Source organism: Megalobrama amblycephala, linkage group LG7 (genome assembly GCF_018812025.1).
Source record: "Megalobrama amblycephala isolate DHTTF-2021 linkage group LG7, ASM1881202v1, whole genome shotgun sequence".
Taxonomy (NCBI): Eukaryota; Metazoa; Chordata; class Actinopteri; order Cypriniformes; family Xenocyprididae; genus Megalobrama; species Megalobrama amblycephala.
This window is the reverse complement of record NC_063050.1, coordinates 29,961,871-30,106,049: the sequence shown is the minus strand read 5'-3', so window position 1 is coordinate 30,106,049 and position 144,179 is coordinate 29,961,871. Positions and strand designations below refer to the sequence as shown.

General features: G+C 37.1%; 5 protein-coding genes across 10 annotated transcripts; 1 reads left to right on the top strand and 4 right to left on the bottom strand.

The window, feature by feature from the left end:
* Nucleotides 1-65,208: 65,208 nt before the first annotated feature.
* Nucleotides 65,209-79,181, bottom strand: nsun3 (NOP2/Sun RNA methyltransferase 3). 2 transcript variants are annotated; one of them, XM_048196968.1, is made up of 6 exons: nt 78,567-79,181; nt 78,295-78,404; nt 76,500-76,858; nt 72,878-73,032; nt 68,579-68,700; nt 65,209-65,633 (listed from the first exon to the last, which is right to left on the bottom strand). In XM_048196968.1, the coding sequence occupies exons 1-6, from the start codon at nt 78,705-78,707 to the stop codon at nt 65,366-65,368; spliced, it is 1,155 nt and encodes a 384-aa protein (XP_048052925.1). In that variant the 5' UTR covers nt 78,708-79,181; the 3' UTR covers nt 65,209-65,365. The 2 variants fall into 2 exon arrangements, with proteins under 2 accessions (XP_048052925.1, XP_048052926.1); XM_048196969.1 differs by having other exon boundaries at nt 78,588-79,181.
* Nucleotides 79,182-83,066: 3,885 nt separating this feature from the next.
* Nucleotides 83,067-100,719, bottom strand: arl13b (ADP-ribosylation factor-like 13b). Of its 5 annotated transcripts, none has more exons than XM_048196961.1 (11): nt 99,790-100,719; nt 95,177-95,247; nt 94,831-95,080; nt 92,012-92,117; nt 91,632-91,834; nt 89,205-89,319; nt 88,977-89,118; nt 88,667-88,786; nt 84,940-85,008; nt 84,711-84,788; nt 83,067-84,434 (listed from the first exon to the last, which is right to left on the bottom strand). In XM_048196961.1, exons 1-10 carry the CDS (start codon nt 99,846-99,848, stop codon nt 84,715-84,717), a joined length of 1,209 nt encoding a protein of 402 aa, XP_048052918.1. In that variant the 5' UTR covers nt 99,849-100,719; the 3' UTR covers nt 83,067-84,434; nt 84,711-84,714. The 5 variants fall into 5 exon arrangements, with proteins under 5 accessions (XP_048052918.1, XP_048052917.1, XP_048052920.1 ...); XM_048196960.1 differs by lacking the exon at nt 84,711-84,788 and having other exon boundaries at nt 83,067-84,271; nt 84,370-84,434; XM_048196963.1 differs by lacking the exon at nt 84,711-84,788 and having other exon boundaries at nt 83,067-84,271.
* A 142-nt stretch (nt 100,720-100,861) lies between these two features.
* Nucleotides 100,862-116,081, bottom strand: znf654 (zinc finger protein 654). Its single transcript, XM_048196959.1, has 9 exons — nt 115,940-116,081; nt 114,951-115,096; nt 111,825-111,906; nt 111,553-111,688; nt 111,228-111,430; nt 107,526-107,662; nt 107,194-107,335; nt 103,201-107,035; nt 100,862-102,096 (listed from the first exon to the last, which is right to left on the bottom strand). Exons 1-9 carry the CDS (start codon nt 116,063-116,065, stop codon nt 102,086-102,088), a joined length of 4,818 nt encoding a protein of 1,605 aa, XP_048052916.1. The 5' UTR covers nt 116,066-116,081; the 3' UTR covers nt 100,862-102,085.
* Nucleotides 116,082-116,644: 563 nt separating this feature from the next.
* Nucleotides 116,645-119,039, top strand: cldng (claudin g). The gene is made up of 2 exons (XM_048196967.1): nt 116,645-116,803; nt 118,250-119,039. Exon 2 carries the CDS (start codon nt 118,252-118,254, stop codon nt 118,879-118,881), a length of 630 nt encoding a protein of 209 aa, XP_048052924.1. The 5' UTR covers nt 116,645-116,803; nt 118,250-118,251; the 3' UTR covers nt 118,882-119,039.
* A 2,056-nt stretch (nt 119,040-121,095) lies between these two features.
* Nucleotides 121,096-139,368, bottom strand: htr1fb (5-hydroxytryptamine (serotonin) receptor 1Fb). The gene is made up of 2 exons (XM_048196965.1): nt 139,227-139,368; nt 121,096-123,003 (listed from the first exon to the last, which is right to left on the bottom strand). The coding sequence occupies exon 2, from the start codon at nt 122,990-122,992 to the stop codon at nt 121,856-121,858; it is 1,137 nt and encodes a 378-aa protein (XP_048052922.1). The 5' UTR covers nt 122,993-123,003; nt 139,227-139,368; the 3' UTR covers nt 121,096-121,855.
* Between the last annotated feature and the right edge of the window lie 4,811 nt (nt 139,369-144,179).

The window sequence follows — 144,179 nt, the reverse complement described above, 5'->3', positions numbered from 1 at the left end:
GATAGATCAAAATAAAATAAAATAAAATAAAAATAATTTGTTTTGTGATTTACACAAATATCAATAAAAAATGTCAGCAGCAGAGCTGTGGTGCAGCAGTAGTGCTTCTCTCCATGCACTCTCATCTACAAATGGCATAAGAAGCCTTTTAATAAATCTTAATTAATAAAACAACTGCTGGAGCCTACAATCTTTTTTTTGTTTTTGCACAAACCAGGGTACTCATAGCATGTAATGGCTATAGGTTACATTATACCTGAATCTATATTATATTTCCCAGTTAAGTGGATATTCTATGTTAATCATTGGCACCCATTGTGCATACCAGCCCACGTTACAACCACAATTAGCTCTCCGGCAACATTCCCCTATTTTTTCACCAGCTCTGCCATTTCAAACTGCCGGCTCAACACCCACACAGCCACACAACTAACCCCAGACAGGCCGACACGAGTCTGTGTGCGTGTGTGTGTGTGCAATGTGGTGTCGTGCTTTATGAGGATATCAAGTATAGCTACTGTGAATGCTTTAAAGAGAAGAGGAACAGCCGGGAGGGACCACTGTCTCTGCTCTCTGAGAATGAGAGGAGAGATCAAAGAGAGAGGAAGAGAAAGGGAGTGAGGGATCGGAGCGAGAGAGGGAGGGAGAGAGAATAAAAGTGAAAGAGCTTGAGCTAGAAGCCTTTGATCCTCCAAAATAGTGACCTTTGCGTGAACCAACAGTTTCCTCCCATGGAGACCCTGCCAATATGGCATAGTTCTGATTAAAACGCAACTTCATTTGAAGTTGGATGAGCTTTTGATTGGGCCTCATGAAGAAAATAAGCTGTGAAAAAAACAGCTTCTTTTAATGCCGAGATAGAGGTTAATCCTAATTTAAGATAATAAACCTTTAAAAATTAATTTGCTCTAGATGGATGAGTCATTTGCACTGAAAAGGTCTGTTTTCATGCTCTTTAATAACAGCAATTGTTTGCTAAGAAAAAAGCATATAATATGGTAATTTTAGACAATGGAAAATCAGGTGTGGTCTCACTCGAAATGTAAACTTCCATACACACACATCCACATTAAGCCCCACTTATCAGCTCATTGTGAGATGGACATATTGGTATGAAAGTTGGAAAATTGAGTTGGAAGATTTCTTTATATGGACAAAAAAAAAAAGTATCTTCTTTTGCACTGTACAGTTTTTCATTATCTTTAACAGGTTATCTTTAACATGTCAAAACAAGTCAGCTAGTAACTACTTGGACCAATTCAGTTAGTCATGAACTAACCAGTTTTATGAACAAGTTCAAGAAATTAACCGACTCAAAATAATTTGCTACTTCTCTCCAAACTTTCTTGGTTAGTTAGAAAGTTAGATAGTTTGGGTACAGGTAAAAATATGCAAAGTTTCAAAATGGACAAAGACTGACCTGTTTGACGCAGTCATGGAACTTTCTTCTTTTATAACACAAGCGAAAAGCGCAACCATACCCTCCCTCCCTCCTCGCCCTACCAACTTCTTTTCTCTTTTTCTGTCTCTCTCTCATTCTCTCTGCCTTCCCTATGGGTATTTCATCGAATATTTATGTCCTCTTCTCTCTCCAGAAGTGTCATTTTAACTTTAACAGGCTTTGAAGCCAGAGAGTTTGACACCACAGAATGTTGTAAAACTAAAATAAAAAGCATCGACCTGTCTCCCTATCTACAATAGCTTCATAGCAAGTCAACTGAAGATGCTGTGCTGTTCTTGCCCTTTAGACATACAGTATCATTAAAGCTAGAAAAACTGGAAAGGTACTGACTTATGAGGAACAATGAACAGTTTTAAAGGTTAAGAAGTCATTTCCTCATTGTTTTAAGGTGTCTATCATAAACACAAAGAATATTCTATAAAAAAATCTGTTGTTTTTAAACACATTTGCCAAGGTTTTTATTTATTTATTTATTTATTTTTCATTTTCAATATGTAATGACTTCACACAAAAATTATAATGTGGTGTAACAAAAGTATGGCAGCAGCTATTTGCACTAAGTGCAAATAGCAATAGATGCTATTTACACTGAGTGACAATAGCAGCATTTTCTTAGCAATATGCTATTTAAACTAGGTGAAAATAGCAATAGATTCTATTTACACCATGTAAAAGTATCAGCTCTTTGCAATAAGAGTAAATAGTAATTAGATGCTATCTTTACTTTATATTGACAGATACTATTTGCACCTCAGTACTTTGGTATATTAACAGGATGCAATAATATCATATTGTAAATAATTATATTTATTAAAATTATTAAATGGATGCTGCCTTATTGGGAGAATAAAACCCTCCCTATACCTTCCCCTAACCTACCAAATAAACACATTTAATATTATTAAACACTCGTTCGCAGTTTATTTCCACTTTTATAACATTATTTTCATATTTATTGAAAATAAATGCAAGCTTGGCAAAAAGCGGATTCGACCTCGCATTGATCGTGTTGAAAGCCAGGTCTGCTGTACCACTGAAGATATTGAATTCTGTGCATCTTTTTTAAAACTTGAGTGGCCCAACAAGACATTGGTGGGCGGAGTTAGTATAAATAGCTTTTGCAAACAAGGGATGCTATTTGCACTTAGTGTAAATAGACACTCCATAAAAAGCATTCCATGTGAGTTATTAATTCATAGACTGGATTTTGAGGAGTCGCTCCACATGATTATTATAACCTAAAGTAACCTTGATACACAGTCTTGAGGGTGGTCTATAGTGGTCCTCTCTTAAATATCACTTCCTGTTTGTTTGCTTGTTTGTTTGTTTGTTTGCTTTTTGTACAATCTAAATTCCGGAAATGTTGGGATGTTTTTTTAAATTTGAATAAAATGAAAACTAAAAGACTTTCAAATCACATGAGCCAATATTTTATTCACAATAGAACATAAATAACATAACAAATGTTTAAACTGAGAAATTTTACACTTTTCTCCACTAAATGAGCTCATTTCAAATTTGATGCCTGCTACAGGTCTCAAAAAAGTTGGCATGGGGGCAACAAATGGCTGAAAAAGCAAGAAATTTTGAAAAGATTCAGCTGGGAGAACATCTAGCAACTAATTAAGTGAATTGATATCAGGTCTGTAACATGATTAGCTATAAAAGGGATGTCTTAGAGAGTCTCTCAGAAGTAAAGATTGGCAGAGCTGTGAAAGAGTGCGTAAAAAGATTGTGGAATACTTTAAAAACAATGTTCCTCAACGTCAAATTGCAAAGGCTTTGCAAATCTCATCATCTACAGTGCATAACATCATCAAAAGATTCAGAGAAACTGGAGAAATCTCTGTGCGTAAGTGTCATGATCACTAGTGGGAGTGCCCTAATCAGCCACTAGAGGGCACGCCAACACGGACTATTGTCTCACCTCACTTGGACTTCAATTCCCATAACACACTTCCCGGACTCATTATCCCGTCATTGCACTCAGCTGTTTTGTGTTTGATCATTAGTGTCTGTCTATTTATACCCTGTTTGTTTCTGCTTTTGTTATTGAGGTTTCATTTATGGTCACTGGTTTCTCTGTTTTGGTTTTCTTTGTTTTGTATGGACTGTTCTCTGGATTTTGACCCTGCCTGTTTGGATTACAATTTTGGATTACCCAATTAAAGCTGCATTTGGATCTTACCTTCTTGTCTCTGTGCCATACGTGACAGTAAGGGACAAGGCTGAAGACCTTTATTGGGTGCCTGTGGTCTTTGGGCCCTCAGAGGACACTGCATCACTTATCGGAATGATTGTGTCAATGACATTACTAAATGGGCCCAGGAACACAATCCGCCGTGCCATCTGTAGATGCCAACTAAAGCTCTATAATGCAAAAAGGAAGCCATATGTTAACATGGTCCAGAAGCGCCGTCATGTCCTGTGGGCCAAAGCTCATTTAAAATGGGCTGTTTCAAAATGGAAAAGTGTTCTATGGTCAGACAAGTCCAAATGTGACATTCTTGTTGGAAATCATGGACGCTGTGTCCTCCGGCCTAAAGAGGAGGGAGACCTTCCAGCGTGTTATCAGCGTTCAGTTCAAAAGCCAGCATGTCTGATGGTATAGGGGTGCATATGTGCATACGGTATGGGCAGCTTGCATGTTTTGGAAGGCACTATGAATGCTGAAAGGTATATAAAGGTTTTAGAACAACATATGCTCCCTTCCAGATGACGTCTATTTCAGGAAAGGCCTTGTGCATTTCAGCAGGACAATGCAAAACCACATACTGCAGCTATTACAACAGCATGGCTTTGTCGTAGAAGAGTCCGGAATTTGCTGAATTGGCCTGCCTGCAGTCCAGATCTTTCACCTGTAGAGAAAAATACATCAAAGACGACCATAAACTTTTCAGCAGCTGGAACCCTATATCAGGCAAGAATGGGACCAAATTTCAACACCAAAACTCATAACCTTGATGCCCAGACGTCTTCACACTGTTTTGAAAAGAAAAGGAGATGCTACACCATGGTAAACATGCCCCCGTCCTAACTATTTTGAGACCTGTAACAGGCATACAATTTGAAATGAGCTCATTTTGTGAATAAAATTGTAAAATTTCTCAGTTTAAACATTTGTTATATCTATGTTCTATTGTGAATAAAATATTGGCTCATGTGATTTGAAAGTCTTTTAGTTTTCATTTTATTTAAATTTAAAAAAACATCCCAACATTTCCAGAATTCATATTGTATATTGATTTTCTTATTGCATATTCCTGAATGTTAGTCACACCACATGACACAGAACAGTTCATTCTGATATTAGACTTTTCAAAAAAAAAAAAAATTGAGAAATTAATTATATATTATGTGTATTCTAGTCATTGTATGTATGATTTTCATTTGTAATGTCATTTGGTATTTCTGAAAAAAATAATAGATCTAGCAAAAACAAAAACAAAACAAAACAAAACAAAAAAAACACTGTAAACTTGGCATATGGTGCATCTTTTAAAGTAATTCAATAACAAGTGGATACTTTTTCAGAATAGCAAATCTTCTAGGGAAAAAGAGAGAGACAGAGAACTGATCTTTCTCAGAACTATAATTATGAGTCAATTCCAGCTTAACAAGTAACGTACGTATGTGTGGCTAGTAAGGAAGTCTTCAACTCTCAGACAAGCCAGTCACCTCGAAATTGATTCCACAATTGATTCACTCTGACTGGTCAAAGCCAGATACTGTGTCCATGGGAGAGCTGATATTATCTTTCAGCCGATCAGCGATGGCTCTCCATATTCTTGGAGATGAAGAAATGATTAGACTGTCCAGTGTGTGTCATCTTTGACAGTGACGGATCAGAGGGAGAGCGTATTCTTTGATGAAACAGAAAAATGGCCTGGGATCATAAAGCCAAAGGTAGGGCAAGCTCAGATTGCACTTCAGTTGACCATCACTGTAACTCATTTTTCATCAGATCATCTACTTCAAGCCTCATATCATTCACAGAACTCTTATTCCCCAAATAGACTTGCCACATATAGAATAAAGTCCAAAAAATAATAAAGTTCTTTTATTTATTTATTTTTCAATATTTGCAGTGCTTTCTCTGCTCCATTCCGGACCTGACACTCCACAGAGATTGTGTCACCTCCACAAAGGCTGATATGACCTAAGATAACCACCCAAGTGATGATAAAATATATGGCTATTTCTCTCCAGTTTAACAGTAAAACTCCATAATTTTATAAAACAGAAACATTTTTCCCTCTCTTATTCCCTTTTTTACTAAGTAGTCAGTCGAAACACCTGCATCCCACAGCTCTTGCATATTTTAAAGTTGTTTCATTGATTAAAACTGAATGTGGGGAATTCAAATGCACCAACTATACAAAGGGTCTTGACTGTTTTATCAAATAATCTCAAATTTCCCAGAGCTGTTTTAAAATTCAAAAGACCTTGCTGTACAGACACATATGGACATGGTATGAAATGGAAATTCACACAATTTTTAAATGCAGCTTATTGATCTTATTGTGAACAATTCATATATGTTTTTTAAATGTTTTTGATTTCATAATTTTTTATTAAAATTTTTAAAATATTTCTTACAATTGACTGCAAGCTTGCATTTAGATACGCCTCCATCCAATGAACAACCAATAATTTCAAGGTCCCTATCCTACTTTTTTTTTTTTCTTTTTTTTTTGGATAATCTTTCATTCAGATGTACCTCACAACATGGGAAAAGAAATTTTCATTGAATCACAGCACTTGTTTTATGAATGTCTTTTTATTAGGTGGTCTAATCTAGGTTTTAGATTTGGCAAAAATCGATTTATTGTTCAAAATGAAGACAAAAAGTATTTGGGCATGTTCTGGTTGTGGAATTTTGTGCAAAATGTCTAAAGTTAAAGTGATAAACTATATCTGTGGTTGGGACACTTGAAATTGAAAGCGAAAAAATGGCTTAGAAAAAAAAAAGAAGCAAAATAAATCAAAAAAGCTCTAGTATAATTTATTTGCAGATACATGGTTTGATATATTTTTATATAATACAAGGAAAACTATACATCTTTACAGTAAGTGTGACTTAAGACTCCAAAGGTGTCCACATATTATCCATCAAACTTTGAGCCTTGATAATATTTTCTCTTCAGTTCACCAGAATGAGTATTTTATCGTCTTGTAGCACCATAATGAATTTCTTGCCTGAAGCTGGTGTTTTTTTTGTTTTTTTTTCGTGGTCTTTCAATGGACAAAGGGGTAGGATGAAGAATGTGCCCTTCTTCACAAAGCACTCAGTTCACAGAAACAAAAGACTGAAGAAAGAATCCAAAAGACTGCTTTAACACCAGGACCTAAGACCTCAATTTTCCCAAGCAGTCACAGAGCATCAAAAATGAAGGGTGAAATTTAAATTTAGACTTGTACTAATGGTTACAGTCTGTTTTACTTCCTTTGCACATCCTAACCTGATATGAATATTTATAAGAATCGTCCATTATAGGTAGCCTGCTATTCACTAAAATGTTAGACAACGAATCATGGCTAGCACGAGTCAAGCACCAATCAAAAAAGTCCACCAAGACAAGACAAGTGTGCCCAGACAAAACACTGATATGAAATGAGCAAAATATATCAAGTGAAATTACTCCCATTATAGTTGAGACAGACAGTTAGATGGTCATTAGAAGAGAAATCAATTCTTTTAGGGTCTTTGGTCAAGTCTTTGTCCATCACATAGAATATCATAGGGTATTTTTATATCTGCTGAGCTTATTTAAACTCACCCTGGACAACCCTCTGCATTCAAGGGAAGTATAAACTGACACATGATTTATAATTGGCTGAACATCACTTCCCATAGAGCTGCTATTTGCATATTTCCCAGTACTCTTGTCAAAGTGGCAGAGTTTTCTGTGCCTTAACATATTTAGCAGCCTGTGGTGTTGACAACTTGAGGTGTTGCTGCAGCTTTAAATATCACACATGCCTTTGGAGTAAGATCAATCCTTTGAGAGCCGTTGGACAAATCTCTTTTCATCACAATTGAGAGTAGTTTTAGTGTGACACTCATTTCAAGCTTATCAAGCTTACCTACAGAATATAACCCATGATGGCCATTTGTCTTTATCACAATCCAAAATCTAACTGAATAAAGAACGATTTCACAAAGCCACATGCTTTATTGTAATTTCTCTGCTGCATGGCAGGAGGGGGAAATGTAAGTAAAAGGCCTTCAAAAAACATACCCGTTCAGGTTGTGGTACACGTGTCTTTTTCCTGTGAAATGTTTACTGATTTTTATAAAGTAAATGTAAGAATAATTTTTAAATTGTTAGTAATATTACAAGATGAATATTTACAGGACTGAAGTAACTACTTGATTATTCATTCATCTTTCATACAAAAAAACATTGCATTTGCCCCACACAACAAAAACTACAATGCCTTGAAGACTTTAAATATCATATATTACTAAGATATTATTGGGAGATATATGTTTTTTTATGTAAAGAGTCTGCTATACTGTTACAAGCTTGAAACAAGTTTGTAATGTAATTGCATACATTACAAACTATCAGAATTTCATCTTAAATGTTTTGGCATATAAATGCCAGCAACTGCACCAAGTTGCATATCAGTTTGTGCCTCTGAATAGGAGTTTCAACTTGTTTCTATAGTTACCCCCATTTATTACTATAGCAACTAATCACTCACACCTGTTCCTTGTTCCTGCCCCATTCCCTTGTGTGTTTCTTCTGTTCTTGAGGTACGTTTACATGACAACAATGTACTAAGGCCCCATTTACTCTAGTGTTTTTTCGTTTTAAATTGCGTACGTTTTGCTACGGTTACGCCTGTTGTTTACACTACACTCTAATCTCGAAAACTGAGATTTTCGAAAACACTGCAGACCCTGTTTTAGTTTGAAAATGCCGGGGTTGCATTTCAGTGTAAACAGACCAAAATGGAGACTTTTGAAAACAATAGCGTGGCTGGCCACGTTCGCTCTTTGTATCCTTGACGACCATGTAAACAATAACATGGAGACTGAACTGCAATCTTTGCTGGTTTTGTTGTCATTTTTAGCAGCCATTGTGCAGTTAAACTCTGCATTTTTTTTAATACTGCAGCTACCTACATGCGCAAGAGGCAACTGTTTACACTTGTACGCACATGCTCAGTGTGCATGAATGGTCATGTGACATGCGTTTTCGGTCGTAGTGTAGACGGAGATCGTTTCTGAAATGCTCTGGAAACGCCAGTGTAGATGAGGATCATTTTCATTCTAAAATGGAATTTTAAAACGAAAACACACAAGTGTAAACAGGGCCTAAAAATGGAAAAGTTTTTCCTTTGCATTTTTTTTTCAAAAGGATCCCCATTCACACGGATCCATGAAAACATTAAAAAATGCTATATTACGCATGCCAGGCCAGTAGTTGCCGATGTCATTTTGTAAAGAAAAACTTTACACCTATAATACATAATACATACATAATACGCATGCTCGTGACGTCACCATTTTCACAAATTCACATTTTTATAGTTTACCTGGAGACAATAACGGTATAGTTTTCAAAAACTGCTGGTGTGTAAATGAACGTCCAGAACACATGTCCAGAACAACATTTTCCATTTTTATTTGAAAACAGTGTCGTGTAAACGGCCCCTTAGATTTGTGCGCATTTGTTTTAGTTTCTGTTTTCTCCCGTGTCTAGAATATCTTGTTCTTTGCCTGAATTAATTTTGTTCTCAGCCTGGATTTACTTTTGTTTTGTTTAAATAAATGTTATACTGCATTTGAATCCATCACTCCTTCTTTACTAAAACAGCCACAGTACACTCACTAGGAGCTATTTTTAGCTATTTTGCTTTATTTGGAATTATTTCGAGACAGTGACTTTATGAGGTGACTGGTATTGCATTAAATGACTGTTACAATGATGACTGCAGACACAATCATAGAAATGAATACTCTAGGCCAACCAAAGTGAGTCATCAGTGTTATCACAAGAGAACTGGTTAAAAAATTATAGTCTCAGCCCGAGGCGTCATGCCAACAGATCACCCACTCACCAGCTGATGCATATTGCACATAAAAAAAAAAAGGAAACTACTTTCCCAGGATGAGAAGCTTTAATCTAATTGGTTGTTTCTTTTGCATAAAGATATTCAGATATTAGTCAGATGCACTTAGTAGCTAGTTAACCAGATATCCAAAGGTTGTACATTCGGCTATACTACACTTATACTTATTTTTAAATCAGTAGAAATTCAAACTACAGACTATATACACATTTTTCTGTTTTCTGTACAACCATTTGCAAAGACTGTTGTGCCATTATTTTAATGTCGTTGTGGTGTAGTCTGAGGATTATTTCAGATAAACCCCTTGTGAAAAAGAAGTGTACTTCAATTGTATTGAATGTGCACTTGTAGTGTAAAAAAAACTGTACTTGCAGATAATATAGTATTAATCACTCTCAGAAAAAAAGCTGTCAGTGGGGCAGTATTTGTACACCTTTATACCTAAAATGCTCATATTAGTACCTCAAAGGTACATATATGTACCAAAAGTGTACATATTATTACCTAAATAGTACATATTAGAACCTTTTGGTAACACTTTAGGCTCCAATTCTCATTATTAACTACCTGCTTATTTAATTTTCTCAATTACTTAAACACTATAACCAGGCTTTTGAACTAAAATTTCAAAACCATAATGCCATTTATCAAAAAGCACAACCATTTCCCTAAACTATAAACACTATTCCCCTGTTTTGACACGAGTCAGATTTGTTGAACTGTCACCGCAAAACTCTAGACACAAATCCCTTCATTTCTCATTGCCTACACCATGTGGTCATTTAGAAAGCAATAACATTCAATATTGTTCACTCAAGTCAGCACAGCTTCAGCTCAATTAGCACACAAATACCCAGGTGGAAACAATGGATCCAGAGAGATGTGATAGAAGAGGCTGAGGACACCAGAGACGAGGAGGAGGAAGACAAGAAGGATGAGGAAGGGGAAGGGCAAGGAGACAAGCAGCCTCGGATGAAATTTGTGTCACTCTAGTTGACCATGTCCTTGTCCACGTTATGACTATGAGGGAGGCTGGGCAACGAGTTTCAGTTGATGCATGTCGGGGGGATCAGGCATGCAAGAGGATTTTACCCCCGCCAATATAGCCTGTGATGTTGACAAGATTCTCTGGCCTGTCCCAGACCAAAGACAGGATGCTGGGGTAGGGCAGAATATTTTTTTTTTTTTGCTGTTGTTGTTTGGTGTATTGTACTGTACAGTATATTAAGGAATAAATAAAATGTGCAAATATACATTTGTTATGTCTTTTGTTGTGTTGATCATGTGAAAACGTTTTTTAAGGGGGAGAACCAAGAAACATAACTTATTACCGTTTTTGTAGTATTGTTTTGAATTTATCTCACCGGTGTGTAAGACTATGTTGTAGTGTATGTGTTTTTGAAGGCTTGTGTGTCATATCTGAAGGCAAAGTTTGTTTTTTCACCTAGATTGAATGGTTTTGAGTGGAGAGTTTCTTTTTGACCTGAAAATAGGTAGTTTGGATGAGAAGTTATGGATTTGTGTTTAGAGTTTCGAGAAAAGGAGGCATAATTTCAACAAATGTGTTTAAGCAATCGAGAAAAAACTGTAAAATTAAACAGGTTGTAATGTGTTATGATGACAAAACAGAAGATCTCACTCACTAAAGCTTTTATTCAGGATTGTAGCGAATGGCTTCGATGAAAACTAACTAAAGCAGCGAACTCTACGTGCTTTCTCCCGTATCCGATAATCCAACACATTAGCCCCATAAATGCCGAAAAAAGAATGAACAGCAAATCACAACTATCACAACTATTCACTTTGACTGTGGCGGTAGGCTACAGTATAAATAGTACTAATACAATCTGTAACAGACAAAGCAATAGTGACACATGGTAAAAACACTGTTACTCACACTTGTGTGTTGCGAAATTACTGTCAGATCCAATGTAGTCGGCACTGCATCAACTTTTATTTTCAGTCTTTCTGTCGAACTGTGTTTTGTTTAAAAACGAATTCATACACAGCAAAATCCCCAGAGTTAAATCAACTCTGCTCAAAGTACATATGGTCCCTCTCTAAATAGTGTTAAAATAAAAATTTAATTTAATGAGATAATGAATCAATTAATTAAGTAATGATTGCAGTGATGAACACCTGCTGTTAACAAGCAGAATCACTGAAGAAATAAGAAAAAAACACAAGAACAACAAGTGACACAGCCTTATTAATTGCTTAATTATCTCATTAAATTTAACTCTGCTTCAGTGTTATTTTAACACTATTTAGAGAGGGACCATATGTACTCTGAGCAGAGTTGATTTAACTCTGGGGATTTTGCTGTGTAGTAAAATGAAGCAAACAAACAAACAGTGTCTTACTGACATGATCTGACTGGACCCTCATTAAAAATGAAGTTCATCCACGCTTTCTTAATGTTACAATCAAAATGTTTTTCCAAAAAAAATCTTCTTCTGCAGAGGTGGTCTTTCATCACACTATGATGTCATGATGCGACAAAATCTGAAACGATTTGTTTTCTGAGCTTAGTTTCAATAAAAGCTGTTTTGTGGACTAACAAGTAAGTTTTGAGTTCTGAAACTTACAGGTTATTTGTATAGTGCAATGACATCTTCAAGAAGATCAAGGAGAAATTGATTTCTCAATTCATGACCTCTTTAATTGCAAACAACATGAAACTAGGTGTCCCCCCATTGACTACCATAGTATTTTTTCCTACTATGGTAGTCAATGGGGGGATGAGATCTGCTAGGTTACAGACATTCTTCCAAATATCTTTGTGTACAGCAGAACAAAGAAATGTATACAGGTTTGGAACAACTTGGGGATTAAATGATGACAGAATTTTCATTTTTAGGTGAACTATCCCTTTAAAAAGTATTCTAAAGAGTACTTTCTCACAAGGGGCCACATCTAATCTCTAATTTCTCACATCTAATTTATCAATGATTTGTTTACATATTAGTCAGACAGTTTCATCCTATCCAAGTATATGCTCTGCATTGTGGACCAGACTGTGCGGTTTAGTTAAAGGTTTGGCTATGCAAATAAAATAAAATAAATTCCAAAACAACTTCTTTAAGACTAATACAGATATGCAGCTAACACGTTCTGGTGTGACAGGGAGGAGAAGAGGAAAGAGATGAGCGTGTCCTTTGGTGACAGCTTGCTGAAGGTGACTCTTGTTCTGATGGTCTCCAAACTCCCACCTGCAACAGATGCATAGAAAAGAGCAAATATAGCATCGGAGAAAGGTGCGATATAATGGTCGCCTGAAAGTGACAGGAGCCTGGCTGTATGCAAATGGCGTGTGTATGTGGATGCACGAGAGATTGTGTGTGTGCGCCCTGTTTGTCTGCCATACTTTTTACACATCATTATTTCCAAGCTGTCATTCAGTATATGGCCGAAGGGAAAGAGGAACAGTTTTTCGCCTCCAGGGAATATGCCGAAGCTAGAGTCTCTCTGCATGAGTGTGTTAGAATAAACACCAGAGAACTCAATCATACTATTCCCTTGTGCCCTTCACTCTTTCCTAAACACCACAAAGTTCATATGCAGGTCACCAGAAGCTATTGGTTAAAGGTGAAACACAGACAGTTCAAACTAGGATGGCTGGAATATAGTCAGATAGTTTTATTCCTTCTGAGCTTGTCTTAATCTCATCCCTGGATAATTCTCAGAAAAACACTGTAATCACAAGCAACCGGGACACGTAATTTATAATTGGCTGAACATCACTGCTCATAGAACTCCTATTTGCATATTTCTTAGCGCTCTTGTCAAACTGGCAAAGTCTTTTTTTGCCTCAATGTATTTAGCTGCATGCGTTCTAGACAACTCGAGGTGTTGCTTGTAGTTTATGCGAGCCTGCAGTAAATAACACCAGAGACGCTTTGTACAAACACTGATTAAGGAAAAAGTTACGCTGTATATTTGACTATGCAAATCAGTTAGAGGCATGAAACTTTTCATATTCATTTATCACTCAAATGTTTAGGTTTATGTTCAGAATTCTGAGGCCCCTGATTTGCATGTTTTACACTGCTCATACTATACCCGAGGTTGACAGTTAATCCTGGGTATTCATAAGCTACCGTTTCACACTGCACATTCCTAAACCCTGGGATAAAATCCTTATCTGCATATTTGTGGTGTCAGTAATTGGACAAACGCAGCAAGTGACCTGTTTATATAAAGGCTCTAGCATTGCACGTCCTCATATTACACATTGCTGACTGTAATACCAAGTTTTGTTTTTGTTTTTTTCTGAGTGAAATTTTCGAACTATAAAGGTAAGACAATCTTCTTCACTCCAACTCGCCGTTTGACATTTTTACTATCACACGCAGAAACTACTGTTTATACATTCGTGCAATGTTTCACATGAATATAAGGCACGTGATTGGTTATCAGTTGCTAAGCATCTAGTTGTAACATTCTAAAGGCAGGAACGCACAAAGCCGACGCTGACAAACTAGTGGCGACGAAAGCAGACTGTGGGGTTGGTTCACGTTGGCAGCATCTATGTCCAAAGTTGGCCTGACACACCAAATCAACGCTAAACAGCCAATGGCCAAGTAGCACGTCAGTTCTGCGCCTGAGTGAGATGAAATGCCTTTCCGAACCAGCAGGTGGCAGTATCTGAACAGCCAATCAGAATGATCGACGGACCGACGAGCTCCGACACCGTTTCAACATTTCGAATCGGCCAAAAAAAGCAGATGAGGACCAACTTCAGCCGACAGTGCGGAACACACTGAGAAAACGTAGTTGGTCGACGAACAAAAACTGCCTAAAGGCAGGAACACACCAAGCCGACGGTCAGCCGTCTGGCAGTTTTTCTTCGTCAGCCGACTAAGTTTTCTCAGTGTGTTCTGCACCGTCGGCTGAAGTTGGTCCTTGTCTGCTTTTTTTCGAAATGTTGAATCGGCGTCGGAGCTCGTCGGTCCGTCGGGCCATCTGATCATTCTGATTGGCTGTTCAGATACTGCCGCCTGCTGGTTCGGAAAGGCATTTCATCTCACGCAGGTGCAAAACTGACGTGCTACTTGGCCGTCGGCTGTCTAGCGTTGGTTTGGTGTGTCATGGCAACTTTGGACACAGACGCTGCTGACGTGAGCCAACCCTGCAGTCTGTATTCGTCGCCGCTAGTTCGTCGGCGTCGGCTTGGTGTGTTCTGGCCTTAATGGCCGACCGTCGGCTTGATGTGTTCCTGCTGCGTCATTTCACACTTGTACTAGGGTGACCACCTGGCTATTGATCTTGCAGGACAGTAGATGTGATTTTACAGGACAATGCGGGACACGTGAGACAGTTAAATTTACAACTATTATGCTATATAAATATTGATTTACATTTGTTGGCAAACTTGTCATATGCACTGATTAATGTTTCTGCTGGTGGGTGCCCACACTATAATGTTGCGCTTATGGCAACATTAAATCCTGGAGAGAAGACAATTCTAGATTCATGGCTGCACATGCAGGAGGACAAAGTTTGAGCACGCACATGTGATATCTGAATGAGAGCGAGAGTGTGCGCGAGTCCAGTTTTGTGCGAGAAGGGAATCCGCCAGTGAGCGAAGAGATTGCTCGCGCATTTGATGTGCTCTTGTGTTACAATAATGCCATCTCAACATTTTTCATTTTAATAATGCCACAGAATCTGCATTAAATTAACTATTAACGTAAGAAGAAAGTTGTGTCTGAACGTTGCAATTTTCTATCGGTTAAAACGAATGGAGAATATCTCGTTTTTATGTAGGTGCTCATCTATTTCTGTGGGAGGCGCTTCGTTGGAAATATTTAACATCAGGATGGATGATTACATGCTTTAAATCATCAATTTGGGCAGCTTTGAGCAGCTCTTGAGGTTCTTATCCAGTATGTGAGATGAAATCCTTGCTGGTGTAGTTGTGTTTACCGACTTTGATGAGGCCGGCTCTTATAGAGTACCTCAGGGATGACGTGTTTTTGTAGACCAACCCGGAAGTTAGCGGCGCACGGGTTCCCTCGATCAAAAGCCTATGCATTTTTCCCATAGACTTTTGGAAAATCGCAAAAAAATAAGCTCTGTGTTTAACAAAGGGTTATGACACGTACATGCTTTGTCTATGAAGATAATCTTTACAAGTTAACACAACATTTATAAATTTTGAAGCCTAAATAAAGTCGTCAGATATAAAAGGCTAACAGTAGGCTATAAACGGACTACAGCACACCATGGTCGCGGATCAATGTCACCACCACCAAGCTTCCTCAAACTTTATTTAGAAAACAACTTTATTTAAAAACATGCTTGCTGATTATGATCTGCGCTGTGTATGAATACTTATCCACTTTTTCATGAGAAATGCTGTCCAAATGTCCTGTTTGTCATGATGACGTCTAAAGTCCCAGTTAAAGGAAGTAGTCCCCTATAGCAACTTGTTAGCAACCACCGTTTTTAAGACACAATAAAGGTTTAAAAAAAAATCACAAGTGGGTTATAATTGGTGTGTTTTATGTCATAGATCAAAACGTGAAAATATTTAGAGGCTTTGTTAACCACAGACCTTATTTCAGGTGATTTAGCCCATTCAAAAAACCCATAACCTATTCAAAAAACCAATAGACTTTCGGGCGATGGAACCGGAAGTCCTAAAATGCTAACTCGCTTTCGGGTTTTGCCTACAAAAACACGTCATCCCTGAGGCACTCTATTCCTTTGCACTGTCCACTCAGCTGTCATCAGCGGGAAAACCTCTCTCTATGGTTGCGTTGGTTGGTTATTTTCACAGCTATAATATGACGGCTGCACAGATAGATTTTTAAATGCCAGTCACAGTTTTTATAATACTCTACTGTAGTATTGTAATTTCAGGGATGAAAAAAAATTACAGACATAAATGAAATGCGGGACACTACTCAAGTCTTGCGGGAAACGGGACAAAACTCCAAATTTTGGGACTGGTCACCCTACACTGTACATGTTTCGCACTGCAATGCAGAGTTCCAGAGCAGTGTTTCATAACCCTGGGTAAAAAGTGGTGCTAACACCCACATCTAAATTACAAGTGTGAAACACTCCTTTACCCGGGGTTAAAAGCAATGTTTTTAGATCAACAATAACCCGAGGTTAAGTGCAGTGTGAAAAGCCCTAAAGAGTACATTTTTGGCAAAATTTGGCAATTTTTTACATGCTAAACGGTTTTCATAGACATTTGTCACTGACCCACATGCTGAAGTTGCAGTTCAATTCAGTTACAGCATATATTCTCCCAGGGGTCAAAAGGGAGGTATTCACTTCACCAAATTAAAATTGTTTCATGACAATCTAATGATGGACAGCATTATCAGCACACAGTAAAACAACCATGCATTAGAGCACAGACAGAGAGTGAGAGCGGGATCAGGTCAGAGCAAAGTCATCCAAGCTCTATAATAACCAGTAAATGCAGTGCATGCATCCATCAGTGAGGCTGGTTTCGGGGTAATGACGGTGGGCTCTGTAGGGAGAGGGTGACTGGCTAAGGGCAAAATGACTTGTATTACCCTCCACCTACATCAACCACACTAAATGCAATCATAACACTCCACTGTACTGTTAATGACACCACCTGCTACCTCCCTGGCACTGGTGTGTGTGAGGGGGCTACTGCCTGCTCATTTCCCCTGCCAGGTTACATTCAAAATATTAACAGAGAGAAAACAGCCTTGGTATATATGTATAGCTCTGAGAACATATGGGAGGTGGTGCCTCTTAAAAACAATTCAGATGGAAAAATAATCAACAGTACAAACATATAGCAAAACATGTATAGCTAACATATATACATGAATATATATTATTTAACGTTATCCAATTGTGACACCAGCATAAAGTTTCAGATGAAAAGATCTTTTGCATCCCTTGAGCTCACTGCAAGTGAAAAGTTACATGAGCGGAGGTATGATTGCTCTACATTATGCATCAATCAATTTACTGGAAATACACAGAACACTTTTTTTTTTTTTTTTTTGCATTTACACACGCACTTTATGAAAGTTAAACTACTTTTAATTGGGTACTGCATTTTTAGAATGTGATGAAAATAATGCGAGATGCAAACGCAATGGTCAAACAGCATTCAGATTGGTTAAATTAAAACTGTACCTCTGTCCGTGGTGGACTAAAACAACAAATTGACAACAAAAAACAATAAATTGCCAACAAAGGCAGATCAGGATGCTAGAACAACTGTCAGACACCTCTTAGAGGACAAGCAGAAGACCCTTAGTACCAATCCTAGGCAGGACAGGACTTCTCATTGGTCCATATCCAGTTTCTGCCCTTCACCCATCTTGAAATTAATTCCTTACGTTTAAGCCGGGACCAAATTCCTTAGGATCTCTGGATGCAGCAGCAGTGGCTGAAACAAAAAGTGGCCACACTCAATACAAACCTATTCATAATTATGTTTGGAAATTTTAAAATTATTTAAATTACTACACTTCCAATCGATACTTATTCAGAGAAATAAATTTACAAATGTGCAGGTGTTAACATACAAATGAATGAATGCATGATAATTCAGTCTTTTTCTTTCTTTTTTTTTTTTAATGTTGAGACTCTATGTGTTTATAACATTGTCAAAGGTATTCTGGTGGTGGTTTGAAAAGTGAATAATGCATAGGTGAAACTTTAAAGACATTGTGTGCTTTGGATTATGCAAATGAGTTCCACAGGAGGAAAGATTGGCTCCGATGCCATTAGCCAGTCACAGAACTGGAATGGAACTCATCGGAAAAGGATAGACATGTCAAGAGAAACTCCTTGTTCTGAGTCTCAGGCCTGTAAGGGGAAAGACGTCCATCCAGTCAGGCAGTAAAAGACACACTATGTTTCCTGAGTCTCCAGCCTGTGAAGGGGGAGGCAGCATAGATACAACCACGTTCTGAGTCTCCAGGCTATGAGGAAAGAGACATTAATAGACACACTACAGTCAAAGTCTTCCTCCAGTAAGACAACAACAGATACAGAGTAGCATATTCTTTTTCTCTCCATCCCAGAAAGACAAAAGGAGATTGACCAAGTTCTCAGTCTCTTAGAAGCAGACTGACACATCTGCAACCAGGTTAAGCTCCAGCGAGCAAACCTTCACTTCAAGATACCTTCATCTGTGTGTTCCAGATTGCTAGAACACTTTTGTTTCTTCAGGAGATCAGCATCCCACATCGCTCCGTGTTCAAGGCTGTTGAAACAGATTCTAACTCCGTTCCCACTGCATTGTTACCCATCACAACCAGTGGAAGAATATCACTTAAAGCTGCTGTCCGTGTCTTGCGGAGGAACATTCTAGCCGGAGCTACTTTCTTCGTGTATGTCTATGGCAAGTCATGCAGTCACTGTGATACTCTGCGGCGTGTCCTACCAGTCTGGTCTGAAATAGCCCGAATATAAACACTTATTATAAGTGTACCATAGTGATTCAGGATAAGACAAAAACACGGTTTGAAAAATGGATTTATGTTGTATATTCTCATTATATAATTTTTGTAAATTTTTAACACAAAAACAGTTGCGGACTGCAGCTTTAACAACTTAACCAAACCTCTTTCCAGAGACCTTGGCATCAGTGAATTGTCACTTATTTAATGTGGAATAAGGTTCTTCACCTGATTAGTTTTAGAGAAACAACAACTTTCTATAAGAGTATTCATTTAGTTTAGTGTATACTAAATCAGTGTTAGTTACTCATCTAGCTTTATGTTAATAATATTTATTTTATTACAGTTGTGTCAATAATACAGTAAGAGGAGCTACAAGTTGATATCTCACAAATCCTTCAGATTGGTCAGCTGACGCATTCTCTCCAAAATACACTTGATTTTTTTTTTTTTTTTTTTTTTTTTTTGAAAGGTGAAATTTCTTAGTGCCCTGAAATAAAAAGGAAAGAGTCACCTGACACTCTCACACTTACCTAAGAGGGATAAAGAGATGATGAAAAAAAAGAAAGAAAATTCTGTCATTATTTTCTCCCCCTCAAGCTGTGAAGGGGGAGGCAGTGTATCCTCCCCAGTATGAGTTTTTTTTCTTCTGCTGAACACAAAAGAAGACATTTTGAAGAATGTTGGTAACCAAACAATTGATGGACCCAGTCAGTTACAAGTGTGAGAACCACTACACATTAGTTGGTGGTGTAAGGTAAATTATAAGATTTTAACCCGAAAACATGTAGATATCAATCGAAGTGAAATAAATTTGAATTAATTTATATTAACTAAAAACTACGGAAGAGGATTAGGGCCAAGCAATAATAAAAAATAAAACCATCTCGAGATTAAAGTTGTTAAATTTCGTGAAAAAAGTCAAAATAAAATGTTGAGAATAAACTCGTTAAATTTCGAGAAAAAAGTCGAGATAAAATGTTGAGAATAAAGTAATTAAATTACGAGAAAAAAGTTGTTAAATTACGAGAACAAATTCATTAAATTATGAGAAAAAAGTCGTTAAATTACGAGAACAAATTCATTAAATGATGAGAAAAATGATGTTAATGTGCGTTCTCAACATTTTATCTCGACATTTTTTCTCGAAATTTAGCGACTTTTTTTCTCATAATTTAACGAATTTGTTCTCATAATCTAATGACTTTTTTCTCGTAATTTAATGACTTTTTTATCGTAATTTAACAAGTTTATTCTCAACATTTTATCTCGACTTTTTTCTCGAAATTTAATGACTTTTTTTCTCGTAATTTAACAAGTTTATTCTCAACATTTTATCTCAACTTTTTTCTCGAAATTTAAAGAGTTTTTTCTCGTAATTTAATGAGTCTATTCTCAACATTTTATCTCGACTTTTTTCTCAAAATTTAAAGAGTTTTTTCTTGTAATTTAATTAGTCTATTCTCAACATTTTATCTCGACTTTTTTCTCGAAATTTAACGCCTTTTTTTCTCGTAATTTAACGAGTTTATTCTCAACATTTTATCTCGACTTTTTTCTCGAAATTTAAAGACTTTTTTCCTCGTAATTTAATGAGTCTATTCTCAACATTTTATTTCGACTTTTTTCTCGAAATTTAACGACTTTTTTTCTCGTAATTGAATGACTTTATTCTCAACATTTTATCTCGACTTTTTTCTCGAAATTTAACGATTTTTTTCTCATAATTTAACGAGTTTATTCTCAACATTGTATTTAAACTTTTTTCTCGAAATTTAACGACTTTTTTTCTCGTAATTTAACGAGTTTATTCTCAACATTTTATTTCGACTTTTTCTCTAAATTTAACAACTTTAATCTCGAGATGGTTTTATTTTTTTTATTATTGCTTGGCCCTAATCCTCTTCCGTAAAAAAACAAACAAACCCTGAGAGGATATTTTGCCTTATTTCAGAAGTCCACTACTTACAGCTGAAGCTAGTGATAAAAAAAAAAAAAAAACCCTATTAACTTAACATCAGTCCCTCAGTTTCAAAACAATTCAAATCATAGGAAAAGCAGCAAACACAGTGCTTGCTAACTCAATGAATTCAGTTCCAGCCCACATACAAAGTAAATTTGTAGAATAAAGGAAGCAATTTTCTGACCCGTTTAAAGCCCAAGGCTGAAGAGCTTTTCACTGATTATGATGCTGCTGTATTATGTCCAAGTAAAACAGAGTTAAATGGTTAAAAAACACAAAAGAGTTAGAGTCTGCATTCATTGTCTCTATTAATTGAGTAGCGGCGAGTGTCTGGGTCGGTGTCTCAGTGAGCATGGGCTCATTTCACCCGTAATGGCATGTAAAATAAGTAGCATAAAAAGGGCAACACACAAAAAGAAAGTCTCATACTTTTGTCAATCCATCAGTATCGTCTGACAGGAGAGGAGAAAGGATCTTCATTCATCATATCTCATAATTTACTCATAATTCTCTGTCACCGGGACAAGAAGAGTGATGAAAGAAAACACACAGGATGGACCATACTCATAATAGCAGCCGCTTGAGTCCAGGTGTTGAGGGAGAGACGGAGACACAGCGGTGAAGGGTGAAGAGTAATGAAAACATATATGTGACCTAGTGTAAACTTTCCCAATAGTCCACAGCTGTTTGTCTTATGTGAGAAATTGTAAAATGGGCAGCACAATGAAAAACATGCTTCTCTGAATGCAGTTCATTAAATAAAGCATCTCCCACAATCCCTTCTGAGCATAAATAAAGCCTGTACCAAACATCCAGAGCCTCATTAACATTTATTGTGTCTCGATAAAAGTTGCAAATTTAATTTGACAAACAGGAGGGAAATTAGACATGGACCCCTGTGCATAACAAATATCAGCTTGTTTTTATTCATTTATTTATTTACATATTTATTTATTTTCTACCCAGGTACTAAGAAAACAACTCATTTTACAGTCAAATTTTTGGTTGTCGGGCCACCGTTCAGGTTCAAAGGTGTACTACAATGACACAAAGTTTGTTTATTCATTCAAGAAGAATATTAATTTGTGGCTTGTTCCACTTCGACTTCCTCTGGTCTGTGTAAGGATTTTTAAAGGGATGCTAAATAATTTTAATTAGTAAAAACACCTATGCTATAATCAAAAGGGAAACACAATTTTGATTTAGTTTGTGATTTAATAGACCCATCACACCATCGTTTCCCTTTGTTACAGGGAAAAAGCACACAGACTAACTGAAGTGAATAAAAGAAGTGAGCTTACTGATATACATACCATTCAAAAGTTTTGGGGCAGTAAGTTTATTTTATTATTTTGTTTTTGAAAGAAATTACTTTTATTTCAGGGTGCATTAAATTAATCAAAAGTGACAGTAAATATGTTTACATTGTTACAAAAAAAATCTATTTTAAATATGAATGAGAATTATTTTCAAATAACTCTTAAAATATGTATCAGTTTCCACTAAAATTTAGCAGCACAACTGTTTTCAACAGAAATAATAAGGCATATCAGAATGATTTCTGAAGGATCATGTGACGCTAACGACTGGAGTAACAACACAGGAATAAATGACACTTAAAATATATATATTAAAACAGAAAATTGTTATTTTACATTGTAATAATATTTCTCAATAGACTGTATTTTTGACCATAACATATCATCACATAACATAACATCATAACATAACATAACATAACATAACATAACATAACATAACATAACATAACATAACATAACATAACTGCTTTATCAAACTTATAGTGTAGCTGACTACTTTCTCAAAAGAGTAACTGTAGTTTAACTATTTTAATACAGAAAGTTGCTTCACAGTGAGTGATTGAGTGACAGGAGTAACTTCCGAGGCCTAAAACCATTCGATGTAAATCAACTGCTCTGTGGGGACTGTGTAACTTCAGCAGGAGGCAAAAGTGTCCTGTGGCGTTACAAAGACAGATTCATTTTAGGTTATGTGAGTGAGCGTGTGTGTGTGTGTGTGTCCGTGTGTATTTGTGATGAAATGTGAGAAGGAGAGAAGAAAGACATTGGATTGGACTGAAACTGTAATAGGAAGGGTAACAAGGAGAAGAAAGTGAGAAATATATAGCATTGGTCTCAGATTGAAATATATCAAGAAAATCTATAGAAAGAGAGAGAGAAAGGAAGAACAAAGAAAAGGAGATAGAAGACAGCTTACATGATAGGTTGAGTGTCAGGAGGGAATCATAAGAGATAATGACAGCGGTGCTGTGCTTTAACACACTTCAGCACTCCCGTCAGTGCCTGATGGATGAGGTCTGGGCTCTTAACTACTCGCTGGACTAACTCAAACACACTCCACAGAAAACACTCCACAGTTCTTGCTCCTCTCCTGGCCTCTGATCCACGGCCAGCAAGGTCATATAGAATTGAATAGATGAAATCACTGTTATCAAACAAATGTTCAATGACACTTCCGAGTTCGTGGAAAAAGAGTGGTTTCAGATTTACAATTCAAATGAAGCTAAAAATGAACTAAAAGTGCTTTGAGTGTGAGACATTCTGTTTGCAAAATATTAGGCCTACTAGAGATTTGGGCTTTTTTTATGTTGTTCCAAACAAACCCATATAACTGTCTCTCTTCAATTAAATATAAAAAAAGGAGGGGTTTTGAAAAAATTGTTCATGCTTGCTCTTTTCAACACACACACACACACACACACAGAAAAAAAGCATACCCAGACAGCAACGTAGTGTGGCCCAGATCCGGCCCACATCTGGTACATGTGGTTTACATGCAGACCAGGGGTCTCATTTATAAAACTTTGTGTAGATTTCATCCTAAAAGTGTACGTACGCGCAAAAGCTAGATTTTGTGTACGCACACAAAAAATCAGATTTATAAAACCATGCGTACGCCAGATCCTGCGCACAAATCCCTTTATAAATCCCAGTCAGTGGAAGTACGTGCATCTCCACCCTGTCTCCCCGAAATCACCATATATGGAGCTTATGACGCCTAGTTTTACTATGCATAACCTCATCGGCATATCATTTCCATGCATGTTCCCATCCACGTGACACCATGGTTAACATTTGTGCCATAAACATTACATTGCTAAATATCATCCAATATTCTTATGTTTTAGAATAAATATCAAAATATGCATAAAAAACAAAACTGTATTAAATACTTAAGATAAAGGTTTTAGAATAGAGTTGATTCATTTATTTCCACTGGCCAAATAGTATTTTAATTGTTTTAAACAATTCAAATCAAATTTATGCAGTTTTCCTGAAAAGGTGAACATATATTTTAAGAAGTTTGTAGGCTATATTTTTTTAGTGGAAACGGATATGCCTACTTATTTATTGCAGTGTAAATACAATTGTCTTTCTCGGTGCTTCACTGAAGTATTTTAAAAAAGAAACGTGCACATCTTACCATTTTCCTCAAATTATATCCTTCATATACAGTGGTAATTGTTTGAAGATCCTTCACACGACATCAACACCTCCGTGCAGCTGCGGTTTAGTAAGCTATTATCATTGGAATCAACGGACCGTTCGACCACCGAATCCAGCAGTGTCTTCCATAATATTGAAGTTAAGTGTGCATCGATCGTCGTTCTCGCTAAAATATTTTGTATAACATCTGCAGTGTAGTTTAAAGAGGAATTATTACGCTTCTAGCGCTCCTCGGCGTGTCACAGGAAAAGTGATAGAAAGTAGGCCTAGCACATCTACTATGTAAATTCATATCACGTTTGATTAACTTCTCCGTAATGACTGCGTAATGTCATTTCAGTGCTTATCGCCATTAGTGAAAGTGTAACATTAATGTAAATGTGTATATAAAAATGAAAACGTGAGTTTCCATGCGAGTTTAAATCATTATTTTATTTATTTAAACTGTTATTGTGAACACATGCACTGTATTTATGATTATGACTCATAATTAGGATTTAAAGTGGTTTTCCTTCATCTGCCGTCAGTCCCTCAGCTCACCATCGGTGTCGCCAAACTGCTGTCTCCAAAATGTTCATACGCACGATTCAAAGCTTGCTTAAAGGTGCGCACATTCTCCCATCAAGTTTGTTTTTTATAGATCACAACCTTTGCGTGGGAACTGGCGTACACACGTTTCCAGCCCTGTTTTGTGTGTACACATGCTTTATAAATGAGACCCCAGGTGTGGGCCGGATCTGGCCTGACACTATGTTGCTGTCAGGGCATAGTGACTGAGCTCTAGGCCTCAGAAATCGCATACAAAACAGAAATTGTGATATGGTTTAGTGCCATTATCAAAAGACAAATGCTCAGATTCAATTAGATATATGCGCTGGTTGTTTGAGAGTGAATTCTTTTCGCTACCTGATTGCCTAATCCTAACCCCACCCCTAATCCTAACCCCTCCCCCACACCTAATGCTAAACCTTCCAATACTAGAGGGGTAATAATTTGGCAGGGGTCAGAATTCGGCACAACACTGTAACCGGCAGAGCTCCTTGAGTAGCCTATAACCAATCAAATGGCTTATAGTTGTCAGTAAACATTGCAAAATAATGATTAAAAGTTATTAAAAATACATGTTCATTTATATTTTCTTTGCAGAGTACAAATCCAAATGGCTGCGAATTTCTTTTTGCTATCACAGGACATGTGAGTAATGTATGCTGTGTGAGTGAGCGTGTATAGCCATTTAATATTTGTTAATTTTGTTGGCTAAACATTAAGATTTTTTTAAATTCCACTGTGCTACTTTTCTATTCTTTTTCTATATGAACAGAGACTCGGGTCTCGCTCTGCTGTGTTTTTGCTTATATTTGTAAAGCTGCTTCAAGCGCACATGTACAACATTGCCATGTTCACTTATTACAGGCATCTTTGGGATTGTTATTTTTTCCATATTAATAGGTGAAGTGACAACTTCATTCAACTGGAGTGTGTACATGGGCTTTGTGCCAGTGTCATAGAGGGGTGTCCAAGTTTCAATCAGGGGTGGCACGGGCCACCCATGGCCACCACGTAGCTATGTCCCTGGCCGTATTTTAATTTGATTTTGATTCACAGTTGTTCATAATTGATTTGTTTCAGATAACGCTGGGGACGAGGGTGCTGTAACTGTCTAAACTCAAAGTTCACATATTTACACACATACCATGGCTCACCTCCCAAAATCCAGACTAGACTGTGCAGAAATAGAGGATTTGTGTCATTGTGGAATAGAATGTTCCACCTTCAGCCTTGAAAGGAAAAGCCTAGAGTCGACTGAGGTAGTCTTCTTTCTGCTCTGAATGTTTGTCCTGTTTGAGTACACTGTTCTTTTCAAGGTTATTTTAACTTTGCTATTGCAGGATCGTGCCAGGACAGATAGATTTGAACTGAGAGAGATAACTGAGCCTTTAATGTCTAGGGAAACATTGGTATATCGCTTACAGAGTGAACACAATGGCCTTTCTCCCTGCATCGCTGATAACAAAGGGCCTCGAGCGTCTCAACAAAAGTTGTTTTAAGAGCATAGAAGCCTCCACATAAAGATCTGAGATTCTGGCTAAAACATCATGATTATTGTAATTTATTTTCAAACACGTCTGACCTTTGCTCTGCGTCTGGCTTCGGTACAGGAGACTCGCATTAACGTGATGCTTGGCTTTACCGCTGGGGCTCCGTCTCTTCCGCCAGGACTCTCTTGATTCATTTTCCCTTTAAAGTAAATGTGTCACTTGTGGTTTAGCTACTTTGTGGTGTATTCAGAAGCTGAATGAGGGTTTTGTGCCCTTGAGACTGAATGCAAACAGGTCTTGAGCAGAGAAAGAGAGAGAGAGAGAAAGAGGGAAAGAAAGGGTAGACTGATGGAGGAACACAGACAATGAGACTGTCAGGTGGCCTCGGAGGCGTGGCACAGGCCATCAATCATTCTGGCCGATGAACATCAAAAACAACGTGAATATCAAGAGTGAAGGTCCGAGAGAAAGCCAGACTCTAAATATAGAGCCGCCTATTGGCGATGCAATTTTTCACGCCAGTTAAATACGCCCTGACAAGAGCGCATAAGACGGTTTTCTCTACGTCGGACGTGTGACCTTCGTGCGAACGTTTTTATATCATTACTATCCTACCTTTGACTTTTTCCCAGACATATCTTGTTCCTTTTCAGACTCGCTTCATTTATCAAAGTTTGCATGGCGAGTCTTATTTAGGTAGGCCAAGGTTGACAAAGTTAGTGCAAAGAGATTCAATTACTGTGTTTGAATGGGTCCAGTAACTTGCACACACATACAGAAACAAAAGTCTATATTTCCTTTTGGGTTACTGACCTGACGAGTTGGCTGAGAGTGTGAAAGGTCTTGAACATCACTAATTACTTTCCAACCATAAGTATAAATATCAGCATGATCGTTTTTGCTCTTTTGACCCAATGTGCAGACAGAGAAGAGGGGCGCAGAGAGGTGGACCAAAAGTGAGAAGCAACAGACAAGTGAAACAGAAGGAGGCATCATTAGCCACAACATGACTTAACAATGTCCAATTACTTCGGATTATATACAGTGTTTTTTACAAGCATGTTCACAGACACTATGGTAATTAGTGTCATTTGCTAATGCTAACATCATTATAACTACTGCTCATACTTAAGATTAAGGATTTGAACAAATCTCCAACCCTAAGTATTATGGTCAATAAAGACTGTCAGGGTGATACATCTATGCTGAAATCAATGAACAGGACTCATTAATGGCATAACATTGTTTCAAAGAAGCAACTTTTTAAAGGGATACTCCACCAAAAAACCCTGAAAATCTCTCAACGCCCTCAAGCTGTCCCACATGTGACTTTTTTCTTCAGATGAACACAAAGATTTTTAGAAAAATAATCCATCTTTGTCAGCCCATATAATGCAAGTGTATATGAGACCTCCAGAGTTGATCCCTCAAAAACCATGCAAAGCAACACGTTGGTAATCCATACTACCCCAGTTATGGACTCACAGAGATGGATTATTTTTCTAAAAATTTCAGTTTGTGTTCCCAGAAGAGAGTCAAACACATATGAAGACATGAGGTTGAGTAAATGATGAGAGAATTTTCATTTTGGGGAGGAGTATCCCTTTAAGTTGTCTGGCATAATTTTTTACAATTATTACTTAGAGAAAACAACAGCAGTTTTGCTTATATTATAATTAATAATTGAAATACCTTTAGCTCTCTAAATCAATGTCATGTGGTGCGACTAGAATTCAGAAAAATGTGGAAAAAACTAAATTATATGCAAGGATTATGGAAATTATATGCTAGGTCAATAAGTTTTTTTTTTTTTTTTTTTTTTTTTTAATGTTAGATAATTTGACCTTTTATGACATGGCATTGTTAGTTCTGGTGGTAAAATGCGTAAACAAATAAAAAAATCTAATGTACAAAAAAAAATAAATACCTTATAAAAATAAATACCTTTAAATACCTTAAAAAATGGTATGCAATTATATTTTTAGATACTTTAGGATTATTTGAAAAAAAAAAAAAAAAAACATTTGACAAATAATGATAAAGATGCAAACTTATCCAAGGTGTAAAGAAGAGTGAGTAAATGCTTCTGTTGAAAATTGTATAAAAGTTTTTTTTTGTTTGTTTGTTTTTAAACATATGAAACAAAACATACTACAAAAAGTACATTTCTAACATGTTTTAAATTAGATTTTAAAAAGTTTTTTTTTCCCTGTTCTTGGTCTTGGACACTCTGTCATTCACCCAAAATCAATCAGGACACCTTAGCAACAGTGGCATGAGGAAGCAAAACCTTCACTTTAAGTTTTTTTTTTTTTTTTTTTTTTTTTACATTATCAATTCATGTACCAGATACAATTAATGTTGTTACATTTTCCTGTTTAAATAAACATTACATTGCATAAAAAAAGAATCCAAATACAATTTTATTTTTTTACGTTAACAATGTAATTAATGTTCTATTTATTAAAACCAAGTACAAATCTTATCAGGTTAGTGTTTTTAAGAATTTTTACATTTATTCCAAAATAATAACAACTAAAGTCAGTAAGAATTAAAACAATATATTTTATTTGTGAACTGATGTTCAGCTGTTCTTTTTAATAGTCAACTAATTTTCGGAACATCATCAATCATCAAGTTCAGTAAACACAGGTCACAGACACGAAGATGTACCTTTAATTTCACCAACCTGATTGCTCACTAAATACCCTCCACAGTCATCATGTTTTAAGGCCATTTCAAGATTTTAACGTGACAAAGTTGTTTACATAGTCTTCCCATTAACGCCATCATTTTGTTCATTCAGACTGATTCACGAACGTGCATAAAAACAAGAAGCGGGATTTATCGCATAAACCAATCATAACCAAATCATAGCATGATGGAGGGATTGCCTCCTCTCATGTAACTTTCCCCCAGTCATTCTCAATTCCCCCCACAAAACCCATCGTACATTTTAGGGGTCTGTTAAAACTCAATGGGCTCAGGGGAGGCAAGAGAAACGCAGCCACCCACTGTAACTTTACCCGCTGGTGTCGCTGTTGGACAGTGTTACTTTAGAAAAATACGTTTTCACATTTTGTAATATTCGCACTAAACTTTGTTTTATTTTGTAATATATATTACTTATCTCATCCAATGCCCCTGCTTGCTTAGCAACTTGCAACCACCCAAAAGATTTTGTGTTCAACTTTTCCATGATCAATCACATCAAACCAGAATCTAGCATTGGGTTTATTTGTCATCCAATACATTACAGCATCTTCCTGATTGGATGTTTTGATTTACATTTTCGAATTACCATTCTGTCTCACGTCTGTTTATTTATTAGAAAAGACTGCACTCGCTTTGGCTGATTTTTGGTTTACTGCTGTGAATTACTGGAAAGAATTAAAGGTCTCCTCTGGCATGTCAACAAATACTGTCAACAAACATATTCAGGGTCATTTAAAGAGATTGTGTTATGCTGCACACATACACACACACTGCATCAGCCAGAAGCAAGTGAGGCAGGTGGAAATTTGCATCATGTCAAGCCTTGTCCTGTCTGCTGGCTGCAAGAGATTGCCTCTCTCTCTCTTTCTCAGAAACACGCATATACAGTCAGACACACACAGAGACCTTGAAATACCTTGTTTACCTGGATTTGTGTGGCAGACATAGTCAAACCTAATCCCATTTAAAGCTTATGTTTCTAATTCAACCTGACACAAAGCATGCAAATGAGTCTACCCACAACAAACACTCTCACACAGACACCAATTTGCCTCACAACACTTTGTGACTTGTGGAAGATCTCTTTTAGAGCAGGTGTTACAAATTAACACCTCTGTAACATATATATAAAGCACAGCATAAAGAATTATCACAGGCCTATCGGTGGCATATTTGACAGGATAAGCAAATAACCAAGCGAGTGAAACAAAATGAAAACTTTGAGCCAGACGCACACTACAAGACTAATGTTCATTGCATTTTGATGTATTACACATACTATAAAATTAGATAATATTTAGCATATAGATTCATTGCAATGCCTGAGCAGAATAGGCTCTCGCAGCTGAGTCTGATTCATCTCTACCCAAAAATTGCTTTTACTGTCTAAAGCTACCTGAGGCTTTAAGACTATAAAGTGATCATAAAATCAAAATGGACAATTCTTATTTTTCTATGGAATATTGCTGTTTATTATAAATGATCCATGCACATTATTCTTTTCTTTGTTTTTTAATCGATGTGCCCTCATCTTTTTTTTATAACTTTGTTTATTAGATTTTTACTTAAACATATCAAAACTATTCAACACATATAACCCAACACATATTCACTTACATATAACCATCCAACAAATAATTACACAACAGTTAACAATCAGCGTGCCCTCAAAATCTTTAATAAAAAATGTTACCTCCTTCTTGCAACAACATCTCTTCTCTTCTTTGATGATGTTTACTGACGGTGTTCTCGATGGACATGATCAAGTCCTGTCCTACATTTTTTCTTGTTCAAGAAGATGTTTCACTTGGATATACGTCACAATAGGGAAGAAAAGACTGTCACAACTTTTGTTTCATGCCAACTTTAAGACGTGATTGTCTGCAAAGCTGCTTTGAAGCAACATACAGTGCACAGCATAAATGAGTACACCCCCTCTGAACAAATTCAAAAGATGTATTTTCTTTATGATCACTAATACAGTTCATGGAAAGATGGCAAAACTAAAATGTATTAAACATATACATAATAAAAACTGAGAAATAGATGTCATTAACAGCCATAAAATAAGTAAATTAGCCAATTTTGTTTAAATTAAGGATTGCAGAAATGAGTACACCCTAGATTTAATCCAACAAATGTATAATATTCTAGTACTTAGTATGCCCTCCATAATTTTGAATATACTGCTCTGACCCTTCTTGGCACAGAGTGTACAAGTTCATGAAAAATTGTCACATCTGCCCTGTTTAACTCCTGGATGATGAGCTCCTTAAATGCCCTGATCTTTAATGGGGAGTGTTGCTCAACTCGTCTCTACAGAATCCCCCACAGGCACTCAAGAGTGTTAAGATTGAGTGCAATACATGTCCACAGAAGGTTTTTCAGCTTGGGAGAATGCATATCCTCATTGTCGTGTTGAAAAAATGCCCAACAATGCAGGGAGTGAGGAGAGACTTTACTGTGGGAACCAGGCACTTCTCACTGTACTCCTCCTCTAGCAACACCATAACATTTTGGATGATGTTAGATCCAAAATGATTGATTTGGTCTCATGAGACCAGAGTATTGATTCCCAGAATCTATATTTTGTAATATAGGCTATTGGAAATGGCTGTATTGTGCTTTGGCTACAGTAGTGAGAACAACAACCATGCATGTCATTTCTGTAGGCTGCATCTTACTCTGTGAGACAAACAGTCACTCTTTTCATAGCTTTTGCTGGCTCTGAGACACTCACTTGGTATTTCTCCTGCTCTTTGTCTAACAAAAAAAAAAAAACCTCATCACCAAATGAAAGCTTAAAATGAAGGCCTGATTATTTATTTTGTCACAAGTCCATTGTTTTTGAATTTCTGTGTTACTTTTACTATATTTTCATACTTAAAACAATGATTTGGTAATCCTCTTGTACCACTGTCCTCTTTTGTGCTAAGAAATAAGAAATAACTTATATCTTTAAATGTTTTGGTTCAACATACTTACCTGTTGATCAAATATTGCCTTAAACTTACACCAGAAAATTTTTATTTAGTTTTAATTAGTAACTTTTAGGAGGGTGCACTCATTTTTGCTACACAACATTTTATCACTTTGATAATAAAAACTTATTTTTCTGAATAATTTTGACATGCTTCTTGGTAACTGATTAAGCAGACTTGCTGGAACATTATATCTCTAAAGAAACCCTAACATGTCTTCTATGTAATTGAGTAATTGCTGACTTTCAGAAGTTTCAGAGGGGGTGTACTCATTTATGCTATGCACTGTAGATTTTTAAAGACACTATACAAATAAAAATGTATTGATTTGACTTTTAAATGGACAGTTCACTCAAAAAATGAAAATCCTGTCATCCCTCACCCTTGTGTCATACCAAAAGCATAAAAATTTAATTCATCTTCGAAACACAAATCAAGACGTTTTTAATGAAATCTGAGAGATTTCTGTCCCTCCATTGAAAGTCCATGAAACAAAATTTGATGCTTCATATTCAAAAATTTCAAGGACATCATAAATGTAATCTATACAAATCAAGTGTTTTATCACAAATCTTCTGAAAAGACATGATCACTTTATGCAATGAACAGATTCGATTCAAGCAAGCACATTTGAAGTTCTATTTACCATTTTTGATGTGCTTTATGTATGTGTTTTCTTCAATATTGTTTTTAGGTGAATAGAAGCCTAAATTGAATCTGTACATCATAAAAAGCATGTCTTTTCAGAAGATCTTAAAAAATGTTTTTATTAACTTTTTGAAGTTTCAAAGTTTTGGTTGCATGGACTTTCAATAGAGGGATGAACTAGCATTATTGCATGAACTAACCCTTTAAGTCCCTGATTGTAATCAAACTGACTAGTCGTATAGATGTCATGGTAATTTCAAACAGGTTTAAAATATCTGGAACAACCAATCCTCAAATGTGCACTCTGTCCTGACTAGTAAAAGAGCAGAAATGAGCCAATGAAACATCAAGAGAGTGAAAAAATGAATGAGGAAAGCAATGCACCAAAAAAAGGGGGAAAAAATCCAGCATTTTTTCAGCTTTTTATTCTTTTTCCCAATCTGTGCAAATCAGTCCAAAAAGCACCATAAGTCAGGGGTTTTCGATTCCAGGTTTTTTGGAGTCAATTCCCTGACTCCATAGGAGACCATAGAACACCATAGCAGTCGATGGATGACTCCTAAACTCCATTTACTTTACATCAAAACAGGGTCAGGAATAATACAAGATTGCAGTCATTATTACACAGTTTTCCCCAATACAAAGCCTTAAAATTCCCTTATTAAAACACGGTTTTAGCGTGACCAATTAAATACAATACATACAAAAAAAAAAAAAAACATACAATAATATACACTTCCCTTCCTCGCTTCATTTCATTCACTCCTTGCTAAAATAATGTACTCAACTAGAGAATCAGTGAACAAGTGAGAGTTTTTTGGACACAGCAACACTCTAGGGCTATTCAAATAATTTACTCTTTTGGAGTCAACTCCCCATCACTACCATAAGTCTCTATGTTTGTTCACGTTGTCAAGAATAAACTGTCAAATTGCTATGCACATGAGTTGCAAGAATGAATTTCAAAATCTGTATATACTCACTCAATGAGGCAAATTATCTTGTATTTGACATGCACACCAAATCATATATGATACTTTAAATATTCAATGAGATTTATTGTGGCCTTACAGCTAAAGCTATGAACTCAAACCTAGCATGGAGACCCTGTGAACATTTAGTAGACTGTAGTTTTGTGCAAATGTAGTACTACTGAACGTCTTTCATGTCATTCTGACAGGCCGTAATTTGCAGGCTCAGAGTTGCAGGCTCAAGTTATTTTTATGCTTTAAACAACATACATAACTGATTAAAGAAAAACACTCTTCTGCGATTTCTGCAGTGTTCCTACATAGTTTGACAGTTCTGTTTGCTCTTTGAAAAATTGCATGAGTTTCTAAAGACACTGCAGACCCTTTAATATCCCTATCCAAACATAAACTTTTAGGCAATCATAACAAACTCTGTAGATGTACTAACACACAGAGACATGCTCAAATGTGCACACGCAAACACTGGCACATATCAACCTCTAAACTTGTAATAAGTGTCTACTGAGATACGCCACATATCATAAATCCTTCATTAGTCATTCTCTCTCTGCGTGATGAATGTCTTTGCCCCAAGTGAAATCTATATCAGATTACAGCAATATTAATGTTTCAGACATTTTCACATTCTCCCTCCCTCTACATACACAAATCCCCCTGGAGACCGAGCCGTTCTGAAGCTTAGTCTATGTTAGCACAACTTGCACAATGCACACTCGGAGTTGCGTGATCAAGACGCTCATTGAATACACAAGGCATGCGTTTCCCATGCTGACGAAGGAGACTAAGACCTTGATCAAAGAATCATCAAGGTATACAAGTAGCAAAAAAAAAGAGAAAAAAGAAACACCCAAACAAACCTCTATTGCTGTTTTGTTGTCACCTTGGAAAGCCATAATGAAAGTGTATCTCTCTGGTGTCCTTATATGTGAGGGAGTAATACACAGGAAATGTAAATGCAATTTATCTTAGCAAAACATTGATAAAGCTATAGCTGACTGACAAATCTGCAATCGTGCGTTCGCCTAGAAGATATAGGCCTAATATTAACCGTCAATTTCCTCACTCAGAAGGACCAACAAAAGGTATGGCACTGCACGGATGTTAGCTTAAAATGGTGGCAATTTTGTGCTGTTGTAAGCTCATTTTAGCTCAATTTCATTAGCCAATATTGGACTCCTCCTTGGCAGTGCCGGATGTCTTTGCCTTTTTCAACAGCCAATTTTGCTGTCCAATATTAGCTAATGAAGTCAGCACACTGCAGCTCGGAGTGCAGACTCTAATGAGACTAAGCTGTGTAGAGTTTAAAATGGGATTATGTCTGTTTTACACAGTCTTTCTGTCAAATTAGCCCTGTGGCAGCAGACCCATGAAAAAACAATATCCACTCTCAGGGTCCACTTCACATCCACATAGATTCATATTAAATATAAAATTAAAACTGTATTTTTTAATTTTAAATAAGCCTGGCCAGGGACAGAGGCTGCAAATTAGCTATTAGCTAGAAGCCTGTGTACACAGCATTGGCTGTATTCTGTAATATTCTGTCATCCCGTATTATTTCTGTAAAATAAACACATAGATGAATTCAATAAATTACATTATGTTTTTCTATACCTAAAACACATTAGAGAAGTGGTACCATATGTGTTCCCACACTCTTAAAAATAAAGGTTCCAAAACCTTTCAGTTAACATTTTTTAAAAGAACCATTCTTTTCTTCGTGTGAAGAATATTTTAATAATCTTAAGAACCGTTTTCCACTATAAAGAACCTTTTGTGCATTGGGAAGGCTACATGAATTTTAAAGGTTCTTCGTGGAACCATCCATGCCAAAAAATAAACTTGACCTCTGCAGCCTTCAACTGAGTTATACAACTCCATTCTGAGTCATATACACATCAGTTGTCAGAAATCGCATTTGCCAGTGGGATAAGGACTCATTCTTGAGCTGTGACGTTAAAATGGTAATAAATTTAAATAAATAAATAAAAAAATAGGGTGTAAAAAACAGTGCAAATTGCTACTGTATATTTGGTGCGCGTTTGGTTGCATTTTATTTTGTTATTTTACTGAAATGGTAAGAAGGCCATGAAATGAGACTGGGGGCACTGGATGTGACTCCAGTCCAGGGTACAGACTCGAGAGAAAGGCTGAATCCCAAAAGGCACACTTTTATGCACTTTTGTTCTTGTGGACTTACAATGGCTGCCGCGTGCGTGTGTCTGTTAAGTCCACGAGACCATAGGGTGTCCATTCATCATTTTAGGTTTCAGAAGGGTGTTTGCGAGCGCCCCCTTTGCAGCCACTATGCACACTTCAGCTGAGCCCGCAAGTTTGTGATCTACGCAGAGGACTTTACCCGGCAGTCAAAGCGGCATTACGTCACGAAAGTGCAGACTTAAAGAAAGACCGTGAGTGTTAAGGGTGCCATTTGGGATTCAGCCAAAGAGTAATGAACTTTAAACAGAAGCTGTTCCTGGTCCATGAAGCAATTTTCAGAGACGCTGACATATCAGTATTGATCAAACCAAGTGAAGATTGCAGCATGTTTGATTTTTTTAAATCGGCTTATGATTATGTTTGATAATGAAACCAACACAACAGTTGTCTATATAAAATCAACAGGACAAATCTCACAGCATCATATACAGATCATTACCATTATAATCATTTATATGAATGGAGAGCCCCATTCCAATTATCTACTCACATAAGCATGGAGAAACTCCTCTCTCCATCAATACGTCATATTTACTGTCGTTTAGTCTCTCATTTTGAGATCCCTTAAGAATCGATATTTTGGCTAAATTTGAAAGTTTCTTACATTGTCTTAACCACAAGCAGCAGCTAAAATGCTGCATGATGACAGACTAAATTCATACTGAAAACCGATTGGCTTTGTTATAGACTATATGTGGAAAGAGGCATATATATATACTGATAGCAATAAAATGAATATAATGTACAACATATACCTTTTAAAATTTCTCATTCATACACTGTAGCCCAGGTGAGTTTCAATCCCTGCACAGAAAAGACTAAGAGCATAAATGCTCCCTACCAGAATGCATATTAAATAATACAACGTCTTTTGCTTTTGTGCAGATGCAACTGAGAATGTTCTAAGAAGTTAAATTAAACATATACATACAATATATACAGTGCCTTCCACAATTATTGGCACCCTTAGTAAATATGAGCAAAGGTGGATGTGAAAATAAATCTGCATTGTTTATCCTTTTGATCTTTCATTCAAAAAATTCACAAAATTCTAACCTTTCATTGAAGGAAAACAGGGAAACTCACATTATGAAATAAATGTTTTTCTCCAATGCATGTTGGCCACAATTATTGGCACCCCTAGAAATTCTTACGAGTAAAATATCTCTGAAGTATATTCCCATTCATATTTACATTTTTTTTTTTTTTTAACACACCAGGGTGACTAGGAGCATGAAATTGTCCAGCCATGACTTCCTGTTCCACAGGAGTATAAACATGAGGAAACACAAAGGCCAAATTCCCTTAATCATTCATCACAATGAGTAAAACCAAAGAATACAGTTCTGATGTGCAGCAAAAGATTGTGGAGCTTCACAAAATAGAAAGTGGCTGTAAGAAAATACCTACAACATTGAAAATCCCCATTTCCACTATCAGGGCAATAATTAAGAAGTTCCAATTAACTAAAGATGTTACAAATCTGCCTGGAAGAGGACGTGTGTCTAAATCGTCCTAATGTGAAGTAAGGAGGAAAGTTTGAGTGGCCAAAGACTCTCCAAGGATCACAGCTGGAGAATTGCAGAGATTAGTTGAGTCTTGAGTCTCAGAAAGCCTAAAAAGAATTATCAAACAGCACCTACATCCCCACAAGATGTTCGGGAAGGTTTCAAGAAAAATCCTCTGCTCTCATCCAGAAACAATCAGATGTCAGACAAGACTGGAACTTCAAACGGGACCGGCTTCTATGGTCAGATGAAACTAAAAAAAGAGCTTTTTGGCAGCAAACCCACCAGATGGGTTTGGTGCACACATGGATAAAAAGTACCCCATGCCCACGGTTAAATATACTGCTGGATCTTCAATGTTGTGGGCATATTTTTCTGCTGGAGGTCCTGGACATCTTGTTCAGATACATGGTATCATGGATTCTATCAAATACCAACAGATAAAAAATCAAAACCTGACCGCTTCTGCTAGAAATCCAATAATGGGCTGTGGTTGGATCTTCCATCAGGACAATGATCCAAAACAAACATCAAATCCAACACAAAAATGGGTCACTGAACACAAAATGAAGCTTCTGCCATGGCCATCTTAGTCCCCTGATCTGAACCCTAAAGAAAATGAGTGAACTGAAGAGAAGAAGCATTAATATGGAGCTGGGAATCTGAAGGATCTGGAGAGATTCTGCATGAAGGAATGGTCTCTGATTTCTTGTCAGGTGTTCTCCAAACTCATCAGGCATTATAGGTGAAGACTCAGAGCTGTTATCTTGGCAAAAGGAGGTTGCAAAAAGTTTTGAATAAAAGGGTGCCAATAATTTTGGCCAACGTGTTTTGGAGAAAAACATTTATTTCATAATGTAAGTTTCCCCCCACTTTCAATTATTTTCCTTAAATGAAAGGTTCTAATTTTGTGAATTTTTTGAATGAAAGGTCAAAAGGATAAACAAAGTGATAGAATGAATAGTTTTCTTTTTCAGTCAGAAGCAGTTATTGGGTTTTATTACAAAATCTTTATACAAATTCAGACTGGGTTAACAAGAAAAGAAAAAGATTCCCATGGGGTTTTGTAGGAAGAGGTCTGACTACAGTTGGTCCAGACCTGACCTGGCTATAGTGATAGGAGATCCAGCATTGTACATTGTATACTGATGAGAAAATGATTAACTGAACACACAATATTCATCATCTCACATGGGAATAGATGTAAATTTATTTTGATTTACACCCGCCCCACTGCCTATTTGACCAGCCTGGTTCCCTTATAGCTGCCAATCATCTGTTCCTTAGTGCCACTAATCTGCCTTCTCATCAGGTCTTCAACAGAGATCACACTCTTTTTTTAATTGACCTGATGCGTCAGCAAATCATGAGCAATGAGGCAGAGCTCCCAAACACTTGCCAGAGCTTGGCACAGTGCCAAAAGATGTTATTTTTCTCAGCAAGAGCCCAGAAATTGACTGAACAGTTTCAGTCACAGTTTGACCCATGAAGTCCCACTTCCTAAAGCCCTCGACCAACTCAACCATCTCCACATCTGTCAGCATTCAGCCGATGTGGTTCATCCTCTGACCCCGAAATGGATTCAACATTCTTCTGTTGTCCAATGCAAATAAATAAAAGATTCAAGGGGTAGAGAAACTCCTTGAGTTCCTAAACATAATAATCAGAGGCTTCATGAAGAACAATTACAGAACTCTTTTGAAAATCTGATAACTTTATTGAATGAACTTGTACTTAGGCCTATGTAGAGTTCATTCCTAGTGTAACGGAGCTCAGTCAGGGATCCATTTGCAAAGCTTTATTAAAAGGGAGCGTGGTCATGCAGGCAGGGTCAAACAGGAACAGAGAGGGACAGGCAGAATCGTGGTCAGAATACAGGCAGTAGATCAGGACAGGCAGATATCACTCACAGAACAGAATACCAGGCAAGGGTCAAAGGCAGGCAGCAACGGGTCAATAACGGGTAACAAACAGGCAGACAGGATAATAATGCTCAGAATTGCAACACGGGTTAAACAAGACCTCACAAAGTATGACAGGATGTGAGTGGCTTAAATAGAGTGTGGTGATTACTGATTGGTGAAGTGAGTACAGGTGATTGCCAGGGAGGATTGTGGGAAATGTAGTCCGGGAATGACTGGGAACGTGACACCTAGATTAATTAGAATTCTAAAATTTACATTATAACATATTTTAAAAGGTGTTTAATTATAATCATCATTTACCAGAAGACATAGGTTCTAGACATCCAGAAAAAACCTGAAAACACACCTGAAAAAAAAATCTGATTGTCTGTGATATAGTCTATGAATTAATCATTTAAATACACACAAGGCCAAAATCTAAATAAAGTTTTAAACATAAATTACATCCCCTTTTCTTACAAAATAATATCACAAAATCATTATCACTGTACTGCGTATTCTAAAATCGTGTCTATGTAGTTGGCTTTGGGTGCATGGCACTCACGGCACTGAAGCTCTGCTTCAGCTGCAGGTAATCATAATGACTGCCAGGTCTCTGAACCTTTATGTGACAGCCATAACTTACACCAGTGATGCCCTCAAGACCTCATACATGATGAAAGACAGCTGAACTAGACCTTATGTGGCACTCTGATGAGGGGCTGAACCAGGGCACAGAGCAGCTCTTGCTGGGGTTGCATGCATGGTGCACCAGAAAGGAATTTTGATTCGTAATGTATCAGAATAATATGAGAATCTTTTTAAATGAATCTCCATGCTGAATTTCACTTATGCTTACACCGTTACAGCAATTTTAAAAAGTGTGTAACAAAGAAGCCAGTTGCCATTGTATTTTTTCTTCTTTATTAGAAGTCATAAAACACTTAAATGTGTGCAAGTTTATGTTGTTCATTATTACTACACCAATAGTGGTATAAGTGAAAAGCACAAATGAAGGCACACCACGATAACAAGCTTTTTAAATTAAGCTTATTAGTAACCATCTCGCTGAATATGTGGGTATTTCTCCTCTTTGTTTTTTGCATAAGCTTTGAGTTTGTTGTAATGAAATAAAGTACACAAGAAAAATGTTTCTATTCGATTTTTAGGCTAATTTCTTTTCTTCTTTTTTCTCTTGAATGTGTGACCAGGGCCACATTAACACACAGACTTGCCAAGGCTTCAGTTCTGGCACCCCAGCTAAGGTAGGGCTCCAGGGGTGCTGGAGAAAATTATGACATGTCATTAGCCAACCTTTGTTATACAGAGTAGCATTGGCTTGTCATATTCCGTTGGTTATTTAGAATCATAAAAGTGCTGTCTGATATGCAAATAAATCACCCTTTGTAGTCGGTTCCTTGAATCAGTCAAACAAATTAGCACCATTCAGAATCGGTTCACATTTCAGTTCAAATCATTCGTACAGTTCACTCGCACACTGAATCATTTGGAAAGGTTTCTCCAACACATTTTCATGGCAGTTCAATTTGGCATTGGTGGCTTATTTGTATCTAGGTTGGGTTTGTCACTACAAGTAACACAATATAAGTAACAATAGAAAACACGTGGTTTTATTCTGCACATTTTCGCATTGATAGCTAATTGAAGTTATATTCCATGTGTCGCCGCAGTGTTGAACGAAGAAAACTTATCTCTGTTTTAATCAAACGTTTTAGATTAAAATACCACATATAACATATTTAGAGATGGCATGTATTAGTTTTGAGGAAAGCATTTAATTTGTGAGAGAAAAGAGTTTAGCCAGTTTTGATCCAAGGTTAGGTATAATACAGTGATTTAAGTGAAGAAAAGTGTAGCTGTTTAAAAAATTTGGTTTTAATCTGGTAAATCTTTTGTAATCTGGTAAATCTGGTAATCTTTTGTAAATCTGGTTTTACAAAAACTTTTGCACATTATCCGTCTACACATGCATTATAATTATTCTCTATTTTCTTCTTCCTTTTTTTGCTTTTCTTTATCAACATCAACCTGAATGTGAAATATAACCCTGAATAATGTGAAATATATTTCTGAAAATCTTATTGCACTGTTCTTACTCCACATTTGGAAGAACATTAAAAGTGAATAAGATTACTGCTTTGTTAATTGTTTACAACTAATTGCACTTTAAATGTTATTTTCATTAAATTCATTAAAAAAATACAGCTGACATCTCAGTTTACATGTTCTTAAAAAGGCAATTTCTATTTTTTGTTTTAAAACTCAAAACTTTCCATTTTCCATTTCCCACTGCTGTTATGAAGAATAAAAAGTATGGTATTTGTATGAAAATCTTCATAAAGATGTATGAAAAGTTCAGTATAAAAAGCAGTAATTGCTGTAACAGTTTAACACTGCAAAAAATACACTATATTGCCAAAAGTATTGGGACACCCCTCCAATTCATTGAATTCAGCGTGGTACGGTGATAGGTTGCCACTTGTGCAATAAGTCCATTTGTGAAATTTCCTCACTACTAAATATTCCACGGTCAACTGTTAGTGGTATTATAACAAATAAGTGGAAGCAATTGGGAACAACATCAACTCAGCCATGAAGTGTTAGGCCACGTAAAATCACAGAGCAGGGTCAGCACATGCTGAGGCGCACAGTGCGCAGAAGTCGCCAACTCTCTGCAGAATCAGTAGCTACAGCCCTCCAAACTTCATGTGGCCTTCAGATTAGCTCAAGAACAGTATGTAGAGAGCTTCATGGAATGGGTTTCAGCAGTTGCATCTAAGCCTTACCTCACCAAGTGCAATGCAAAGTGTCAGATGCAGTGGTGTAAAGCACACCGCCACTGGACTCTAGAGCAGTGGAGACGTGTTCTCTGGAGTGACGAATCACACTTCTCTGTCTGGCAATCCGATGGACGAGTCTGGGTTTGGCGGTTGCCAGGAGAACGGTACTTGCCTGACTGCATTGTGCCAAGTGTAAAGTTTGGTGGAGGGGGATTATGGTGTGGGGTTGTTTTTCAGGGGTTGGGCTTGGCCCCTTAGTTCCAGTGAAAGGAACTCTTAATGCTTCAGCACACCAAGACATTTTGGACAATTTCTTGCTCCCAACAGTTTGGGGATGGCCCCTTCCTGTTCTAACACGCACCAGTGCACAAAGCAAGGTCCATAAAGACATGGATGAGCGAGTCTTGTGTGACTGGCCTGCACAGAGTCCTGACCTCAACCCGATAGAACAGTGATTCCCAACCACGTTCTCCTTATAGTAGACTTCAATGGACTCCACTGTTGAAGGTCCAAATGTCAGTTTTAGTGCAGCTTCAAAGGGCTTTAAACAATACCAGACGAGGAATAAGGGTCTTATCTAGCGAAACGATCGGTCATTTTCTAAAAAAATACAACTGTATATGCTTTATAAACACAAATGATCGCCTTGCAAGTGCTTCCGCTTTCCGTATTCTTCAAAAAACTTACGCTGTATGTCCTACGCCTTCCCTATTCAACTCACAGAACGAACGCAGTGCCAGTTCCATTTTTTAGTAGAATAGGGAAGGTGTAGAACGTACAGCGAAAGCTTTTTAAAGAATACAGAAAGTGGAATGGTGGAAGCACTTACAAGGTGATCATTTATGTTTATAAAGTATATACAGTTGTATTTTTTTAAAGAAAATGACAGATCGTTTTGCTAGATGAGACCCTTATTCCTCGTCTGGTATCGTTTAAAGCCCTTTGAAGCTGCACTAAAACTAATTTTGACCTTCAACCGGTTGGAGTCCATTGAAGTCCACTATAAGGAGAATAATCCTGGAATGTTTTCCTCAAAAACCTTAATTTCTTTTGCGACTGAAGAGAGAAAGACATGAACATCTTGGATGACATGGGAGTGGGTAAATTATCAGAAAATTTTTATTCAGAAGTGAACTAATCCTTTAAAGTTCATGTGCATGTAAAGGCAGGCATTCCAAAACGTGTTAATATAGTGTACATGATATTACAGCAGGATACTATGTTTGGTAATGACAGTACTAGTATAATATAACAGAGAGTTGCAATTATTTGCTTACTACACAGTACTCACCAATACTTACTAGTCCTGTACAATTACAGTAAGTGGCTGTAGGTACTTTACTGTTAAGTTACAGCAAAAAGATCTACAGCGCACTGAAGAGCTGTCAGGAGGAATTGTGACTGATGGAACATACAGTACTATAAAGCTGATTATCTGGCCATACTTGAATTAATATGCAACTGTGGGTATGTCAATTCTACGGAAGAGGATTAGGGCCAAGCAATAATAAAAAAAAATAAAACCATCTCGAGATAAAAGTTGTTAAATTTCGAGAAAAAACTCGTTAAATTTCGAGAAAAAAATGGTTAAATTTCGAGAAAAAGGTCGAGATAAAATGTTGAGAATAAACTATGAGAAATTTCGAGAAAAAAATGGTTAAATTTCGAAAAAAAGGTCGAGATAAAATGTTGAGAATAAATTATGAGAAAAAAGTCGTTAAATTACGAGAACAAATTCATTAAATTAAGAATTTGTTCTCGTAATTTAATGACTTCATTCTCAACATATTATCTCGACTTTTTTTCTCTAAAATTAACGACTTTTTTTTCTCATAATTTAACGAATTTGTTCTCGTAATTTAATGACTTTTTTCTCGTAATTTAACAACTTTTTTCTCGTAATTTAACGACTTTATTCTCAACATATTGTCTCGACTTTTTTTTCTCTAAATTTAACGAATTTGTTCTTGTAATTTAATGACTTTATTCTCAACATATTATCTCAACTTTTTTTCTCTAAATTTAACGACTTTTTTTCTCATAATTTAACGAATTTGTTCTCGTAATTTAATGACTTTTTTCTCGTAATTTAATGACTTTATTCTCAACATTTTATCTCAACTTATTTCTTGAAATTTAACGAGTTTTTTCTCGAAATTTAACAACTTTAATCTCGAGATGGTTTTATTTTTTTATTATTGCTTGGCCCTAATCCTCTTCCGTACAATTCAAATTCAGAATATGTTTATAAAATAAAGTCATATTGCTCACTGACTCTAACAAATAATGTCTCTGGCCATTAAAAAATCCATTTAACGAGGCATTTAAATATCCTTTTCCATACTCTTCTCCCTGAACACATGCATAGTCATTTAGCTTTCTGCTTGCATCATGCAGCTCCATTCATTCATTTTTAATGGTAGGTTGGTCAGTTAGCTAATATAGTCAGCTTTATTAAGAATCACATTTAATAGGCTACATAAAGCAGACTGTTATGGCTGCAGATGAAGGCTGATGCTTTCTGCCTTCATCCCCTCTAAGTCAAAACCTCCTTCTGAAACTGCTGCATTAAAAAGTTCCCCAACATAAATGCCCATGACAGAACTGTAAAACGGGTCTCAGATCAGCAAAAGAACTGCTTCAACCCATTACTTTCAAGTGATGGACATTAGACCGCACTGGACTGTGACTGACCCCACTGATGAGGAGTCCGCAGGACCTGAGGCCAGACCTAACTCAGCATTCCTTTTAGGTTGGTATTTGGACAGGAAGTTTTCTTATGACCTCAATGGGACGGGGGGTGGGCGCTACAGTTTTAATTTATATTGTTTTATATATTTACTATATTTAGACAAAACAGTATAGAATTTTAATATCAGCCATTTATTAATTATCTGCCATAATATGTAAATTAGCTTATAGCTAGATTTTTTAATATTGGTGCATCTCTGATATAATATTAGTTGGTTGGGTAATAAAAAACTTCAGAGTGAATTATTCATGTCATTCTTACCCCTGTGTAATATTTGTTTACAAAGCTTTGAAGAAAATCATACTTTTGTATAACTCCAAATTCATTGTGAATAAATAACTTTTTTTAATGTGCATTGATGTACAATGTAAGTGACATGAACAAAAATGTTAAAATTGATAATCGCAATTATTTGCTTGACATTTAATTATCAGTAAACATGTCATGAATGTGACGGCCTTGCCTCTTATTAGAGCCTTTAGGCTCTACCAGCTTGGACGTTCAGATCAAGTGAAACAAAACAAGATAAGCACATGGCCATAATCACTGCCAGACTCCATGACAAGGCTTAATGTCCCATCATTCTCCCTTTTGGGCTCAGATGTTAGCAGCTCTGCGACTAGTGGTGGGGAGAGATTATCAAATGCTGTATGTTCCTGCTGTAGCTTCTCTGCTGAGCTTTTCGCTCTTCTTCTCTCTGCTTGATTATGCAAAGCAGGCCTATATTCTCCCTTTGAAGTGGGGTGAAGCTCGACACAGCTCAGCTGCCTCAGGGACAGCCTGCCAAAATAAGCAAATAAAAAAAGACAGGTTCACGCGGAGGTCAACAAAATGGCCGTCGTGGTCGAGGTCAGGTGATGCCGCAAATGTTGATTTTTATAAAGAAAGTATCTGAAACATATGGCAGCTGCCCAGTCAGTCAATGACTTAACAGGCAAAGTTTTGTGTATAAGGGCATCTGACATCCTAAAGAAACTCGTTTCAGACAGGCTTCCAAAAGACAATGTCACGCCTAATAATCTAAAAATAATTACATTTGAATATATATATGGTATGAGTAATAAAACAAACACTTCTGTTTTCCACTACAAGCATAAATCATAAAGACATCACATTCTCATAAAACCTGACAGCAGCTCAGAAACACCTGCAGCCCAACAAATACTCCATTTATTTATTTTTTCTAACATACTCTCTTAAAGGGATAGTTCACCCAAAAAATGAAAATTCTGTCATCATTTATTCACCCTCAAGTTGTTCCAAACCTGTATACATTTCTTTGTTCTGCTGTACACAAAGGAAGATATTAGGAAGAATGTTTGTAACCAAGCAGATCTCCCCCCATTGACTACCATAGTATTATTTTTTTTTCTACTATGTTAGTCAATGGGGGGCGAGATCTGCTTGTTTTGTGAAATTGTGAAAACTGAGGTAAGGGTGTCATTGTACCATTGTGCGATGGTACCAGAAGTAGCGATACACCGCTTCACTTACCGAATATAGGAAGTGAGATAAAGGTCCATTGTATTCTATATTTTGAAGTATGAGAGACGGCAGATGACAGTAGGTGTTTGGCCTGAGTTCATGACAGGGGGCCATAGAAGGTTCAGAAGAAACAGAAATGACTTTTGTAGGAGCCTCAAGGGCGACTATGTCAGGGCGAAGGCTGGCCCGTGTGGTCCGATCCACACGTTAGATATTGATCCGGGTCGATAAAGACCCGAATATGTAAGAATGATTGGTGAAACAGTCATGCGTTTAAGGGTTAAGACAAAAAAAAATTCTGTCATCCATTCTTTCATATTAGAAATACATTCAGAAAGAAAATCAACAGGCACAGTTTCATTAGGTTTAAAATAAATGTAGATCTGAGTATCATCTGCATAAAAATGAAATTTTAGACCAAGTGATCTCAAAAGCTGGCCAAGAGGGAAAACATAAAAATTAAAAAGCAGAGGGCCCAAAATTGATCCCTGAGGGACACCAGATTGCACAACATTAACCTCAGATCTAAATCCACCCATGGCAACAAAGTGCTTCCGATCATTGAGGTAGGACTTAAACCAATTAAGAACAGTATCAGAGACCCCAAAAACAGTTCTGAGGCGAGTAATTAAAACTGAATGATCAACAGTGTCAAAAGCGGCACTGAGATCAAGAAGGATCAAAACTGAAAGACAGCCTGACTCTGAAGCAATTAACAAGTCATCGGTGACCCTAACTAGAGCTGTTTCTGTACTATGGAAAAAATCCAGATTGTAAAGGCTCAAAGAGATTGTTCTCAGTTAAATGAGAAATTAACTGAGAAGAAACAACTCGCTCCAAAAGTTTACCAAGAAAGGAGAGATTAGATATGGGACTCATAGTCATTATTTACCGGGGTAATCACAGCCATTTTAAAAGCTGTTGGGACAACCCCAGTACACAGAGAGTAATTTGTAATGCTCAGAACAACAGGACACAGAGAAGCAAAACATGACTGAAACAGACCAGTCTGTATGGGATCTAGTAAAGAAGTGGCTGCTTTCATTTTAGAGACATCTGCTAAAAGAGAATATGAGTCAAGTGTACAGAATTTTGAAAACATAGTACCAGAATAAAAAGGAATATAAACAGCAGAAGAAGACAATGAAGTAGAAGCACAAAAACCTCTACGAACATTTTCAAACTTGGTGCCAAAGAAATCCAGGAACTTATTACAGAGATGATCAGAAGCAGTAACATGAGAGACAGTTTTACGATTCAGCAATTTGTTAATAGAATTAAAAAGTTGTCTTGAATTTCCTTGATTGTCATTAATCATTTTAGAAAAATAATCAGACCTGGCAGAAACAATTCCAGCTTTATATTCTTGTAAGCACTCCTTCCATGTTTGATGATGAACAGTCAGACCTGAGAGACGCCACCTACGCTCCATTTTACAGCAAGATGTCTTCATCATACACAAATCCTCATTATACCAAGGAGCAGGACGTATAAATAATATAGAATGTGACTTTTGAGAGGCAAATAAGTCCAGGCCAGATAAGAGAACAGAATTTAACATAGAAACCTTTGTCTCTAGAGGATCTGATGGAGAGAAACTACTTAATGAAGAGTCAATCAACCGAAAAGTCAGAAGGGTCAACTGATCTCCATTTCCGGTATGTCAAAATACGAGAGGAGGCAGTGTTGGCAACAGGTATATGCATATCAAAAAAGATTGTGAGATGATCAGACAACCCTAAATCCATAGTAGACAACTGAGACACAAAAGATCCATTAGATATCACAAAGTCTAAAATATGTCCTTTGTTATGTTTAGTACAGTCAACAGACTGATTCAAACCAAAGCACTCCAGCAAAGACAAGAAATCCTTTGTTAATGCAGAATCTTTTTTCTTTTTTGTCCATCTGGAGTCTTAATTTGCTTTAGGAAGCCGGTAGACTGTAGCTATGGCAGTTGAGTGACACTCAGAAACAGTCAAAAGGAGACATTCAATTAAGAAAACAGAGGAACAGCTACGGGTCTTAGATTGTATTGCTGGTTGTACAATACAATAATGCCACCACCTCTACCAGTGGATTGTGGGTGTTACATGTGCCCTGGGTCTGTGTTCATCAACTTGGTTATATGGACTCCATTTCCCACAATTCCCCATCTAGGATCTAATCACACACTCACACCTGTTTCCCATCAGTGACACTTTATAAGCTGCACTCTAACTCACACACATTGCTGAGTATTGTTTAGTCGTATTATCCTGTTTTTCTTGTTCTGCTTTGCCTAGCCTGTGTTTTTGACCCTGGACTGATTCCTTGTTTGATCGTTTGCTGCCTGTCTTGATCTCTGCCGTGTTTTCTGATTACTCTTTTGCCTTGCCCTCTTGTATCTGTTTGCTGGTGTTTGACCCTCTGCCTGTACGACTACGCTCTTCCTGTTTTAATGAAGCCTGCATGTGGATCTCCAACTCCGTTGTCCCGTTCCCATACCGTTACAGCGGGAGATCGAATTACCCATAGCCAGCAGGAGTAAGTTCATTAAAAAGAAGACCATCCGATTGTTTGTGCCATGTTTCGACTAGACGTTTTTCTTCCAAGATGATGTCAGATAAAGTCACAGCTTTGTTGTTGACAGAGCAAGCATTAAAAAAACGTTGGTTTCAACAGGTGCGGGGTGCTCAACCCAACAAAGCTCGTGCTCTTCTTGGGCAAGAAGGACCCTGCCATCCCTATCTTTGATCTGTGCACCGCTTCCATTTGGGGAGCCAGTAATCAGAATCAGAATCAGAATCAGAATCAGAAAGAGCTTTATTGCCAGGTATGTTGTTTACACATACTAGGAATTTGTTTTAGTGACAGAAGCTCCACAGTGCAACAGAGTAACAGCGACAAGACAAGACACATAATAAAAAGAATAAAATAATAATATACAAATTTACAAGATAGACAAAGTGCAAAAAAAGCAAAAGACAATATATATTATAGACAATTGTATGTACAATTATGTGTGCAAATTGAGATATAAATAAGTGTTTTAAGTAAATAATATGTAATAGTGTTGTGTGTTCCGTGTTTGTCAAGTGTTCATGAGATGGATTGCTTGAGGGAAGAAACTGTTCCTGTGTCTGGTCGTTCTGGTGCTCAGGGCTCTGTAGCGTCGACCGGATGGCAACAGTTCAAAGAGGGAGTGTGCTGGATGTGAGGGGTCCAGAGTGATCTTCTTTGCCCTTTTTCTCACTCTGGATAAGTACAGTTCTTGGAGAGTGGGGAGGGTTGTGCCAATGATTCGCTCAGCAGACCGGACTACCCTCTGTAGTCTTCTGAGGTCAGATTTGGTAGCTGAGCTGAACCAGACGGTAATTGAAGTGCAGAGGATGGATTCAATGATGGCAGAGTAGAACTGTTTCAGCAGCTCCTGTGGTAGGTTGAACTTCCTCAGCTGGCGAAGGAAGTACAACCTCTGCTGGGCCTTTTTCACAATGGACTCGATGTGGTTGTCCCACTTCAGGTCCTGTGAGATGGTGGTGCCCAGGAACCTAAATGACTCCACTGCAGTCACAGTGCTGTTCATGATGGTGAGTGGGGGGAGAGCAGGTGGGTTTTTCCTGAAGTCCACGATCATCTCCACTGTCTTGAGCGTGTTGAGCTCCAGGTTGTTAAGACTGCACCAGACAGCCAGCTGTTCAACCTCCAGTCTGTAAGCAGACTCGTCACCGTCCTGGATGAGGCCGATCAGTGTGGTGTCATCCGCAAACTTCAGGAGCTTGACAGAGGGGTCTTTAGAGGTGCAGTCGTTGGTGTAGAGGGAGAAGAGCAGTGGGGAGAGCACACAGCCCTGAGGGGCGCCGGTGCTGATGGTGAGGGTGCTGGATGAGAATTTCCCCAGCCTCACTAGCTGCTGCCTGTCTGTCAGGAAGCTGGTGATCCACTGACAGACAGAGGTGGGCACGGAGAGCTGAGTTAGTTTAGGCTGGAGGAGTGATGGGACAATGGTGTTAAAAGCAGAGCTGAAGTCCACAAACAGGATCCTCACATAAGACCCTGGTCTGTCCAGATGCTGGAGAACATAATGCAGTCCCATATTGACTGCATCATCCACAGACCTGTTTGCTCGGTAAGCAAACTGCAGGGGGTCCAGTAAGGGTCCAGTGATGTCCTTCAGAAAAGCCAGAACCAGTCTTTCAAATGACTTCATGGCCACAGACGTTAGAGCCACAGGTCTGTAGTCATTTAGTCCAGTAATTTTGGGTTTCTTTGGGACAGGGATGATGGTGGAGCGTTTGAAGCATGAGGGGACTTCGCACAGCTCCAGTGATCTGTTGAAGATCTGTGTGAAGATGGGGGCCAGCTGGTCAGCGCAGGTTTTCAGACAGGCTGGTGAAACGCTGTCTGGGCCTGGTGCCTTTCTTCTCTTGTTCTTTCTGAAGACCTGGCGCACGTCATCTTCACTGAACTGAATTGCAGGTGTGGGGGAGAGTGGGGTTGATGGAGGTGTGAATGGTGATTTTTCAAACCTGCAATAAAACCCATTCAGATCGTCTGCCAGTCGTTGATTCTCCACAGAGCTGGGGGATGGTGTCTTGTAGTTGGTAATGTCTTTCAGACCTTTCCACACTGAAGCTGTGTCATTAGAAGAGAACTGATTCCGAAGTTTATCAGAATAATTCCTCTTTGCCACTCTGATCTCCTTTTCCAGTGTGTATTTGGCCTGTTTGTACAAGACTCTGTCCCCTTTTCTGCGAGCATCTTCTTTGGCCTGACGGAGCTGGCTGAGTTTTGCAGTGAACCAGGGTTTGTCATTGTTGTAAGATAAATGAGTCTTTGTAGGAATGCACAGATCCTCACAGAAACTGATATATGATGTAACAGTCTCTGTGAGCTCGTCCAGATCGGTGGCAGCAACTTCAAAAACACTCCAATCAGTCCATTCGAAACAGGCTTGTAAAGCCCGCTCTGTTTCGGTGGTCCATCTCTTTACAGTCTTTGCTACAGGTTTAGCTGATTTCAGTTTCTGCCTGTAGGTTGGTATGAGATGAACTAAACAGTGATCAGAGAGCCCCAAAGCTGCCCGTGGGACAGAGTGATATGCATCCTTTATTGCTGTGTAACAATGGTCGAGTATATTACTGTCTCTGGTGGGACAAGTAACATGCTGTCTGTATTTGGGCAGTTCACGTGAGAGAATCGCTTTATTAAAGTCCCCGAGAATGATAAGAACAGAGTCCGGGTGTTGTTGCTCGCTCTCTGTGATCATATCAGCGAGTAACTGTAAAGCCGAGCTCACGTGCGCTTGCGGAGGAATGTAGACACTCACCAGAATGAACGAGCAAAACTCCCGCGGCGAATAGAACGGTTTGCAGTTAATGAAGAGTGTTTCAAGATCTGGACAGCACATCTTCTTTAACACCGTTACATCTGAACACCACCTTTCGTTGATGTAAAAGCACGTCCTGCCGCCGCGCGATTTCCCCGTTGATTCAGCGTCGCGATCTGATCTAAACAGCTGAAAGCCCGGCAGACATAACACGCTGTCCGGAATGGCGTCGTTCAGCCAGGTTTCCGTGAAGCACAGAGCAGCCGAGTTCGAGAAATCCTTATTTGTCCGGAAGAGCAGAAGGAGTTCGTCCGTTTTGTTGGGCAGAGAGCGGAGATTCGCCAGATGGATGCTAGGCAGCGGCGTTCTTAATCCGCGCTGTCTGAGCTTCACGAGGGCGCCGGCGCGCTTTCCCCGTCTGCGCGTCCTGAAGCGTCTAAACAGCGCTGCCGCTCCGCCGACTACAACATTCAACAAAACGTCTGAATAATCGAAATCTGGTAAAAGATTTTGTGGTGTGAACTGCCGAATGTTCAGCAGTTCATCCCTGGTAAAACTGATGGTGTTTGAAAAACAGAAAACAGGAAAAACTAACAAAAACAGAACAAACACTGAAGAGCTAAGCACTGTGGCTGCCATGCGCGGCGCCATCTTGATCTTGTAAGCTCTTGAACGATCCGGTGCAGCATGCACATGTCATTTCAATTTGCGGCTTCTTGCGCTTCGACCCCTTTCTGATCGACCCACTCACGTTTGTCACATCGGCAACTTCTCTTTACTAGTTGATCCAAGTCCTTATACTTTGTCGCCGCAGCTTGACGCTCTGTGTCTACACGTGCTTGATACTTGCTTCGTGTGACGCCGTTCATCAATCAACGCACATGATCGAGGTTGGATCCAGTGTTCTCTTTGGTCCCTAGCCACAGGCTGGCAAGCACCGTAATCAAAGTTAGCAGGTTACGACAAGCAGGAAATGGTCAGTATCAACATCAGCGCCTCGATAACTTAGAACGTTGAGAATAAATGAGCGGCAACGATTAGTGACGGAGATATAGTCGATTTCGTTGCACACCCCACGGATGCCCAGGTCTTTCCATGTAACTTTATGGATCCGCTTGTGTGGATCCTGACCACGAGTCCCTGTGCAGCACAAAAAGTCAAGAGTCACATACCATTGTCATTGGTTTTGGTCGCCGAAATGCAATTCACTTGAATAGCAAGTCATCGTAAAAAGAGTCTTTGTCTGTCAGTGCATAGACTTACACAAAGGTCAGCAGAGATTATGCAGAGATGTTTCTGTCTGTCTTCATCAGCTGGCAAACCATTAGGCAGTAAAAGCTTAGGAGTCTATTTAAGGGAATGATTGCAATTGGGAGTTTGGTCAAACTATGGCAGAGATGCAGCGAATAGTTGTGTTAAATCAAAGACTACACCATTTAGTGTATGTGCACTATTTCATCCGTGAAAACTATCGTCCCCTGGCTACCATGTCCGAAGCTGCCATTCTGAAAAAAAATAAAATAAATAAATTAAAAAAAAAAAAAAATTGCAAGAAAAAGTTGACAAGGGAGCTTTTTTAATAAAAAAGAAAGAAAAAAAAATATTTCTTTCCCAGATGTTTACATAAAGTCAACAAGACTATATTTTGAATTTATAAAAATGACCCTTTTCAAAAGTTTACATACCATTGATTCTTAATACTATGTGTCGTTACCTGGATAATTCACAACTGTTTTTATGTTTGTTGTAGCAAATTAGCTCAAAATAAATATGAATAATTTATCATAATTAGTTATAATTAATTATAAATATTTGGATCAGTTAATAAAATTAACTTCATGTAATAAAATTAATATTACAATCAATTAACCTGTTGTCCAATGAACACACAGTATTAAATGTTTATTAATTCTAAGAAATGTTCATTTCCAGGTTATGGGAAATAACAATCTTATTGTACAGTACTACTAAGAGCCTGTAGTCAGGATCTGCATGAATAGGGACTCCAGTATATGAGCGTGAAACACAGACAACTTTACGTGTGACATGAACAAGACTTTATTAACTAGACTAAACTCTTAACTACTCTAACATTCACACACATACATGCATACAGTTTACCAAGGGAAAGAGAGAGCTGAAGCAGAATACAGAAAAGCAAGAAGTTACAGCATTGTTGGACATTCAGCAGATCAACAGCCTTGAGCAAACTATCAGTTTAGTTTTAACAGGCCCTTCTTTAAAAGGGGTAAGGATACTTAATGTATCAGGTAATGAGACTAAGTTTGATACTTGCATGTCTCTCCAAGTTCAATTAAAACTGTCCTGATGCAATTTGCAGAGGCTCCCGTTAAATCTTTGCTGATATTGTCTTGATTAGAGAGAACCAGTTGGATTCAGAGGATCTTTGGTGAATGGAAGGTCTGGGCCGAAGCCTGGCACAAGCTTGGGGTTCTGTAGAAGCTTCTAGCTTCTTACAGCATCATCTTAAAATCAGCATTTGTCAGTAAAAGAGAAGAGGGTTTGATCTTATGATCAGTGAATATAAGGGGTGAAGATGTTGAGGTGTCTGAGCCAATAAGGAGTTGCCCCCTCGGAAGGAACTTTACGAGTCTTTGTGACTTTGGCAGGATATTAGCATAAGACACTGGATTGGATGAATGAGAGAAGAACCATCTAGATTCTTATAATACTAACGTCTCATAGAGTTAGTAACATCTAACATAAATTACCAAATAGGAAATGAAAGTTGGAGTCCGTAGATACCAAACATGCTACCAATGTGATTTCACTTAACTATAAATTGCAGCTCTGGAATATTAATACCAAAATAGTTCAAAAGAGAAAATTAATACATAGAATAAATCCTATAAAAGGAAAGTCATGAGATGGGAAACGTGGATACATGTTTATACATTTCCCAAGTAGTTATATAGAGAATACATAGGATTAAGACGGTTTATTTGTCTTTCTTAGAAAGAATGAAGTCAGAGTCACTAGTCTCTAAAACATTTTTTCTGATCATAAAAGTACCATGTATCTGTAACAGGACACCTAGTTCTGCCTGTGTGCTAGCTAAATTTGGGATGCTGGTTGCAGTTTAGGGGGATGGGTTCACAGAACTTTGATAGAGTGAGTTATGGGTAATTCATTAAATATAATGAATAATTGTGTGACTGATTTGTACAGACGCAACATTGTCCTGAGCAGTTAAACTGAGCTCTGTTCTTCAGAAAAATTCTCCATGTCATGCAAATTCTTTTATTTCTGCACTTGCATCTTCTGCATATTTGAACCCTTTCCAACAATGACAATGATTTTGAGATCCATCTTTTCACACTCTCCGCCCCCCCAGAGCTCTCGACTCTATCATTGCATAAACAAAGTTCACACAACTAATATAACCCTCAGAATGGATCTTTACAAAGTGTCATCATGCAGCATGTCTAATTGCGTAAGTACAGTGTTTATTTGGATGTTTACATTTGATTCTGAATGAGTTTGATAGTGTTCCGTGGCTAACGGCTAATGCTACACTGTTGGAGAAATTTATAAAGAATGAAGATATGTTTATGCATTATACAGACTGCATGTGTTTAAAAATGAAAATAGTGACGGCTCTTGTCTCCGTGAATACAGTAATAAATGATGGTAACTTTAACCAAATTTAACAGAAACATTTAGAAAGACAATTTACAAATATCACTAAAAATATCATGTTATCATGGATCATGTCAGTTATTATCGCTCCATCTGCCATTTTTCGCTGTTGTTCTTGCTTGCTTACCTAGTCTGATGATTCGGCTGTGCACAGATCCAGACATTAATACTGGCTGCCCTTGTGTAATGCCTTTCATAATGTTGGGAACATGGGCTGGCATATTCAAATATTGGGGGCGTACACCCCGACTGTTACGTAACAGTCGGTGTTATGTTGAGATTCGCCTGTTTTTCGGAGGTCTTTTAAACAAATTAGATTTATATAAGAAGGAGGAAACAATGGTGTTTGAGACTCACTGTATGTCATTTCCATGTACTGAACTCTTGTTATTCAACTATGCCGAGGTAAATTCAATTTTCAATTCGATGCCCCCTTTTATATTTAAGAATTAATAATTCATAAATAACTTTTTCCCTTGAAAAAAATATATTTTAAAACTCTTTGAAAATAATGATTACAAATGTACACTCCATATTTAAAATGTAAGATTAAAAAAAAAAAACGTTAATTTTTACCTCATGGTTAAGCCATATTACCTTTTTTAGAATATGGTTTTTAAAACCATAAATTGTGATTCATGTCAGTGGACAGGCACTGTTGATATCACTGTATCCATTTTATTAAATGAAGTTTAGGTTCAATAAATATAGGTGATTGACATGTCTTGTTGAAGCCTATTGCAGGAAAGCACAGAAGCCATTGCTTGTATGGACACAGATCTTTATGGCATAGTCTATTATGGATAATGTGGCATGCTCCTCAAACATAAAGCAAACCAACACCGCGGAGGAGAACAACGTCTGTGTCTCTCTGGGCACCATTACCCGTGAATACACTTGCATTTGACATTTCAGTGTTTTGGAGGAGAGACACTTTAAAATCTTTGCCTGTTTACCTCATAATTAGTCCCATAAGCAACAGTGCATAATGTGTATGAAGTAATTAACAGGCGAGATGAAGTTGACTCATTACAGCTGTTTTACTTGAACACTCTGTTATCATGGAAGCTGCTCCATCGTGTCTTGTGCTGTTTTGATTATGATAATGATACTAAAAGAGTCATACTGTAGATGTCATCTATTTAGATCTATAGGCTAGGAATGTTTGTGATTATTGGTTTGGTTTCATTTGTCAGTGTCAATGAAAAGAATTTGATCTTACAATCCATATATAAAGTGCGGATATTTTCGCACAGAGACTGAAACATACATTGTTAATGTATTGACAACATGTATTTATTTATTTATTTATTTATTTATTTATTTTATCTTTAGAGATGTGCAAACATTTATAAAAGCTTTTAGATTCATGGAATATTACATTTATTGTATTCAATCAATATGATTAATTAAATGTGTAAAATGTTATGACATTTACTTAGCTAATTTACTTCATTTGACATTATGAGTTTCATTCTGTTCTGTGTGATTCATGTGTGAAAGTAGGCTTGAATAAAGAAGACAATGAATGAATCAATAAAAATAGTACCTAATCTTTATTTTGACTGCTGTGGGAGAGCTGCAGCTAATAACATGACAAATGAACCATAAAATTACCATAAGCATAAGTCCATTCTATTTCTACATCTTATTCCAATTCCTGAGAAGCGATAGATAGATAGATAGATAGATAGATAGATAGATAGATAGATAGATAGATAGATAGATAGATAGATAGATAGATAGATAGATAGATAGATAGATAGATAGATAGATAGATAGATGCTAAAGAGATCAGAGTAGAAAATAAATTTACAAGGCCTCCTAATGTAACATTGTTTGCAAAATAACAAGAGTCCTTTATAACTAAAATGAAATGAGGCAAAAACATCTAAAATATAAGCCATGCATCAGTAAACATGGGCATACACACAGAAATTGTTGGTTCTGTGACCATATTTCCTCTATAAGCAGAGCCAAGCCAGTCATGAACAGACCCCCATTAACACTGGGTACTGTGTAGCAACCCGCAGAGTTGGCTTGGTATCTGCTGTGCAGGCCAGGAAAGCAATCTGAACATCAAACAGAGTGAGAGTGAGAAAGAGAGAGCGAGCAAAGGGCAAAACCAGATTAAATCAGATATAAGTATGGGTCGCCAGCGCTCTGTCACCCACAAGAGGACATAGCTGAGACGGTTCAGCTACACATGAACTGAAGTGAAACAAAAGAGCTATGTACACACTGTGCATAATCCTGTTCAGTACACACTGAGTTCCAGTATTTACAGGGGTGACAACTGCATTTTACAACTGAATTCACTCCACAAAGATTCAGTGACAACAGGATCATTATTAAATCTGTGTAGTTTGTACAAAATCGAATTAAGTAATAATAATAATTAATAATAATAATTCCTTACATTTATATAGCGCTTTTCTGGGCACTCAAAGCGCTTTACATATTGAAGGGGGAATCTCCTCAACCACCACCAATGTGCAGCACCCACCTGGATGATGCGACGGCAGCCATATTGCGCCAGAACGCCCACCACACACCAGCTTATTGGTGGAGAGGAGACAAAGTGATGAAGCCAATCAGTGTATGGGGATGATTAGGAGGCCATGATGGACAGAGGCCAATGGGCAAATTTGGCCAGGATGTCGGGGTTACACCCCTACTCTTTTCGAAGGACATCCTGGGATTTTTAATGACCACAGAGAGTCAGGACTTCGGTTTAACGTCTCATCCGAAGGACGGTGCTTTTTGACAGTATAGTGTCCCCATCACTATACTGGGGTATTAGGACCCACACAGACCACAGGGTGAGCACCCCCTGCTGGCCTCACTAACACCTCTTCCAGCAGCAACCTAGTTTTCCCAGGAGGTCTCCCATCCAGGTACTAACCAGGCTCAGCCCTGCTTAGCTTCAGTGGGCAACCAGTCTTGGGCTACATGATGATATGGCTGCTGGCTAAGTAGTTGTTACTGTTACCTAAAATTAAAGGTAGCACGATAATTCAATAATCGACTAGACATTCTACTAATAACTTTGAAACTACATATAAACTAGCAGTCATTATAGTATTAGCAGACTGTCTGCATAATATCTGCTAACACTTTATTTTTATGGTTTAATACTAAAATGAGTGGTTGCTAAGTTAGTTACTTAGGGTGTTTTCAGACATGTTTGCTTTTTCCCCTTTTCGAAATTTCACAAATTCAATAATAAAACATCACCATTCATTTGAAAGTGAGACCAATTTGGTTGAACCTGATCTCTCATGCATTTAGTTTCCTCCATAAAAATCCTAATGAACAGTGGAGAATTTTTCAGCTCATCACAGGTGTGCAAGTTTTTCTGTCCTTCTCACAGTGGCATTATTAAAACAGCAGACATGGGGAGCTAGTGTAAATGTCAGTGGCTATTTTAAAGTCTTTTCCACCAGCCAGGGCCCATTTCTCAGACCGGCAATGGACTCTGCTCGATCTTTACTGAGTACGCTTTAACGTTGCCAGTCTCTCGCCCCTCACTTTCTCTTCTTTTCCTCTCTCCCTCTGAGAGGTAATAATTCATTTCCTGCGCGAGTGAGCCGCTCACTGATTTGAAAGGGCAAGCGGAGCCCAATGAAGAAAATGGAAGGGCGAAGACACCCGCCGTCCCGGCACAAACTCACACTGTGATATTTTTCTCTCCTCCTTGTGCTCCTTCCATATGCAAGTAAAGTAAAAGTACATTCCAGTTTGTTTTATTGTAAATAAAATAGCAACAATGTTAAATAAATCTACAAATCAGTTGTAGATTTATGTAATATCTCTAGAGGCTGATGGATAATTTGAGTGTAACCGAAAGTAGCAGTTTCTACAGTGTAAAGATACTGTATTTCAGACAAACTTTTAATGGTTCCACAGGTTATATATAATTTAAAAAAGAATTTGAGGAGAAATATTCAGTCTGCTAGAACTGTTAATAATTTATATGATACAACACAAAACTGAAATGTATTTAACTAAAAGATGCTACTCAATTAACACAATTCAATTATGTCAATAAAGTCAAAGATCCAAGCATTTCACTAAATAGAAACCCTTGTGAATGTGCAGATAACCAATAAAAAGTAATTGAACTACAAACCCGATTCCAAAAAAGTTGGGATGTGAATTAAAACAGAATGCAATGATGTGGAAGTTTCAAATTTCAATATTTTATTCAGAATACAACATAGATGACATATAAAATGTTTAAACTGAGAAAATGTATCATTTTAAGGGAAAAATAAGTTGATTTTAAATTTCATGGCATCAACACAGTTCAAAAAAGTTGGGACAAGGCCATGTTTACCACTGTGGCATTCCCTCTTCTTTTTATAACAGTCTGCAAACGTCTGGGGACTGAGGAGACAAGTTGCTCAAGTTTAGAATAGGAATGTTGTCCCATTCTGGTCTAATACAGGCTTCTATTTGCTCGACTGTCTTAGGTCTTCTTTGTCGCATCTTCCTCTTTATGATGTGCCAAATGTTTTCTATGGGTGAAAGATCTGGACTGCAGGCTGGCCATTTCAGTACCCGGATCCTTCTTCTACGCAGTCATGATGTTGTAATTGATGCAGTATGTGGTCTGGCATTGTCATGTTGGAAAATACAAGGTCTTCCCTGAAAGAGACGACGTCTGGATGGGAGCATATGTTGTTCTAGAACTTGGATATACCTTTCAGCATTGATGGTGCCTTTCCAGATGTGTAAGCTGCCCATGCCACATGCACTCATGCAACCCCATACCATCAGAGATGCAGGCTTCTGAACTGAGCGCTGATAACAACTTGGGTTGTCCTTGTCCTCTTTAGTCCGGATGACATGGCGTCCCAGTTTTCCAAAAAGAACTTCAAATTTTGATTCGTCTAACCACAGAACAGTTTTCCACTTTGCCACAGTGCATTTTAAATGAGCCTTTGCCCAGAGAAAATGCCTGCGTTAGAGTAAGATTTAGCCTATCGAGTTTTAGCCGGCAACAGCGAATGGCACGGTGGATTGTGTTCACCGACAATATTTTCTGGAAGTATTCCTGAGCCCATGTTGTGATTTCCATTACAGTAGCATTCCTGTATGTGATGCAGTGCCGTCTAAGGGCCCGAAGATCACGGGCATCCAGTGTGGTTTTCCGGCCTTGACCCTTACGCACAGAGATTGTTCCAGATTCTCTGAATCTTTGGATGATATTATGCACTGTAGATGATGATAACTTCAAACTCTTTGCAATTTTTCTCTGAGAAACTCCTTTCTGATATTGCTCCACTATTTTTCGCTGCAGCATTGGGGGAATTGGTGATCCTCTGCCAATCTTGACTTCTGAGAGACACTGCCACTCTGAGAGGCTCTTTTTATACCCAATCATGTTGCCAATTGACCTAATAAGTTGCAAATTGGTCCTCCAGCTGTTCCTTATATCTACATTTAACTTTTCCGGCCTCTTATTGCTACCTGTCCCAACTTTTTTGGAATGTGTAGCTCTCATGAAATCCAAAATGAGCCAATATTTGGCATGACATATGTTATCTATATTCTATTGTGAATAAAATATAAGTTTATAAGATTTGTAAATTATTGCATTCCTTTTTTATTCACAATTTGTACAGTGTTCCAACTTTTTTGGAATCAGGTTTGTATATCTAGTCTTATATTCATCTAAATTATCTTAAAATACTTGTGCATAGCAAATGCAAACCTAGATTTCTAGTGTTAAAAATAATTAGTTGGCATGTATTTTAAGCAAAACATTGGAGGGGAATATCAAACATCTGGTTATTGCCATGCTAAGGCTTCTAAGTTAATATTGCTTAGAATTCCATGTGAAAAATGCTTAAAAATATAGCGCATAATTTTTCCAAGCCACTTATTAAGCAATTTCAATGAATATTTTTGGGTGTTTGTTCAACTATGGGAACTTTTGTCCCTTGGATGTTTAGAAAATTAAACCTGGTTCTCACACCTTCAAGTCTGAAAACTAATAACATCCAACACTGAACAAAAATATATGAATAATGGAGAATTCATGAAAGTCATGAAAATTCCCACCACAGTGTCATTTCCACCACATCTCAAATTATATATCATGTTTAACCCTTAAACGCATACCTCGGGTATTCACTACCCTCCTCTTCATTCATTTTTTAAAGTTAGACATCAACCTTCTAGGTATTCCTCCATCAATTAATTATAAACAATAGCATTTAACAAGAAAAAAGTAATAAAATTACAAAAGAATGCCTGTTTTCCCATTATTATTATTTTTTTTTTTGTAAAAAAAATTGTATAGGGTCGCTAACAATCCGAGATGTGTAACAGTGTAAGTATATTTTTTTCTGCACAACAATAGTTGAATCTTTGATGGCTAAATAAGCGCAATTCACCTTATGAAGTGACGTTTCACTCATAGTTACCGCAGGCAGAAAATAGAGAATAGTAGGTATCATCAGATGAAGATGTTTGAAAATGTTGAAAATGATAAGTTTTGAGAATATGCTTGAGACCGCGAATATGAGTTAGATGCTGAATGTACTGGGAAATGAACTCTGAAGAGGACAGTGATGATGGTATAAAACATCTGCTCAAACTGAACCCTTCCAAGCTCCAAAAAGTAACAAAATATGCTTTTTTTTATTCTTCTGTAATTGTTACTCTAATATCAGGAGAGTTTTATATTATCGTGACAGGTAGCAAGAGATCCATCCGTGTTAGATCTGTAATGTAATAATGATTGGCGAAACATTCATGCATTTAACGGTTAATATCATTCTGTGATGGAAATTACATTTTTATGGGACATTTTTAATATTTTTTGGGGAAAAAATGACAAATGGCTATAAGGCAGTTTGATTGCGCACAATAGAAATATTCCGTTCAATGATTTGATTTCTCTATTTTCTTTACATGTTTTATGAATATTATATTTTACTTTTTGAAAAAAAAAAAAAAAAAAAAAAGCCTCTATTAAAGAGACATTGTTTGGTGTTGTGGAAACAATGCCATAATTGTTAATATTATAATGGTTATTTAACTCTTTGTTTTATTCATTTTATGATATATTTTTTCACATTTAAGATATGTCTGGGACAATAAATTAAAAAAAAATCTATAAATAAAGGCATTTGAAAAGTGACAAAGTAGAGAAACATTTTAAAGACAGCTTTAATGTGATCGTTAGATATCAAAAAGAAAAAAGCTGAAATCTTCATCAGAAGCTATGTGCAAAAGCGATGTCTTGCTTGACGTATAAGGAATTGTGAATCCACCCAGAAATGATCATGCTTAAAAATGCCAGCATTCATTACTAAATGCCAAAGTTAGTCCTCCATGGCAAAGATATGGTATCAAACGATACAAAAACAGCACAATTCATATCTAACAAGTGAGCGTAGCAAGAAAAATATGATAGGCTCAACATATGATAGCATGTGATGGGCTCAACAGTATGGAGGAACAGGAAACATTCAGATGAACTGAACTTTTGGACCTCTATGCTGTTAGGCAAATCCCTAGTAAGTACATCACACGAAGAACACAATCCTTAGAGTGAATCATGGTGGTTGCAGCATCAAGTTTTGGATAGGCTTCTCTGCGGCAAGGATTAGAAAACTCATAAAGTCAGAAGTAAAAATGGATGGAGCCCCGTACAGTAGAATCCCCCAGGACAATCCACAGAAGCACTGAAATTTGGAAGACGATTCATCTTCCAACAGGGCAATGACCTAAAACATACCGCAACAGAGCTTGAGCAATATTGCTTCGAAAGAATGAGCAAAAATTCCATTATCAAGATGTGCAATACCGACTTGAAGGGTAGAGAGGATGACAACCGTAATCCTGCCAGAGGTGATCCAACCAGGTTCAATCTTTGGGAAAGGGAATACTTGTATATTTAAATGCAGTTGTAGTTAAATAAACCATCTAAGATGCAGTTTATTTATAGTTGTAATAGCAACAACAAGCATTGATGACCTCTTAAGCCAATGCTGTTAATGCATAACCCTGTGTACTCTGCTGACGTTTTTTAATAAAAAAATAAAGCTACGATACTGCTGTTACAGCACTTACAGACTGTTCCTTAAATGTATACACCTTGTCTAAGTGCGTGCATGCAATCTTATTTTCATACATCATATTAATGGTAAACATTCAAGGTGTGCTCTTCCATGATTCAGGAAGACTCTTAAGTTTCATTAGAAGCAATTTGTCATTGAGCTCAAAGGCTGACAACAGCAAAACCTCCTCAAGCAGTTCAGCTGAGACGTTTAAAAACACTTATGCAAAAGAGAAGAGACCTGAGCCCACATTCATTACTCAAAACCTTGTTCAAGTGTTGCGTTCTGAGATTTCAAAACAGCCTTCACTTGCGAGAGATTATTTTAAGTGGTGCTTCAGCTGGAGGGTCGCCAGCGATTAACATTCCTGCCTAACCTGTGTTGTTTTTTGCCTTTGTTGTGGCAGGAGAAAAAAAAAAAAAAAAAAATCAAAGTTCAGATGCAAGTTCCATCAGATATACACAACCTTGCAAAAATACTTTTTTTTTTTTTTTTTTTTGGGAAATAAATTAATACTTTTATTCTGCAAGGATCCATTAAATTGATCAAAAGACTCAGCAAAGACTTTTACATTGTTGCAAACAACTTCTATTTCAAATAAATGCTGTTCTTTTCAACTCTCTATTAATTAAAGGATTGGTTTACTTTCAAATGAAGATTACCCCAAGCCTTACTCACACTCAAGTTATCCTACTCTGTATATGACTTTCTTCTTTCTGATGAACACAATCTGAGAAATATTAATAAATATCCTGACGTATCCGAGCTTTATAATGGCAGTGAGTGGGATCAACGAGTATGAGCTGAAGAAAGTGCATCCATCCACATCCATCCATCATAAACATATTCCACATGGCTCTGAAGCGAAGCGATGCGTTTGTGTAAAAAAAAAAAAAAAATCCATATTTAACAAATTATGAAGTCAAATATCTAGCTTCCACCAGACCGCCTTCTGTATTCAACTTACGAAGAGTGTCTAAAACTCTCGCAGTTCAAAACACTTATGCTACGTCCTATGCCTTCCGTATTCAACTTATGGAAAAAGCTTAACTGACTTGCCGGTTCCGTTTTTTTTCCCGTAATTTGAATACGGAAGGCGATGTGGTGGAAGCTAGACATTTTACTTCATAACTTGTTAAAAATATGGATAATTTTTACACAAATGCATCACTTTGCTTCAGAAGGCCTTTATTAACCCCCCGGAGCCGTGTTTGTGAAGGATTGAAGAGGATGGAGACACTTTCTTCAGCTCATACTCGTTGATTCTCGCTCACTGACATTATAAAGCTCGGATGCGTCAGGATATTTATTAATATTTCTCTGATTGTGTTCATCAGAAAGAAGAAAGTCATATACACCTAGGATGGCTTGAGGGTGAGTAAAGCTTGGGGTAATTTTCATTTGAAAGTGAACTTATCCTTTAAGGAATCCTGAAAGGAAATGTATCATGGTTTCCATATCAAGCAGCACAACTGTTTCCAACATTGTTAGGAAATTAGAATGATTTCTGAAGGATCATGTGACACTGAAGACTGTAGTAATGGCTGCTGAAAATTCAGCCTCCATCACAGAAATAAATCAATTTAAAATATAATAAAATAAAAAAGTTACTTGAAATCGTAATAATATTTCACATTATTACTGTTTTTACTGTGTTTTGAAATGTGGGAAATATTAAATAAATAATAACACAAATAAAATTAAACTATTCTCCAACAGTACTATTTATTTATTTATTGCTTCTTTATCAGATAGTTTAGTGAAGAAGGTTAGGATAGACAGTCATGATTCAAACCTGTGAGCACCCTGTGAGCTCTGATGTGTTAAAAGCACTACCACTGTACCATGGCATGATGTAAGTTTTTAATATATTCTTCGCAATTGAGAAACATACATAGGTCCCCAAGTTTTACCCTTCTGAGGGATCACTAACTGTCCCACTGAAGGACGGAGGTGGGCAAAGTAGAAATGATCAGACAGAGAGTCAATTAACTGTTGATCCAGGTCCAGAAGCTCCACTCCTTGATAAGACGCAAGGACTGCCTCCACAACTGATTGGTTCTCGGCCTGTGACATGGTGCAAGTGGAGTAGACAACCACTCCTCCAGGACGCACTGCTGCTAGTGCCGAACTGACAAAACAATAAAAAGCACAACCAAACATGATTAACATTAAAGAGATATCATAAAGTACGGCACTTTCTAAAACTATGTTAGAAAAAGCAGTGGTGGTATTTGTTAATTACAACTAAAACTAAAACATTTTCATTAAAGGTGCCCTAGGATTTTTTTTAAAAAGATGTAATATAAGTCTAAGGTGTCCCCTGAATGTGTCTGTGAAGTTTCAGCTCAAAATACCCCACAGATTTTTTTTAATTAATTTTTTTAACTGCCTATTTTGGGGCATCATTATAAATGAGCCGATTCAGGGCTACTGGCCCTTTAATTCTCGTGCTCCACGCCCATGGAGCTCACGCTTGCCTTGAACAGTACATAAACAAAGTTCACACAGCTAATATAACCCTCAAATGGATCTTTACCAAGTGTTTGGCATGCATGCGGCATGCATGTGTCGGATTATGTGAGTATTGTATACTGTTATATTGTTTACATTTGATTCTGAATGAGTTTGAGGCTGTGCTCTGTGGCTAACGGCTAATGCTACACTGTTGGAGAGATTTATAAAGAATGAAGTTGTGTTTATGAATTATACAGACTGCAAGTGTTTAATAATGAAAATAGTGACGGCTCTTGTCTCCGTGAATACAGTAAGAAACGATGGTAAATTTAACCACATTTAACAGTACATTAGCAACATGCTAACAAAACATTTAGAAAGACAATTTACAAATATCAATAAAAATATCATGTTATCATGAATCATGTCAGTTATTATTGCTCCATCTGACATTTTTCGATATTGTTCTTGCTTGCTTACCTAGTCTGTTGATTCGGCTGTGCACAGATCCAGACGTTCTGCCCTTGTCTAATGCCTTTCATAATGTTGGGAACATGGGCTGGCATATGCAAATATTGGGGGTGTACACCCCGACTGTTACGTAACAGTCGGTGTTATGTTGAGATTCGCCTGTTCTTCGGAGGTCTTTTAAACAAATGAGATTTATATAAGAAGGAGGAAACAATGGAGTTTGAGACTCACTGTATGTCATTTCCATGTACTGAACTCTTGTTATTTGATTATGCCAAGATAAATTCAATTTTTCATTCGAGGGCACCTTTAATAACATTTTAAACATTTTCATTAATAGAAAAAAAATCTGAGATAAAACATAATATAACTACTAAATTAAAAACTTAAACTGAACTAAAAATGTTTTAAGTCCCCCTATTATGCTTTTTCAGATATGTGACCCTGCCATAAATTATGCATTGCTAAGGACTTCATTTGGACAAATTTAAAGGTAATTTTCTCAATATTTTGATTTTTATGCACCCTCAGATTCCAGATTTTCAAATAGTTGTAGCTATAACAAACCATACATCAACTGAAAGCTTATTTATTCGGCTTTCAGATGATGAATAAATCTCAATTTCAAAATTCTTATTGACTGGTTTTGTGGTCCAGGGTCACATAATACCATTCATGTAGTGAGTAATATAGCTGTTTGTTTCAAAGATCATCTCGAATTGATTCAGTAAATCCAACGCAATTGTTACTGTTTTAGTCACTGTGTATCAAGTGCTGAGGAAGCCTCCAGAACTGAAATTCAAATATGGCGGTTTCATTTCCGACACACATTGCAAGTGGTAGACCAATCGCAACAGACTGGGCCATCTGACCAATCAATGCAGAGTAGGCTTTCGGAAAGGAGGGGTTTAGAGAGACCATTTCAGACAATGAGAAAAGAGGTGATGCTGCAATGTATATTATGAGAAAATGAAAGTGTTTTTTGACATTGGATGCTTGTAAACCTGTTGTAGATCTTCAAAACAAAATTAGTAACCTTTAAAACAGCATAATAGGGACACTTTAGTTAAAGGGTTAGTTCACCCAAAAATGAAAATTATGTCATTAATGACTCACCCTCATGTCGTTCCAAACCCGTAAGACCTTTGTTCATCTTCGGAACACAGTTTAAGATATTTTAGATTTAGTCCGAGAGCTTTCTGTCCCTCCATTGAAAATGTAAGAAGTTCAAAAACTTCTAACTAACCCACTGACGTCACATGGACTACTTTGATGATGTTTTTATTACCTTTCTGGACATGGACAGTATACCGTACATACATTTTCAATGGAGGGACAGAAAGCTTGAAATTGAAACGACATGAAATTCATTTTTGGGTGAACTAACCCTTTAAATACTAAAAAAAAAATGACAAAAGCACATAAAAAAATTAAAATGTACAAATAAACAAAATTGAAAATAATTCAAAATATTAATAAATAATATAATAATACATAAAAAAAAAATGAAACTTTTACAACAAATAGACTAGAGTGCTTAAACTATGTCAATTAATAGTGGAATTATAATAGTATTAGTGGGTGGAATTATTATTTAAGCGGTTTTATTTTCTTTTCATTATGAGGTCTGCAATATTTGAAACGCTGTTACGATTTTGTCATTTTCTAGTAATAAACATTAAATAAACATCAAATCTAAATATAAAAAATATAGAATTGTATTTAGTATTTCTCATATTGATATTAACAATATTAATATTAAATAATTTATTATTTGCAAAAAATTGTGAAAATGCAATGATTCTATAACAATTTTCTTCCTGCCATACTGTGGGAAGGTAGCAGATGTTATCACTTCTTTGGTGTCACACTAAAAGCAGGAAACCATGCAACAACAGTGTTGTGCATTCAATTTCGTACATATCTAAATATTGTTTTTGGTCATTAAATTTAGTTTTTTAAACAGTTCATGTCAAAATTATGCCTTCATTGTTGTACAATTTATTTTTTTTCATAATAATGAGAAAGTCAAGATCGTAGAACTTTGCTCAAATGAAATAGACAGACAAATAATGAAGCAGCTTTGTTTAGAATTGTCTACTTGCCCACACGAGTGTGTGTGTGGGAGTTCCAGTCATAGATATTTACCAGAGCAGCTCTTTCTGTAAGAGTGGTAGTTGAGTTCTCTCCTTCAGCCACATTTCCCCTTGGTGGGTATCAGGGGTATAAAGCCAACTCCGGTCATTAGAGCACGGGGCATCTACAAGCACCTGACACACAGGGACAGAGCAACGCACACAGACAAACACACATCAGAGAACAGGTTTTAACTCCGCAGGGAGGAAAAAAACAGTGTACGAGACTGAAGGGGAATATTTCATGTTCACCTGGGGGATGGTGAACATAACACAAAGAGGAAAGCAGAAGGACAGCAGGGACCTGCCGGTATCGGCCTCATTAGCTCTTTAAAAGAACCAACACACTCACACCATCCTCTGTGAGACCGGCTGAGCAAATGAGAGAGCGGCTCAAGTAGTAGAGAGAGAGAGAGAGAGAGGTATAATGGAAACACCACACACACCTGGGGCTAATAATCTCAAAACACACCTGAGCTAGAATCTTCTACAGTGGTTAAACAAACAACCAATGCAAGCAGCAAGAATCTCCCCGAAAGATTCAGATGAGCAATAGACACGACTGAATGAAAAATCCCAGCCATCCTTTCTCCAAACCTCTCTCTGGAAATCCAGCAGCCCCATACCCACCAAACCCACCAAACCCCTCGTTCCTTACTCTAGCTAAGCTCATCTTTCTCCGTTTCCTTTGAGACTACTCTCTCCTCATTAGAACTGGCTGAAACTGCCTTGTCAAGCTGACAATTGAGCCCCACTGTTTTTCTCCCTGCCAGCTTTGTATTAGAGCCTCTTAATTCCCTCTCTTAGCTCTGCTGCCTGTCTGGCTAAAAGAATGCCGGGGGGCACTCTGGAGACCGACGTCACTAAAGGACATGATGGTGTAGAAAGACCCCCGTGGGCCTGACAATGTTATCTAGGAACGGCGGCATGTTCAAGAGGAAGAGCTGAACCTGTTACCCTCATCTAAGTGCCAGCACTGATAAAGTGATTCGATTACGGGCGTCGGAGACATATTCATTTGACATTTCGGGACAGGAGGTTTCATCATCACAGCTTGAATGCGTACCTGTGTCCCCTCCATCGAGGGTCCCGGGGACCTGAAGCATCTGTCCAATGTGAATGGAGGTCAATGAGAGTAAAACAACAACACTGCCACCTTCTGGTAAAATCGGTGCATCACAGTCATGTACTTATACATACAGTTCACTGCAGTTTCCAGCGGAAATGAAAACTAGTGGCACCAACAACTTTTATTCCTTTTCACACAAATTATGATTACAGCAGCAGATTATTAATTATTAAAGACTTCCTTGCGGTTCCTTGCACAATACAATACAACGTTATGACCTCAAAACAATATGTTGCATGATGCATACACTAATCCATTTTGAAGTTTACATCACTTAATCCGCTCTACATGTATAGCTTTTCTAACACGGTTAACTTGGTCGGTAGCTCACCTCATACAACATTGCACGAGATGCGGAGCACTCTGGTAAGAGTCAAGAGTCACAATACAGTTTTTTTGTTTTTTTTCAACTGTTTCACACATTTTCAAAACTTTCCCTCTTTTTTTCAAAACTTTACACACAAATCCAAGAATTGCACACACAAAATGCAAAATGCCTCACATCCTCTTGCAAAATGAAGCACTGCATTCAAAATATCACAAACACATCTCAATAGCAAACATTTGTCTTATGTTGTTAACACCTTTGCCATAATATTCTGTTTTTGGATATATCATATATATACACAGTTATTCAAAACCTAAAGCTCTTCTTTCATGAGCTCCTATGTACATATCCGTACAAGATTGAAAGTAACTGGCAGAGAAATGTTGAAAAATTCACTGCAAACTTGAAAGCAAGTTTGAAACCAAACAATTTTTTTTTTTTTTTACTATAAGCATTTGTGGTTGTGAATACAGTATTACACAGTATGAAAGAAAAGAAATACATTAACCATGTGTATTTGGACAGAAACAATGGTTGTGTTTGAAAAAGGAAATCAAGATACTTCCTGTTAGATTTTTGTGTGTTATGTTTTGCAAAAAATGTTTTATGAAATTGAAAACGAGAATTAGTGTATGGTTTTGCAGATTTGGTGTGTGGTTCTGGTATTTGAGTGTCAAGTTTCAGAAATGTTGTGACAAGTAAGGATTTTGTGTGTAAGAAGTTGAAAAAAAAACTGTAAAAGAGCTCAAAGACTTGTAGAATCAAGCTAAAATGGCATGGTAGCTTTAGCAAATGCATTGTTTGCTTTTGTTAACACTATCGGTTAAGTTTATGGAAGGGTTTAATGTAGCTGGTACGGTATTTTAAAAAGCAATAGCGCAACTCACTGGGGCGGAAAGTTTCCAGTAAATTTCCGGAAACTTTTCAGAAATTTTCAATGGGAAATTAAGATGGGTAATTTTGGGAATATTCCAAGTTAGACAATTAAAGGAAAAGTTCACCCAAAAAATGAAAACTCTGTCATCATTTACTCCTCCTCAAGTTGTTCCAAACCTGTATAAATTTCTTTGTTCTGCTGAACACAAAGGAATATATTTTGAAGAATGTTTGTAACCAAGCAGATCTCGCCCTCCATTGACAAGCATTGTAGGAAAAAAAAAAAAAAAAAACTATGGAAGTCAATGGGGGGCAAGATATGCTTGGTTACAACATTCTTCCTAATATATTCCTTTGTGTACAGCAGAAAAAAAGAAATTTATACAGGTTTGAAAGAATTTGAGGGGGAGTAAATGATGACAGTTTTCATTTTTGGGTGAACTATCACTTTAAAAAGAGGGGATTAATTGGAAATTTGGGGTAATTTATACAAATGTTATCATATACAAACATAAACATTTTGTTTGGTCATAAGCAGACATGCATGCAATTAAAACAAATTTTAAAAAATAAAATTTTTAACTGTACCAATTAAAATGATGTAGTTTTGGGGAACTATTGGCTGTAGGTAACTGCTGAAACTGAGGTCAATGGACTTCATACACTTTATGACACTGGGACCAGTTGGCTAAATGACTAAAGAAGTGAAGCAACAATCTCTGGCTTTTTTTTTTTTTTTTGTCACAGACTAGTTATACAGTTAACGTGAGGTTCAATCTTGTACTGTAGTGTGCAATTGGCTTATTCAAGTTTTTGAGCATAGCACGGTTCTCAAGGATGTCTATTTTTTATAAGCCATTATACTTGTGAAGACCACAAACGTACACTGAATTATTAGTGAAAATTTTCCAGGATTTTTTCTTTCAAACCAAGATTATGCTACAAGATTTCAACTACATTTAATTTCCCTGTTATAGGCTAACCTGCAATTTTGCAAATTTCCAGTTTGTTCCCTTTAATTCTTATTAATTCCCATAAATTCCCATGTATTCCCATGGAAAGTTTCCATCTTTGAAAATCTGCAACCCTACGTACAACATCCAACATAATAAAACAATGCCAGATTCACGTTCATCCGTTTCGGATAAAGCTGAACATGCTTTCAGCGCCAGCCACTGGACATTTCACATTAAAAGTGACGTGAAACGTGCAAGAAACAACATAATACCATTTTGCAGAAATGTCGCCACAGGGATGTTTTTTTCAGTGAGCCTCTGTTGAAAAAAATTAACTTCTCCTAGCATCGCACCCACCCTGAGCCGTTTTCATTTAAATCCATCACGACACCTCCTGTCGCATTGTGTATTCGTTTACCTTTCTGCTCAGTGGCCCGACTCTTCTCTCAGCGCCAGAAGAGGATAATACTCAGTCAGCAGTATCTGGGAACCTTAAAAGCGCTATATTCACTGCTTGATTGGCATGTTTGGCCTGGAGGGCTGCTAGTGACCTGCCTAGTGTCTCGTCACCCCATGATGAGTGGGAAAAAAAATGCGTACATATGCAGCTTTGCCTTCAAATGACTGAGTGTGCAGAAAACCTCTATTCCACCTTGCAGCTTTTTCGTTGCTTTGAGATGGAAAGTAAGGGCTTGCACTAAGTGTTACGCCAACTGTGATAAATGAGAGAGTTTGGAGCCAGCATCACTTCTCATGTGAGTGTCACTCTGACATTCACAAACAAGCAGGTTTTTTTTTTTTTCGCCCAAACACTTGGATGGATGACATTCAGGGGAGGTTAATTCAGTGCATTTGGCTTCTGCTGTTAACAGAATCTAACAAATGTTAGGTAATGTTCTCTCCTATGAAGAAGTCATTTGATGATTCATTCTGGGTAAATATCAGGGCTTAAAATAGCAAAATGATAGCTTAAAGGTTGTTGTTTTAATGGCTGTGGCAGACGAGCAGAGGTGAGTGTGGTACCTTGTCATAAGCCCCTGGCCTCATGCTGCCAATGCTCCGGCCATCCAGGTGAGTCACTGAAAGTAGACGTCGTAGTGTAGGAGGAAAATATGATTCAAGAGTCTTCAGTAGCCAATCATATCTGTGCTTATCCAGCTCATTACTGTGCAAGAGACCTGAAAGTTAACAAAAAAAAATAAAAAAATAGAATTGTAGGGTAGAACAAACAATTACATTTAAAAGGGTCATTTAATGAAAATTGATGTTTCTTTGATATTTTAAATTAAATGTTCAATTTACTACATACATGTACTACATACTACACGTACTTAAACAACCAAGTCAAAGAAATGGAAACGCTGCATTTGTTTGATCATATGTGACCCTGGACCACAAAACCAGTCATAAGTCGCATGGGTATATTTTGTAGCAATAGCTAACAATACATTGTATGGGTCAAAATTGTCGATTTTTCTTTTATGCCCAAAATCGTTAGAATATAAAAGGTTGGATTGGACTGCGGGATGAAAATAACAGCGTTTCGACGACATGGCGACAAACACACTCTACAAACGCAACTCTTGTGTATTCCTGTGGGCGGAGGTTAGTCAAAAAAGTGACGTTTTAGTGACGCCATTAAAGAAGGAAGTAGAGGGATGTAGTCCAAACTGCCCGTTCGATGTAGGCGACTTCTGTTAAATAAAATATCTCGCTTGGCATTGAACTTTGAGCTTTAAAATTTTACAGATTTTATTTATACTCTAACAACAACATTACACACTAACTAAAGTTTGAAACATGGGATCACGAAGAACGGGACCTTTAAGTAAAGATCATGCTCCATGAAGATGTTTTGTAAATTTATTACCGTAAATATATATTAAAAAAATATTTTCGTGAGTGGATATGCATTGCTAAGGACTTCATTTGGACAACTTTAGAGGCGATTTTCTCAATATTTTGATTTGATTTTTTTTTTTTTTTTTTGCACCCTCAGATTCCAGATTTTCAAATAGTTGTATCTCGGCCAAGTATTGGCCTATCCTAACAATACATAAATGGAAAGCTACCATACATAATACCATACGTAAATGGAAAGCTTATTTATTTAGCTTTCAGATGATGTATAAATCTCAATTTCAAATTTTTTTATGACTGGTTTTGTGGTCCAGGGTCACATATATTACAGTAAACTTCAATTTAACATAACCTTGTTTACCTAGTTTAACCTAGTTTAATATTGAAATTTTTAAAATTATTTAAAATTAAAAATTTTAAAAATGTAATTTTATTTCTCTGATGGCAGTGTCAGTGTCAAATTATCCTTCAGAAATCATTCTAATATGCTGATTTGATGCTCAAGAGGAAAACAGTTGTACTTTTTAATATGTGTAAACCATGATTATCATTATGTATTTATTTATTTATTTATTTTTTACTTTCAGGATTCTTTGATTAATATTAAAAAAAAGAGTATTTATTTGAAATTTAATTTTTGTGACAATGTAAAAGTCTTTACTGTCTTTTTCCCCCATCAATTTAATGCATCCATGTGAATAACAGCATTAATTTCTTTAAAATAATAATAATACTTTTAAAATACATCAACATCTTGGCCTGCTGTTATAAAAATGGCAGTACAAACCATACTAGACTTGATAATAAACGTGAAACCCATAAGTAAGCATTGTTTTTATTTATTTATTTATTTTTTTTCATTTTACAAGACCTTTGATAATCATAGTGCAATAAATTATTAGTGCTGAAGTTGTGTTATCTTTCACTTTGACAGACTAGATTGTAGTTGTCCCATCATGCTCGATTTTTATGTATCAGTAAAATACTGTAATGCATTTTTAAAATGTCTTTGATATCACATAAAAAGAATCATGTAGCGCCAAATGTGAGTCCAAAATCCCATGTTAAAAAAGCTTTCTATATGCGTAAACCAAACATGAAATCAAGTAGGAAAAAAAAAAAAAAAAAGGAATCCGCACATGACGAATTGAGGCAAAAGCTCACCACAAATATTTTATTATAATTTCACAAAGGCCAAAGGGAAAAAAAAAAAGTGCAGTAAAGGGTGCAAGGTGCAAAACATTTTTAACCCAACCCAACATTTTGCACTTTTGGTTTTATAATGTCAATAAAGTTTTGGTTTATAATGACATTTTTGGTGAGCTTTTGCCCAAATTCTTCATGTGCGATCCATTTTTTTCTACTTTGATATCACAAGAATGTATGTGGAAATAACCTTTTTTAATCTTATCAAGCAATGTGTTGTGGGCTCTTGGTCTTTTCATGCCCTCACACAACATAAATAAGACAATTTTATTCATTATTTAATGAATAAAATTCAGTAACACTTTTTGTCCACATTCTACTAACTATACGTAACTTTGCAACTACAAGTCAACTAGCAGTCATTACAGTATTAGCAGATGTCTTAATATCTGCTGACACTTTATTTTAACACCCCCCCCCCCCCCCCCTATATGTAGACTATATGTAACTTTGCAACATGTCAACTTATTCTACTAACCCTAACCTTAACCTAACCATCTACTAATACTCTAATGACAGTTAGTTGACTTGTTGTTCCAGATTAATTAGAGTTAGTTGACATGTAGTTGCAAAGTTAGCTTTTAGAATGTCTAAAGTGGACTATCGAAATAAAGTGTAAGCTAAAATTTTATAAATTATTCCACTGGACTACACTTGGAATCTCTCGTTTCTCTGCTCAAATCCTCACTTATGTTTCTCTCATCACCTTGGAATTATAAGGTTCTTATTTACAACTTATTAAATTATGTGATTTTTTTGTACATTTTGGGACTTTTTATTTAGAAAACAAAAAGGTTCTGTTTACAAAGTCAAATGGAATGCAAAAACTTTGAAGCACAATATTTCAAAACGAATGCAGAAAGAATGCAGATAGAACCTTATAATGGTGGTGCTCTATATTTTCACAGAAGTGCTTTAAAACTTCACAATTATCTGTCATTGCTTTTAAAATTTCAAGAACATAATGATAATAATAATAATAATAATGCAATATAATTACATGTGTACACTTACTACTCTACTGATCAGCAGTTTAGGGTTAGGGTTTAATTTTTTTTTTTTAAAGAAATTAATATATTTATTCAGCAAAGATTAATTAAATTATAATTATTAATTATTATTAATAAATTGATCAAACTGACAAAGACATATACAAATAAAGCTGTTCTTTTCATCTTTGTAAAAAAAAAAAGGTATCAATTTCAGCGAAAATATTAAGCAGCACAACTGTTTTCAACAAAAAATACATGTTTATTGAGGAGCAAATCAGCATATTAGAATGATTTCTGAAGGATCATGTGACACTGAAGACTGGAGTAATGATGCTGAAAACTCAGCTTTGCCATCACAGGAATAAATTGCATTTTAATATTTAAAAAATAGAAAACAGTTACTTTAAATTGTAATAATAATTCACATTATTACTGCTTTTTACTGTATTTTTGATAAACAAAAATGCAGCATTGGTGAGCATAAGATATGATGATATTACATAGTGTATCATTAGGTATGTTCCAGTCACAGATCATTTCAGATGAATTAGTCATGGCCCTGACTCTAGACTAGGTTTGTAACTTACCAGGAGTGGCTGCCTGTAATATGGCCAGACTTTTCCCCCCAGGAGCAGCACAGAGATCAAGCACATTTTCTCCTTCCTTCACATTCAAAGTCAGTACTGGGAGAAGAGAGGCTGCATTCAGGAGGTAATACTGTTTTAACCAGCCTGAGTGGTGGCCTTGGGTGGGAATACGCACTGGATCCCGATGAATAAAACACTGCAGGGGCATGTGTGTCGTATGGGACTGGGATTCAGGACATGTCTGTGGAAGGAGGTTTGTGTATCCAAGCGCTGTGAGACACTGCCTGAGGTTTGCAAGGTCACTGAAGCGATTAAGCAGGACACCATATTGCCATGAGAGTGGATTCAGAAGCACATCCCTGAAGACATCAAACATTTATGTGGGCTTAGTTCAGAGATTGTTTAATATAATACACTTCAGTAAATCAGGTAAACTCTTACATTTCCAGAAAGCTAATATTTACACTGTGGAAGCATCATGGTTTGGTACCACTACAGGTCTCATTTGTTAATATTAGTTGCCTTAAAGCTGCAGTCAGCGATTTTTCCTCTTTGTCGCCATCTCTTGTTTGAAACCCGCAATTGCAGTCATATGCGGAACAGTTATCTGTACGTGCGTTGTGCATCGGCACAGCTCGTCAGTGCGGATGAATCCAATGCTTGCTGTCAATCACCGCACCGGTGTGGATACTGTCCTTCAGAATCACAGATTCTACGTATTGAAAGTATGACCAATATAAGAATTTTCACTGGAAAATATCAGCTGAACATGCAAGTAACATTTCTGCCACTTTTGTTCTGACCAACTGAGGAAAAAAGCATTAGGCCTACAATAAATTGCGCTGCCAATGGTGATTAAATCTAACGATCGATTAGCTCGGATCATGTCAAACTGTGCAAACTATTATTACTGTTATACTTTGTTCTCAAATCATTAATGTTAACAACATCAGCATTACTATGACTATGTGTATATTAACGTTACCTGTAGATTTCAATTTCTGTAGCCACTCAACAGTCCAAAGTCTTTTGCTTTTTGGCTACGGGTGAATCTCCAGTTGTCATTGATGATTGTCATTTGGATCTTTCTGGATTCCAATCCGCCATCAAAATGATAAGTTTAATTAATTTCAGATGCTGTGAGAAAAGGCTATAAATGATCCGTCACCTGCCGCGTCCTCACGTGATAAAACCGACTAGCCTGGACTCCTTGCTTTCTGTTTACGGACGTGACTTAATGACGCACAGAGGAACTGCTGCATGCTCAAATTTCCCGTGGAAATCCACCATGTTGCTCTTATTATAAAACATTATTACAAGCTTACCATTGTGAATCGAGCTAAGATAATGAGATAGTTTCACTGGCTAATTATTATATATATATATATATATATATATATATATATATATATATATATATATATATATATATTTTTTTTTTTTTTTTTTTTTCATTTATTACAGCATATATTAATCTTAGTTAATGTTCACCATGTTCATTTTATTTCACACTGCATTAACTAATGTTAACAAATACAACTTTTGATTTTAATAATGTATTAGTAAATGCTGGGATTAACATTAACTAATAAATATTTTAGAGATATTGTTCATTGTTAGTTCATGTTGTATGTTAACAAATGAAACCTTATTGTACCTTATTGTACTGTTTTAAATGTAAAACTATAATACCCTTTAGTTAGTGAAAGCATGCTAAAAATGAAGAATTTTTAAAAATTAAAACATTTTTACAGTATTTTACAGAATGATTATTTTGAAAAATCATATTGCCCACCTTGCACTCCACCACTGCTCTCCAAGCTCTTCACTGTACTGTGCATCAAAATGCTTCAGTACAGTCTTACAAACTTGCCTCTGAGGTTTAGATTTACACTGTGCTGCAAGCTGATGAGGTGAAACAAAATTTAAACAATTAAAAATATTTTGAAAAATGTTAAAATAATAAAAAATAAGAATGATGATTATAACTAGATATTTGCTAATACATATAAAATATATTTATAAAGTGTTTAATTTTTCCCCCCTGCATAGACATGTTCTACATACCCTCGTGTTTAGTCCGCTCACCGTGTAAGTGACTGTGCATTGACCTTGAGACGAGTCGATCGGAACACAGGTAAAAGACTTAAGAGCGAGAAGAGGACTGCTTGAAAATCCCTTAATACAGCATAATTTTGAAGAAAACATTGATATTGGTATACCGATAAGTATTTAGTGTCCGTCTTCTTAATGGGTTCCCCCAGAAACGTGGATTATGATATTAGTTCCTTGTTTCTGTGTTTACTTACAGGTCGGCTTGATTCTGCATTGCAATGTTTTTTTTTTTTTTTTTTTTTTTTTTTTAATTTATTGTTTTTTTTATGATTCGTGCATTGAATCAAAACAATCTGAGGCTGTGTGTTGAGAAGTTTGATGAAGGGCTGCAGAATACCCAAACAAGTATGAAGCTTCTGCAATGGCCATCCCAGTCCCCTGACCTGAACCCTATAGAAAAAGAGTGGGGTGAACTGAAGAGAAGCAGCACCAAAATGGATCTGGAAATCTGAAGGATCTGGAGAGATTATGTATGGAGGAATGTCTCATTATAGCAGAAGTTATCTTGCTGTTATCATGGCAAAAGGAGGTTGCAAAAAGTATTTAATAAAAGGGGGCAAATAATTGATAATGTGTTTTGGAGAAAAACATTTATTTCTTAATGTGATTATATATATATATATATATATATATATATATATATATATATATATATATATACTATATTGCCAAAAGTATTGGGACACCCCTTCAAATCATTGAATTCAGGTGTTCCAATCACTTCCACAGGTGTATAAAATGAAGCACCTAGGCATGCAGACTGCTTCTACAAACATTTGTGAAAGAATGGGTTGCTCTCAGGAGCTCAGTGAATTCAAGCGTGGTACTGTGATAGGTTGCCACCTGTGCATTCATGAAATGTCCTCACTACTAAATATTCCACGGTCAACTGTTAGTGGTATCATAACAAAGTGGAAGCAACTCAACCATGAAGTGGTAGGACACGTAAAATCACAGAGCGGGGTCAGTCAATAGCTACAGACCTCCAAACTTCATGTGTCCTTCAGATTAGCTCAAGAACAGTGCGTAGAGAGCTGTCTGGCAATCCAATAGACGAGTCTGGGTTTGGTGGTTGCCAGGAGAATGGCTCTTGCCTGACTGCATTGTGCCAAGTGTAAAGTTTGGTGGAGGGGGGATTATGGTGTGGGGTTGTTTTTCAGGGGTTGGGCTTGGCCCCTTAGTTCCAGTGAAAGGAACTCTTAAATCTTCAGCATACCAAGACATTTTGGACAATTTCATGTTCCCAACTTTGTGGGAACAGTTTGGGGATGGCCCCTTCCTGTTCCAACATGACTGAACACCAGTGCACAAAGCAAGGTCCATAAAGACATGGATGAGTGAGTTTGGTGTGGAGGAACTTGACTGGCCTGCACAGAGTCCTGACCTCAACACGACAGAACACCTTTGGGATGAATTAGATCTGAGACTGGAAGCCAGGCCTTCCCGCCAACATCAGTGCCTGACCTCACAAATGCGCTTCTAGAAGAATGGTCAAAAATTCCCATAAACACACTCCTAAACCTTGTGGAAAGCCTTCCCAGAAGAGTTGAAGCTGTTATAGCTGCAAAGGGTGCGCCAACTCCAAATTAAACCCTACGGATTAAGAATGGCATGTCATTAAAGTTCATGTGCACATGTGTGTGTGTATATATATATATATATATATATATATATATATATATATATATATAGGCCTATAAAAACATAAATGGTACTTTATCAAAACCCTGGTTTAAAGGTAACTGGCAAATGGTGAAACTCAGCCAAGAGAATGGCTGCTTTATTCCCCCTCAAAAGGCACCGTGTTTTGTTTCTCATGTAAATTATTTTGGGGCAGTGACATTCAGTCTGCTCTGACAGCTGGCTAGAGTGATTGGAAAAATGCAGCTGTGCGCCGAGCTGAACATGAAGGATTAGAAAGCCACAGAAAGGCAATGCTTGTGTATGTTACGCGCTGTGCTGATGGTGGGCAGATAGATTCAGAACTGAAAAAACAATTTGACAATGAATGTGAATATTGGGCCGAGGTTTTAAAGAGGGTGGTTGCGGTGGTGAAGTTTTTAGCAGAGCGAGGACTACTGCTTAGGGGACACAGTGAAGTTTTTGGGCAACTGGATAATGGGAACTTTATGGGTGTGCTGGAAGTTATCAACGAGTTTGATCCCTTTTTGAAATCGCATACAGAAAAATATGGCAATGCTGGAAAGGGAACGCCATCATACCTCTCATCAACAACATGCCTAGAATTGATTTAACTGCTGGGAGAACAGGTCCTCGCAGAGATAATCGGTCAAATTAAAGTGGCAAAGTACTTTTTGATTAGTGTTGATTCCACTCCTGACATTACACACACCGACCAACTTACATTCATCATGCCATATGTGGCACCTGATGGCTGCATCACAGAGCGTTTTATCAAGTTTCTGCCAGTCTGTCCTTGGTGTTTTACAAGACATGGGTATTGATATCAGTAACTGCAGAGGCCAATGTTACAACAACGCAGCCAACATGTCTGGTGTTTACAGTGGCCTACAAACACTCATTAAACAGGGAAACCCATCAATCGAGTGGGTACCGTGAGCTGCACACACACTCAATTTAGTGGGAGTTAATAGTGTTAACTGCTGCCTTAATTTAGTGCAGACAATTTTTAATTTTTCCTCCAAATTCACATCCCGTTGGCAGACAATTACAGCAGGTTTACAGCCAAATGACAACCAGAGGATTGATATTTTGAAATGTCTTTCAGACACTAGATGGTCATCTCACGCGCAAGCAACAAAAGCACTGCACTAGAATTACGCCAGGATCCAGGAGTTGCTGCAAAAGATTAGTAATGACACAAACCAATGTCTTACTGCACGGGATGAAGCCAGGACACTGTATGTGAAGATGGACAAGCTAGAGAATGCCATTCTGTGTAATATGTGGAATAACATACTGCAGCGTTTCCACAAGACTAGTACTGCAATACAGGCAGTTGACCTAGATTTATGTACTGCTGTTAATTTGGTCAGCTCGTTGAGGGATTACGTAGAGTCTATGAGAAGATTTTGACAAGTTTGAGATTGATGCAAAAATGCAAAAAACATGTCTCCAACTTTGTCCCAACAAGTCTACAAAGTGGACATGCATATATATATATATATATATATATAATGGAACAAGTTCGTAGGTCTGTATTGTATTGTATCATTTATCATTGTAGCCTTATTTTAGTTGATTTTCTGTATACTGTTTAATTATTTTTGGACTAATAGTGGTTAATAAAGTCAAATAATTGTATGTAAGAGAGTCAGCTGTATATCATTGCAGTCCTATTACTCAGTGCTAGAGGAGCTCAGCTTAGCCTGGGGCCAGTTGCATAAACTGCTAAGACTAGTCTTACAAGTAGTCTTTTTTTTTTTTTCCCCTTTAAAACTGTTCATAACTTTTTTAAGTCAGTTACATAAAAAACGTGGACTGGTCTAATTTGACACCGAACAGTAAGAATGATTACCTCTAACTAACTGCTAGTTAGTCATACTAGTTCTCAAGACACAATCTTAACATGATGGCTATGTTTATGCAACTGGCCCCGGGTTAGTTTCCCAGCATAAGTTGCCAGAGTAACTGAGTTTGAACTAATTTAAGTTTGCTTTATGAATTCACTGACAATAATTCTGACTAACTAAAATAAGCCTGGCTTGTATTCTAATCTTGTTTTATGAAACAGCCCTCCGGACTAAAATGCATGTTTGAGCTGAAAGCAACTTGACCTGACATATCTTAAATATTTCAGTGGCATTGTTTTGTCTCAAGATGTAAACCAGCAATGTTTTTTTTTCTTTTTTCTAAGGCACGTTTATAAAAGCTACTTAAATGTCCTAATTGAACTAAGGCCTAATCCTGGCTTAATCTAAGCCCTGTCTGTAAAACTGCCCCTACATGTAAGATTTGTAATGGACACTGTAAAATAAAGTATTACCATTTATTTTAAGTTGTAGTTACTTGTTAAAATTTACTGAGTCATGTAGGCTACTTACTTTTGGTGTAGGGTTTGGTTTAGGGTTAGTCGCTTGTAATTATGCTTAAGTCTCTTTGGGCAAAAGTAGGCCTATTTGTTAAATGTTAAAGAAATAATAGTTGAAGGAAGCTCTGCAGGACTTACAATTGCTGGCCTAATTGGAAGGCCAAATAATGGAAGAAGACCTGAAAGAAGTGTAATGGCGTTCTATGGAGGCAATAAATGCTAATATTTTAAAACCTAGTTAAAAATAAATAAATAAATAAATAAGTATAAAACATGAACTCAAACCTTTTACATTTTGTTTCACTTTCTGATTGCACTGCTTTGTAAACTAATCTCAAGTCCCAAAAATTTTAATATCATCCTTGCAAATAATAAAACTGAAACTACAAGTGTAGGCATCTTTCTTTCTTTGTTACCATGAATCATACAGTAAGCATCTCCACAGTTCAGCTCTCTTTAATAGTTTTAATGAACAAAACCATGATGATGTAGTTACGGCACAAACCAGCAGAGGGCGCCGCTAACAGTTGTGCAAATGTTTATTTGTGCATTGTCAAACAGTTGTGATGACACGGATGTGTGTTGAATGAGAGTGAACATTAACGGAATAAAATTTCTCTCTTTTTTAATTTGACATTCATATTAAATGTAAACTGGTTACAAAAGGCTTAGGTACTGAAAGCAGAGCAAACTGGATGATGGACAGAACTTCTCATCAACTAAATATTAGTGTGTGGGGTAAAATACAAAACAAAACATCCAACAAAAACATCCAACAACAATGTAAATTATAAAAATCGCAATAGCATAAAATAATAAATATGAAAGCAGCGTTTACAGTATATGACATGATACATTAACATATATATTTATATGGAGGTTGAGCATTGTTACACTAGAAGTGTAACACTTCATCTTTCAGTAGATGACAAATGTGTTTTCCTCCCTGATAAAGTATGATGTACCATATGTAAGAAAAAAAAGCTTTTTCAAACTCAATAACGAGCTTGTACAAACAAAATGTTTCAAATCATGTAAAAGTTAACTTTCTCAAGATATCTTTATCTGTTGCTGGTGCTATTTGAGAGTTTGAATGTTGTTCTCAAAATTAAGACAGCGTAGTGTATAAACCTATAGATGCTGCTGAAAAAAAAAAAAGATATTTTCTAATATTTTAAAGGCAAACTGTGTCACAATTAACTGCACATTTTATATGCACAAGAGTTTAAGATATGCACATGAACCATAAGAACATGTTTGTACAATTTCAAGTACACAAATTTTAACTCTTTTATGTATTTACATATTTTTCAATTCTCTTAAAAAATAGGTCCACAAAAAAAGTCTCAATTAAGTTGCAAATGTTAATACTGATTTTAAGTATTTTGATAAAGCTAAACAAACGGCTCTACATAAATCAAAATATTCAACCGTTCTAATGTAAGAACATTATAAGATAAGAATATGTCATACATTGAATGTCCATGTCCTTTCATCTCATTCAAACACTGGCCAAGGAAACAGCTTCTGATGACCATCAGTCATTGGTTGCACGAGTTCATGTGATCCATCTGGGTGTGCCGATTGGGTATCAGTTCCTCGCTTATGGGCAATTACATCTGCGTAGATTGCTACACTGCCCGTGCTTTAAGATAAGAACAAAACAATACTTTGATTGGTTGGGGCCCTTAAGAATTGTGAACCAGCGAGGGGGGGGAAGCAAAGGTAGTGTTAGGAAATTACATCATGAGTATCGCTGTTCGGCCTCTGCCTAATTGCTACAGGAGGGAGAGGTTTGCCATAGAAATCTGCCGATAAAAGAGAGTAATGGAAAAGAAAAAAAATTAGATCAGGAATGTCCTTTTTTAAATCAAGGATCAACTAATTTCTACTGACTACAAGGCTAAAACTACATAAACAAATTCCTAGATCAAAATGTCACAGCCTGCGTTAACATGACACAGAACATTATATGCCGCATTCAAAATGTTTCCTGCAAGCATCAGGAAAATAAATAACACATATTAGTCACAGTGCAGGAAGCGAGATGTTAAGGAGATTTTGCTATAGCATTTATTAGGTACAATATCAAGGTAGATGGCTGTGGTATTTCTGTTGGCTGATGATAGATGACTGTACAGGAAGGATGTGGCTGAGGCTTGCTGTGTGGATGGAGAGAAAACAGCTTTAAAGACAGAAATATGGGAGATGCTTACATGGTTAGGAAACAGAATGAGAAAAAAAAAAATGTTAGTGATGCGCATGCTGGTCGACATGCTGGACGTGGAAGAGATGCTATGAACCGACAATTACCAGAATGCCTTGTATCTCCAAGAGGCTCAAGTTTGGGGAGCCTAGAAACTTTGGGAGTAGCCCATCCAACTAAAACAAAGAAAAATGTCAAATGATTACCTGTTAGGGTCATTAATATGAAGCAACAAAAGAGAAAACTAGGACAAATTAGTGGACGTGGCATTTGACTATGAAAATTAATGTTTAGCAAATGACTTTCCAGAAGACTGTTGTAATGAAAACAGATTCACCACTGCGTTTTTGTTTGTTTTTAACTCACTTTTTAATCAAAATGTCATAACTCAATCTTCCAGTGACATGACAGACTTCTCTCTGACTTATCCAATCACTTCTTACAATCAACTGCAAATTGGCATTCAGAACTGCTTCCATCCAATCCCAAACCGATGACTAGAACCCCACTCTACATTTTACCATTTTCAGTAATCCGTTTCACCAATTCCATATGCCACAATACAGAAAAAGCTATGTTGTTACTTCTGTTAAAATGGCAACTTTAACGTTAATGAACAAGTAAAGGGACTGCTCTTCATTTTCTAGTATGCCATTAAATATGCTATTATATAAAATATGCTTTTATAAAAATATTATTTGTGTTATGTATTGGATTTTGGATTTCAAGTAATTATGGGTAATATAAATGAAATAAATTACCTAAACCTATATTGGACATTCTGTATTTTCCAGAATACAAGTCGCGTTTTCTTCTTATATAACGCAATTAATGTCAAGTTCACAAAACATGGATTTGTGCCGAATGAGAATGAGTTTATTTGTATAGTGCATTTCCCACACGCCAGTAGTTTCAGTTTAGCTTTAAATAGATGTGTTTAGGCTTGGCATTTATAATAAATGTTGTTTATAATGAATGCCACTATAATTTATATAAAAGTGCTACTATTACTACTTATATTAAAATAATTTGTTTTATCCTTATATTTTTCATTCCTGTTCTGAACTAAATACTGTTAACTTTAAAGGTGCCCTAGAACTTTTTTTAAAAAAGATGTAATATAAGTCTAAGGTGTACCCTGAATGTGTCTGTGAAGTTTCAGCTCAAAATACCCCATAGATTTTTTAAAATTAATTTTTTTTAACTGCCTATTTTGGGGCATAATTATAACTGAGCCGATTCAGGGCTGCTGGCCCTTTAATTGCTTGCGCTCTCCGCCCACGGAGCTCGCGCTTGCCTTAAACAACATAAAAAAAGTTCAAACAGCTAATATAACCCTCAAAATGGATCTTTACAAAGTGTTCGTCATGCAGCATGTCTAATCGCGTAAGTACAGTGTTTATTTGAATGTTTACATTTGGTTATGAATGAGTTTGATAGTGCTCCGTGGCTAAAGCTAACATTACACACTGTTGGAGAGATTTATAAAGAATGAAGTTGTGTTTATGAATTATACAGACTGCAAGTGTTTAAAAATGAAAATAACGACGGCTCTTGTCTCCGTGAATACAGTAATAAACGATGGTAGCTTTAACCACATTTAACAATACATTAGCAACATGCTAACGAAACATTTAGAAAGACATTTTACAAATATCACTAAAAATATCATGTTATCATGGATCATGTCAGTTATTATTGCTCCATCTGCCATTTTTCGCTATTGTCCTTGCTTGCTTACCTAGTCTGATGATTCGGCTGTGCACATCCAGACGTTAATACTGGCTGCCCTTGTGTAATGCCTTTCATAATGTTGGGATCATGGGCTGGCATATGCAAATATTGGGGCGTACACCCCGACTGTTACGTAACAGTCGGTGTTATGTTGAGATTCGCCTGTTCTTCTGAGGTCTTTTAAACAAATGAGATTTATATAAGAAGGAGGAAACAATGGAGTTTGAGACTCACTAGATGTCTTTTCCATGTACTGAACTCTTGTTATTCAACTATGCCAAGGTAAATTCAATTTTTGAATCAAGGGCACCTTTAAAGGATTTGTTGTGGAGAGAATGGAACTAAATACATGATGATTATTGCAATTACAATGTTTGTAAACATTTGGTTTTATTTATCAGTATTTTGCATTATTTCTGAATGTAATAAAAAAAAGTAATCAATGCAACCAATGCAATGTCAACTTTGTTTAGTTTAATTTTCATGAACTGTTCGTTTGTTTCTCTTCAGTTACCTGTTCCTTTGTTCTAGTTTCCCAACACCCATTATTTACTATAGACAATCATGCCATTAACACACTTGTTCATCATTTAGTTAATTATTATTGTATTTAGCTGATTGTCAGGTATTGTTGTGTCTGTTTCGTTGCCTTCTTGCCAGTTGATTACCTAAGTTTTTTATTTTTATTTTTGTTGTTTAAAACTGCAGTCTGTAACTTTTTTTGGTTAAAAATGATCCAAAATCAATTTTTGAGCAAGTACATAACCATCCAGTGTTCAAAACTATCTCATTATCTTAGCTCACAATGGTAAGCTTGTAATAATGTTTTATAATAAGAGTGACATGGTGGATTTCCACTGGAAATTTGAGCATGCAGCAATTCCTCTGTGCGTCATTAAGTCACGTCCGTAAACAAAAAGGAAGGAATCCAGGCTAGTCAGTTTTATCATGTGAGGACGCTGCAGGTGACGGATCATTTATAGCCTTTTCTCACAGCAGCTGAAATAATTAAACTCATCATTTTGATGGCGGATTGTAATCCAGAAAGATCCAAATGACAATCATCAATGACAACTGGAGATTCACCCGTAGTCAAAAAGCAAAAGACTTTGGACTGTTGAGTGGCTACAGAAATTGAAATCTACAGGTAACGCTAATATACACGTAGTCATAGTAATGCTGATGTTGTTAACATTAACGATTTGAGAACAAAGTATAACAGTAATAATAATTTGCACGGTTTGGCATGATCCGAGCTAATCGATCGTTAGATTTAATCACCATTGGCAGCGCAATTTATTGTAGGCCTAATGCTTTTTTCCTCAGTTGGTCAGAACAAAAGTGGCAGACATGTTACTTGTTCAGATGATATTTTCCAGTGAAAATTCTTATATTGGTCATACTTTCAATACACAGAATCTGTGATTCTGAAATACAGTATCCACGGGTGCGGTGACTGACAGCAAGCATTAGATTCATCCGCGCTGACGAGCTGTGCCGAGGCACAACGCACGTACAGATAACTGTTCCGCATATGACTGCAATTGTAGGTTTCAAACAAGAGATGGCGACAAAGAGGAAAAATCACAGACTGCAGCTTTAATAAATCTTTTTGATGGGACTTTCTCTCATCATCATTTGGACAAAAATTAACAACATCTCTGTGTTTTTTTTTTTCTCAACAATGCAATTTTGACTTGGTACAACTTATAGCCAGAGGAGGTCCTTCCTCTGTTGCTTGTTTTCTGACATGCATGTGCACTATGTCAAGTGTCTGAAGTATTTTTTTAAAAGTTCAATAAACAGATGCAAGTATTTAAAGAAGTTTTACTGTGACACGCTTGCTGCAAGGACGAGTTGTTTTGCAAATAGAAATACTTGCATTATAAGAATAGTAAAATGTAAGGAATGTCTTGGTGAAAACCTCTCAACCATATTGAACGGAACAATCACTTTGTCAAAGCACTTGGTATGGCAAATTGGCCACATGAAACTGTATTTCTCACTGTACCATTGTAAACTGATTTTTTTTTTTTTTTATCGATTTTACCAATTACTTGTTCATAGCTGAGGAACTAGTTGTAAAAGAGGCATTCTTACCTGGTAGGGGAGGAGGGGTGGGGCTTTTGGCTGCTGCTTCTTCCACTCTAAGAGGGTCAACTCTATGCTTGCGTTTCAATCGTAATTTCCTAGTTTTCTTTTTGGTCTGGTCCACTGCTCCTGATTAAAGGTGACAGAGACATTACAATCACTTCATCCACTCCAAGAAACTGCAGAGGCAAACAGGTTCTTCATGTGTACTAACAGCAAAAGCTTGTATTTGAAATGAACTGACAATACAAAAATAAACCTTTATTATTCTACTCTCAGTAAAATACTCTCAGCCCATTTGAGGAATTAGAGGTCCTACCTGATTCTGTACTCTCCGGGGTCTGTCTCTCGCTCTCTTCATCCTCCTCTTCTTCCTCCTCCTCCTCATCTTGAAGGGCTGACTGTTCTTGCTCACTGCTCTGTCTTTGGATCTCTTTCTCTTTGTTTAGTTTGTCTTCAAACTGGGATTTTTATATAAAGTAAGTATTTTTGCATCTTAACGATTTCATCCAACTTGTGCATTAAAAGAAACAATGTGACAACTAACCTCAGTAACAACACTGCTTATTGGCTGGAATGGGTTGGGCATGTTGACATCGTCTAGCTCATCCTCTTTCAGTGTCCTTCCTTCTCGCTCTGCCTCCTCTCGCTCCTGCTTGTCTCTGTCAGTGCAAAACATCTTCATCAAACTGTTGTTTGCAATTTAAAGTTAGATTACACTTTAAAGTCATGATAAAAGTAGAGACAAAAATATTTTCTTCGGTATTATGATGTACATCTGAGTGTATCAGATAAAAAAGGCCATTTAAAGGGTTAGTTCACCCAAAAATAAAAATAATGTAATGTATTACTCACCCTCATGTCGTTCCACACCCGTAAGACCTTCGTTAATCTTCGGAACACAAATTAAGATATTTTTGTTGAAATCCGATGGTTCAGTGAGGCCTTCATAGCCAGCGATGACATTTCCTCTCTCAAGATCCATAAAGGTACTAAAAACATATTTAAATCAGTTCATGTGAGTACAGTGGTTCAATATAAATATTATAAAGCGACGATAATATTTTTGGTGTGCCAAAAAAACAAAATAACGACTTTTTTAGTGATGCCGATTTCAAAACAATGCTTCAGGAAGCTTTGGAGCGTTATGAATCAGCGTATTGAATCATGATTCGGATCGCGTGTCAAACCGCTGAAATCACGTGACTTTGGCACTCCGAACAGCTGATTCATAACGCCGATTCATAACGCTCCGAAGCTTCCTGAAGCATTGTTTTGAAAACTACCATCACTATATAAGTCGTTATTTTGTTTTTTTTGGCGCACCAAACATATTCTTGTCACTTTATAATATTAATATTGAACCACTGTACTCACATGAACTGATTTAAATATGTTTTTAGTACATTAATGGATCTTGAGAGAGGAAATGTCATTGCTCCCTATGCAGGCCTCACGGAGACATCAGATTTCAACAAAAATATCTTAATTTGCATTCTGAAGATTAACGAAGGTCTTACGGGTGTGGAACGGCATGAGGGTGAGTAATAAATGACAGAATTTTCATTTTTGGGTGAACTAACCCTTTAAAAATGGGTGTTCCCCAGGGTTCTGTCCTGAGCACTCTTCTATTCTCCCTTTTACACACACAGCTCTGTGGCCTTACGCAGTTTGAACTCAATTGTGATTTCTGCTGTAGACACAGTTCTGATGGACCTGATCACTAAGAGCGATGAGACGGCAGTGAATCTGACATGGTGGTGTTGGTATAATTCTCTCTTTTTAAATACCTGCAAGAATGTATGGTGGGGATTTGGTTCTATCTATTGGCTGTTAATTGGATTTGAGGTCTAAAGGCTCCGATATACTTCAAACGAAATCGAAGAACGAACTGATGTGGCATCATTTCAAATGAAGTCAGGCCAAAATGAACTTCGTTTGGAGGTGTTCAAAGCGAACTTTCCAGAAAAGTTCACTACGGCTGTTGAACACCTTTGTACTACCATTGATCAGTGCGATTACATAATAGGTTGGTGTGTGCAGAGGCACCACCTTCTTTCACGCTGAAATCTTGTTCATTTTTCCTCATGAGTCGGTTGAGGTCAGATGTTCATGACTAAAAACATGAGCAAACTGGAGAATCGCTTTATTGTAGAAAATTAAGTTGTACTTCTGATGAAACGAGACGCTGACACTGCTTTTCATGTTTAATAGGGTAAAGCTGCTTGATTTTAAGCAATCTACTATATAAAGTGCTATATTAAATAAACATGATGTGACTTTACTAGAGTGCTGAATTGCAGAGGTCGAGCAAACATATCCACGTAGCTATGATCAGATGCTTTTCTTATGCTTTATTAAAAAAATGCTTTCTGTTTTCTGAATTTTGTCGTGTGTTGAGAGGAAAACGCACAGCACATATTTACATATCCATCTAACTGTCACTCTCAGCAGTGTGGGCGGTGTCAGGTGTTTGCTAACTGGTCACGTATTTCGAACTTCGTTTTACCCCTAACTGAAGAATGAAAAAACTTTGCCATATATCGGGGCCTAAAGTGTTGCATTCAAATGAATGAGATCTTGCAGACAACTGTTCAAGGGGCAGGGTTTATGCAGACTAAAAGTTTGGAAAAGTCTAGCATGTCACTAGAGAGAAGTCTGTCACTTGCATGGAAGATCGAGTTTAGATTAAACATTACGACAACAAAAAATAAACATAGGCATGAATCATTCACAATATAATACATAACATCAATCAATTTTGACTGACTTTAAAGTAGTTACTCTGCAGTAAAACAAAGAAAAATACAGTAACTATGAATACATGTTTGATTATAAAAGCAAATAAAACCAGCTTAGTTGATATTAACTCATTTCAGAACTTATTCTTAATGACTATGTCGCGCCTGACATATCTGGAAAAGATGGGGATCAGCATGGCAATCCATGTAAAAAGTCCTGTTAGATCACTGACCTCTCCTCTCTGATCCGCCGAACTCTCTCTGCTCTTTCCTTCTTGTCTTGTTCTTCCTGAGCCTTCTGCTCTGCTGTATCTCTTTGCACACGCTCTGAAATTGCTTCGTAGTCCTTGGCAATGTTATTCAGGAGCCAGTTAAGGCCATTCTTGATGGATTTGTCAACCTTCTTACCATAACCCAACACAGCAGAACAGGGCTCCTGAGAGTAAAGGGAACAACATTTAGCTCAGTTTTATATGATTGTTTTGCAACATTTCTGTCATGTAATTAGATGAATTAAAATTATAAATATAAAAATCACCACTCATTATTTCCACATTAATTACAAACTCAAACTGGTGTCTGATTAATATAAACTGTTTAAATATTAACTCACAATCTGACAGAGGCATTTATTCTCGTTGACGAGCTTCTCTAATGACAAGGTCTCGATGATATCTGCTTCAGCCAATGCCCCATCTTGGTCCTGTTTATTAGCCAGTCTGAAAGCCAACAAAAGAACATAAGCTGGTCACTAGGTGTGCAGGTTACTAGGTAAGCTGTCACAAACAAATGTCCTAAGGTCTGCACTTGAGGTGGACTGAATGATTAGCCTTGTATTATAGGGAACTCTTGACTTATTAGCACACTTAACAAGCTATATTTAGTCAAAAACTTCATCTGCTGTTCACTCCCTCAGTTAATTGGACCCACTGCAGCTTGTCCAATGCTCCAACAGATATACAGATGATGCATTGCACATTTGCTGCACACTGCCCTGTTCTACTTGGACTAGAGGCAGGAATTATGTGAGTGTGCTCTTCACTGATTACAGCTTGACATTCATCAAACCCTCCAAGCTCATCAGCAAACTCAAGGTCTTGGCTCTAAACACCTTCCTCTTTCTGTCAGGCAGGCATGGTTGGTGAGGGAAGGCTGCAAACATTTAAAAATGGGTGTTCACCAGAAACCAATCAAAGGATTCACATGAACCACACATGCCGACAGCTTGTTTAGGATCACATCAGTACCTACAGTGTTCAGTGTAAATGAGTACACCCCCTTTGAAAAGTAACATTTTAAATAATATCTCAATGAACACAAAAACAATTTCCAAAATGTTTTATGTAACATCTGTTTAACTTATAACATGAAAGTAAGGTTAATAATATAACTTAGATTACACATTTTTCAATTTTACTCAAATTAGGGTGATGCAAAAATGAGCACACCCCACACAAAAACTACTACATCTAGTACTTTGTATGGTCTTCATGATTTTTAATGACAGCACCAAGTCTTCTAGGCATGGAATGACCAAGTTGGCGACATTTTGCAACATCTATCTTTTTCCATTCTTCAAGAATGACCTCTTTTAGAGACTGGATGCTGGATGGAGAGTGATGCTCAACTTGTCTCTTCAGAATTCCCCATAGGTGTTCGATTGGGTTTAGATCAGGAGCCACTGAATCACTTTCACCCTGTTCTTCTTCAGAAATCCAACAGTGGCCTTAGATGTGTGTTTAGGATCAGTGTCATATTGGAAAAGTGCATGACGACCAAGGGCACAGAGTGATGGTAGCATCTTCTCTTTCAGTATAGAGCAGTACATCTGTGAATTCATGATGCCATCAATGAAATGCAGCTCCTGACACCAGCAGCACTCATGCAGCCCCACATAAGGACACTGCCACCACCATGATTCACTGTAGGCACCATGCATTTTTTGTATTCCTCACCTTTGCGACGCCATACAGTTTTGAAGCCATCAGTTCCAAAAACATTTATCTTGGTCTCATCACTCCAGAGTATAGAGTCCCAGTAGTCTTCATTTTTGTCAGCATGGGCTCTGGCAAACTCTAGATGGGCTTTTTTGTGCCTGGGCTTTAGGAGAGGCTTCTTTCGTGGACGGCACCCATGCATGCCATTCCTCTGCATAGTACGCCGTATTGTATCACGGGAAATAGTCACCCCAGTTTGGCTTTTTACTTCTTTAGATAACTGCAGTGAACTTGCATGCCGATTTTCTTCAAACCTGTCGAGGTGTTAACTTCTGTGGATGACCTGGACGTTTCTGTGAGATGGTTGCAGTTCCATCTTTTTAAAATTTTTGTACCACTTTTGCTACAAGTACTCTTTTGCATCATCCTAATTTGAGTAAAACTGAAAATTTTGTTCTCTAAGTTATATTATTAACCTTACTTTCATGTTACAAGTTAAACAGATGTTATATAAAACTTAGTCTTGTCAACATTTTAGAAATTGTTTTTGTGTTCATTGAGATATTGTTTAAAATGTTACTTTTCAAAGGGGGTGTACTCATTTACGCTGACCACTGTATATTATCTCAGATGCTAAGGGAAATTGAGGATGGGCCCCCGGGTGCAGAGATCTTTTTACAGGTGTACCACTGTAATCAGTCTGTCAGGTTGTATTACTGGACCATGCAAAATTGTAGAGGCGTCCACAGGGTGGAGTAGTAAGCTGAATGTATCAATGGGGATGTGCTTCACAAAATGCAATGTTCATAAGCCAGAATAGTACTAAAGCCAAAGAAAAAAAAGAAAAAAAAAAAAAAAAAGACTCCAGCCACCTGAACAAAAGCCTTTTTCATTTCCCCAGTACACATAAGGCGGTATGTGAAGGTGGGGTATTTCACTTTACACCTTTCTAAACACGAATCTGCATATCTCATCAGTATGTACGTACGCCATAGGCAAAGTGGGATTTTGCACAATATCAGCATAAAACCTCATTATTTACTGGTGTAAATGCATTAAAGTAACTTGCATGTTTCATTGAAGACCAGCAATAATTACTTTCTCTTTAAATACATTATGGCGATAAATAAATGTCACATTCAGACACACCCATTTGGCAGCTGTGATGCCTGATTATTGGATTAAACTGACCCAGGATTTTTTTTTTTTTTTTTTTTTTTAAGATCATTTGGTCAGCACACCTTTAAAGCTTTACTGAGTGATTGTCAATTAAGGTTATTACACAACAAATCAATTAGAACACATTTTATAGACGGTTTATATATAGATCTTTGAAGTGCACTGAATATACATTTGTTGTATATTAATTTTTTCTACTGCCTAATGTTCTGATTCTATTGACAGACATCTCATCTTCTATGTTTGATGATCTGTACTTATTCTGGCCATTAAATCACATTCAATGGCAAGAACATGTCAAGTTCTGAAAACTCACACTAATACAGGTTTGCCTGCAATACGAGGGTGCCGGAGAACCTCAGCCATCGTGTCTCTGGTTTCCTGGATCCTCTGGACATCACTGGAGTCCACAACAAACACCACTCCATAAGACTCAGAGTAGTAGTTTTTCCAAATGCCACGGATACGTTTACCGCCACCCAGGTCGAAGATTGTGACCTCGAACTTCCCCTGCTTCAAGTCCACCTTTGAGAAGCCCACTGTAGGTGCTACATCTAAAGGACTTTCTACGACAGAAATATACACATCATGAGAATGATCCTAGATCTTGAAAACACAAAACATAAAAAAATACTCAAGAAAATGTTATGGTGATGATTTACCTCCCTGGATTCCTCTGACTGTAGCGGTTTTTCCAGCATTGTCCAGTCCAACCATTACTAATGTCACCTTCCTGCAAGAACACAAATACAGCATCACTTCATTATGCATCACCCACAGACCTAATGAGAAATGATTTTTTGTAAAACGCTTTGAGGTGCAAAGGAAAAATCTAGTTTAAAACACCTGTGCCAATGAAGTACTTAAAAAAGTTTTGAAAAACTTTAATACCATTTTAAAGAAATATTTAAAGTTTAAAAAGGTTAAATGTACTAACTAAAAATGCAATGAGGTTTAACCGTAAAATAAAAGGTAATAATAATATGACCTAAAGGGTTGGTTCACCCAAAAATGAAAATTCTGTCATTTATTACTCACCCTCATGTCGTTCCACACCCGTAAGACCTCCGTTTGTCTTCGGAACACAAATTAAGATATTTTTGATGAAATACGAGGGTTTCTGAACCACACAGCAGCGTCATTGCACCTTTTGAGGTCCAGAAAGCCACATTGTTAAAATAGTCCACACGACTACAGTGATTTAATGTTAATGTTATGAAACGACGAGAATACTTTTTGTGTGCAAAAACAAAACAAAAATAACGACTTTCTTCAACATTTTTTTTCTCTTGCCTGTCAGTCTCCTACACTGTAGACGTAGGACCAATCCCAATTCTACCCCTTACCCCTTCCCCTTTCCCCTTCCCCTTTCCCCTTCCCCTTTGTTTTGCGCGTTCACGTGAAGGGGTAGGGGTGTCCCAATTCTCATTTGGTTGGAGGGGAAGGGGTAGGGGGAAGGGCCAGGTAGCCCTTCAAACGAAGATTTTTCGGGACCACACTTTAGACGAAGGGGTATGATAAATTTCCAACATGGCCGACACAGCGAGCAGAGAGACCCATAAATGTAAGTATTTTTTTACGGTAAACAGTATTTTAGTAATAAATAATCACTTGTTTTATGTTGCCTTTAATCTTGTGTTCATGTATACGGTTATGTTCTCCGAAAAAATATTTGTTAAAATCGCTATGAAAAAAGTTTGCTAATGTTTTTTACTTTATGATAGTTCCACAACATATTTTTTTATATTTTATTGAAACCCGCATTGATTTGACAACATAAATTCAAATCCGGTGGCAGCTAACTTGTCTTTTTGCCGCATGCCTGATTAATGTATTGTTTTGTTGTGGTTACGTCCATAAATACGTGTACGTTACATGATATAAACAAAAAGTGCATTCAGTTTGCGTGCTTATTCATCAATATTGTATGTAGCTGTCACCCAAGCAACAGAGATCACTACAGCTATCGATGGCATCTTAGAAGTGTGTGATAAACATCGCCGCATCTATGACGTAGGAGCTAGCGACGACTTATGATGACGTGTAACGGTCTAGTAGTGGTGTCCCATTTCTTAGGGGAATATTTTCAGCCCTATCCCTTGACACTCTGTTTCAAGGGGCAAGGGGAAGGGGTAGGCGTAGGGGTAAGGGGAAGGGGTATAAAATAGAATTGGGATTGGGCCGTAGTGAATGCAGTGCAGCATTTCCGTGTTTACGTCCGAACACCGGCTCAGTGTTGTCCAACCCTGTACATGTGATCAGCACGACGGTGTTCAGACATAGAACCCGGAAGTGCTGCACTGCATTCACAATGTAAACAGCGTAGGAGACTGACATAGAAGAGAAGAAATTGTTAAATAAAGTTGTAATTTTTTTGTTTTTGCGCACAAAAAGTATTCTCGTCGCTTCGTAACATTAAGGTTGAACCACTGTAGTCACGTTGACTATTTTAACGATGTCTTTAATACTGTTCTGGACCTCAAAAGGTGTAATGATGTTGTCGCTTCCTATGTATGGTTCAGAAACCCTTGGATTTAATCAAAAATATCTTAATTTGTGTTCGAAGATGAACAAAGGTCTTACGGGTTTGGAACGACTTGAGGGTGAGGAATTAATGACTTAATAAATGTACTTAATAAAATCTCAACACCATGTGCAATTTTATGTGAACTAACCTTGCCTAAAAGATTAACTAAAGGTCTGCAGGTCTTTTCTATGATATATTTTCCTGTTTATTTGTCTATTTCTTATACGTTTTGGTCTGCATGGTCACACCACATTAGTTTGATTTGGTAGAAAAAAAAAAATAAAGTTTTTCAGATATCAATAAGAAATGAACATTTTTATTAATTTAAGATTAAACCAAATCACTTAACGTTTTCTTTTCAAGAATTTCATTATTTTAATGAAGCTTTTTCATTTTGATATCAGGACAAACATATCACCCCATTACTTTATGTACCAAACAATATCAATATGAACTTTAATACAGAGAAATTTATAAACACAGAAGAGGTGCATTGAAGTCATCAAAAAAGTTCATGAAGACAACTTTAAACTTTTTGACATTTAAAAAAAAACTTGACATTAAGTGATGAATTAATTCACCCACAGCTGTGAGCTAAGACAAGCCAAGCCAGTACGTTAATGCATTATCTCATGACTGGCAAAAGCACACAGGGATAAAGAGGATGATTCAGCATACTACGCGCAAAAATACAATGTAAATAATGTGGCCTTTCCGACACGAATTGACGTCAAAAATATAAATTCAATGATAAGCTGTCCGGGGCTGTAGAGTCACAGCTGTTTAAACTACAAGGCTGCCAGTGGAGGCTTAAGAGGAATAATAAGACATCTGTGGAGTAACACAAATATATCCTGAAGTGACATGTGTTTTCTGCTCACCATCATCAACCTATGCTTAATTCTGAAGAAATGCCAGACAAACACGGGCCAGGCGGCATAAACAAACTTCGCAGCCCCCACTGATGCACACAGGAAAGCTAAAGTCCTTGGCTACCAAACACATACACACACAAACAGATACTTAACTGCGGCACTTGCGCCGCAGGGACATCAAGCGCACTATCCAGGTGACAGTTCTCTGCAACCAGGAGGCCTTCATCGAAACTGGGAATAGATCAAGATGACAGCTAGCTTTCCCTTGACTTCGGTTGTTTTTGTCGATACACTCTCTCTCTCTTGTCTCTCCTGGCATTTGGTCAGCTCTGTATCTTGGGGATTAGCTGGGGATTTCTACTTAGCCCAACAAGATCAGTGACAGGGTGCTAGAGGACACGCTACGTTCAGCCAATGAAATTAATACAATTATTTAGACAGTTAGTTGTCAGTGGAGAGTAAGAGTCTCCATAACATCACTGGCACTTTTGGGGCCAGACATCTCCACTTTAAACGGACCGATTCTTAGGTGCAATCAACCATTTTACGCATATTTAGATTTTAGGCTTGTCAAGCATCTTGTTTCAGGCACAGCAGGTGATGTGAGTAATCAGATATTTATCACTTGGGTCTAAGCCTATGCCTGTTTGTGAGTCATGTTCAAACACGTATAGTGAGAGGTGCATGTAGGGCCTCTAATCAGCATACAGCATCTCTTTGAAAGTGGACTTAAACACTGAAATTGAAAATGACACTAGGATTAATGCAACCTCATGACAAATGATGAATCTACTGTGTAAAATAACTTGGTCACCAGAAAAACAGTTTTGTTAATGTAAACTAAAACTTTTAAAATATTTTCATTAATTAAAATAAAGCTTAAATAAAATATAAACATTAGATAAAAAAAAAAACTAAAATAGAAATGTTGGCAACTAATTAAATAAAATAAGTAGTACAAGTAGTTTTTTAAATGTCACAAAGTTGCCTTTTTTTTGGTGACTTGAATGTACCTCTTCTGTGCACAAATTTTCTGCACCTCTTAAATTAAAATAAAAAATGAATTTCTTATAAATATTTGAACAACTTTTTTTTTTCCCCTACCAAATCAAACTAATGTGGTGTGACCATGCAAAATACCAAACCAAGTGGCATATGTAAATAAATTAGGATTGACCTTTTCTTAGAAATAATGTTGCTTTTATTGTTACTTTTTAACCAACTGGTCTCAAGGACTTTTCAGTGAATGTATTAAGTACACTAAAGACATATCACTCAAATATGAAAATTCTGTCATTTTCTGAAGCCCCATTTTGTTCCATCCAAACCATTCCATCCACCAAAGTATTATAGCCTACCTACAGGTCCCATAAGGATAAGGACATGATGACAGAATTTTTTTTGTTTTGCTTTACAATAAATGCCACTTGATTAGATAATTTATATTATGTATAAATTATTAAATTACAAAGGGGGAAAAAAAAGTTTCTTTTTATTTCAAAAGTAGATCATTCCCAAACGTTTTTCCTCAAATGATGCATTTTACACATTACACAAGTTTCACATTAAACTTCCCACTGCAAAACAAAATAGTAAAAAACTCAAATGCACTCATCACATCATCAGCCATGTCATTTTTTGTTGCCATGAATAAAAACAATGACAAACAGTATAAAGAAGACAGTCGCATAGTTAAGAGTCAAAAACCACCCATGGCAATTTTTAGTGTGGCTTACGTGTCCAAATACAAACTGGAAACACTGTATAAACACTGTTAGATAACATATACACAGTTGCACATTACAGGAATTGACAGGTCTGCTCAGAAAAGTTAGTAAATGTATCTTACTGTCTTTGAGTTATAGACACTCACCTTGCAGGTTCTCTCCATCGTTTCAACCAGTTGCAGCAGTTCGCCATCAGATTGAACATTTCACCCTAAGTGCTTGAACTAGGACTTATTTAATGACAGCCGTCTTGGCTGATTACTAAAATTCCTGGCTAATTTGTGTTTTTAAAATCAAACCGTTATCTGCTAGTACCCTCTTATCTGCCTATCTGGGCGACTCGTGATTTACTTAAAAAAGACATTTTGTTATGTCATTCTACCAGAGAATAAGGGCAAAATAATCTAAACATGGTCAACTAAGATATACTAATTATCAAACCGTCACTTACGAAACTGACCATAGAGTTTAGTTTCATCTTGCTCACTACACGAATCAATGCACCCTCACTGAAGGCTAACCAGTTAGCTACTGCATACGATCCATAAAAACTATTGAATTACATTATTGTGTCCTTAGAAGGAAAATCGAATTAGACTATAACTATACATACTGTTTTAACGTCCCCGGAAATGCTTTACTCTTAAATTCAGACCGTTTTTTTTGCACAAACTGTAATGGGATAACTGTTAGCTTGCTAGCAGTCCGCTTTGTTTACCAAGCTGAATCTGGCTGCTATGGCTGCAGCCACGATTTCGTCGAGGGTCTGGGTTGCCAAGTGTTTAAAAATTGTGTGACAATGTTTGTATGAAAAACTAAATAAATGTAAACGGTCTTTGTAAGCTTTCAACATGTGTTTGTACTCAGACAACTTAATCTTTACACAGACACCCTTATTATACTGTGTCAATCAAAGTGGCAGAAAAACATTCGTCTAGAAAAAGTTGACTTGGCAACACTACTTGCCTATAAGTAACGCAATCTAAAAAGTGAACAGTGCCTCCAGTGGACGGAGAAGTAGCAAACTGTAGGTAATTATCACCACATAACATAAACGGGTAAATAATTTAAAACATAGTGGTGCCACAATTCTGTCTGCCAGACAAAGTAATATCTGTTTTTTTTCTTCTTCTTTTTCTTCTCTGGGCATGTGTTAGAATGCCAACGATATACAATACAATGAATCCTGGCTGTTTACAATAAACCAACAAACTTAAATCCCCTTAAAATGTGTTTATTAATTAGGACAAAAAAGCTCTCAATATATAAACCCAGTCACCCAATCCAATCATAGACTATTTAAACTCTTCAAACATTTACAGAAGATACAAAACAAAACAAAAAAAATGAATAAATAAGACGGTTACTGCTCATAAATCGAACAGCTTTAAACATGCCTCTGTTTGAGACACAAATTAGTTCTCCCCTCATAATTTTCTTGAGTTTAAAGAGAAGTCATGTAGAATATGCCATGATAATGTTCAGTGAGGCTTTGTGGCACATGTACACTCCTCCATTAACAGGAGCATCGTCTTAAAGACTAGGCTTTCCCAGCAGCATCAGCCTGCTGTTGTAAGCCAACAGTTCTTCTGATCTCAACCGAAGTCAGTCCTTCATTTAAAGACTTGGTGTCTTTAATTCTTCCCACGTGTCCACTGACTTAAACAGAAGCAACTTAATGACATTTGCAAAATAAGCAATCAGTAACATTTTACAAAGGTTCACATATCAAGGTTTTTTTTAAAATAATAACAGAACATGTTTATAGTGTGCTTGCAATACCTTGAGTGGCCTATGAGTTTCCATCCAGTACTTCTGCTCATAAAGCACCATGTAACACTGGTAGACACCTGACCTACTGTCACAAAACAGTAAAGTTAAACCTTCCATTAAACGCTAGACTGAGCACAACATTTTATGCTTTCTAGAGCAGGTATATACCCTGGCCAGAAAGACTGACCAAATCTTCTTGTAGTGTTATGGTCCGTGGTGGCCTCTCATTATCAGGAATTGAAAAGACAAGCAAAAATGAGAGAACAGACTAAGCTCTGTGACAGAAAGTGATGACAAGTGTCAAAATTCATTTGCTGTGCATTTTACAGAAAGACAAACATACTTTTTTTTCTGAGAAAGCAGATGACGATTAAGTGAAAAAAAATAAAAAAAATACTCCCAAGCCTCAAAAGGCTTTAAAAAACAAAACAAAAACAAATCAATGTCAGATTTTCAACATCAGCCATTTTAACAAGAGATAACAGACCTTTGCTCTGAAATAAAGCAGCAGATCGGTCATACAAGACTACAAAGAGGCAAAAGTCACTTCCCACGTAGATCTCAATATAGTTCAGTTTTGAGATGCTGACAAAGATGTTAAGCACACGTAAGAACGCTGATTGCCTACAGCAGCATTTAACAGTTTTCTCAGTTCCTGCTTCTCCAAATTCAGGATGCACCTATGAAGACAAAAACAAAATATTTAACAAACTGCAAAAATTAAAATAACCTTAAAAGGTGCAGTATGTAATAATTTTGTCCACTAGAGGTCGCTAGAAGCCTATTCAAAACAAAGGCATAGCTTGATGACACCAAGTTTGAGAGCGGAATCTTGGGACATGTGGTCTTCACCTCAACGGACGGTGCAAAAGAATAGGGATGGGACTCAGGAAGAAATCATGTTCATGGATGCAATTATTAACGTTACTGTAGTATGAAGCAGAGCAGGTCGAGTGCGCAACATGTGCTGCGAGCAGCAGAACCTTTATTATGCCACAGTCGGCAACGCCGCTTCTGCTTTTCCGGTCATGAGTATGAGGTAACGCAGCTCGGTTTATCATATTAGATACATCTGAGTGTGTTGAAAATGTTATAACATTACTTTATGCGTTCGCTTGGCGGCTGCTGTGAGACTTGTTTTTGAGACACACTGCAGTAAACTAGATCGATGTTAGAATATCATATTAAATATTGGATTGCTTATGTTGATAAATGGCATGCAATTCATTTTAAAATGTATTGTATAATGGAGAAAATGCTGTATTACTGTTACTAAAAATAAAGCTTCATCTGATTATGCTATGTTAGCTACTTGACAAAATAGTGTTTTTCTCTAAGGCATGGTACTTGCAAAAAGAAAAAAAAAAAAAAAAAAAAAAAATCAAGAAAATTGATTTAAACAATAAGACTAAACGTGTTGAGCTGAATAACAATTTGTTTTCTGTCTATAAATATATCAAAACAGATGTCCCCTTGTCTATTAAAATGTGTAATATATTACAGCATCTTTGGTGTTTCCATGGTTTCTACAAAATAAAACCGGAAACCGAGGGTAACGCGGGTATTGACGCAATTGACAGGTGACTCCCCACAAGTCCCGGAGCCTTGGTTAAAATTGCAATTTCTCACGATTTACAAATAGTTGCAAACATTTGGGATATTCTAAGTACTCAAGTGAACAAAATATATAAACACTGGCCTAGTAGTTTTTGGATATTTTACTGCAAAAAATATTACATATTGCACCTTTAAGAATATAACAAATAAAAAAAAAAATTACTTACTCTCATCATCTGAATCAAAACCAAAGAGGGACGTGCATTTGTCCTTGTGTGTTTGCAGCTCTTCCTCACTGTTGAAAGACTCAAAACATCGAGAGCAACGCTGCCTGGTAGGCGGTTTTACTGGCTTTGACACAGAGCCCAATATTTTTGAGCCCACCTGGGGTTCCTTCCAGCGTTTTGGCATGCTAATGTAAGACTCATCCAGATAAGCTGAGGGAAGAGGTCGAATGAATTGTTTAGCTGCGGGTTTTCCTGAAACGAGTGGTTCCTGCTCTTTAATGACTGGATCTGAAGGTTTGGGAGGAACTTCTTTGTCGCTCTCATTATGCCCATTAACAAGGCTATGGTTCTTGCTACTGTAGTTTACAGAACCTTTATTGAGTACCAAAGGTTTTCTATCATCATCATCTTGATTTGCAGATGTAGGGCCCTTCCACTTGGCTGCACCAAGATTTAGTTGACCGAATGAAGAATTTGCGGCTGCCTCCATATTCTCTTCCAGAGTTTGAGGGGCTCCATGCCCTGTTGGTTCAGAATTTTTGGGCATTGATTTTATTTCCACATTTGTATCAAGTCGATAATGTGTTCTTTCATGCTTATACAGGAGCAAAACAGTCTCAGCTTGCATAGAGCAACCAGGAAAGCAGCACATCGCTCTCAATGGATGATGGCCTAGCATGTGCTCACTCAGCTCCATACGCGTTTGGTACCTTTCCTTGCAGCCGTAATGGTAGCACGGGAACTTCAGCTCACCTCTGTGGCATATCACATGGTCAAAAAAATGCTGGGGGTTATATATCTTTCTGCAACAGAAAAGACATTTTTCCTTTCCAAAATTGAAAAAGAACAGAAGCGCCTTCTTGTCAGCATGGTGGTGTGACAGCACATGTGAAAGGACAAGGATCGACTTTGCAGTAAATGTACAAATCTCCACAGGGCATCTAACATGCGTAGATGCACCAGTTCTTTTCCCCTGGAATGGTGTGGAAGGCTGTTTGGGCTTTATCGGAGTCCCATTTTTATACCCCACTGCATTTATTTCCTTAAATTCTGTATTATTACCTATGGGTTCCTGATTCTCAGAACTGTCTTTTGGACTATTTGTTATCTTCCTTCTTTTAATAGCTTCTCCATCTTCTTTTTGTTCTCCAGGAGTAATCTTCTTTTTCAGCCCAGAGTTTTCATCTTTTTTCATTTTCACAATTTCATCTTTTCTTTTCGTTTTCGATTTGACCTTGTCTTTTGTTAGTCCTACATTCTCAGATTCAGTCTTGACATTGTCTTTCTGACTTTCTGCACATTCTACATTCTCAAGTTTCTCTTTGTTGTCTTGTGGTAATGTCTGATTTTTTTCATTTGAGGTATTAGTCTCAGGCACGCTCTTAACTTTCTTTTTCTTTCTGACCACTCCATTTACCCTATGAGCAGAGTTGCCATTGGTATCCGTGTGGTTGTCCTCTGGAGTTAGTGCTTGCATAGTCTTTGGTCTCTTCCTTGCTAGTTTCATTCTGAAAAACTTTTTGTTCTCATCTGTGGACTGAGATCTCTTCGCTAAAACCCTCCTTAGACATTTCTTCTTCATCTTGCAAACCTTCTCCTTTTGTTCATCCGATGTACTTGGGGGATTTGGATTCTTGACTAACCTTGTCCGCAATCTAACCTTAGGCTCTGAACTTTGCCCTTCCTTGTGCAAATCTGTAATGTTCAAACTGCAGTTTAATCGCATTTTGATGTTTCTAAAATTACGCTGCATGGCAGGATTAACACGTTTAAACAGTCTCTTCTGGGCACTTTGTGTGGTGGCCTTTGAGGCATTCTCACAAACAGTTTCACTAAAAAGCCCATTAGACTTTCTTAGTTCCTGAATGTGCACTTTAAAATGGACTGATGGGCTGCGCCCACGAGTGTAGCGTTTGTGACAGAACATGCACTTCCTGTCAATCCTGTGATGCCACATTGCATGCCGTAGAATGTGTGGGTATTTGGTTTCTTTATTGCAAAGGCTGCAGTTGACTGAAAGCTGGAAACTTGTATCAGTTGGGTCAGAGACTACACCATCAACAGCAGCATGCATTTCTGGTGATGTTTCCTCAGGACTTGGTGGCACCTCTGTACTCTCAGGCACAATTTTAGTGTCAGGAGTGTCAATCTCAGTTTCATTCAAAGCAGTTACTGTTTCATCAGGGAGCATCGTCACTTCAGTAAGAACTGGAGGAGCATCCTCATGAAGAACTGTCATGTTTTCTGGTATACTTTGAGGTACAGGAATGGTGTCAGCTCTGGTGAGAGTTGTCACTTCTGGTGGAAGATCATCATTAATATTTTCTGGAGGACTAATAGGACTGTAAGGCCCATAAAGACCGTAGTCTGGATATTTGGTGTCTGCATCTTGGGGAACTGATAACTCGTTATTAACTTTTGGATCTTCAATTAATTCTTTAACTGGTTCAAGAATGGCTTCAACAGGAGTATATGTTTCCACATGTATAGCTGGGATTGGTGTAGCCGTGATTTCCCCAACATTTTTATCCTGTGCAGCAGCAGCTCCAGGGATCTCTGCAGGTTCACACTTTTGCACAGCAGATTGTGGCTCTTGTTTGGATTCATTATAGGCCAGCTTAACTTCTTTTTCTCTGTGTAAACTGTCGACTGATATTCCTTCTACTTCAGGTTGTCTTGAATATGTGTGGAATTTTCGAACTATAGAAAGGCCTTGTTCCCGAAAAACAAGCTCCTCCCGCACCCTGAAGTCTTTTTTGCTACATGGAGTAGATTCTGCTGATAGTAACTTGATAAGAGATGTATTACTATCAGGCCATTTCAAATTTTCTTGAGTTTTGTTAGTACTGCTTTCAGTGATATGAGGGGTCTCTGTGGAAAACAGTGAGGCCTGAACATCAGAAGAGAGCTCAACTTCATTATCAGGATATGAAATTTTCATTGTGACTTCACTGACTGCAGTCTCAACTGAAATCTCTGTCAAAATATTTGACTGTTTTGGTTTCCTTCCTGGTTTCTTGGCCTGTCGAGGTTCATCGTTTTCTGCTTCGGCAGCCAACTGGTCCAAAAGCCATTGTGGTTTTCTTCCCTTACGTTTCAGAGTGTTCATCTCCGTCTGTCGGGAAAGGAGTCTCTGACGCCTGCTATTAAGTTGCCTGGCGTGATTCTTTGCCAAGTCCAATTGCCTAAATGAACGTCGAACTGGACAGGCCTCTGAATCTTTAACAAGATGTGTACCTGGCTTCCTCCCCCGCCTTTTGCCTGGAGGTTTGGAGGATGCTTCCCCTGAGGCAGAATTAACCCATGTTTTCAATGTCTCCACTTCCTGGCCATTTCGGTTTGTATCTTTCTCAGCTTTGTTAATAGTCCTGTCTGTGTTGCCTGTGTGACACTGACAATATCCTTTCATACAGTAGCTTGGCATCCACTTGTCCTTTTGCATGATCTCACATAAGGCTGCTTTACCGACCTTATCACTCATTAGCTTCAGACAGTTTGTCTCGATGTTGAGAAGGCTCCAGAACTCAGGGTCAAAGTACAGGTCTTTTTTCAGGATCTGGAGAACCTCAAAGCGTACACTGTTACCCACAAGACCGGTGTCTGCATGGTACTCTTGATCAGGGTGAGCATACAGGAGAAACACGTTCTTGTATGACTCAACAGTTCTCTCTAGGAAGAAAACTAGCAGCGCACAAGCCCTACAGACCTCAAGGTCATTAGGGAGTAGGTATGCAATGGTTTTGTAGATGAGGGACTTGGTGACTGAATCATTCTGGTCCGTCTGCAAAGCTTGTGCACAAAGCTCCACACAAAATCCCAGGCCATCTTTTCCAAGCTGAAAAATAAATATTGTATTGCCAATATAAGAAGACAGTTCCATAAACAGTGTCAAACCATAGATATTGATGTGTGTGTGTGTTTAAATTAAAAAAAAAAAAAAAAAAAAAAAGTTGTTTAAATGTCTAGTAAACTGATGGTAAAATAATATCTTACCTCTGCCAAAATCACCTTCATAAATGGGAAAATCGCTTTTATGTTGGTGGCTGACAAAATCAACACTTTGCATTCCTCTAGGAAGCCCTGTTTAGAGAGGTTCAACCGCAAGTAGAGTCTGCTCCATATGAAGACCAAATCCCTTAAGGAAAAAAAATAAAAATACAGCAAAAAATGAGAATGTGATTCTCTGCACCCTCAACACTATCTTCTGTTTGGGTTGTTGCAATAACTGTGTAAAAATACAGAATGCTAAAAAGAAGGGCAATACATAAAAAATAAAAAAAAATAAAATTGCCCTCGCAAATGTTTATAGAGCTTGTGAGACCCACCAAAGGTAGTACATGTCTCCAATCTGGAGCTTCTGAGATAGGAAGCCTTTACTCAGCATCAAAACAGTCTCGTCTTTCTCTTCATTCTCCATCATGCAGACTATCTCTACAGCATCCTTCCCATCGATATCTGCCATCTTTAAAACAGAAAACAGTGTAATTTTTGACATTGCTCATCATGAAATATGGTGATCTTCCATTATGTTATAACTAAAAACATCACATGTTTGGACATCTTTAATGCCACTATATTTCTATCTTCAGCTTTGTTTAAATACAAACAACACAACCTTCCTACACCTGAACAGGCCCCTAAAACTTAGTGTCAATTATTTCCTGTGATATTGCATTGATTTACAGTAAAACACATCTCATTTCGGAGGCTGTGTCCTCTGGAGGTCGCATTTAAAGGCTGCATACGTCATTAAGGATGTCTTATTTAAGAATAGTAACCATAATAAAATTGATGGTTATTCCTCGTGAGGTGTAAAATACTGTATTTTTCTTTCTTACTTTGCAATCCAACAGTTATTTTTCTTAAATGAGACTGCCTCAATGACGTATGCAGCTTTCAAATGTGACCTCCGGAGGATGCAGCCTTCGAAATGTGACATAGCTATTGAGTCACTGAAGTTGCCGTTTAATCAAAGAATAGAGGGAATAATGTTAGAGGGATTTCTGTTAGAAATTAAGTGTAGATTTAAAAATATACATGTAATGCAAGTAATCATATTTATGAGAGCAGTAACAGTAAAGGCACTATTTTTGGAATAGATGAGTGAACGTCTATGTTCCTCATACCTCATACAAGTTAACTTTTTGTGCTTTTCATTCATCTATCATCATTTCTGCTTTAAGACACTAAGCAATCAAATGATTTAGTTTAGAATGTAATGACAATATGCAGTATAGCCTACATACATACACTATGCATTTTCATAGGCTTTATATTTATACCTGCAAACTCCAAAGTGGTGAAAATGGTGACATGTTTACAAAGCAAATAAGTATTAGTGGGGGTACCCTCCCCCAAGAGAAATTTTTCATGATTTTAACATATAAACTAAGCATTCTGTTGCACTCCCACAAGAAAATAAATGGGAAAAAACAACATTTGCTTCAAGTAAAAAAATTAAAATATAAAATAAATAAAAAAATAAACATTTATTGACACATTGACACAAATTTCACAATTGGATTCAATTTTGATTCAGAAGCTTGCGATTTGATTTCGATTTGATTACCTTCAATTCAATAATGTTTCATTTGGGGCCTATCAGGTACAGTACATGGCAAATTTCCTCAAAGAAAAAAAATCTCAACTAATTCTGTAAACTATACAGGGAACCACAGCTGGTTTAAAGGTTAAAATTAATTGATTTGTAAGCTACTTGCATATAAATTACACAAAGAAGTTTATAATAACGTTTTAATAAATTATTAATGAAAATTATGTTTCTTTCTACTCGTTTTTAATACTGTTTCTACTTGTTTTTAATAATTGGCCTAAAATGGTGGCCGTCATAAAACGGTTTTATACATTCAGTATTGAAGCACGTTAAGTACATGAATATGCATGGCCTATAGTCACAGTGGATATCAAAATGCTTTTTTGTGACTGATCATAGGTCTCATTGCTCTAAGGATAAAGTTCCACTCTGTAAAAAAAAAAACAACCAAAAAAAAAAAAAAACACCTGTAATACTCAAAATAGTTTTTGTGTGTGTGTGTGTGTGTGTGTGTGTGTGTGTGTGTGTGTGTGTGTGTGTGTGTGTGTGTGTGTGTGTGTGTGTGAGAGAGAGAGCATGTATACACACATGCACAGGTCAGAGGCCTTTATCTTTGCAAGCATACATATACATTTGTAAACATGAACATGATGAACATGCTACCGAACACTAAATGCTTCTTATTTTCGATCTCCCCCATTCGTTTTCAAATGATGGATGGTCATTTTTGACCAATATAAGCTTGGATCAATGAGTAAGTTTCAAAAATAGGCTAAATCCTATCATTCATTTTATCTATCCCTGTCTCACGCAGCATCATAGGATGCTGTACAAGATAAAAGCATTTCAAAACAAATTTCCTGAATAAACAATGCACAGTAGTGTGATAAACAGTGCAATTTATTTATTTTTTTGTATATTGACAAAATTACCCACAAATAATACCACTACTGTATCTGACATACTTCTAACTGTACGTTTTTCTTAATTGCTGAACGAGGTTCATTGTTGATGTTACCCTACGCAGTGCTTCCCACACACAGACTTTACTTAGGCGGGCCGCCCAGGTATAATAACGGCCGCCCAAGTATATTTGGAGACACATTTTTGCTTTTATTATTTTTATCCTCTTATACTTTTATATCCGCCCAAGATAATAAAACAATTCGCGATCAATAAACTAGTCGTTTCGTACCTGCTCGTTATGTGTGCGTCAGAACTGTTTACTCCCGCTGACATTCCCACGTGCGCTGCATTTTGCAAAGTCACAAGGGGGCGCTGTTGCGCGTTCTATAAGCTCACGCAACAGCGCTTCAGTCTGCTTCAAAGTGATTCTCAATCAATGAGAAACGCAGATTTATGCCAAGCGATTGATAATGAAATCAAGTTGATGAATTATTACAATGTCTACTTCATGGCCTTTATATAAAATGTTTTATACGGTCGTAAGAATCTGAAGGATCAGCCTGCAATAGTACAGACATTTCAAAATAAGAGCCCCGGTGTATTTCGGGTTTGTTTATAATTAAAAGTCACATGCTAAGTTTTTTTTTTTTTTTCTTTTGGGCATTATTGGTATTTTGGTTACACAAATTGTATTTAATTTGATTTGTATTTAATTCAAAGTAAATTATTGTAGTCTCCCCCAAAGGAAGAAAAGACTAAGAACATTATTTAACATATTATTCATTATATAAATTTTACTAGTAAAATCTGTGTTCCATTCACTGAGAGAGACAGGAATAGGAGAACCATTTAAATGCTTTAATTTTGCATAATTTACAATGCATAATAATGCATAATATTAGTATGTAATTAAATGTAATAGTATGCTATGTAATTAAAATTAATTTCAATAAATTAAAATACTGTTAAAAATTACACATTATATGTTTGTCACATGTAGTAGACAATTTTTGTGCCATGGGTAATAGGAGGATTTCTCACCCGGCTACCACCGCAAGTATATTTCAAACCTGTGGGAAGCACTGCTACGGTACATACATTCTGGAGAGCAAAATTTTATCTTTTCTCAATTTTGAAACAACCACACATGTAACAAAATTATGCTGTCTGGGGAAGTCTAGAAAATGATGCTGTGAGGAAGTCTCACATTTTGCATCATTGCGAGTGTTCAAGTTAAGAGTCCACCAAATGATTCATAGAAAGTGATTACAAATTCTAGCCAGTGGCCAATCATTTTATGCATCCCTATCTCATACACTAAATGTGATGCTGTACTAAATGGCTTTATACAATCTGTGCCAGCACAAAAAAAAGAAGAAAAAAAGCTCTTTATTAATATGTGACCCAACAGAGCAAATCACTTCAAGGTTGGACTTTTATGCACAACTAGGAAACACAAAAATTTAACTAAGACAATTCTTATAAAGCACAATAGGTAATCCAGACTGTGTATAAGGCCAGTTTCACACCAGTTGCGCACCTATCAATTAAATAATTTCTGACTAACCTCCTTGTACAAGCGCTCATGAAGAGAAGCTTTCCAAAGGCAGATAAGGTAGGCTTGCTTGAAATAGAGATGCCTCCCTACAACAGAGTGCCGGATGCATCTCCTTGTCAGTGCCAAGGCCTCCGGAAGCCTCTCACATGCCACCAGGTAACGCAAACGCAGCTCAAAGAAAATGGAGACTTCTGAGTTCAGATATTTGTCCACTGCAAACAAAAACAGCAATTAAGAGATGTAGTAATCAATGCCGTTAACAGTTTAGAAAATGTAAGGTAAAGATTACTTGATCAAGGTACACCATTTTTAAACAAAAGACTGATTGACTGACCATCTTCTTGTGGTAGCTCTGAATCCTTGAGAATGGCCTGAAGTACAGGGTTTGCCCAAGGTCCTCCATCTTTAATAATATGCCTAACCTGTAGAAGGTAAACATTCTGGTGCCTTACCAGGCTCGCATAGCAGTCCTAGGATAGACAAGAAAAAAATGAAACCATATATACGTAAACATATGAGTGACACAAGATAACCACTGAAAGGTTAGAGAGCAGAATTCTACATGATGCTCCACCAAGAGTAATAGGATTAATGTAATGCAGTTACCTGGAATGAGTCTAGAATATCTATTAAAGGATGCTCGATGAACTCATCTTTTCCAAAGAACAACAGCAGTTCAAAGATACTCCTGCAAATGAAGGAAAAAAAAAAAAAAATGATGTGATTCTGTAATTATTCATTTTTACAAGCTGTTGTGCCAATAACCAATACATTAAGCATTTTAACCACTTTTCTAATTTTCAAAAGATTTCAGTCAGGATTAGTTTTATATGAGGAGGTGGGGAAATAATAATTACCAGAGCCTCTTTATGTGCCTCTATTTGCCTGCTTGTAAAGTTTATTGTACCTAAATTTGTCAAAAGTACCGACTTTAGTACCAAGTCAGTACTGAAATTATAAAAATGTGACGCTTTGAGAGCTGTTGAGCGGATTCGCAAACACCTCTGATTGGCCATTGTGTTGACGCGCTCATCAGATATGTCTGTGATTGGCTTCAATGATCAACGTTTCAAAAACGTTGTAAATAGTCAATGACTCTATTCACTCATGGGAGCAATGTATCTGTGTCCGCTGATAGATGCCTACTATGGCTTTCAAAATGCTTTCAAATTCAAACACTTCCGTGTGCTTTCAAACGCTCACGTGCGTTGATCATTGTAGCCAATCACAGACACATTTTTGATGAGCGCGTGAACAACGGCCAATCAGAGGTGTTTATGAATCTGCTCAACAGCACTCAAAGCGTCACATTTTTAAAATTTCAGAAGTCGGTTCTTTTGACAACTCTACTTTAATCGTCCTACATGTATTTGAATATATTCAGATATATAATCATGTTCAATATTCCCCAATAATTACTTAAAGGGATAGTTTACCCAAAAATGAATATTCTGAGGACCGTGACCGTCACGAAATCAAAATGTTTGGGTACTAACATTATTCAAAATATCTTTTGTGTTCCACAGAAGAGAGAAAGTCATACAGGTTTAGAACAACATGAAGTTAAGCAAATGATGATAGAGTGCTCAGTTTTAACAGACATATGTTCTGCTTTCCAAAGTTTCCAAGTCAGCATGAAATGGAAGTTGCAATAGTCTTTTCTTCCTTATTGCGACATATATCAGAGTGAAACTGCTTCTCAAACAAGAAAAAAAAAAAAAAAAAAAAGTAAGGTGGGACTTTTTTTGTCCATTGTTGTCATTTGCTATAAATAGTTTTAGCACTTTGCGTTCCATCGTCCTTGAAGTCAACAGGTTTTGGTTAAATGCTTGAAATAAGGTCTTTGGAGAAAACAAACTCAAGATATTTTCACATTTTATTCTATGATATAAAATGCATCAGTATTACCCTATTGTTTTCCTTTAAGCATTTACTTATCTTGTAAAAGGCAGTTACTTACAAGTGGCTAAATGGGACTACAGAGGATGTCGGGGACATTAAATGTCATCAGCTGAACAGATAAACATCCTTCACTAGTCCGCTTTCACAGCCTCACTGTGTTTACAATCACTTTTGCAAACTATTACAAATCGAACTTTGCGGGAAAAGTTTTTAAAAAGACAGAGTTGTTGGAAGCTTAGTGATGGTGACGCTGAAGTCATGCGAACATGGTGTATTGCGTTTATAGCTTTTCACTTCTGCCAACTGTATTTTTGCTTCAAAATTCATAAAAGTTGTGTTCATTTATTATCATGATGAACAAAACGTATAAGAATCATAAGCTTTTGTTAGACACAGACCTTACTTTCTGCAATAATCCAAAAGCCAATTGGGTTTTTTTGTTAGGGATGCACCGATATGATTTTTTTGGGGGGCCGATACCAATACCGATTTTAACAAACAATAATAAGACGATACCGATATTTGTCACTTCCTCTCTTATTTGAAATTTTGTCATCAAAATAGATAGTATTTTGATCATGTTTTAAATAAGCAAAGTTCAAAAACACCTGCATTAAAATATACTAGCAGGTTTATTGCTGCTGCATCATCAAATAATTTTTAATGAACATGAATTGGATCCATTTAACATTCAGCAGGCCTACATAAAGGCAAGAGAAAGATACATATGAAAAACAGTGCTTTTTAAATAGTTTTTAGGGACAGAAATAAAGTAAACAAATGTAAAATAGCACTGCATATTCTTCACTGTATAAATAATATACACATTAATCCTTTATTGTAACAGATTTTATTGTGATTAATCTTCTAATTTGTTTTTGTATACATTTAAATATTTTTTATCTCCTTTACTAAGGCGGGACTCTTCTTTTGATGTGTTTTCTTGCCTACGGAGTTATACAGGTAATGCAAAGCACGCAGTTCTTCTGAGATATTTTTCAGATTTAAAGCTTGTCAGTTTATTAAGCACCTCCAGAAAAGGCACAAGATCTGTATGTATTTGTTGACTATTAGTTGCAATAAATGTTGAGTAATTTGCTGTATGTTGATGATAATGAAATTGAGAGAGAGAGTTTAATGTGCACTTCTTGTGCTCTGTATTGTTTAGCTAGATTTTTTTGGAGTGAAAACGGACGCAATAAACTTAAAACATTAGTACATTAGAATGGTCATCCTTCGGATGGGGTCCGCTACACTTACGAAAGTTACAAAAGTTATTTAGTCAAGAATAGTGTGCGATCTTTTGTTATTTGATTAGTAATAAAGCGCAGACAGCAGCGCTAGGATTATGCAACAGTCATTATACAGCTCAGAGCCTTCACGCAGTTAATTAATAAACCTTCGGTTTGTTGTATCGGCCTTTTTCCTGCTATAGCCGACAAATTGAGCAAAAATCGGCAGATAAATATCAGCGGCCGGTACATCGGTGCATCCCTAGTTTTTGTTGAAGGAACCATTGCAATTCAAACTTCCAGTTTGGCCTACAAAAATACATCATCCCTGCACCACTCTATTGATGCGATCTCATGTGAGTGACAGGGTGTCCCGCCTTCACGCCCGTAAACACATCATCAGAGTTGATGCAAGAGAGAGAAGTTATTTTGATTAAAGATTACAAGGGCACATGAATTTAAAAAAAAAAAATGTGCACTGATAAATGATTTAAAATAAATACTGCAATATTCCATAAAAAAAGAAGAAGAATTGTCTATTTTGAACTCATGGTGGCTTCTTTTTGATTCCATGGCAAAAGCAGAAGTGCATACTCACAAGGCCAGACTACTCAGTGTGTAGCGCACATGCTCGCACTCAGGAGGGAACGATGCCACACCCTGGACAAAAGAGCACAGGGCACTTCGCAACACCTGGAGCTGAGGAAGAGGCACTTGCCATCGTCCGGTTTGCTCCACCACCAACTAAAAGAAAACAAAAAGATCAATTTAACAGAGAAAGAGTAGAATGGCTAAATATATTACTAAAACTATGTGCTCCTAAAAACAGAAAGCATTACCGTGAAGCGACTTCTACTAGTCTAGAGTTTGTTTATAATCATGGGAGTCACTAGCGTTCAATGACAGTACATGGACTTAGTGATACAAATTAGGAAACATCAATCAAACTTTCGTAAAACGACATAAAAAGTTTATTTTTAGAGAAAGGCGGCTGGATTCATTAATTTAGCAGCCATTGCATTCGAAAATAAAAGCTGTTTAGTAACTCTTGGGAACAAACCAGCGGTTTAAAGCCAACCTTTTCAGAGACTGGTTAACAGGACATCAACCACTGCTAACACTGACAGCATCGAGTTATTATATCATTTAACACCTTTCAGTCGTGCATAATGATTTCTCAGGCTAGGTTTGCCCGTTGTATGTTTTATTAAATCGCTGGTAAATAAAATATCATGAAGAATACAGACGCTTAATTCTTTCGCAGCCTGCTTGTTTTGGAATGCAACTTAGGAATGCTAACCGTTAGCCACTTACCAGGCTAATGGAGCTAACTGAAAGAAAGTGACAGTACGTCCTTATTAATCGTGCTCGGACATGAACTTTCGCTGTTTTGAGATCTACTCCCGCAGTATTTTGAAAACACCCGTAGTTAGAGAGGTAAAATATTGTGTGATTGTTGGCTCACGGTGGCTGTACACTGGGGGAGGGGAATCTGCTGACATGCTGCTAACACTGGTTAGCACATCTCTGTTTGCTTTTTTAAAAAAAACCTTGCAAACGCTTTCGTCCATTTCAGTGTCATCTTACCTCGCAAAACCTTTCACAGTACGTCTTGCTCTGAAGTCCGCGTTCGTCGTTTGCACTAGTATTTAACAAAGTCTCCAGTTCTTTCTTAAACCTGTCTAACTCCAATTCACTCTCTTCTTCCGCCATACTGCTTGTCTAAACCAGCGCGTACAACAGAGACCACGAATGTTACAGTGAGTGTAAGGACAGCCCATCGGAAGCATTTGATTGGTGGAATGCCCTGTCAGTTAGCTACTAAGCAATAAATGTCTGCTTTGTGATTGGACGATGACCCCTTCGATCAAACGATAGTCTAAATGTACCCTCGCTCTGAAAATGTGATTGGTTAGGCAGGGACGTTAATGTTTTTTTTTTTTTTGTCTTGTAATAAACAGCCCCAAAACAAATAAGTTGTCAAAATGACTTTAATCGTCTTTTTAATTAACTAAGTTTTCCTAACACGCTTACTCCCATCTTTTAGCCCTAATACCGCCAACATGTTTAACCATCATTTAGCTTAGTTTTATGAAATATGAGCGCTGTAAAATAGTCGGACGAACTGTAACTGAATAATTAAATCTTTTTTATGGGTAACGTGATAATGAATAATAATTACCAGTACAGCGTGCTAAACTACAAACCAGCGATTCAACTGATTGATAATCAGCTAATCACTGACGGATGCTCATTAGCATCTTCAAGCGATCAGAGCAATATCATTTAAAGGGACACACAGAAGTTATTATTGACATAACTCAAGGCTTTTAAAAGTATTGCTTTCTTGACTATAAACATATTTTGTGTTTTATTTTGTGTGAGTTTTTAAACACAATCATTGTGATTTGATTGGTGTGGGTGCAAATCTACAGCACTGGAAGTTCTCCGGTAAGGTTTATTGTGGAGATTTTGAATGTTACAGACTGGTAAAAACACTTCTCTCTTTAACAGTTTAAAATGTTTGCGTAATCTTACAATAAATCAGTATAAGTTGTACTTCCAACAGTTTGGCAGTAGGGAGCAGTAAAGGTATGGTCACACTAGCAACGTTTCAGTGAAATCTTCAAGGCAAAAAAGGTCTATTGTCAAAATATTATAAATATATACCCCTGAATTCACAGACAAGGCTTTGGGGCACCATTGACTTCCATATAGTAGTGTTCTTTGTTTTCCTACTATGGAAGTCAGTGGTGCCACAAAGTGGCCTGGTTACAAACATTCTTCAAAACCTCTTCCTTTGTTCAACAGAACAAAGTAACTTTAATTTATTCAGATTTGGAACGACTTGAGGGTGAGTAAACGGTGATAGAATTTAAACTTTTGGGGTTAACTATCCCTTTAAGTTAGTCCTAGACTAAAATGCATGTTTGAGCTGTTTTAACTGAAATAAACTTGTACTGACAGATTTTTAAAAAAAATGTCAGTGGCATTGTTTTGTCTCAAGATGTGCCCCAGTAATGTGTGTGGTTTTTTTTTTTTTTTTTTTTTTTTTTTTTTTTTTTCTAGTTAGTTTCTAAAAGCTACATAAATACCCTAATTGAAAAGGCTTAATCCTGGCTTAGGCTAAACCCTGTCTGTGAAACCGGCCCATAGTGTAGTACTCTTATTTTATATATATATATATATATATATATATATATATATATATATATATATATATATATATATATATATATATATATATATATTATATATTATATATATTATTATTATTATTATATTTTATTATTTTTTTTTTTTTTTTTTTTTTTTTTTTTTTTTTTTTTTAATTGTCCACCCTGTTGGAGTAGAAAGACTCAAATCCTTGGCAGGTCTTTACTGGTTTAAGCTGAATGTAGCTGCTTTAAGCTGGTGTTCAGCTGTTTTAGATAACATGGTCCCCAGCCAGACCAGGAAAAAAGTGGTTGAAACTCCTCTAAAACCAATCTGCTAAACCAGCTATGATCAGGCTGGAAGATCAGCAAAAGCCAGTCATTAGTGATTATTTCACAAGGTCCTTCCAGCAAGTCCTTCCATTCCAAGAGGTTTCCCTCTTATTTTCAAACCACTCTGCTTTCTGTTGTTCAACGTGGTGAAACGGCATGGCTGACTTGAATTTGTTTTGAAATCTGCATGAGGAAGTTTTGTGCATCACATGAAATTCTCAGTTGCTTTAAATGAAAGGATTTCTCCCTTGACAATTCACTGAAAGGAATGTAAAGTTGGTGTGACACACGTTGTGATTTAGTCTTAGTCTAAGTGTACCTCAAACTGTTTTACAATATTTATTATATACTGTAGCATATTTCCAGTGCTCTGTACTTTTGGTTTATTGGCTTCTTGCTTTTTTTGCAGACATGTCTACTGGATTACAGCTCCTTGGAACCACACTAGGCATTCTTGGCTGGCTGGGCATCATCATATCATGTGCGATTCCTCTTTGGCGTGTGACCGCTTTTATTGGAAACAACATTGTGACGGCGCAAATAATGTGGGAGGGACTGTGGATGAGCTGCGTGGTGCAGAGCACTGGTCAAATGCAGTGTAAAGTGTACGACTCAATGCTGGCTCTTTCCCAGGACCTACAAGCTTCTCGTGCTATCCTTATCATTGCTGCCCTTTTTGGTCTAATTGGCATATTTGCCAGTTTTGCAGGTGGTAAATGTACTAACTGCTTGGCAGATGGTTTTGCAAAGGCTCGGGTTGCTGCCGTAGGAGGGGCCGCCTTCGTCACTGCAGGAGTCTTGGGTTTGGTGCCATCTAGTTGGACTGCCCATAGGGTCATTGGGGACTTCTACAATCCTCTAGTGGCTCAAGCTCAAAAGAGGGAGTTGGGAGCAGCCATCTTTATCTGCTGGGGGGCAGCGGTTCTCATGCTGATTGGTGGTGGCCTTCTCTGCAGTTCTTGCCCAAAAGGAAGAGCGTCCAGAGGGGGTCGGTATATGCCGGCTTCTCAAAATGGAAGAGAGCGCTTGGAGTATGTGTGACTGCAATATGTTTGAGTATTCTGAGAACGTGTGTGTGTGTGTGTGGATGTTTTGCCTCTTTTAAATGTCTGTTTGTGACCTAATGTAAACTATGAATTTTAACCTGTTGCTCAATTACTGTCTATTGAGCTAATACAATAAAGTTTTTATCCAACAGAGGGCAGTATTGTTTTTGTAGTGACTTGAGTAGGTTTTTTATTTTTTTTTATTTTTTTTTCCCTTCTCCTCCCCTCCCCCTTGACTAAATCATGGCATTGGTAAATTTGGCACTGGTTTTTATTGTACTCTACCAATGAATGAGTTTCACTTTTTTTTTTTTTTTTTTTTTTTTTTTTTTTTTTTTTTTAAAAAGTCTCTTATTCTGCAAAATGACAAATGAAGTTACCATATGTATACCATACCTAAACAAGGATTATCATCCGTGTTCCCATTCTCTGTCAGTTGCTCTGCAGAACCCACCATTGATTCAAAATTCAGAGATTCTTACTAGAGGAGATGGCAACTTCCATCTGTTTTAGAGAAGGTAATTTCTCAAGAAGGCTGTACTTTGATCATGTCTCGTAATGTTTTCTGTTCTGTAATACCTGTTCTGAAAATTCACCCAACTATAGTTCTACTCATGTGTCTTTTTTTTTTTTTTTTTTTTTTTTTTTCAGCAAATATAGTGCACTCCAAAATGAATGTTGAATATTAGCAGTTAATTATGTGACAAGCTGTTTTCAAGCATAAGCTGTTTATTTAGCATACTGATTTCCATGTTCCATTCAAATGGAAAAGCCTTTTGTCTTCCTCCTGGGATTTTTCTGCATTATGCATTTTGAGCTAACCTTGAATACTGCCCCTGGGAGAAGGGTTGTGTCTACCATCTCTGCACATGGTTGCTCTGTTCTACACCTTTTTTTTTTTTTTTTTTTTTTTTTTTTTTGTGTACCAATCACATAAGCTGTTGATTCTTGTGAATAATGCTCCCTTCAAGAGCACCTGGGAAACTCATACCTCCGAGTCGAGGCATTTATTACAACATGCCACATTCACGTTGAAAACAACTCGTAAGTAGACTAAACAAAATAATTATATTGTGAATGATAAACCCATTTTTATGAAAATGATTTCTATTTTACTTTTATTTTTATTAAAAAACACTTATTTATACATAGTATCAAAACTAGATGTTTGCATTACACAAACCATTAAGTTATTACACTTCTTGTCAGCTGTTCTCTACTGCGTTCCAAATTATGCAAGTGACATAGTAAGATTTCAGTAGAATAAACATTTAGATTTTAGTTTTTCTAAGAAAATGTTTATTTATCCATGTCTTTTTAGATAACTGGTATCAATCTTAGACAAAATAATATGCCAGGTCTATGGAAACCCTACTTAGAGGTTGTTCCACATTATTAAGCAAGTCACAGTTCTCATGCAATATGGGGAGGAAGAAAGATCTTTCTGAAGATGAAAAGCATGAAATGGTTTAATGTTGTGCAAAAGGCATGAAAACAACTAATATTTTGTGAAAACTGAATGGAGATTATCAAATTATCCTAAGATTTGTGAGTGATTTAGAGCACAGCAGAACTCACTCAGATAAAGGCATATTAATGAAAGTCCCTGTCAAAAAAATTAATTGTATTAAAAGGGCAGCTATAAAAAAAAGCCAGTGTTGAGCATCAAACAGGTATTTGAAGCTCCTGGTGTCTCTGGAGTCTCAAGAAGCTCTTCATGCAGGCTGGCAGTTGTGTGTAAAGATGCATTTTAGACACCACTAACCAAACCTAACAAAGAGAAACATCAACACTGGCTTTTTTATAGCTGCCCTTTTTAAACAATTAATTTTTTTGACAGAAACTTTCATTAATAAGCCTTTATCTGACTGAGTTCTGCTGTGCTCTAATCACTCAAAAATCTTATGATAATTTGATAATCTCCATTCAGTTTCACAAAATATTAGTTGTTTTCATGCCTTTTGCACAACATTGCACCATTTCATGCTTTTCATCTTCAGAAAGATCTTTCTTCCTCCCCATATTGCATGAGAACTGTGACTTGCTTAATAATGTGGAACAACCTCTAAGTAGGGTTTCCATAGACCTGGCATATTATTTTGTCTAAGATTGATACCAGTTATCTAAAAAGACATGGATAAATGAACAAACAAACATATATTTTCTTAGAAAAACTAAAATCTGAAAGTTTATTCTACTGAAATCTTACTGATATGTCACTTGCATAATAATAAAGCTTCTATAGTAGCAAGCTAGCATCTATAGCATAGATCAGTGTTTCTGCGATGTTTCAAATAGGCACGGCTCTTCCAATACCACAATTCATGTATCATCTAGAATTCAGAGTTTTTAGACTTTGGTCATTCATGTGCTTTGAACTCATAATTCTGATATTTCCAACACTTGAAGGGCACAAATAATCAATACTCATAATCATGTGGCTGATCCCACCACATGAACATGTAATCCCAAGCCCTCATTCACGCTTTTGAGAGCCCTCCAAAAAATAAAAAAATCAGTCACTGGCAAAATAATGATAATATACTAAAAATATTGAACATTTATATTTTCATAAAACAATTTCACCAGTATACACAGCAACATTTGAATGAAGAAAAATTCTTTTGGGATCCAAATGGCGTAGTTCAGCAGGGGCTTTTACGCTTTTTCAGCGATTTACATAACATTGTGCACCAGACGCTTTTAAATTTTATATAAAATTCTCTATTTCAAAATACTGAAATCTTTAAGTGGAGCAAATAGGTTGATTTTTTTTTTACATGCATTCATGTACCAAAGTATTTACAGGCACTATATAAACAATATGAAATGTGTCTGACAGATGTGTAATCCTTGCAGAAGTCAATTCATCTACAGTATGACAGGATTGTCATTGTACCTTGCCGCTTTCAAACTCAAAAGTTTGTCAGATGAAACCTCGTGTTTTTTTCTTTTCCTCCCGGTCAATTTCAAAGGACATTGCTGCAACAGAGGGGCAGAAGTTTTTTAAATGCTTTTTTAAAGTCCTCGTTAAAGATGGTGTATATTAGCGGATTGATGAGGGAATTGAGATACCCAAGCCAGGTGAGGAAATCTGCAAGCACAGCAGAGGCGCTGCAGGTCGGGCAAATATTCACTATCACCTCCTTCAGGAAGAACGGTAGCCAACACACCACGAAGGCTCCCAGGATTAGTCCTAATGTCAAAGCAGCCCGTCTCTCCCTAGCCCCTGGGTTCCTGCGGACCTTGATGAGATTACCTGACGAGGAAGTGATGCGCACCCTTTCCCCATCTGTTGATGGATCGGAAAATGACTTCTCGATTGGGCAGAATGCGTCGGGACTGAGGGCGATGTCTTTATCAGAGCTCATTCCAGGAAGCATGACACTGCTCACTGTCTGTTTGACTAATCGGCTGCTCCCTCGACGGTTACGCAGTGTCTCCGCCGCCTTGTAGATCTTGTAGTAAAGAACCAAAATGAGGGCCAGTGGAATATAGAATGCTCCAAAAGTGGAGTAGACAGTGAAGGCCACGTGGTCGTGCTCAATCCAGCAGTCCATGACTTCCCTCTTCCCATCCTTGTGTTCCACACTAGAGGATTTCCTCCACACTAAAGGCGGTAGAGACACCAACACAGACAGTGTCCACAGGGCTAAAATGGTTATGATTGCTCTTTTATACGTGCGTTTCTGGGAATACGCCACAGCATCTGTGATGGCGCGGTATCGATCAAGCGCAATGGCGGCCAGGTGTAAAATTGAACAGGTGCAGCATGTGACATCGACGCCCAACCACAGGTGGCATACTATCGGACCGAGAACCCATCTCTCTTCTGCGATGTACACAATGCTGACAGGCATCACTAGAACAGCTACCAGGAGGTCTGTCACGGCCAGAGAGCAGATGAGGTAGTTGGCGGGTTGGCGGAGTTTGCGGGTGATCAGGATAGCAGTGATGACCAGGGAGTTGATGGCGGTGGTCGCCACAGCCAGGAAGGAGAGAGTCAGGGAGAGGAGGATCTTACTGGGACTCATCCGGCTGGCCAGAACATCAGAAAGATCCACAGTTGAGCAATTGATGGGGTCCATGGTGAAATTATTCGACATACGGTTGTGACCTGTAAGAGTTGGATAAAAGAAAAAGTATAAACAAGAGCAAAACCCATTCCCATTTGAAAAATAAAATACATTGACTTTTCAGTTTACACTGATATCAGGAAGTGTGAAATTAAAAGAAGTCTTAAATCAGACAAACCGTGACTCTAGTGAATTGGTGTTAAAGGGTCAGTTCACCCAAAAATGAAAATTCTTTCATTAATTACTCACCCTCATGTCGTTCTAAACCCGTAAGACCTCCGTTCATCTTCGGAACACAAATTAAGATTTTTTGGATGAAATCCAAGAGGTTTTTTATCTACCATAGAAAGTAACGAAATTGCAACATTCAAGGTCCAGAGAAATAGTAACATTGTTAAAATAGGCAACTTAACTGCAGTGGTTCAACCTTAATGTTATTAAGCGACAAAAATACTTGTGCACAAAAATAAAACAAAAATAATGACTTTATTCAACTATTTTTGAGCATGCGTGTGATGCTGACACAGGAGCTGGCCATAACAGAGTAGGCATTCTGACGTAGAACATGGAAGCACTGCATTGCATCAACTGTGTAGGAGACTGACAGTGAAGAGGAAAAGTTGTTGAATAAAGTCGTTATTTTAGTTTTTTTTTGAGCACAAAAAGTATTCTCATCGCTTCATAACATTAAGGTTGAATCACTGTAGTGACGTTGACTGTTTTAACAAAGTCTTTACTACTTCTGTGGACCTTGAATGTGGCAATTTTGTTGATTTCTATGGGAGATAAAAAAAACCTCTTGGATTTCATCAAAAATATCTTAATTTGTGTTCTGAAGATGAACGAAGGTCTTTCGGGTGTGGAACAACATGAGGGTGAGTAATTAATGACAGAAATTTAATTTTTGGGTGAACTAACCCTTTAACTTCATTATTTCAGTGGGTGTTTCTTCAACTTTTTTACCAGGTGTTTATTTTTTATTAAAACCATCACAGACATGCCTTTATTTATTTATTTATGTATTTATTTATTTGTTTTATTTTTATTATTATATAAGAAAAGCACATACAATAAACAAGATTCAATGCATTATTTCTTTGATTAAAGAATATGTGAATAACTCAATTTTAACAAAAATGTCAGATAGAACCTTATTCCAAGGTGACGTAAAATTCTCTAATTTTCCAAATGTTTTCTATTTCCCCCCTTTCTTAATAGTAACTATGTGCTAACATGGGGAGCTAGCCTTTATCTTTTATTTTTAAATGGCTTAAATGCATATATTTTATTGTTTTAACTCCCAATCTTAAAATCCATTATAAAAATACGAATTAATACATTTAAAACTATGATCTAATCCAAGAATTTTAATTAACAAAGAATTTCAACATTCATTGTATGAAAAGCATTTGAAGACTTTAGATGCAAAGTACCATTTGAAATTTTCTTCTAAAATGAGCATTTTCATCAAGCTTGTATGTTTATGTTCAGTTATTTCACTTTAATGGCAATGCAAAGGACCTATTAATTGCCATTAAAGTGAAATTACTGAAGTATTCATTTTTTCCTACATTACAACTGTCCTTCATTTGTAGTGCTTTTGTGGCTAGCCATTAAATTAGCTTTAGCAAGACAAAGGAGTTCACCATTTTATTTCAAAATGTTGTTTCCATCACAGAATGCTATAAAACACAATACATAATTTCATTGAGTTCAGAAAAAAGACAGAATTCCCCTGTGATATTCACTGTTAGTGGATCAATTATATAATCTACTGAGAGTATGAAAAGCTTATTTTAAGAGAGCGCACTTACTAAAATTTCACAGGATTAGTTCAAGTGTCCATTACTGAGAAACCACCCAAGTATGTTTTTTTGTTTGTTTTTGTTTTTTTTAGATAAGTTATTATCAAATGTAAACAACTGAATTCAACTGAAACTCAACTCAAGCTCTATTTCTGCTATGCACTTTTCAAGGTGGTGAATTTGTTTGCTCACCCCCTTGTCCAAATTTACCACCTCATATGAGCACAAGATTGTTTTTTAAAAATATGCCGGGTACATTACTTAAAAGGTACTTATCACTTTTTAGTTTTCTGTTTTGGGGCATAGGATTTATGCTTATACATGCCAAGCTAGATGAAAGCATCTTAAAATGTTTACTATTTGTGTCACTACTGGTGAAGCTTTAATCTGGCCTGCAGTGAGATACTGATAACACTGAGAGACGTTGGCGCCGCCCTTTCAATCTAATATGCTCCACACAAGTTTATTGATTAATTTTTCACAGTGCAGTGGAAACACACCAGTGAGCATGTCAACTGCTTAAAAAGCAGGGAATAGATGGCCAACCCTGTCTTTATTAATGCCAAGCCATGCTAGTCAGTTTGATCATATTAAGACTATCCCAGCTATTTTCTCCTGCCAACCACACTTCTCACTTCCAGCTTTTGGTTAGAGCTGGATCAGACTGTTCAAATCAGGCTGTTTAAAAATACTAATAGCACTCTGCTCTCTAATGATATTTTTAAGAAGTAAACCTTTATTGGCACTATAAACACAGCTTTACATCGCATTGGCTATAAACACTGGCTTTGTACCAAAACCTATAGGTAGTGACAGACAGTCTTGCTGTCTGTTTTTGTTTTGTTTGTTTTTTTGTTTTTTTGACAAATTTATGTAAACTTCATGTATCATAAAGCTAATCCTCCTCTGAAATAAAAGCCTTGATTCAAAACTGATTTCCAATAGACTCTAAGCATGTTGCTAAGCTAGTGCTTTATGCTAAGGTTGCTTTCACACTTGGTTTAATCAAATCATCCAAACGAACTGAACTCTGATGTCAAATGAACCTGGGCCGGGTGCACACCAAAAGTGCTGGTGACCAGTGTTGGGGAAAGTTACTTTTAAAAGTAATGCATTACAATATTGCGTTACTCCCTAAAAAAAAGTAACTAATTGCATTACTTAGTTACTTTTTATGAAAAGTAGTGCGTTATATTACTTTTGCGTTACTTCAGGTGCGTTCACGCCATATCATAATTACTGTAACTTTGAGATTCTGGCTCGTAAAAAGCATTCACATCCTTGTAGGGCTCGTAATTACAGTTTGTAAGATGGGAGTTTTCTGAAAGCTCCCACGTGTAGCATGTGGCCGCTGTACCACCTGACCGCTGTAGATTCATTTAGCCATTGATAGTGGTGCCATAGAAACGCATAATTTCCAGTCCGAGGACGTGAAGAGCTCCGAATATAATGTCACGTGTTGTCATCTCAAGATTACTGTAATTACGTGGTGGCATGAATGCAGTGTTATTCTCACCTGGGCTGGGCTTGCTTGTTTAATTTAATATATTTAATTATTACAGGTTTGCATACAATTCAGAGATTGCATTTCACTGTTTTTATTCATTTCGGGGAATACTGAATGCTTCCATGTGAGTGAGATGAGTAAATGCATGTTCACATTTAGTCTAGAACTACAATAACCATCATGTTCACACAGCACACACAACGCCTCTGGGACAGGAGAGCTGTCAGTCAATAAATGTGAAAACAAAGTAACTTGTGTTATTTATTTGAAAAAGTAACATAGATATTTTGTTGTAAATTGAAAAAGTAATGCGTTACTTTACTAGTTACTTGAAAAAAGTAATCTGATTACATAACTCACACTGCTGGTGATAGCAAGTATAAGTATAAAAGTAATAAAAATACATACCTGTAGCACACACAAGTACTGAGTAAAATAGTGAACTTTTAATTAGGGCCAAAGTACTGATGGTGTGAGGACCCTATTGTAATTGCTCAGTCAATTCTTCTTCTTCTCTGAAATGAATCGCATTTCTGAGGGCCTAAACATGCTCGAAAACTCATGAAACTTTGCACACACCAGAAGTGGTGAAAATTTACGTCTGATATGGGTTTCAGAATTAGGTGTGGCAAAATGGCTCGATAGCGCCACCTACAAAATTTCAATTAAGTGCCCTTCGCTCTACATTTCACGTACAGGTATGAAATTCAGTAGACACATGTAACAGCCCAATACCTACTAAAAAAGTCCCTGGGTGCAAAATCTGTAAACCCAACAGGAAGTGAGATATTTTGAATTTTCAAAAGTTTTGAAAAATTTTGCCATTTCCAAATGTTGTACTAATCAGATCAACATCATATTTGGTCAGTCTAATCTAAAGGCCTTTGAGACATTAAATTGCGAAGATCTTGGGTTTTCACTGAAGGGCGTGTCCATAGCGGCCTGACAAAGTTTGATGTTTTGCCATGAAAGAGGAAGCTACTGTAACTCAGGCATACCGATCTGCCCCAAACTTCACATGTGTGATAAGAGTCCTGGCCTATATCTATATGCCAATATTCAGTTAGTCATAGCGCCACCTACTGGCAACAGGAAATGGCATGCTTTACACTGTAATTCACTCCCAGAAACACATTTATATACATGCTAGAAACATGTTAAATCATGCCACACTTGGCTAAGTGCTAAATTATGTGATTAACGCCACGAAACAGAAAGTTGTTGTAACTCAGGCATACAATGTCCGATGTCAGGAACTGTGGTGCATCAAAACGACTTTGCCATATTTCTCCTCTATTTATCTGCTTAAATGACTTTCACCCACTGTTCACTGTTTTCCTAAGGCTACCGGATGGCGGTGAGCCCGGGTGCGAGGGTCCTTTCATCACTGCTTGCAGCTTTAATTTATTTTGTAACCACTATTTTTTTTGTATTGAATAAATTATATTCATAACTGCCATTCATCAATTGTTTTTTTGTTGCTTGCTGCAGTGTATTCTGGGATTGTCTTTTCTGCAAAAGGCACATGCAATGCTGCCTTGAAATTTTGCCAAATTACAAAATTACAAAATCTACCTTTTGGCATTATGAGCACACCATTTGGCTCTGTTCAGAAATGTGGTTCTGCATATGCATCCTAACTGAAATGGAACATCATAAGTGACTTATCTGAAACGTTCTACATAGACAGCAACAAAGTTGAGACACACAATCGCACTCTTCATGTGAAGTGTGCAGAATGCTCAACTCACAGTTGACTTTGTGTTGGCATGTTGCAAAGCTAATCTTAGAGGTACAAGATTTAGAATCTGCCAACTTTCCTAATGGCGATTTACGGTGCTCATTTCTGCTGCCAGGTTCTCTGCCAATCACCTGAACCTAAATGCCATGTGACTAATCGCTGATTGACTGATGGCACCTTAACAACACACACAGTTAGACTAGCAGCTAATTTGAGCTGTCATGTAAAAGGCTGCAGACAGGGAGATATCAAGCCCCCCAAAAATAATCAGTCAATGGTAAAACGTCTACTTTAGTGAAATTAAATATTGGCAATATGTTGCTTGGGGAAAAAAGGTCAAAATACATCAAATGGTGTGTGTAGTTAGAGCATCTACCAACAGGGGCTAACAGGCGCATTATGACCAGCAAAACCTAGTGCTAAACTGGAGTGCATTTCCCATACAATGACGCAAGTCACAGCTTAACTACCATAGTACGATGCATCGTTGGAGAAATTAGCTGGTCATGACTGTTTCCTGAATTTGTAGTAGCAAACATCCATCATTTGAACCACACTGGTTCAACAAACTGTCGTTATGGAAGTTACGGAGGCGGTAAAATAATGAGTTCTGCTAATTAATCGGTTCAAGATCGAATTAATGTCTGATTATTGCTGTAAATAATGAGCATGTCATTTGAAAAGTAGGCTACTTTGCTATTTTTTGTTCTTGTCATTTTGCTTAATTTAGAGATGTTTGATTCCAACTAGACACACAAACTAAAAAAATGTAATTTGTATATTAATAAAATGAAAAATATAGATTACTATGTTAGATTACTATGGAACACAGTCTAAGTTCACATCATACAAACAGGAAACTGGAGCTTTAGTTCTCAACAAGTCCTTGTTCATATCTCCAACCACACAAATTTGCAACGTTGTTTGCGAGTGTTGACTGGTTTCGGGAAACACCAAATCATTGAACTATGCTGCTAACAACAGAAATAATTGCAATCATAGTTGGCTAGCAATGCTGTTTTAGGAAACGCACCATAAGCATTATTACTTGTTTTTAACTGGCGTCACAATGCATTCTGGAATTGCATATGAAGCTGCCTTAGAATCTGGCCAAAATAATGTTATCTTAGGAGGAGGCATAGGCTAATTATGCTGCCTACCTTTTTGAATAATCTTTGTGCACTTATAATGCTTGAAGTGCTGCCACTGGAGACAGCTCAGTCGGTTTTTAAACAAAGCGTAGGATAAGCTGAATATCAGATTTGCAGTAATAGTGTGTTTTAAAGTATTTAACCATATACAAATTCAATTTCATTTGATCTTTACTCAACTTTCATCACTTTTACACATGTATTTAAAGACCTTTCACTGATGGTAATATTAAACATGGTTTTCTGGATTATGCAAAACAAGACATCAGATCTCATTTCAGAAACTTATTCTTTCTCTAAAATTAATATGCAAGATAAAAGCCATATTCTGCCAAAGAAAACAAATCACAGGGTCTATTCTATGTGTGCAGGCAATAGGGACTTTGTATCTCACACCAATAATTTCTTGATTTACACTCTATTAAAAGTATTTGCATATGTGATACGTCTTGAAGACTTTTAAATCCCTGCCTGGGTTGCCTGCTAGATGGCAATTCCCCTCCTCAGGGAAGACCAAAGGTAATTGCGAGAAGTTTTAGTGAATATATAAAAGTCGGAAGGTCTCGCAGTTCCCTCCCAAATGACTTACTCTATTCATTCACGGAGGACTAATATGGGACGGCAGATTTGTCAGCTTTTGTTAGTGCTGAGACATCTTCAGCTCTGACACATGTTCCCAGAGTAAATTAGCGAATCAAAAACAAGTAAACAAATATGGTGATTCAGAAAACACTAAGTGATGTGTGAAAATGTAGGAAATTATTGGTTTTGACTGTTAGTGATGATTGGATAGAGATTGTGTGGAATTTGGTGGGGTTTTTTTTCACAGTTTCAAATGTGGATGCTCTAAATGAAACATTTAATGTGAAACCATGTGACTTATTTCCTAGTGAAATATGATATTTACTGAGAAAAATATAAGGCAAGACTTCATTCTATCCATTTTTGATTGGATTGGATCATGAAATGGATGTTATACAAACCAAAATGAAGCCAGGTGGTCAGAGGGGAGGGGTTGAAAAGTAAGAGGGATTAATAAAGACGGCTGAAAAGGAAAGTCATTTCAGAGCAGGAGCAAGTTATTTCATTTTGATAAAAGATTATGAAGCAATTTTTTTCTATAATGTGCACCAATCTATGAATCATGCACAATAACACCAGCAATGTAGTTGACTTATTATGCCCCTTTTTACAAGATGTAAGTCTCAGGTGTCCCCAGAATGTGTCTGTGAAGTTTCAGCTCAAAATACATGGATTTTTTTATTATACCACGTTTTAAAGGGTTAGTTCACCCAAAAATGAAAATTATGTCATTAATGACTCACCCTCATGTCGTTCCAAACCCGTAAGACCTCCGTTCAGCTTCGGAACACAGTTTAAGATATTTTAGATTTAGTCCGAGAGCTTTCTGTCCCTCCATTGAAAATGTTTGTACGGTAGACTGTCCATGTCCAGAAAGGTAATAAAAACATCATCAAAGTAGTCCATGTGACATCAGTGGGTTAGTTAGAAGTTTTTGAGGCATCAAAAATACATTTTGGTCCAAAAATAACAAAAACTACGACTTTATTCAGCATTGTCTTCTCTTACGGGTCTGTTGTCAATCCGCGTTCACGACTCCGCAGTGACGCTGCTTGTGACAGCGGTTGCTGCTGTGTAGGAGCTTCTTCCATCGCTCTTAGTTCTTCGTCCGTGTATTCGGGTTCAAATAAATATGGCTGAGCAAAAAAATGCAAGTCTTCCTCTGTGTCGAAATCCTTAGACATGTTTGCGAAGGTTGTTTTGTTTACAGCGTGCGTCTCCCTCAGACTGTAAACGAAGTTCGGGCGCACCAGATAACACGTCAGCAGCGTCTGATGTCAGCAGCGTCACTGCGGAGCCGTGAACCACACTCCGGAGCAGAAGGGGGCGGTAATGCACCAATAAGCTGGATGCCAACCACCATAAAACAGGAAAGAAGAAGCGGAGTCATGAACGCAGATTGACAACAGACCCAGAAGAGAAGACAATGCTGAATAAAGTTGTAGTTTTTGTTATTTTTGGATCAAAATGTATTTTCGATGCTTCAAAAACTTCTAACTAACCCACTGATGTCACATGGACTACTTTGATGATGTTTTTATTACCTTTCTGGACATGGACAGTCTATCGTACATACATTTTTAATGGAGGGACAGAAAGCTCTTGGACTAAATCTAAAATTACTCTGTTCCGAAGATGAACGGAGGTCTTACGGGTGTGGAACGACATGAGGGTGAGTCATTAATGACATAATTTTCATTTTTGGGTGAACTAACCCTTTAACTGCCTATTTTTGGGTGGGAGAAAAAATGTGCTGATTTGGTGTGTGTACCTTTAAATGCAAATGAGAAATGGATATGAGGAGAGGATGTTTCTCAGAAGCGGAAGTCATCACATTTATAGCAGATTCCATTTGCACAAATAGCAAAAGAAAAACTTAATAGTGTTTTTGCAACTTTCAAAAAGAGGAAAAAAATAGAGAGCAATTGATAACGGCAGTCAGAAGAGAAAAATATGTAATTTTTATCGTCACTCCCATAGCTGCTGTATTAGAAACACCCTCACAGCAGCGTTAATTATTTATTTATTTATTTTTTGTAATTTGATGCAAAGGTAATATAACACAATGTATAGTGTTATAAATGTACATACATAAAAAAAAAAAAAATTAAAATATAAAAAACTTTTATAGGATTTAGATATTGATGGCCGTTAAAACGCGTCATCACAATCTGTGAAAAGGGTCTATACTCCTGACTACCTGACTATTGGTTATTAGTTACTACACTGTAACTAAATTTTAGGCTATTACGTTTAATTAGTGTAAATAAAGTACTTTTTTTTCATTGCTATTTAAATAGTTAGATGCCATTTGCACTAAGTCTAAGTTAGATGCTTACCCAGATAGCATGGTGACATTGATACAATGTTGAGTTTTGATCCAAGCCATCATTTTGGTTGAGATTGACTTTTCAGTGTTTAATGTATGCTGGATCAGCATTGAAATTTTTATGAAAGTCAACAGCACACATGGGTGAAGACAGTGACATAGTGTATTTTAATACATTATACAGTATACAACAATAACAACAGTGCATATTTATTAAAATCATAGGTAACACTTTAGAATACTGATCCTTCATTAATGAATAACTACACAGGAACAAATGAGTAATGCATTATTAACACTCTAGTAACTACTATTAACTAACAAGAAACTGATTAATGAATTAGTAAGTAATAGTGCTCAGTTGAAGGTGGTAGTTCACTATTAGCTAATCAGTAACTACTGTTTTTTTCATATCTCCCAGAGAACTACTAAGAACTACTATATACAGGTTCATAATTAACATGAATGATGCATAATGTATAATTAATTCTAAAGGAAAGGTGATGGTAACCCACTAGTAATAAATGAAGTATTACTAAATCCTTCAGAAGGGATTAATTATTTTGATCAGTATTCTAAAGTGAGAAACATGATAACTCTCTAGTAACTACTGAAGTCATTGTAAACTTTTGAGGTTTTTGTAAAGTATTGGATAGTAATAACTCAAGAGTTACTATATAACTCTAAATTAAAGGTGCTAAAGAGGATCTTTTTGTCGACTGAGAAACCAAAGACTGTTACTGAGTTTTTGAAATGAGCGCATGCGTAAGAACAACCCCCCTCCTTCGAGGGAACGCCTCCCAAAACTCGTAAACACTCGTATTGGAACACGAGTGTTTACCACCGGCATTCGCTGTGTTGTGTTAGTGGATTCATTATGTCGGACTCACCGCAGGTAACTCATAATCTGCAGTTGTTACTCCTGTCTCCTGACAAAAACATTGCATGCGGCGCCTAGAGTGTGGAAAGTTACTGGAGCGTGCAGCCGCACACGTCTCTCACAAGGAACGTCATGGCAGTGATTGACAAGCCAGAGGGCCAATCGTTTACATGATGATCGCGTAAACGATTGCCTGATGTTTTTAAGGCCCTACCTCGTGCACAGATGATGTATATTAATATTATTCCTTTCAGTGCACCTAATAAATAGTCTTTTATCAGTTAGTAAAGACAGTTTCAAGTAATTATTGCAAAAATGTATAAAACAAAACATCCTCTTTAGCACCTTTAACTACTACTTAATTGGATCAGTAATCTAAAATGAAGATCATGGTAACCCCCTAGTAATTACTCAAGTGTTACCAAATACATAATAAGGAATTACTGTACAAAACTGTACAAAAATGTACAAAAACCTCAAAATTTTATAATGACTTTAGTAGTTACTAGAGAGTTATTGTGCTTTTCACTTTAGAATACTGATCCAAATAATTAGTAATTCCTTCTGAAGGATTTGGTAATACTCCAGTCATTACTAGTGGGTTACCATGACCTTTACTTTAGAATTAATTATACATTATGCATCATTCATGTTAATTATGAACCTGTTAGTAGTTCTCTGGGAGATATGAAAACAACAGTAGTTACTGATTAGCTAATAGTGAAATACCACCTTCAATTGAGCACTATTACTTACTAATTCAGAGTTTCTTGTTAGTTAATAGTAGTTACTAGAGTGCTAATAATGCATTACTCATTTGTTCCTGTGTAGTTATTCATTAATGAAGGATCAGTATTCTAAAGTGTTACAATCATAAATGGATGTTGCCTTATTGGGTACTAATTCCTTCCCTAAATTCCACCCACCTATGCCCTAACCCTAACCTTATTGAATCTTGGTCAGTAAATGTATCCTCAAAGGTCCAGGAAGAGTGCCAAGTTTTTGAGCATGGTAACAATATGAGCTGCACGCGTTGTAGTTGATATGCCAGCGCACCCAATCAACGCAAGGACACCACATCTAATTTCACTTATGCACCTATTAAATATTTGTTTATCATGGTTTTGAGCTATTTATTTCCAGTTTTTGAATATTTTCTTTAGTGTGTTCCATTTAGTTTCATATTTTACATTTTTTTAATTTAAAATAAATGTCACTTAGCTGATGGAATCGTGCAAATTCGGGTCTGTGGTGTCAAAAACTAGATCCACTGTGTTCATTGCACATAATGTTGTAATTACTCTAACTTTTCTAACTTGTAAAAAGTATTCACGTGATCATAGAACTAATGATTATAACTTTAGACTTGTATTTTTCTGAGAGCTACGACTTCTTGTACCATGTGACTGCTGTACCACGTGACCACTGCAGATTTATTTTGGAGTTAGGCTGTGTTCACACCATGTTGTAATTACCATAAAAAGCTCTTTATGTTTTTGTCTGCACAGCATAGCTTCAAGTCGAACACCTTGGCTGCATCTGCTGCCTTATTAGGCAATGACTTTGCAGGCAGCGTTTGCGCTCGAAGGTACCTCACGAAACTGATTTCCACCAGACTTTTGAGGCAGTGTAACGGTTTAACAATCTTTAAGATTGTTCAGATATCAACAAGATTTAAGCAGCCCTTAAATCTGCAGTGGTCAGGTGGTACAGGGGCCATGTGGGCCAAGTCATAGCTCTCAGAAAATTATGAGTTTGCACATTGTGATTACAAGTTCTACACGCATGTGAAGGCATGGCATGAACGCACCTTTAATAGTGCAAGAGAAATGTATACGTCTGAATCCAAGGACTTGAACAGCTTCAAGTACAATGTCACATGTAGTTGTCTCTTATTTAGGGTAATTACACCATTGGAGAGTCCACACAACTGTTTTTTTGTTGTTGTTGTTGTAGTTTGTTTGTTTTTTTACTCAACCAGACAATGGTAGGCGGAGTTAGTGTAAATAGCCATTGCCAACTGGCTATTTGCACTCAGTGTAAATAGACACTTTTACTAAATGAGCACAGAAAGCACAATATTTAATTTAATTTAATTAATTAATATAAACCAATACAACAGTAGTTAGCGGTAAACAGCAATATTTACCTACATATGACACATGAAATATGCCAGGTAGCAAACCCCCAAATGCAAAAAATCACTCCAGCGGGCCTATAACCATAGTTTGGGATTAGGTAACAGGTTATTGGGACAGATACAACTAAAATACAACTTTCTTACTGGCATGTGATGCACTAGTTTCATGTGGTGGTCGCAGCTATAGCAGTAGACAGGTAGTTAAAGGGGAGTGGTTAAAACTCTTTTGTCTATTCACATTGACATCAATAGAAAAGGAAGGTCATTTCACAGGAAGACCAAGTTATTACATTTTGATTTAAGATTACAGAGACAATTTTTTTTTTTTTTTTGAATAGCGTGCACCAATGAATTATTCATTATAATTCAGGACTGTGGATAAAAAAAATTAAATAGCATAAATTTGAAGTATCTATACAGATTTCCATTTCTCTTAGGAGAAAGTTTTAGGCATGGTGTAACTACCTGGATGTTGGAATTTCACTCAGGAAATGTGAGATTTTCAAAAAAAAAATGTTTAAATCTTATGCAACATGTCTCAAGAGGTTATGCGATTTTTTGCAATCCCTGCTTCAGAGAGCAAACAACAACAGACTGTCACGGAGAGATATCAGAACACATTGCCAGATGCAGAATGACTGAAGATCCGTCCTACTCAAACTTTCAACATCGGCCGTGCCAAAAAGCCTTCTGGGTGTTGGACTGGTAACGGCACTTCAGGCTGGAGGCAGCCTGGTCGTGACATTCCCTTTAATACTGTTCAAGGCTCTTCTACTCCTATCCAAATTCATGTCTCGAGCATAAAAAACAAAGAACACAGGACTAGACTCAGCCCGGTGCAGTGGGACTGTCTCTAAATGAAGCCATAGTGTGGATGTTTGTACACAGAGGGCCATCTGGGCCGCCTACAGGTGTCAACAGATGGAATGCTTCTGGGCACTAAAATCTTTATGGGCACAATCACAAGATCATTACGGGCTGTCTGACCGCATGGCCTCAATCAATAACGCCGCACTCTTCTGAAATGAGTTGGAACAGCATCAAACACACTCTTGTCCTTCACCTTCAGAAACAAAGGAGATGTAATTGCATCAATTTGCGTAGCTGACAGTTCTCAGCAACATCCAATTAGCTGGAGTGTTTGAGGCGCTAAAAAAGATTTGTTGTTGTTAAGTTTTAGTTACATTAACTCTAAAAATTCAGAGCTAACCATATTCATTAGGTATTCAGATGTTTATGATACATATAGCATTTTTTTTAGCTTAAATGCCCAAGCTAATTTACATACCCTGGGTTCAAAGCACACTCAAAACAGCCCCAGCCAACTATTTTTAACAGATGAAAATGAGATGAAGAAAATAAAATAAAATAGACACACCAAAGCAATTAAATATTTCATTTTAAGTCTCCAAATATTTAATGCAAAATTAGAAGATATCCACTCATAACAAATTAGATAAATAAAAAGAAACAAATCCAAATTATTCAAACTCATTTATTTCCACACCAAAAACACCCCATAGGAGATCTGGGCAATTATTTTGCTTCTTAGAAGGAATTTCATTTTGTTTTAATTTCACTGTTTACTTGGCTCACGGGATATTTCATACTCCACTACATGCACACAGTCACACTATCAAAACCCTATTCTTCATCCAGTAATTGAATCTCCATTGGGTGTGCATTCAGAGAACTAATGAGAGCTAAATGTCAATCATGTCGTGCAAATACTGTGTCTGGTGGCGATGGATAAAAAGCAAGTGAAAGGAATTGGTGTTCTACCATTCTGAAATTAGAACTCAATAAATCAATGATTCCTGGTCAGAATGATACCTATCGTCATGCCCCATTTTATCAGCCCTGTGAATATCTGTATGACATTTTGTTATCACTCCACCAGCTGTGAGGTGCCATGCTTAGCAAACTATAAATGAAAATATTTTGAATTATATTATATTATATTATACTATTTTGAACAGTAAGACAAATTACCATCAGTATCTTTCACAATTGCCATCTTCAAAACCTAAAAACAAACATCTGAGGCAGATTAGTAATCATAATTTGTACTCTTGTGTACTATAGATATAGGTCTTTGCAGGCTTTTTGGTCCCACTTTATATTAGGTGGCCTTACTATGTTCTTACATCAAAAAGTACAAAAAGTACAAAGTACTTATTGTGTTCATATTGTATTACAAAATACTTTTGCTGTTATTGAGGTGGGACACGGGTAAGGTTAGAGACAGGTTTAGTGATATGGATAGGTTTAAGGGTGGGTTAAGATGTAAGGAATGGGTCAACAGTATAATTATAAATGTAGTTACAGAAATTAATAATTACAGATATAATTACATGGAGGTATTTTAAAAATAGAAGTACGATGTAAAAACATACATAAGAAGTGCTTTAGTAGTTAAGGCCACCTAATATAAAGTGGGACTGTCTTTTTTTTTTTTTAAGAAGCTCTGAAACAGTATTGTAATTCATCATGTATTCTGCCCCAGAGCTATTGTTTTTGCATCACAGAGTCACAGCGCAGCTCTGGAATAACTTTGCGGGGACCACCAAAACACAAAACATTGTCAGCCCTGTTGTTTTTTAAAGACATGAACGATGAATAAGTCTGTCTCTATACTGCATTTATTGTTTTCTGGGGGAGTATTTTCACTGCCTGATCTACAAGCATTTCCATATGCTCTAAAAATATAAAGTTGATATTTTTTAACCCATTTTGGTAACACTTTATAATAACTTTCATTAATAAATCATTAACAAACATTATAAAATGCTTAACGGATCATTAGTTAATATATATATTCAAATAGCTATGAGATAATGTGCTTGCGAATGTTTACTAATGAAGTTATTAAAAATTACATAATGAATAACAGATCATTATTTAATGTAAATTGATATCCTTATGCTTAAACTTTCAATTCATATGATCATGCAGTTCTTAAAAATCTACAAATGATTTTAACAGATGTTATACAATGATTAAAAGCTTATTTGTTAATGTACATTTGAATGCTAACACATCATTAAACTTCAATTCATACATTAATGCACTTTTTTTATAACTAATTATCTTATAAAATGTTTGTTAATGATTTATTGAAGGTTGTTATAAAGTGTTACCAATATTTTTTATATTCTTCTCCTGCAGATAAAAGGACAGATTTGTTGGTTCCCTTACTTACATTTATATTAATAAAAGTTAACTGATCGCATCCTTCAGCTGAATCAACTTTTTTTTTCATGGAACAGGGAAACTTCCATCCATCCATCCATCCATCCTTTTATTTATTTATGTATTATTACAATTCATGAATATATTAATCAATATGAAGACTTCAGATGCAAAAGCCTCTAAGTGCCATCTGAAATTTTCTTCTAAAATGATCATTTTTATCAAGCTTGTATGTATATTTTCAGTTATTTCATTTTAATGGACCTATTAATTGCCATTAAAGTGAAATTACTGAACCTAAACATACAAGCTTGATAAAAATGCTCTTTTTAGAAGAAATGTTTTGATGGCACTTAGAGGCTTTTGCATCTGAAGTCTTCATATGTATTTTATAAATATGTCATACATATTATTTTAGGGTAAAAAGTTTATAAATAGACCTATGACCAGACATTTCATGACAGTCAAAATAATTAAATATAAAGTGAGACCATTTGGACATTTGTGATAATATGTTATACCAATAATTTAAATGGGACAAGAATTCATTTGTACAACAGCTACAAGAACTCAACTGAATATATAGAAGCTACATAAAGAAGCTAAAGAAGAAGACAGAAGCTAAATAATTCCTTGTTATCATTTTCGTTTCTCTTGGACCAAAATCTTTAGGGAATTGTGGATCCCTGCAGTGCTACTGTTGTTTCATTGTCTGTTTTGGTTGGAGCAAGGGATTCTCATGAATTCATCTAGCCTACTAAATGAGATTTTCTTGAAGAGTACGTTTAAATAAATCTAAAAAAAAAAGGTTAATTGAACAGTAAATCCAGATGACTTAAAATGTTTGTATGTGTATGTAACTACACACACATAGACTTCGACAAACAGGTGGTCAAAACCTTGTTTGGTAATTTGACTAATTTAAAAATGTACTTACGGTTAGTGATTCCAAAGAGGAAGTCTTCGATTCAGAACGGTTTCCCTGGATAAGAATTCCCTAGAACTGACGGAACTGTGAGAGTGCCGGAATGTCGGAGCTGCGTGAGACTGCTATACTTTACTGCTCCTGATGAGAGCGCGTGCGACTCATCTAGTGCGTGGGAGCCGCGCGCCGTGGTGCGCCTGACAGGTACTTAATGAGAGGGAGGCACTGCTTTATAATCGAGTAAAGAATTACTCAGCAATTGGATTGATTGTGTCCAGTTAACGTGAACACGACTCACTTCAAGATTTTTAAGTGTCATTTTCCAATACTACTAAATAAATAAACAAAAAGATCTATCAGGGGAAATGTCTTTCCTAAGAATTTCCCAAATACATTTTACAGTGTATGTGAGGGTAGTGTGGTGTAAGATATATGTGTTGTAGTGATTATTAGGTCGTGTGGATTATGCTATCCAAGGTCCTCCAGGGTGGTTCAAATGGCTATATGATTCATTTTCAGCGAGGAAACCTGCAATCTGGCTGTTATGTAACCAGTGAAGCTCCGATTGTCAGACCTCAACAAGCAGAACAGATCCCACCAAATATAAGCACACTCAATAAATGATAGGGTTCATGCTTCATGACAGCCAGCGGTGCATATTATAAAAATAAACTCTGGAAAGGACTAGAGTAACTAGCCTACATGGAGGTAATGCATTCTAATATATGTGCATATTTACCCAAGAGTGAGATGGAGGGAAGATTATGTCTTAATAGAAGCAAACAAAACCCTGATTGGTCAGGATGTTTTGCTCACATCAAAAGTTTTGCAGCAAATGTTGAAAGAGGAAATGTAGAGGATGGGAGGTCAGAGAGGCAGGGAATTGGATTTCTAATAACTCAGGGACAGAGATTGGGATCTGAACAGGAAGAGTGTCTGTAACAAGGCCAGGGCTTGCTTGAAAGACGGGGAAAAATGAGAGCGAGACACAAAAACGAGTGAGTGAAGGATATAAACCACGAACAGGTGGGCTATACTGAGGGAGGAGGGATGGGAAGCCTTTGTGATGATGCTCTCACACGGCTTGTCACTTTCCTCTCATTCTGTCAGTCTTTCCCTGGAGCAGAGATTCGTCATTATAGCTTATCTTGGATATAAAAACCCTATTCATCTGAACCCCATATGAAAGCCAAAGCTAAAATTCCTCCTGCGGAACACCAGTTTCTGTAGGCTTTGTTTACAGCAGATGTCAAGTCATTTCATTTAACCTGTGGAGAATTAACTGTTTACGTCAGGAAAAATATTGTAGGTTCTGCTTTGCCTCCAGGTTGTATGCAAACATTCCCACATGGATAAATTATTTTTGTTTGCTAGAAAGGATGCCTTTTGAAAGTTCTTAAAGTAATCGCTGACCCCAAAAAAGAAAATTGTCTCATTATTTACTCACAGAGTTCACTGTCATTTGAACCCTATAAGCTGTTATTTTTGTTTTGTAGAACACAAAGTAAACATTTTTGAAGATCTTCCATGCAGCACTTTTCCACACAGAGATAGTTTTCAAACTTCTTGTTGCAGAAATATGATGGCCAAAAATTTGAAGGAAGCTATAAATTTCAAGGCCCATTTATACTGTGTAAACATGGGCAAACTGCCTTTGTGCTCAGACATATATTTTTTTCTACTTTCTATAACTCCAAATCCTTAGGCTTTTGAATGATGAATAGACTGGATATCAACTGTTACCACACAGCTGTGGGATATGTGTATGGCCTTTTAATCATACAAAACTGCCTAAATATCATGCTTAAATTTGTCTATAAACCCTGATCCTTCTCATTTCTCTTTATGCTGCACCACATTAGCCTGCAGCCCCATTATATGTTTGTGGAGTTGGAAGATTTCACTTAAGGATTAAATGTATACCCAAAAAGTGAGCCAAACTCATATGGCTTTCTTTCTTCTCTGGAACGCAAGATATTTTGAAGAATGTTTCATGAATGAAGTCAGTGGGATTCAAAATGTTAAAGACCCCCTGTGGTGAAAATCAAGTTTTTAATGTTGTTTATATGTCTATGTGGTGTTTTTAATATGCTTTAAGACAAACCATGTGTAAATTCATATGCCAACACCATTGCTGAGTATTTTCTCCTTAAAAATTTAGTTAAAAAAAGACGGTATCAAATCACTGGTGTCTGTGGTGTCACAAACTGCCTTGTACCAGTCACGTCAATTTACCGGCGGGCTTTAGCATATCATTAACAGCGAACTAACAGGGGAGTCTCGAGAGAAGCCAGGTTATCCCGCCATATTTTTCTGTTGATGTGAAAAATCGTATAGATTTAGCAATATGGCGGGTGAATGATGTACACTATATCAGAGGTCGTATTATTATAGGGAGATAAGAGGGTCTGTATCTCTTACCATTGGAGAAAGCGCAATGGCTAACTTAATCATGTGCGGCACCTCTCAGCCTATCGTGTAATGGCAGTGACGTCAGTCGCAACATTCCCTAGTCTGCCTTCTTAAGCTAAACTCTACATATAGTTCCCAACGAAAGTTGTTTAGTGTAAAACATGCTGAAGATTAGCAAACAGGCTAAATTATTAAATAATTAGCTATTTCCCCACAAAAGCTGTTTAATCAGCAGAGTGAAGCCTCTCATCCATTGACATCCATTCAAAAAACAGCCTCTCGTCTCCTTACCCTCGTACTGCCGGGGTGGGGCGTTAGAATTAGCTGTTATGCTTTTTTTGGCTAAAGGTTGCAGGTTTGCCTTCCAGTGGCTTTGACTATATTGCCAAAAGTATTGGGACACCCCTGCAAATCATTGAATTCAGATGTTCCAATCACTTCCATGGCCACAGGTGTATAAAATCAAGCACCTAGGAATGCAGACTGCTTCTACAAACATTTGTGAAAGAATGGGTCGTTCTCAGGAGCTCGGTGAAGCCTGGTACTGTGATAGGTTGCCACCTGTGTCCATTCGTGAAATTTCCTCACTACTAAATATTTCACGGTCAACTGTTAGTGTTATCATAACAAAGTGGAAGCATTTGGGAACAACAGCAACTCAAATACGAAGTGGTAGGCCACGTAAAATCACAGAGCGGGGTCAGCGCATGCTGAGGCGTACATTGCGCAGAAGTCACCAACTCTCTGCAGAGTCAATAGCTACAGACCTCCAAACTTCATGTGGCCTTCAGATTAGCTCAAGAACAGTGTGTAGAGAGCTTCATGGAATGGGTTTCCATGGCCGAGCAGCTGCATCCTAGCCTTACGTCACCAAGTGCAATGCAAAGTGTCGGATGCAGTGGTCCCACCACTGGACTCACTGGAGGGCAGTGGAGATGTGCTCTCTGGAGTGACGAATCAAGCTTCTCTGTCTGGCAATCCGATGGACGAGTCTAGGTTTGGCGGTTGCCAGGAGAACGGCTCTTGCCTGACTGCATTGTGCCAAGTGTAAAGTTTGGTGGAGGGGGGATTATGGTGTGGGATTGTTTTTCAGGGATTGGGCTCGGCCCCTTAGTTCCAGTGAAAGGAACTCTCAAGAGGACATTTTGGACAATTTCATGCTCCCAACTTTGTGGGAACAGTTTAGGGATGGCCCCTTCCTGTTCCAACATGACTGCACACCAGTGCACAAAGCAAGGTCCATAAAGACATGGATGAGTGAGTTTGGTGTGGAGGAACTTGACTGGTCTGCACAGAGTCCTGACCTCAACCCGATAGAACACCTTTGGGATGAATTAGAGCAGAGACTGCGAGCCAGGCCTTCTCGTCCAACATCACTGCCTGACCTCACAAATGCGCTTCTAGAGAAGAATGGTCAAAAATTCCGATAACACACTCCTAAACCTTGTGGAAAGCCTTCCCAGAAGAGTTGAAGCTGTAATAGCTGCAAACGGTGGGCCAACTGCATATTAAACACTATGGATAAAGAATGGCCTGTCATTAAAGTTCATGTGCACGTAAAGGCAGGCGTCCCAAAACTTTTGGCAATATAGTGTATATTATGATGTTATGATGAACTATATGCCTTTCTCCACTGACGTTCTAAGTTGTTAAAGCTTTTGTAAGGATGCTGATTTTTAGAAGGCAGCTCTCTGACTCTGACATGGAGAATGCGAACATGGTTTGTATAACATTAGCAACACATTATTAGCTGTTTGATAAGCAAAAGGCTAATCATGTTAATTTCCGTTATATGTCCGGTGTTGTAAAGAGTGATACCATTGTGCTGCGTTTACCTCGGTAAGTTGACCGAGTGGATCTCTGAGCTGGCAAGCGTGTGGAGGCGGGGCTAATTTGCATATTCCGTGTATATTAAATAAGGCAAGGGTGTAGAGTTACATACATGAAGATTTTTTTTTTCACAGGAAAAAAAACGTTTAACGAGTTTGTTTGCCCATATAATCTTTAGGGTATTAGGTTAGCTAATTTGGCTTGCTGTCCACTGAGGAGGGGCTCGATGAAGCATCTTCAACTCAAGCTCTGATACACCCCCCCAGTGAATAAATATAGGATGTGATTACATAGGGCAAGGTACCTGAAGTAAAGGTGGAGTCTGGGGAGGTGGAGGGATGCTGAAACAGCTGAGACTGAAGAGAGGTAAGCAGCTGCTTATATACTCTGGCTGTTGATTGGAAGATTAGATGGGCTCGCTCCTCCCTAAATTACGTTTAGGAACTTCACTTAAATATGCCATTTTGGTGATCAAAGATGAGTTTTAAGGGATAAAATTATTGAATGCAGGCAGACTTTAAGCTTCATAAAAGACAAAGTTAGTGTCAAATAAATTAATACTTGTATATTATAAAATTACAAGATAAACAGATCAAAATATAATCTCAACACAAACCTTAAATGTCAACTAAGTCAAATTGTTCTTGCACGTCATGTGACTAAAATATCAAATGTTATTCATTGTATGGACAAAAACAGTTGAAAAATTCTTCAAAATCTTTT

What these genes read in the sequence shown, in the direction of transcription:
- nsun3 (XM_048196968.1), bottom strand. Translation starts at nt 78,707, where the DNA reads ATGTTTTCTTCAAAATTATGCTGTATTAAGGGATTTTCAAGCAGTCCT. An exon ending in GAGCAGTGGTGGAGTGCAAG is followed by an intron (nt 76,859 to 78,294) that starts GTGGGCAATATG and finishes TGATGTCTTCAG; the next exon opens with GGATGTGCTTCTGAATCCAC. An exon ending in GGCCAGGGGCTTATGACAAG is followed by an intron (nt 68,701 to 72,877) that starts GTACCACACTCA and finishes CCTGTGTGTCAG; the next exon opens with GTGCTTGTAGATGCCCCGTG.
- arl13b (XM_048196960.1), bottom strand. Translation starts at nt 99,848, where the DNA reads ATGTTCAATCTGATGGCGAACTGCTGCAACTGGTTGAAACGATGGAGA. An exon ending in CACCCCTCCTCCCCTACCAG is followed by an intron (nt 85,009 to 88,666) that starts GTAAGAATGCCT and finishes TCTTTGTTTTAG; the next exon opens with TTGGATGGGCTACTCCCAAA. An exon ending in CGAACAGCGATACTCATGAT is followed by an intron (nt 84,272 to 84,369) that starts GTAATTTCCTAA and finishes CTTATCTTAAAG; the next exon opens with CACGGGCAGTGTAGCAATCT.
- znf654 (XM_048196959.1), bottom strand. Translation starts at nt 116,065, where the DNA reads ATGGCGGAAGAAGAGAGTGAATTGGAGTTAGACAGGTTTAAGAAAGAA. An exon ending in ATATTCTAGACTCATTCCAG is followed by an intron (nt 111,689 to 111,824) that starts GTAACTGCATTA and finishes TGTCTATCCTAG; the next exon opens with GACTGCTATGCGAGCCTGGT. An exon ending in TGAAGGTGATTTTGGCAGAG is followed by an intron (nt 107,036 to 107,193) that starts GTAAGATATTAT and finishes TTTATTTTTCAG; the next exon opens with CTTGGAAAAGATGGCCTGGG.
- cldng (XM_048196967.1), top strand. Translation starts at nt 118,252, where the DNA reads ATGTCTACTGGATTACAGCTCCTTGGAACCACACTAGGCATTCTTGGC.
- htr1fb (XM_048196965.1), bottom strand. Translation starts at nt 122,992, where the DNA reads ATGTCGAATAATTTCACCATGGACCCCATCAATTGCTCAACTGTGGAT.